Source organism: Cavia porcellus, unplaced genomic scaffold, assembly GCF_034190915.1.
Source record: "Cavia porcellus strain 051 isolate PalLab524CR breed Dunkin Hartley unplaced genomic scaffold, mCavPor4.1 scaffold_9, whole genome shotgun sequence".
Lineage (NCBI taxonomy): Eukaryota > Metazoa > Chordata > Mammalia > Rodentia > Caviidae > Cavia > Cavia porcellus.
In genome coordinates, this window is record NW_026947492.1 from 498,015 (window position 1) to 628,832 (window position 130,818).

General features: G+C 40.2%; 1 protein-coding gene and 1 non-coding gene across 2 annotated transcripts; both read right to left on the minus strand.

The window, feature by feature from the left end:
- Nucleotides 1-20,785: 20,785 nt before the first annotated feature.
- Nucleotides 20,786-110,511, minus strand: Slc35f2 (solute carrier family 35 member F2). The gene is made up of 11 exons (XM_063256829.1): nucleotides 110,373-110,511; nucleotides 74,193-74,229; nucleotides 71,716-72,335; nucleotides 71,253-71,664; nucleotides 37,846-38,021; nucleotides 35,908-36,035; nucleotides 31,489-31,648; nucleotides 30,284-30,440; nucleotides 29,688-29,740; nucleotides 27,748-27,902; nucleotides 20,786-23,199 (listed from the first exon to the last, which is right to left on the minus strand). The coding sequence occupies exons 1-11, from the start codon at nucleotides 110,509-110,511 to the stop codon at nucleotides 23,008-23,010; spliced, it is 2,229 nt and encodes a 742-aa protein (XP_063112899.1). The 3' UTR covers nucleotides 20,786-23,007.
- On the minus strand, nucleotides 54,250-54,388 carry LOC111754473 (small nucleolar RNA SNORA2/SNORA34 family). Its single transcript, XR_002789150.1, has one exon. It is a non-coding gene; the product is annotated as a small nucleolar RNA SNORA2/SNORA34 family (small nucleolar RNA).
- Nucleotides 110,512-130,818: the final 20,307 nt, after the last annotated feature.

Below are 130,818 nucleotides of genomic sequence, written 5' to 3' on the forward strand. Positions count from 1 at the left end.
AGTCAGGGAAAATAATGCTGCCAAACTAATACAATCATAATCACATAAATGTTCTTTCACCAGTTATTAATTCTCAGGATGTCAATAAAAGGGTTCAGCCAACCAAAGTCCCAGAGGCCTCTTGTTCATGTGCTAGTGCAAGCACTCATTTTACAAAATTTTTACTTCAATACTGCCATCTAGTGCTTGACTCTAATTTACCAAACCTCTGAATAATTTGGAGAATGTTACTCCTATGAATATTCTCCACCTTGAAAAGCTGTCTATGACACATTGTTGAATGCAAGTTACAAGAATGCAACAAGAAAAGCAAGTTACAAACTGGTGCGTATGACGTGCATCTGTACGTGTATTTGTATAAACTTTTTTATATGTGCATGTGGCCAAAGGTCTAGAAACACTCCAGAGGTTATCAATGATTATTTCTGGTTGGTGGGAGTTGGGGAACGTTTTGTTACTTCCTCTTCTTAACCTTGTCTTTCTTCATTTTTCATAGCAGAGCATAATCAATCATTGTGCAAATAAGAAGAAAACATAATTTAAAAAACTATTTGGGCCCAAAGGTGAAAAATCACCCCCTAACAACGATTTTCAAAATGTAATTATATTTGGCAAGTATTTATTATCTGCTTTTTGAAATATATTCTTCTGATTTTCAAATGCACCAACAAATTCAGTTATCTACTTTTGCTGTAATATTAGCTACCATTTAATGAATGCTTGCTATGTGTTAGGCACTGTACTAATCCTCTCATTCTAAATTTTAAAACAACTCACAGGTGAAATTATTAAGGTAAGCACATGGTAACTCAGAAAGGTTAAGTTACTCAAAGTCACATAGATTGTGTGAAATTCAAATCCAGATCTTTCTCCACACCCTGAACACTGAACCACTAAACAATTCTCTTTGTTCCTTAGAAATTCCCCCACATTTTCCACAAGTATGACGGAAACCAGGGTAATCTTTTGAACGCTTACTGAGCTTTAGTAATTATTTTATAAGTATAATAATTTACTATACTAATAATTTTAGTAATTATTGTATAGTAACTACTATATCTTCAGTTATAGTAATTGATGATTTAGATATATCTTACAATAGAGCCACATGCCAAAGTGAAGTTCTTTGTTACATGATCATTTGTCCTAAAGTTTCAGAGATAATCAGCAAAATAACTGAGTGTGTCAAACATTGTTACATTTCAGGTCCTACTATAAGAACTTCACATGTATTGCCCACCAATTCCATAAGTTGTAGCGCAGTTATTTTGCAGATAAAAAAAGGCTCAAAAAAGGTAAATTATTTTAAACAAAAGTTAAGCCAATAAGTGAAAGAGCTGGAATTTGAACACAGGGTTGATTGACTAACTCCAAACCCACTCTTCTCTCTATCTCTCGCTGCCCTGGGCACAAGGCAGTGCTCAATAAATATTTCAGAAGAATAAATGGAAGGTGAGCTGTTGTTATCTTCATTTTGTAGAAGAAAGTCCTGGGCACAGAGACCTGAACATAGTTAACTCTCCACAATTATGAAGCCACAATCTGTGAGACTAGAATCCAGGGTGCCTACTGGGGTTCTCGTACCACCCGCTCCTTGCCCTGGATTCTCTTACATGCAGAAATGCACTCACTTTGCAGTGGAACAGACTACCATGAACTTGGTAGTTTAAAACAACACAAATTTACTACCTTACAGTTCTGGTGATCAGAAATATGAAATAGTTCTTGCTATGCCAAAATCGGTGGGCAGGACTGTGTCTCAGGGAAGAATCCATTCTCCGGCTTTTTCCAGTTTCTAGAGGCAGCCCAGCTTCCTTGGTCTGTGACCCACTGCACTCCCTGTGGATTGCTTCGCTGACCTTGGCCAGCCTCCCTCACATCTCTCTGAGCTTTTCCTCCTCTCTCTCTAATCTCAGGTTCCTAGGATTACACTGCGCTCACTTGCTCATCCAGTGTCTGAATCTAAGATCCTTAACTTGACTGCGCCTGCAAAATTCCTTTTACTACATGAAGTAACGTGTTCAGAGGCTCCGAGGATTAGGTCATGGACATCTTTGTTGTTCTCCCTAACAATAAACCATGCTGATTGTTTGTTTGCTTGCTTTGTGGGAGGTATGTAGGCTTGGCTTGGGCTTTGGTTTTTAAAATTTCACTGCTGATTTTCAAATATTAAACCTTTTTATTTTTAGGTACTCACATGTTTACAGTACATAATGTTTACATAATTCCTTGTGGGGAGTTGGTACATACAGAGTACCATTTTAATTCCTTTCTTCATTCCTTTCTCTTTCCCTTCCTGTCCCCCCCTCCCCATCTTATGGATTTTAGTCTTGGGGGGTGTTGTTGGTTTTGTTTTGTTTATTTGTTTGTGGTTTGTTTTGCTTTGGTACCTGAGACCCAATTCATGCCCTTGCACTTGCCAGGCAAGTGCTTGTGCCACTGAGCCAAACCCCAGGCTTGTTTTTATTTTTTGAGACAGGTCTTGCTATGTAGCTGGCTGGCCTTGAACTCTCACTGACACTCCTGGTTTAGCCTCCTTAGTGCTGGGATTACAGGTTTGTGCCACCATGCTGGGCTGGTCTTGGTTTTTTTGGTTGTATTGGGCTGAAATTCAGAGGCACTCTACTATTGGGTTACCTGTCCCAGGCCACTATTTCAATTTACTTATTTTATTTTACACAGGGTCTTACTAAATTGTCCAGTCTGGCCTCAAACTTGCCATCCTCTTACCTTAGCTTCCCGAGTAGCTGGGATTATATATGTGGGCCACTGAGCCCAGGTTGCCTGTTCTTAAACTTCATACACATGGAAAGAAACAAAAGGTACTGTTTTGTTTGTTCACTTCTTTCACTCAGTGTGGTGTTTCTGAGACACGTTGACATACACATATCTACACATAGGTATATATCAGTAGTGCATTCCTTTTTATTGCTGAGTCATATTACATTTGTGAATTTTCTTGGTGAACATTTGACTTGTCTCCAACTGGGGCCATTACAATTAAAGCGACAATAAGCATTCTTGTCAATAGGAGGCCACTGTGCTGATGATCTCCATGACCTGCAAGCCCCACAAGCTTGGCTCTCACCTTCATTCAGCACAGCAGGGCAGCAGGGACAGAAATGGAGGTGATACGTGTGCTGCTTGGAAAGTTGTACCTGAAATCTGATGCTCTGCAAGCAACTCTTTTTTTTTTTTTTTTCAGTATTACAGTTAAACGTAGTGCCTTCACACTGAGATACATACCAAGCCCCTTTTTGTTATCTAATTGTTTAATTTTGAGACTGTCTTGCTAAATACCAAAGCTGTGCTCAAACTCAGGATCCCAGAGTGCTGGATTATAGGCAAACTCTGACCTCCAGCTTGGGGAGAAGTTACAAATACAGCAGGACATTCTTGTGCAGGAATGTAGTTCTTTGTTATGCACTCAGAAAGCTGTGGTGCCATAGGTGGTTGGTTATCTCACTGGTAGGAGGCCTTTTTCTTACTGGTAGGAGGTAATACAGGAATCCTTCCTGCACCTGGTGACCTCTTAACAACTGTTATCAGCCAGGAGGTTCCGGAATATGGACTTTGGACTCCAAAACCAAAACCAAACTGGGTCAATTTCAGAAATTACAAGATTTGGGAGTTCCTGGAATTGAAAATTATCAAGGATAAACAATTTTTAAAAACAAAAAAGGAAGGTGTTGAAGTATATAAAATGCTACAAAGATTGTACAATCAGAAAATTTAGAGTAGAAATGCAAACAAGGAGTATTTGGTGTAACATATGATAGCCCTAGGGCGGTCCACAGAAGTCTCCTGAGGGCTGTAACTGGTATTCTGCCCATGATCTGATAACCAACCTGGAGCAAAACAGACTTCTGAAGGAAGACACTGCCACAATGAACTTCACAATCCCCACTTTCTCTTACTGAGAAAGCTGGTATCAGAGCTGTCGGGACGGGAGAGTGGAGAGTGAACCACCAGAAAAGCTGATAAAGCCAAAGAACTTCAGGACATAGTTTCTTTCATAGGGAAACTTCCACTACAACACTGCTCATACCTTATCCAGAATCAGATATCCCTCTGGCTGAACAGAGGGTAACCCAGAAACTACACGGGGGATTCTTCAGCACACATTTTCTAGGTTAGAGAAAGTAAAGTGTTAAACAGGTGGTTGAAAACGGCCTGGATTTGGCAAGTAGGAATGTCAGGCAGGGTCAACTCTACGACTCATTTTGCGAGATAACAGAAGGTGCCATATCATACCTTTGGTCTAGAGTTAGGGTGTGCAAGGCAGGATGTGGGTACAGGAAAATAAAGCGTTTAGGTGAGAGCACAAGTACGAGCAATCAGCCAAACACTCCAGGAAGTGGAGAGATGTGTTGAAGAAGAGGAAACATTAAGGCGATGAGAGAAAAGTTACGGAGAGCTAAAGAAAAAAAGGGTATTTGGTAAATTTTATACAAAATAGAGAATATAGAAGTTTAAGGCACAAAGGTAGAACCTGTCTAAGGAACAACAAAATTTAGATGCAATGTAGAGATACTACTGGAAAGAAATTAAGGTAACAGTCTTTAGCATTAAAAAGATAGAGAAGTTGTAAACCTCAACAGTCACAGATCCTCCAAGTGTTGGGAGAAGTTGGATGAGAAACCTATAAGCCAAGTTTCAAAGTCTTTGTTGAAGGTTGGAGAGTGACTAACTAAGAGACAGCTGACCACACCAAGAGACAGCAAGTACAAAACTAAATACCAAATAGGAAGGTAAGAAAACAAAATGTACGGTTGTACTATTGAACTTTTTTTTCCTATGAGAAAAACCACTCAGTAATTTTTCCACTGGACCAAAATTGAAATAACACTGTTGGCATCAAACATTATTGCTATGGCAAGAAAGCACAAATAGCTATTAATCTCCGTTAATCTCAGAAAAAAAAAAGAGTCCTGATAAGTGTTATACTTTTAAAGCAAAATAGATTTTTCAAACTAGGTCATTTATTCCTAAGTATAAATCACCCTAAAAATGCACTGAAATGACTTTCTAGTAACAAATTTGTAGGGTTTTCTTTTTTCTCTTTTTCAGCAACCAAGTGATAGAACTGTGGAGGGGGAAGAGGAGGAGGAGGACCGGCGGCTGAAAAGATAAGAAGTATAAAATATAAGTAACCTTTATTTTGGGAATGTGGGGAGAGACACCCCCGACCCCCTGGGGCATGGCATCTCCACCCCGGGGCCAGTGATCTCTCCATGGAACACATGGAGTGAGGCACATAAGTAGCCTCGGCCTGGGGTGGAACCCAAGGGGGCATTAGGGATGCACAGGTAGCCCATTGGTCTTAGTTTGGCGCCAGAGGTAATTCCTAAGGGTTACCGGCAACAGTATCCGGCCTGGGCCAGCAACCCTTTCATATCCCGTCTTATGATTATTATGAAAAGGGGCGAAGATTTGTCTCTTTAACTACTTCCTGCTGGCTGAGGGCGCTGTACTGGGGTCTAGGGGAGTCGACGGGATGACGGTTGATGTCTAAGTAGAAGCTGGTGCCAGGAGTGTTAGCCAGGACAACTTCACTGGTGAATGCATGTATGTTAGGCTGAAAAAACAAAGAGACAAGATGTTATGAGGAGACATGGCACTGTCATATTTAAGGACCCAAGTGAGGTAGAGGGAAAGGTGCCTTTGATTTAGACATGCCATTCTATCAGGATGACATTGAGGTAGGAACATTTTTATGGCAAGGCAGAATTCTGAAAAATTAAATGTGGGATTAGAAGGAGTGAAGTTATGAGAGGTGCTTATTCCCCCATCTGAAAGCATAAAAGTTAAAAGGTAGGTAGGTAAGACTTGTCTCTGGTATATATGACATTGGAGTCTGTAGGCAATCTTGTTAAAGAGTCCTGCTGTAAAAATGATCATTAATAGAATGTAAGAAATTAAGAACCAAAGTGGATAACAAAACATGAAAACCTGTGAGTCGTGAGGCAGAGATGAGTACCAAGAGGATGATTAGATCTAGGGCCTGAGTGATGTGAAACCAGGATGGCAGTCTAGCAACTTTGATTACTGTTGAGGTTATCAAGAATATCAGGTATGGGTCGCTGTGACCTGGTTGTAGTCCTCGGAATGGTTTTGTTGTAACAGAACTTTAGCAAGTATATCAGCAGTTTCCCTGGTTGTGAAAAAGGCTTTTATGTATCCTGAAAAAGTATAAACAAAGTGAGAACACAAAATGTATCTGTCAGCCTGTATAAAAGGGAATAAAAGCATTTTAAGGTTTAGGACTGGGACCTGTATAAAATAGGCCCTGTTTGTAACTAGCATAGGTTGACCTTTAATACTCCATGAGACATTGAGGATTTATTAGCCTAAAAACTCAGTAAGAACTCTGTATATGTGGCCTCTTATGTCCATGAATATAGAGAACGTCTTACCTTGAGAGTTTGGACGTTGAGACAGACACCCACAAAGGCGGTTGGCCCCTGTCAATCTCAGGCAGCAATTTTTGTCAGTGACGAATCTGGCAGTGACCTGTGAGGGCTAGAAGTTAGGATGGCCCAGCCACTCTCTGGTGGCCAGGATAGCCCAACAGCCCTGGAGTAAGGTCTCAAAGAATGCCAGGATGGGGCGTTTTGTCTGACGTCTTCTGCTGCATTTGGGCGTGGCCCACAGCAGGGGGGCAGGTAGCTTTACCTTGTGTAGATTTGTCTGTCTCAGAACTGCAAGTGTTATTTAAAATATGAAAAACCATATCAAGGTCTCTGTGGAGCTTGAAGGTCGAGTTTTGCCTTGTTATTTGAGATCTGGACTATAGTAAAAGCTATCTGTAGAATTAAATAAGTATGTAGGAGCTTAATATTGGCATTTAAGATTATAAGGCAGGCTTTATCTGGATGTTATATCGCTTTTTATAGGGTGTCACATGGAATTAACAAAAAAGGCTTTAATGGAAACATTTTGCAGTAAAGGTTTATCAATCTTATGAATAAATTTATATAATCCAGGTGTTAAACAGGAGATTGGCGACAACACAGTACAGTAGGAGCAATGAATTTAACAGATAACATTACTGTTCTCTGGTGGACAATGTGGTGGACAACATTAGAATTTTTTAACAAAACTTTGTCCTGGAACAGAGCTAGTGGTTTCCAGCAAAAAGGAACTGATAAATATCTCTTAATTATAGTGGTCAAAACAGGATTAGTGTAGACTTTTATTAATAAGCAAGGCTGGTAAAATTATCACCAAGTATCAGACAATACTTGGGTTTCAGTCTTGGGGGATGTTGTTGGTTTTGTTTTGTTTATTTGTTTGTGGTTTGTTTTGCTTTGGTACCGGAGATCCAACTCATACCTGAGAGCATTTACCCTTTGGAAAGAAATGAGATACACATAGTCATTGCCCCAGAATTTGTATGGACACATTTGAGCCCCTTGGTGGCATTTCTCCTAAAACTATGGATTATCTTCACAGTACTCAAGTGCAAAGGATTGCATCCCTGAGGAGGATGAGTGGTCTAGGTGTGGGGAGAATGGGGAATGTTCTAAGAACTGTACATTTTTAAATTGCTTAGCTGTTAAAGATGTGGCCAGGCAGGAAAAGAAAGCAATAGTTCTGGGCAGTAGATATTTAAAGTAGCCTTTTTTAAAAAATCTTTTATCTTTTTATCGGTACCAGGGATCGAACTCATGACCGCCTGCTTGCAAAGCAGGTGCTTATGCTGCTAAGCTAAATCCCCAGCCCCTAAAGTAGCCTTTTTTAAAGTGCCTGAGCCTTGGTGACACTTTGAGAAATAATTTGTATAAATCAGAAAACCGTGTCAGGGACTGAATCATGCCTGAACAAAAACTTCAGCAGGCTTGACTTGTTCATTCTCCATCAAGAACCACATCAAATCTGTGCAGATCAGAATAAGCACAAGGCTCATCCTGAAAGGAAGGGCTCCTGTGTCAGGGTCTGGAAGACCTGTGTTGAACTTTGGAGAACCTCCTTTTCTAAGGGGTGCCCTGTGTTGAGGAGATGAAATGAAGGAGTCTGCCTGTCTCGCTGGAAACGAACCATCCTGATTTGCTAAAACCCTCTTGGGCTTTCAGATGATTCAGGAGAAGGGGTGAACCTCTAAAAGAGAACTCTCTTCTGACAAGAACTATGAGTCCCAGGTGAATTCACTGGAAAATAAGTGTGATGTATAACGGTGGCCCTGTTTTATGGAGCAGTTTGTACGTATGGCATAATGAGTCACTTTTGCCTCCTTATATATTTTCTCCTTTATGTCAATGCAGAACAACTAGTATCTCAAGATAATCAGGAAGCTGACAAGCAGCCACAGTGTATGAAGAGAATGTGGTATAAAATTAGAAGGCAGTGCCTGCACCCTCAGAGGACAGCGACCCCAGCAGGGGTGCCAGAGGAACAAGCCTTGGAGCCCTGGGAACTTCGCTTAGCCTCCCTTGCCCAGACAAGGAACTGACAAGTGCAAAGGAAGTCCCCTACTCAAGGCTCACCCTGCAGAGGTGGACCAGGGTAGGACCCCCTGCTCACAATCACAGTGCAGCCAGATTTTTTTTCTTTTTTTTGAAGCTTTAGAAGAAGTCTGTTTCTCACAGGGTTTAATATTAGCACATTACTTATTCTGGCTGGCATTTCAAATAACTCCCTGGGTAGTAGGCCTGTGCCCGATAAACAGCCAAAATCTGAAACTGAGAGTTTATTTTCAGATCCCCTGGTACTGAGAACATACTCTGGCAGGTTTTGGTATTACCAAACCAAGTACTGTCAAATGGCTTCACTGAGTACTACCACACCAGCTAAAATATGGTGAGATGTTAATGCTTACAGCTCACGATTCCCTATAGTCCAATAAGAACTTTATGTATCTAAATGACAGTGATATTTAGTTTTTTTAAAAAAATATCTTTCAATTTGGTCATCTTTTAAATTTTTGGCCCATGTTATGGATTTTATTCTGTCAATAATGATAGCGAATACAAGCATTATTTTTATACCCTAGCAATATATTATAGTGGCTAAAAATGCAGACCCTGCCTCAAACAGAGTCACATGTAAATCTGACAAGGTTGTTTAACTTTTTGTCATTTTTTTCTGCTGCTGAAAATCAAACTAACACCCTTACCCGAGCTAGACAGGCATGCTAACTCACAGCAGCATCTACAGATCATGTTTAATTTTTACAAGTCTTTTGATGGTCTTAAGGACACCCATAAGTACCCAGGTTTCTCCCTGTCCAAACTTACAGTAGAACTGGTTTTTGTACCTCTCTGGCTTTGGAAGTCACCTGATTTTCTTTGACCAAGGAAATGTAAGAGAAAGTGACACACATCTCTAGTATTTAAGAGCTGCAGTTTCCATGGCCCCCTCTATTCCTGTGCCTTGGTGCTCTATTAGCGTGGTCTCAGAGAAGCAGTAACTTGAGACAGACCCACAATGAAAGTAGTGTGGTCAAAAGTTAATTTGTTTTAAGTTAATAAGATTCCTGGTGTCATTTGTTGTAACAGCACAATCTAGTCCATCCTAGCTAATACACATTTCAGTCTCCTCATTCATTATGTGGAATATAAATATAATTTCCTTGCCAGGCACTTATTATTTATAGATCGGTAACAGCTGTGAGAAAGGGAAGGGATAAAGAATCGCCTCAAATCATTCAGCTTTTTAATGACTGAACACATTTCCTCACTGCCAGACAGTCACCTAGAGTCTGTAAAAATGTTGGTGCCAGGAGGATCACAAGTTTAAGTCCAGCCTTGAGCAACTTAACAACTTAGTGAGACTCTGACTCAAAATTATAAGAAAGTAAAAAGGGCTGAAGACGTAGCTCAGTGTGAAAGAATGGGGTTCAGACCCCAGTACTGCACAAAAAAAATTGACCATCTGCCTAGAGACACACTTTCTGGCTTCCAAATAAGGTCACTTTCAGCAACATGCACTCTAATGCTGTGGTGATTATAATTTTCTCTAATATCCATTTGTTTACTTGTTCATTTTTTGTTTGTTTGTGACAGTGTCTCACTGTGTAGTCTGGGATGGCCTTGAACTCTCTCTGAAGCCAGATACTCACTTCCTTATACTCACTTCCATCCTTCTGCCCTGGCGTCCAGAGCACTGGTATCACAGGTGTGCACCACCACGCTTGGCTTTCCTTTCTATTTAATTTGCTTGTCATTTCTCAGTAATACACGTTCTAATCATAAATAGACTGACTTTTTTTTTCTTTTGCAGTAGTGGGGGATTAAACTCAGGGCTCTTGAGCTGAGCTACATCCTCAGTTCTTTTTTGCTTATTTTGAGGCACAGTTTCACTAATGTAAATTGCCCAGGATAGACACTGAGTGGTACATGCCTACAATCCCAGCACTTGGGAGGCTGAGGCAGGAGGACTGCGTAGAGTTCAAGGCCAGCCTGGGTTACAAAGTGAGTTCAAGGCCAGCCTTAACTACATAGTGAGAACTTGTCTTAAAACAAAATAGATAAATAAATAAATAAAAGTAAATTACCCAAGTTGGAATTGAACTTGCAGTATTCCTACCTTGGCCTCCCAGAGTTCAGGGATTACAGGCTGTGGTCTCATACCCAGCTCTGAGGTTTTCCTTTTTCCTTTCTCCTGCTTGAGTAGCATTTCTCTATTAAGAATCTTCTAAAATTCTTTGTGCTATCGCATTTACAGTTAATGGGTATCACATCAATCACAGCAGGCAATGTCCTGAATAATAAATCATCTTTTAGCTTCTTTTTCTTTTAATCTTTTAGCTTCTTACATAATAGAATTATTACTACTTATCCAAACCAAAAACAATATTTCAGAAGTTTAGAATTTGATAAAACAGCAAAAACATAATCAACACGTATGAATGCATAATTACTGAGTCTCTGCTATTTTTATAAGGCTTTGGGCTTGGAGCTATGTTGAATATTTAAGAGTTTGCTTCCAAGATTTTTCATAGTTTTAAGGTTTTGGTGCCCCATAAAGTAGTAAAGAATCATGTCTTAATCCATTCAGGTTTTTATAACAAAATATCAAGGGCTGACTGAGTAACTTATAAACATCAGAAACATTTTTTACAGTCTGGAGGCTGAGCACCCACAGATTGGGCATGTGATAAGGGCTGCTTCCTGGTTCACAGATGCTATCTTTCACTGTGTCCTCACATGACAGAAGGGAAAAAGGAACTCTGAGTCCTCTTTTATAAGGGCACTAAATCCATTAATGAGGACTCTGCCCTCATTTCTAATCACTATCCAAGGGCCCTACCTCCAAATACCATGACATCAGCAATAGGTTTCAAGGTAAGAATTTTGCAGGGATACAACTATTTGTTCTATAGCAAGGCACAATCTCTGTCTGCAGAATCTTATTTCATGGAGAAGATAATATATTCTTATGAATTGCTAATCAGGAAAATTTGCAATGCAAGGCAGAAAGTAGGCCTCAAATTCAGTATTTTCAGAGAATTCCCTTTTTCTCTACCACATACACATGCCCAGCCAACTCTGGAGTGTCTATGGGCCTAAGCCTAAAAGAGTGCCCTGCTAAGTTGCTCAGTAAGTATATTTTGTAATGAACTGATGAATAATGCAGTTGTCAGCTAACAAATTAATTGCTGCATTATCTCCACTGAGTAACTGGCTTTTAAGTAAATCGTGATTTTTTTTCACTTTGCCCATCTTATTTGATAATAAGGGGTGGGAATGAGGTCCCAGTGATTAGTGTAATTTGTACATGTAACACAATAAAACAGAAATGGGAACTATTTTCCAAAAGTAGAAATAATAAAGGTAGTGGATTTAGCTTCAGATTTATCAATCAGGATCACTGAACTAATAAGCAATGAGGGGGAAATTAATAACAAATTAATCTAAAACGCTTCCAATAGTCTAAAAATGTATCACTAAACTATGTATCTAGAATAGGAGTCATAGTTTGACCGGAGCTGCGGAAGACAGGAGACCAAACTCGAGCAGGATCAGCTCTCAAACTTTATTACGTACAGCGAACCGGACCTGACAAGGTCCGCCACCCTCAGTTGGTTCCTCTTCCGCCGTTGGGGGCAGGAACAACCTCTTATAAGGGGAAGCAGTATCCAATCACAGAGAAGCGCGCCTAACAAGCTGATAGGCTAGCGTCACGGGTAACTGGGCAGATATGACAATTTGGCGGGCTTGTTCAGGCCGGGAAGAACCCGGAAGCAGGAAATGGGCGCCATCATAGGCGGCTTCCCACAATAGTTGAATAGTCTGAATTTCTTAGCTGTCTTGGAATAAATCTCTCTCTCTGTCTCTCTCTCTCTGTCTCTCTCTCTCTCTCTCTCTCTCTCTCTCTCTCTCTCTCTCTCTCTCTGGGTTACTTGAATAAGTAATGTTTTGACTTACTTTTATACATGTTTTACAGAATACAGTGTGGTCCTGACGATTAATATGTGTCAAAGGAGTGCAGCAAGACAGTAAGCATAGTAGGCCCCTACGAGGGAGACAAGCTCAGGAGGAGGAGGTGGACTTGGCCTGAAGCTTGGAGAGGAAGGCACAGAGCCAATACACAAGGATCAGTGGATAGGTGGCACTGTGCCTGGGCAGCACTGCCTGTAGACTATGTGAAGGCAGAGGGTGGAAAGCGTGCGAGGACAGCCCAGGAAGGAGGCTTGCAGATTGCATTACCATGAAAAAGCAAAATAACAGAAGGGAAGAACAGAATCAGGCTGGTTTGGACTTTATTCTAGCATAATTAGGAGCTGTATAGAAGGCTTCTGGGTCAATTAAGGATATTTTAGGATTCGGCTGTCAGGATGCTGTAGGGCTGAAGAATTACAGGAATATGTAGAGAAAAGAGACTTAAGATGGTTACATGTCATGGTTAATTTTATGTGTCACTTTGACGGGGCTAAGGGATGCCGACACAGTTTGTAAAACATGGTCTCTGGGTGTGTCTATGAAACTGTTAGGGAGAGAGAGAGCATTTGACTCGGTAGACTGAGTAAAGCAGATTGTCCTTGACAGTGCGGTGGGCACGATGCAGATCCTCGAAGCACAGAACAGGACAAAGGCAGAGGAGGTTTTTTTCTCGAGCTGGGTGATCTACCTTCTCCTGGACATCAGATCCCTACTCTCACATCTTCAAACTTGCTCTGCAGTCTGCACCACTGACTTCCCCAGTTATCACTAACGGGACATAGGTTAAAACCACACCACTGACTTTCGTGGGCCCCCAGTTTGAAGATGACATATTGTGAACTTCTTGGCCTACACCAATGTCTGAGACAACCCTTCATCATAAAATTTTTTCTGTATCTAGCTGTGTCCAATTGGTTCTATTTTCTGGAGAGCTTGACCAATACAGAGGGAAATAAATCTCAAGCAAATAAAAGTAATGAGGGTTTGAGCTAATGTAAGAATAAAAAAATTTGAAGAGATGTAAAAGAGAGTTACCATCAAAGAATCATGAGCAGACATTGGTGCCCTATTGGTTATAAATGATGGGAATAAATGTAACATCATTGAGAAGTTTAAGTCTGAGTAACACTAGAATGGTGCCGCTGAGAAATGAGAGAAATGTAAAATTCAGAAGTGGAAACCCTGCAGGGCATGGTGGTACACACCTGTAATCCCAACACTTGGGAGGCTGAGGCAGGGAGATTGCCAAGAGTTCAAGGCCAGCCTGGGCTACATAGTGAGTTCAGGACCAGCCTAAACTACATGGTGAGACCCTGTCTCAAAAAACAAACAAAAAGAAATGGAGACTCCAAGGTGACACCAAGTGATGGAGGAAGTGAAGGGGACAGAAATTGTGATACACTTCAGTTTGAACGCCGAGTTCAGGCTTGAAGGTTAAAGAATGTTCTAAGGGCACAAGCCTGGTATGGAGTTCACTGAATTCAGCTCTTCAGCTGAAGAGTCTTCAGCTCTTTCTTGAATTTATCTTTGCTATGGTTTAGATCTGGAGCCCTCTCCCTCATCCCTGTGTGTTCAGAGGTGGGGATTTTAGAAGGTGATAGGAAACCAGCCAGCACTGTGCCCATTACTAGGTTGATCCACCCAGGAATTCGTGGCTGAATGCGCTGTTAGGAAGTGGGTCTGGTGGGAAGAGATGAGTCACTGGGCCATGATCTGGAAGGGAGCCTCTCCCTCCCCTGATCCTCTGCTTCTTGTCCACCATGAAGTGAGCAGCTTTCCTCCACTAGACTCTTCTGCTCTGCCCTTCCTGTGCTGGAGATAGCTGAATTGTCTTCTAAAAATCATGAGCCAAGTGAACACCTCCTCCAATGGTGGGTGTCTGGAATTATGTCCCATTGATGAGGGATGAGTAAGACTAGTTCATCCCAAGGCCCAGGACTCTCGCTTTCCTCAGCTTCTTCTCCCTATGCCATGCATCCCATCTTGAAAACCTGCTTAAGCGCACTCCCATGTCCTAGTACCCTTCTTCCTAAGAGTGGCATCTGGTCACTCTCTTCCTGACAGTTAGAATGCTCTACTGCCTATACATAGGCTCTCCAAAAGTGTTTCCCGGCTTGGCCTAGAGTACCCTGCTCAGCCACACATGCACAGTGACATGTGGGCTTCATTCCCATTCCTACATCATAGCTGAAGAGTACTCAGGATAGTATACCGTGCTCTCCTGCCAAACTTCGCTCTCAGCTGAGCCAGATCCAGCTGCCCTGGCATCCCTCACACTCCAGGTACCAGATATGGGCACAAGCCTTGTCCCTTCCCCTGCCTGCCTAATCCTCCAGATGCACAGCAGAGAAGAAATAAGAGCCGTACAGCAATTGTGCCCAAATAGAGACATCACGCCGGTAACGGTGAACCTTTTAGAGATAAGTGCCCAAACTGCAACCCAAAACCCATTTACTTAATGCACAGTACCAACACTGCAATTAAACCTGAGCACTGAGGTTTTAGTCTGGAAAGAACTACTACCCAATGCTGGGCTGCTCGGGCAACTTGGTCAAATGCTAACAGAGGGTTCTGTGTGACCACTGCAGCACACATGCTGTAGGTTTGCAGCACTTCCAAACACACTCAATCCAATGAACTGGAGAAATAAAGCTTAACAGGAGCCCTTTAGATGTATGCCAGAGCTGGGACACTTTCCTGCAACTGCTGCATTGTCTTATTGAGGACAGAGACTCCTCAACAAAGGAGACTTCAGTGGGGTTTGTTTTGGTGATGGCATATGGATGGGTCTCTTCCATCTACAAGGGTAGCAGGCTTTCCATGAGACCAAGGAGCATAAGGTCCCATCCACATGGGACTTATGCTTATGTCATGGCAGTGTGGCTAGAGCAGCTGAACACAACCTACTGATTTAGGAGACATTAATCACAGATGCTCAACAGCGGCACCAAAGCATGACAAGCCAAGCCCTGCACATGGTACCAATCTTCTGAGAATGAGCCGAACGTGGCACTTGATATCAATTGTCTAGCATGAGACCACATGGGACCATCTGAATCAACTACCAAAGAAGACACGAAAGGACCACAGCAGTCGACTTTGTGTGGCCACTGCCCTCTTATTCTTGCAGTGGGCAGTTCTGCGTGCAGGATGTATCTTCTCTGTTCTTCAAACTCCCTTTCTCCCTGAGCACTTCCTTTGTACTTCTTCTCCCTGTTCTTTTCTTTTCCTTATTTCTGCCCTGAAATAAGTGACAATTTTTCACACCCACTAATTGTCCTGCTCAACTCACTGACTGAGACAAATAAGGACCTGGAAAACTGTTGGTCCCTGCCCTACCCGATAACAGGATCACAAAGCCAAAGTCGGATTATCAATCTGAAAATGTGTGACACTCAGATAAAATGAAAAAGCACAAGCATCAGGAAGGCAAAAAAGGACCTCCAAGGTCAGAAAAGTACAAAACAGGGAAGGTCTAGCTAACGGCCCTGACGGGACTCTGAGCTGTACATTGTGTGCAGACTCTGGCCGCTGCATGGAACCAGCAGTGAGTAGAGACTGATGATTGAGTAATGAATACATAGATCCATCTCAATGCTTATTTATGGTCAGGTGGAGCCAAGAATTGCTCAAATAGCTTATTTTTTATTGATATCAAGTCGGTCCCCTTTTCAGCCTAAATTTCTTGAAACGTGTCTGCATTTTAAATTAAGGTTGTTAGGAGGCATTATTTTAAACCAAAGAATAAAGAGCATGGTAAACATTTGAGCACCTGGAAAATAAACCTTGGGATACTAAACCTTACAGGTTTATACACAGAATGGCAGGTAACTGTTTGCTGTTTTGTGCTGCTGATCTATATCCTTGGCCCTGTTTGCTGATTTAAAGAGGCTTCATTCTGCTGATATGCCATTTATATATTGTCAGACTTCTCAAAACATCCTTTATATGACTACTGGAAACTGCATTTCAGCATTACCTAATTTGCTCATAAATCTCTTGCCTTTTAATCAGCTAAGTGGCTATCTGCTGAATTTCCCTGATTTACTGATATCTTTTGAGGGTTGAGGATATGACCAGATACTAAATGATCCAGTGTGGATGAAATGGCACATCACCATAATTATGATAGGGAAGAGAATTGTGACCAGGCATACAGAATGCTTCATGGAGACAAATGTAGACAGCTTCTTTAAAGGGCAGCTTCCAGAGCTGCAGAGAAAATTAGCTGCATTAGCAAGCTAGTTTTTGCACAAAAATCTTCCCAGAAGCTCTCATGAGAGAACTGGATTAGCTGGCTCAGCAGTTCCTCAGAACTATGACCTTTGCTGAATTCACAGAGCTGGGACTGCATCCTGGCTAAACTAACAGGTGAAACCTTGAATGCTATTGTCACCTTAGCTATCATCGGTGCTGCAGTTGAAAAAGACTCACATCAATTGTTAATCCAGACCAATCCCTGATGAAGATATTCTTTAATTACAGTCTTTGTAATACACTGCTTAAAAATAAAGCATGCTAGCAGGACAGTGTGGAAGGGTTATAAAATGAGATTGTCACTTGGATTTTTACAATCATTAAAGCGCCACCTGCTGGCCACTGAAATACAGTACTGATTAATTTGATGAGCAGCTAGCTGGTATTAGAAAGATGAACATTAACAGAGCCAAGGGCAAAAATCAGATGACCATCTCAATAGATGGAGAGAACTCTTTTGAGAAAGCCCAGCACCCATTCATGATAAAAACCCTAAAATAGTTGGAATAGATGGTCTTTATCTCAATCTGATAAAAGCTATCTATGACAAACCAACAGCTAACATAATATTAAGTGGACAAAAACTGAAAGTTTTCATGCAAAAATCAGGAACATGACAAGAAAGGATGTCCACTGTCTCTACTTCTATTCAACATAGCCCTGAAAACTTTAACCGCAGCAATTAGACAAGAGAAAGAAATAAAAGGATTAAGGATAGGAAAGGAAGTTAAACTATCATTATATGCAGATGACATGATACTCTACTTAGAAGACCCCAAAAACTACACCAAAAAACTTCTAGATTTAATAGGCAAATTCAGAATGTATCTGGTTGCAAAGTAAACACTCAAAAATCAATAGCCTTCCTGTACATGAATAACAAACTTACTGAGAGAGAAATCAGGAGAACAATGCATTTTACAATAGCATCCAAAAAAATGAAATACCTAGGAATCAATCTAACAAAGGATGTAGAAGACCCCTACACTGAAAACTACAGCACTCTGAAAAGGAGAATTGAGAGATGTCCCATGCTCTTGGTAGGAAGAACCTATAGAGGGGAAATGGGCATACTTCCAAAACTGTTACACAGATTCAGTTCAATCCCAAGCAAAATTCCAATAGCCTATCATACGGAATTAGAGAAAACAATCCAAAAATTCATCTGGAAACAGAAGAGACCTAAACTAGAAAAGGAAATGCTGGGCAACAAAGGCCATACTACAAAGGCAAGACATCACAATCCCTGACTTGAAATTATACTATAAAGCCATCGTGGTAAAACAGTGTGGTACTGGCCAAAAAAAAAAAAAAAAAAGACCCAAAAATCAGTGGAACAGATTAGAAGGTACAGAAACAAGCCACCTTATCTTTGACAAAAATGTCAAACACATTCACAGGAAGAAAAGTAGCCTCTTTAATAAATGGTACTGGAAAAACTTCCTCTACACATGCTGAAGATTAAGACTGGACCCATATCTTTCATCTTGTATTAAGCTAAAATCAGAATGGATCAAAGATCTCAATATTAAAACAGAAACATTAAATCTTTTGGAAGATAGAGTAGGTAAAACTCTTAAAGATTCTAGTGTAGGCAAAGACTTTACGGGAAAAAAGAACTCAATTGCACAGGAACTATCAGAAAGAATCAACAACTGGCATCTCATTCTACTGAAAAGCTTTTACACAGCAAGAGAAAGCACCAGCAGAATGAAGAGACAACCCACGATGTGGGAGAAAATATGTTCCAGCTGTTTCTCAGACAAAGCGTTACTATCACGAGCATATAAAGAACTCAAATCAGTCCTCCCAGATTTAAAGACTCAATCCAAAAATGGGCATCTGAGATGAATACACACTTCTCAGATGAAGAAATACAAACCGAAAATAAATATGTGGAAAAATTTTCAACATCTCTGATCATTTGAGATATGTAAATTAACACAGAGATTCTACCTCACCCCAGAAAGAATGGCTACTATCAAGAAGTCAACCAGTAACAAATGCTAGAGGGGTTGTGAGGAACAAGGAGCCTTCTTCACTGTTGTGAATGCAGACAGGTGCACCCACTGCTGAAATCATTGTGGAGATTTCTCAGAAACCTAAGATTGGAGGTCCTATTCAACCCAGCTATTTCCCTTCTGGATATCTTTCCAAAAGAATAAAAAACATGCGCCGGGGGCTGGGGATTTAGCTCAGTGGCATAAGCATCTGTCTGGCAAGTGTAAGGTCATGAGTTTGATCCCTGGTACCAAAAAAAAAAAAAAAAAAAAATCATACCACAGTAATATATGCGCACCCATGTTTATAGCAACACAATTTGTAATAGACAGACCTTGGAAACAACCTAAATGCTCACTGACCATGGAATGGATTTTTTATCACATCTTTTTTAGATGTGATATTTTTATGCAATGGTGTACTACTCAGCCATAAAGAAGGATAAATTGGAGACTTTTATAGGTAAAATGGATGCAACTTGAGAATACACTAATTAGTGAAATAAGTGAGACACACGTGTAAACACTGTATTGCTTCATTAGTGTGAGAAGTTGAAACAATATGTATATGTGTATGTATATGTATATAAAAGATATAGTTGAGTTAATAATTGTACTGCTGATTTCTCTTGCGTTCACTAAAGACAAAGATTTGTACTGATACTGTTTGGACCATTGAATGCAGGTGTTTTGGGCTCTGGGTGAATGATTTGGGGATGACAATGTACAATGTATGTATCATTGTTGCCCCCCCAAAATGAGATGCTTTGAAATTTTGTTTTTATTCTTTTTCTTTTTTTTTTTTAATTTTTAGCCTTGAAATAAAATGAATTTGGAAAAAAAAGATGAGAAATGTTAACCACCTATCTGTGAAAGGGAACTTAATTTCAAAATGAAAATGTTAAGAATGGCCATGGCATTCTTAGCCCCGTCCTCTCATGGTGCTTCTGCAGTCCAGTTGTACAATCTATCACATTTACACAGCACCAGGGAACAATTTAGCAACTAAAATTAGGGCTTTAATGGCATAAGTATGTACAAAAAATGTTGAAAAATCAGTATTAAGAATTTGTTGTGCTTTAAAAGCTTGTGTGTGTTCTTGGTTTTAGCCTCAGGATTAGCATGTATTTAAACAGATGATTTCCTACCTTAATACATTTTATAACGAAATATTGAGAGATTATTTTAAAAAGCAGTGGATTATCATCAAATATATTTGTGCTTTAAAATGTCATAGTAACTTAAACACACTTTGCTCTGCGTAATAAGGCAATTTATATTTTATCAACAGTCCCCCAGAGAGTATAATTTGAAGAAGTTGAACCTGCATTGTCCCACACAGCAGTCACCAGCTACCTGTGACTGCCAGGTACGTGAAATGTGGCTAGTGGCACGCACAGAAAGGATGGTATTTTGAGTATCTTGAATTACTTAAACCTTAGGTATAAGTCAACAGTTTGAAAACGTAATTTTTTCAAAGCAGTGTACACAGGATGGTTAAACCCAGCCCTCACACCCTCAGTTAAATCAGGATGCACAGCCTTGCCGTACTATTATTTAGCAGTTGACTGTCTTCATAGCATTGGTTCTCTGGGACACTGACTCCCGAGTTCCGCTGAGGGTATCCAGGCGGAACGCTTTCCCATCTGAGGATGAGGGGCAGGTGGGGAAGACAAGGTTTAAAAGAACCAAGCAGGGTAACATAACTTTCTATCTACATGTATCCACATGGAAGGTCTTACTTTAGTTCAATCTCACCTTCGACGCTCTCAACTGGAGAGAAAGGCAGTGACAGGACTCAAAGGCTAAAAAGATGAAACAAGGACACTGCTGACCGACAGGAGCCCAGCAGTGCTGAGATGGGCTGGCAAACCATGAGCATTCAGCGAGGCGCTGCCAGGAAGCTGTAAGCAGGGCCACGAAGGCCGGTAGGACTGCGCACCCCAGCTGGGACAGGAAGGCTGCCCGCAAGGGAGCACATTTGAACCTGAGCTTCTCTGCATCCCCCAGTTTCCATGCCGACACAAGGCATCTTAAGAAATAAGCAGTGTTCTAGCAAACTGAGTCTTCTCCAAAAAGCCAAATGTTTTGATAGAACCATTTGTACTCTGACACTGTTAGGGGTAGAGAGCGAAAACACACATCAATAGTAAAACCACTTTTAATAGGTTGCAGGGAATGAAAAGTTATTGCACTGAAAAAAGTAATTTAAAAAATCCATTGTGGTCACTGAGAGTTAGAAAATATTCATTGCTACAAATGATCTTTAAGCTCTGAATTTCATTAATCTTGGCGTACTCGCAATTTTGTCTACCTCATCTCATGGGAAACATGATTTGAAAGTTGGTTATGAAGAAATCTTGAAGACGAAGTGTGATTTAAAAATTTTGGCAAATGTTTCTGGGTGTGACAACACATACCTGTAAGCTTAGCACTCAAGAAGCTGAGGCAGGAGAATCACTGGGAATTTGAGGCAGCCCCGGGCTACATACTGAACTCAAGGCTAGCCTGAAGTACATCACAAAACCCTGTCTCCAAAAAAAAGTGAATGTTTAAATTTTTAAGATTTATTAAAAAAGACACATTGCTATTAGTACCCCCCACACTCCGCCTTACTTCAAATACGATTCTCTTAGTGTTCTTGCCACTTTCTGAAACAGCGTCTTCTCTGCTGAGTGTCTTCAGCTGAGCTGTCATGGCCGCCTTGATGTCCTGAATCAACTCAAAGCATTTACCTTTAATGATCATTTTGACTTTCGGGAAGAGCCAGAGCTTGCATGGTGGCAGACTTGGTAAATAAGGTGAAGGAGGACGTATCATTATGATGGAGTTTTTGCAGGGGGGAAGGGGTTTACTGGGGATCAAACTCACGTCCTTGCACTTGCTGTGCAGGTGCCTGGACTGCTGAACTAAATCTCTGGCCCTTCTACAAGTCCATACATTTTCACGGGATGGCACTTGGCAGCACCAGTGACTGCTGTTTTTAATCACACCCCACAAAGACATTCACAAAACCTGACTTCCAGAACTGCTTCAGAAAGTGGCCAGAACAGTAAGTGTGCTTGAAAAAGAGGGAGTATTTTGGGGAGATTAATAATGGCAATGTGTCTCTTACTATAAATTTAACTGAAACCATATATTTTGATCATCCCTTGCACCTCAAGTCATTTTTTTTTTCAAGACATTTAATATCCACAGGAACTGGTTGATGTAAAACACACAGTGACTGCATTTCCATGAATGCAAAGTCCTTTGATCACATGATCACAAACAATTTATCATATTTTTACAAAAATTTGCATACAAAGTTGAGCTTTCCGAAATGGCATACTGGTGGTTAATACTATTCTGATGCTACACATTAACACTGTGTTGGGGAAATACCGTGGCATTACACACATCAGACACGAAGCAGCGTCATGTCCTCTTTTGAACAGCTGGGGACTTGTGCTGTGGGGCAACTCTTCTCTGAGAAATTGTTAATTTGGGGTTTTGGTTTCTTTTTACCAGTTCTAGCAGAAAAGCTTTCTTCGTGATGTGATGATCTGTAGTAAGACTTAATTTTCTGAGCTGAAAATTAATAAAGCTGGGAGTCATGAGAACTTTGTAAAGAGGACGGCGTCCACACGGGTGCCCAGGTCTGCGGGAATCTTGGGGGAGTGGGTGCGGGACTGAAAACGTGGAGGAGTCAGAGCTGAGGGCAGAGTGTACTCTGTACTTGGAACGTAGACTGAATGTGGCTGGTGGGGAGCAGACAGTGATGGAGGAAAACTAGCTTTAAAAAGAGAAGAGCAAAGAGGAAGAGAAGAGGTGAGACAAGGAAAAGAAGAGAAAAGGATTGGGAGAGGGTTCCTAGGCGACATCGCTCCCGTTCAGCATTCCCACAGGAGCCATTCTTCCATCCCAAGACTTCTCAAGGCCTGCTCCCATCCTCCCTGCCGTATGCCGTGACCAGGCCTCACCATTACTGAAGGCCACAAGGCCTGTGGACAATGACTGCGTTGGCTGGGACAAAAACTCAAAGCTCACAACAGTGGAAATGTTCTCCAGCACCGCACCGGTCTGTCCCCACTCCTGAGCACCTGGCACACCCTGGACAGCCAGCTCTCAGGCCTGCCTCCTGGGGAGCTCCCCACCCTGCTTTCTCCTGCGTGCCTCTGCAGGAGCCCCCAGCATGGAGCCTCTGCAGCATACAGAAACGCGATCCTTGCCTCAGGTCCTGCTTTATTTTGGTATTTCTACTTCGGGTACATTGTTCGATGTTCCTTTTGGATGCGTACGCTGCTGCAGTGTCTGCTCCAACTCCACGCTTCGGCCTTGGCAGCTGCCCTTCCCCGGAGGTACCGCGGCATGTGCCAGCTCCCCAGCTACAGGGCGGCAGACTGGGCCTCCGGGAAGCCGCTCTCCTCAAGCTTCAGTCCCAGGTTGTCGATGCCAATGGTGGTCACCGGGGGCACGCTGCTGCTTTCTCCTGGCTCTGCTGTGCGTGTCGGGGTGGAGCAGTACAAGACAAACCCCATCATGATGATGGTGAAGGACAGGATGTAGAGTACTGAAAACTGGAAGGAGAGAGAAACAGGTAATGCAATGAAAGCCCTCATGTACACACCTGTGTTGCTGCCATTTGCCAAGTGTGCTCAGAGAACGACCTTATAATCTATCCTCTGAAAGTTGGCTAAGAAGAATCCAATGCTCTAAACTCTTCTGTGCTACACTAGCAGATGTTACACTAGTGAACACATGGGCTCTCACAATAGCCCTGCTGCATCAGCTTGCAGGGTCCTTGGATCTTTAGGAGAACTGCAACCTTTGCAGGTCTGTGATAATAAGCAACTGCACCCCATCCCACGAGCCATCCCACCAGGTGAGGAAAATAAAAAGTCAGCGTGCAATTCCATGAGACAACCTATTTAGGGACCTAGACACAGCTTATAGTATTTTCATAAAACAGAGGAATACAAGGCCAAGATCAAATGTGGATGTATAGATGTGAGATCTGCTAAATAACCTCTCAATAAACATACTTGGATTAAGTTTCATATTATGACCAACAAAAAGTTTCATAACAGAATTACAGAGTAAAACAATAACAGAATGAGGTGGTGATGGGAAAGAGAAAGATTAAAAAGAAAAAAAAGGGGGGGCTGGGGATTTAGCTCAGTGGCATAAGCGCCTGCCTTGCAAGCAGGCAGTCGTGAGTTCGATCGCCGGTACCGATAAAAAGGAAAAAGACAAAAAAAAAAAAAAAAAAAATGAAGTAAGATACTGTTTGAAAGGTAGAAAAACTGTGGTCTGTGAAATGAATATTTAAATTTCTGGTAATATTCATCCATGAACCAGAGTCTGTGGAATACCATCGGGTGTGATGTTAATTACTACTGGCTTTGATGCTTGTACTTTGTACTTAGCATGATACTTAGCTATGAACCAGACAGCTGATATATAATAAATGTTTATAGGCAAAAATAAGACTCAACAAGTAATAGGGGAAGAATAAAGCTATTTAAGGTACCAAACATTTCTTTTTCAACTGGGATTTCACTATATTGTCCAAGCTGATCCTAAACTCTTAGACTCAAGAGATCCTCCTGTGTCAGCCTCCTGAGGAGCTGAAACTATAAATGTGCTCCACTGCATCCAGCTTACTAAATTTTAAAGTCACTATCACAAAAGTATGATGATCTTTTATGAGATATCTAGATACCTGCAGGAATCCTATAACTTCTTTGAAACGTGCCCTGTTTGTTTTGGTAATCTATAGCTGTTCAGAAGAAACAGTGTTGTGTCACTCTAACAGTGCCAACAATGGAACGGTGCCCTTTAGTAGAACAGAGATTCTGAGGAGCGAGATCATTCTGAGGAACGAGAGATTCTAAATGCCTTTTTCTTTTTAAAATTCTATCCTTGGTTTTTGGATCTATACAGGAAGTTTCTAGTGGCCACTTTATTCAGAAAGTATTTTCTTAACATCAATGCCTAGGAGTAAAAGTGCTCAAGGTCTGAAACAGAGAAAAACATTAAAAAACTGGAGACTTGCTTCCAACTGTTTACTCCAAAAACATCACAGCCAAAGTTATTTTTGTCACTACAATGTATTACATTGGTAGTATCTTTGAAAACAACATCTAAAATCTTAACTGTCAGCCAGGTGTGGTGGCACATGCCTGTAAGCCCAGCACTCAGGAGGCTGAGGCAGGAAGATGGCTGTGAGTTCAAGGCCAGCCTGAACTGAACTGCATCGTGAGACCCTGTCTCAAAAGACAAAAATAAATAAATAAATAAATAAACAAACAAACAAACATGTTTTCATTATGTCCTGAATTTTGTCTACCTCTGTACCTTATTCTTAGGATCACAGTACAGCTGATCTTTGTCCTACAAGTTTTGAAACAGCCTCTTACAAAAAAAAAAAACAAGACCCAACTTAAGAGGACACTGCTAAACATGCAGGGACTAAGGACTGTAAAACAAATACACCGGAAAGGAATTTACAGATTACATGCTCCTGTTAAGTCATGTGCCCCCAAATGATATTCATACTAAGGTTAAGAGCAGCTGAAGATCAAACATTTAAGATGTTAATCTAACAGCTACTAGTCTCCTAGAATCACAGGGTAGAAACACCAGCACCACTAGGTGGTCCCGTGAAATGCAGCCACACCACCGTGAAGCAACTCACTTCCCTTAGACTGATGGAGCCCCGGTCCACTCAGATGGGGGAAGGTGGGGTCAAGGGCACTTCTCAGACTCACTTGACATTTCTTACTTTTTGTGATACAACCAATAAAGACTTATTCAGTCTTAGTTCAGGAATATCTTAACTACCAACTCTGCAAAGATAACAGCTAGTTCCTGTTCTGTGTAAGCTTACAAGGCAAAGATTTATGCTCCACAAGCAGCAATTTCTGAGAAGCCAGGGAGATTTATGTATCAATAATTCAGATAAGCACTGTGACTTCATGGCTGGTTCCTAGGAAGAGTATAAATCAGCACCAAGGACTCCTGTTTGGATACAAAACTTCACAAGGACAAAGAAACGTAGTTGCTAGTCCCTGCTGAAACTAAAATTATCAAATAATAACACTGTAATTGTTTGCTCAAAAGGTAATGGAGAAAGATAGCAAACAGGTCAACAGGTCTCTCCTGCAGGTACTAAGAAAGATGAACTTTTTGGGTTGCTTTATTTTGTTTGAGTAGGGATCTGGCCACATAGTGCCGGTTGGTCTTGAACTTGGTTCAGTACTATCCTCCTGTCTCGCGGAGTACAGTATTACAGGCATGCATCACCATGCCCAGCAAACACACACTTCTGGGGCAGTGATTCTGAGTGGTCCAAAGACCCATAGGGAGACCCGGGACCACTGAGGGGAATCTCTAAGGTTAAAACCATGTTTATAGTAAATATTGAGGTGCTATTAGCCTTTTTATTTTCATTGTCTTACAGAAGCACAGTGGAATGTTCCAGGGGGCTACATTATTACAGGCAGGCTCAAGAATCAGATGTGAGATTTCAGCTATTTTCCATTAAACCACACTAAATGTAAAAATCGCTTTCACTCTTTGGATAATATCCTTTCCTTATAATAACATTTGTTAACATGAGTCTATTATTTTCTTAATAAGTTAATAAATGAGTATTTTTAAATTTCTGTTTTAATTTCTAATATGATACTTAGGTATAAGTAAATGTGCCCTCAATTTTTAAACATTTCAAAAGGCCCCAAGATTGAAAAGTATGGGAACCTCTACCTTAGAAGCTCTTAAACTGGCTATGATGGTTAATACTCTGAAACCTGGATGTGGAGCCACAGACCTGAAATCCCAACATTCAGAAGGCTGAGGCAGGAAGATCTCAAATTGAAGATCACCTGTGCTATACATAAAGTTCAAGACTACTCTTGAGCTATACAGTGAGATCCTGTCTCAAAAATCAAACAACCAATCTGTTTATTTGGTTCTCTCTGATCAATGAGACAACACGCTGAACCAATGAGTTCAACATTCTCATTTTAATAATGAAAATGGAGTGAGGGGCTGTGCAGGGGCAAGAGGGTGGACTCGACAGAAGATGGAAATAGTAAGTGACATCTGATCTTGACTTCACCACTCACAAGCTGCTGACTAAGGGCAAATCAAATAACCTCTCTGGGCCTTCATTTCTTTATCCCTGAGACGGCTCAGTCAGCAACTCTCAGGGGAAGGCAGTTGGTTTAGGGATGCGCTTTCCACACTCCACATCCATCCTCTGCTTCTGCTCAAGGCGCTGGTCTGTCCCTGCCCCGTCCCGTGATGAGAATTAGTACATGAAACAGATCTGTTACTGTGGGGATGCATCATGCTTGTGAGTGTTGTGAGAGGAGAAGACGAAAAAGTCTGAAAATGCCCTGAGCTGAAGAACCTTTAAAGTCTAGATGAAAATCCAATCATGCATGCATATTATACCTATCTCTCCTGCTTTCCATTAGGGCCTCCGGACTTAAGGTCTGGAGATGTGCAGAGAGTGAATAAGCCGCTCAGAAGGCCCTGCCTAAGACTGCTCTGAAGGTCAGCAGCAGCCTGGGATTGTCACCTGGCAACAAGAAGTGTTTCTGAAAACCAGTCCCTGGCTAGGTCAGCAAAGATGAAATCCACTGTATTTCACCCTTTAGAAAAACTCTAAGTGGGCAATTTTTATTTGGACCAATTTTCTAACTTTGAAGCAATAAAAAAGAAGTGAATCCTGTCCAATGAAATTCTTGCTAAGAGGATGAGTAGGTTTTACTTTTGGATCTAGTCTTAAGAATCCTATTTGGGCATGGAGATGCACACCTATATTCTTAGCATCTGGAAGGCTGATGCAGGAGGATCCACTAAGAGTTTAAGGACAGCTTGAGAGAAATCCTGTGTCAAGAAAGAGAGAAGGCCAGGCATTTAGTTCAGTAGCATAAGCGTCTGCCTGGCAAGCACTAGGCCATGAGTTCGATCCTCAGTACCAAAAAAGTAAAAAAAGAGAGAAAATGCAAGGGAGAGACAAGGGAAGAGGGTGAACAAAAGGAAGGTAAGCTGCTCAAAGAAACTTCTTTTAGTCCAGGCAAGCATTCTCTCTTGGACATGAGCTATTTTCTTACCTTATAGCCAAACAGAAAGAGTCCAAAGAAAAGGCTGTAGAGGTCAGCGGTCAGGATGCCCAGGTTGACAGAAGTCGCACTGGTGACCTTAATCACCAGTGGCATGAAGCTGTACAGGCAAAACATACAGAGGGCAAAGGCCAACAACAGCAGGGCTGCAGGGAAGAAATCAGAAGACAAGAAAGAGTCAGTTTAAAGAGATGGCTTAACCAACTACCTATAAAACATCTCCTTAACAGTCAGCATTGCAAATGAACCTGTGAGACTACAAAGAGGCACTGCAAGACAGTCATACAGCAAGCTGTGATACAGTCGAAGGCTCTCTAAGATTCAATAGGGTAAATAATGATGTGAAATCTTTTGGGGGGGGTTGCAAAATGAGGGATTGAACCAGGGCCTGAACTGAGCTACATCCTCAATGCGTTTTATTTTTTTATTTTCAAGCAGGATTTTGCCTAATCACTAAATTGTCCATTCAGGTTGAGCTCAAACTTGGAGTCTCCAGTCTCTATCTGCTAGAGTGCTGGGATTATAAGAATGTGCCCCGTGAGTTTGATCCCTGGTACTGATAAAAAGGAAAAAGACAAAAAAAAAAAAAAAAAGAATGTGCCCCACACCCAGCAAAGGCCATCAAACTGTACCCTTAGTGTGAGTAAGTCAAGAGCTTTCATCCCCTGTGCTATCTGTGATATTTTATCATGAAATATCACATGAAAGCACACTCACTATCACGAATATCATGAATAAGAAAAACCACTCGTGACCTTTTGTTTGCTTTTCTTTGGTCTGGTTAGATACAGTTTGTATAATTAGATTCAGAATGGAGTATTTTTAGGACATCAAAAGGACATATTAGATCCACCTATATTTTGTTCATTGCATTACATTAAATGCTCCAAGACAGCACAGTGTAACTCTCCTCTTTTGGGAAGTGCTGGTTATGGATGCTGGTGACAAAGGAATGTGTCTATTCTGAAACTGCTTTTAATTTCATTCCAGACTCAATCTAAATTATTTAACTGAATTAACTTAGCCAAGCATGCATGATATATAATCTTCGATGGCATTTATGTTCTGTTTAACCTCTTTCTGCCCCTGATTAAACAAGGCTCAAATCTGTGCTAGCTGACCTCGTACTCACTTTCTCCTGCTTTCTTTCTGTAGATGACTATGAACATCAAATGAAAGAGCAACGAGAGGTGGTCGGTGACTTCAGAACCATCAGGTGCTTCGGTTAATGTTTCACAAATTTCTTCACAAATTTGAGGACCTGAGATCCAGATCTAATTGACAGCTGGTCAGTCTTCAGAATTCCTCGTAAAGAAAAACTGCCAGGCGTGGTGACAGTGACACAAGCCTATAACCTCAACTCTTTGGGAGACTGTGGCAAGAAGAGCAAAAGTTCAAGGTCGGCCTGAGAAACTTGAGACCTTGCCTCAAAATAAAGTGAAAAGGGTCTGAGGATGTAGCTCAGTGCTTGAGTATTTTCCTAGCATATGTGAGGCCTTCTGTTCAATCCCCAGCAAAGAAAAAGAAAAGGATAATCCTGTAAGTAAAGATTGAGAATTAATTTTAATGGAAGTTCACCTACCAACTCTCAGAGAAAACTCTATATAAACCATTACTGGTGTGACTTTACCTCGACACATCAGTATTATCAAAAGAAAGCATTTGTTTCTTTATGTGCATTTCCGTTACTTAGAATCCTGCTGGGCATGCTCGGGCAGGCCTGTAATCCCAGCACTAGAGAGGCTGAGGCAGAAGTACAGTGGCAAATCTAAGGCCAACTTGGGCTACGTAGTGAGTTCAAGGCCAGCCTGAATGACATAGGGAGGAGAACCTGTCCCCTCAAATCCCCCCTAAAAAGACAAAATTCAAAAATAAGCAAGCAAACAAAAAAAGACACAATACTTAAAAATACAGATCATTTATTTACATACCAATTTTCCAGTTCCAATGAATGCTGGCCACATCCTTATGTTCCACAATCAATCTAAGATTAAAATAAGAAGTCACACTTCTTAAAGATCCACTTAGGAAGTTTTATTACTTTATTAATAGTTTAGTTGCAATATTTTAGCTAAGATAAAGAATTATTATGACTTCTGAGTTTTTCTTAGACTACAAAAATAATTATGTTTTTAAAAAGTTAAAGAAAAAAACGAAGGAGTCAATAAAGATGCATCTCACTGTAATTGGTTCATAGGTGTTCCTCTATAGTAGGAAAACACGACATAATGATTTCCCTTGAATAAGTTGAGGAAGTTAATGTGTTAATATTTTCTGGAAATAATTTAAAAATAAAAGCCCTTACCAATAGTGATACCTACCACACTACAGTCAGAAATTCTAAACATGACACATGTATAAGAAAATAAGGCATAATTTTTGATGTTTTAACAATCCTCTTAGCAGATTATTAACAAGTTACTGCCCTCAAATATGAATCTGGACTAAACAAAGACTATTAATAGTTAGAAACTAATCATTTATGACGATTTGCTTATTTTATTTAAAAAAAAATTTTAAATCTTACAGCTGTATGCCACTGATAATTGTTCCAAATAAACCCAGCATTCCTAAAAATTCCAGTCTGCTCAGGTTCTTCACAATGTATTCTTCAGATACGTTGGAAACAGAATAGAGGGATGCCCCAAGCAGGACCAAGATATCACCAATCAGCACATCACTCCCTACAGGCAGACAGAGCACACAATGGGATACACAGTCAGTAAGTAAACCAGGAGTTTATGTGACTCCTCTTCACTTAGGTAAGATTTTCTTAAAAAAAAAAAAAAGATTCTCTTTAATACTGATTTCTATGCGTTCAAATTCTCTTATTCTTTTTACTGTCTGACACAATTTTCACCACAGAGCAAATTTTTCACATTTCAGTGCCTCAGGAGACTCATGAAATAGAGGATGGTACAACATAACGATGACATAAGGCCTCAAAAAATAATTCTTTGGTTGGCAAATTCATGAGATTTGCTGAAAACTAAAGGAAAGGAAGCTTGTAAGTCAGGTAATTTACTGTCACAGTCCAAGGAGATACTAGCATCTCTTATAGATTGGATGAATTCAAACCTTTACCTAGATTTACAAAGTGATCACCAGTGAACATCAAATCTCCTTTTTTGATACCCCCCCATCTAGTTTTCCAGTAACTAATCCAAAATGTTTGAACTAAAAGATTATTTCAGACACACAATTATTCCAGAAATGTCTCAGCTGGGTGCTGTGGTACACACCAGCACTTTGGAAGGCTGAGGTGTTAGGACTGCAAACTCGAGACCTGCCTGGACAACTCAGTGAGATCGTGTCTCAAAGTCAAAAATATGGAGGTCTGGGGACAAGGTTCAGTGCGAAGGTTCTGAGTTCAGTCTTCTGAATTGACATAAAACTTGTGATTGAACTCCGTGATTTCAATCAGGAAGTGGGGGGGGCACACACGGGCAGACAGGACACAGGCTCCTCTGTCGTGAGACAAATGGAACGATTTAGTGTAACCAAAAAGCAGTAAAGTACGGTTCGTGGGCCAGTAGGAACATAAAAATGATAGTATTTGGAAACTGTTAAAAAACACTAGAAAGAAGTCTGATTGAAAAACAAAATCATTGAAAATGTAGTTATCCAGACTGTATTTTCTGCATTTTACTGTGTCTTTGGAAAACTAAAAGTGAAAAGTTGAGCAAAACTTTTCTGTGACCAGATCACCAACAAGGCACACAGACATCTCACCTGAACCGTCCTTCCTCCCTGCTAGTATGTCTGCACCAACCATGGTTCCTACGCCCAACAGACACACAAACACGGCCACGAAGTGGATCACCCTGTATCTTGCGTGAAGAATAAACCATGAGAGAGCCATCAACACGGGAATCCCAAAGCAATCCAAAAGCTGCAAACGAAAAACAACTTTATATGTCTCTCATTAGCCAAAACATGAGTAATTAAATACTAATAGGAAGTAGTACGATGGTTTATTATGCCAGCCCTGTACTAAGAGGTTTTTTTAAGAGTTTTACTTAGATTAATTCACTTAAACGTCACAGTAACTCTTTGGGGCTGGAATTACAATCCCACTTTATACTGAGAAAATAAAGGTACAGAGAGGCAAAGTAAGTCATCCAAAATCACATCAGCTGCTTTGAAATTCACCACATTGGGCCCGTGGATGCATTTTGACAGGAAGAATTATAGCACTCGACGTTTGGTTCTCAGCGCACAAGACAGAACGTGGCAGTGCAGACAGCCTGGTGTGCCACTGCTCTCCAGCCAAAACTACTTGTATGGCAGGTGTCTTCTTCGGTACACGGCATGCCTCTCAGAACCAACTGAGGGCAAGTCCAGAGGTAAAGAGCATTCCTGAACCTCAGAATCCTATTGCAGGGCCTGCGCTGCTTTCCCTATGCTCCCACTCACGTTATCCTTAAACGTAGGTGGCAAGCCTTCCTCCCTGCATGCATTCTTTTATTCAGTCAACAGATACTTATTAAGCACCTCACATGTGCAAGAGAAGCCAGGGACACAGACGAAGAAGACAGCTACAAGCTCTGTCTTCAGGCTCACATACAAGGCTAGATGGGCGCGGAATAAATAATCGGAAAGAGAGATGTTTAACTGTATTTAAGCTAAGTGCCATAAAGAAGTACAGGTTACCATGGGAGAGCAAAACATCCCTGACGGAGTGTAAAATCCCCGGGAGATGGAAGTATGCCCATGGATGCGCTCCTGCTCATCTGCATCCCCTGCCCCTGCTGCACCCACTGATCCTGGGTCCAGAAAACCACACTCCTGACATTGCCCATCTGCAAGCGTGCGGGATTAATGGGGCCAAAACCACTTGCAAGATAAAGGAAAACAGATTTCACTTGCTCAATTCTTAATGTCACAAATTTTATGTGACTTCAAGGATGATTCTTGATGCATCTAAGTATATTCAAGAATAAAGCCAGGCACCGTGGCACACACCTATCATCCCAGAACACATGGGGCTGAGGCTGAGGGACTGTGAGTTCAAGTCTACCCAGGGCTACAGAGTAAGTCCCTATCTAAAACTCAATAAATAAAAATAAAATATGTGCATGATGCTAAGATTTCTGAAACTCACTTTATTGCTCACCTTGGTTTTTATTTGTTTGCTAAGCCTTAGCCTAGATTTTTTCTGTACCTGTTTAGCCACAAACAAGGCAGACCCCAGCCTATCTGATCCTATCTGTAGTTGTTTACTGATTGCTTTTCACTGAAGTATCATCTCTTGGAGTCCAACCCACCACGCATGGGAATGCCTTGTTATTTACTCCAGCTGCAGAACTCTTATCTCCTAAGTGCTTTCTCAAGTCTGCCTAAAGGACAAACCATTCAGTGATGTAAATGGTAACAGCTTGTGCCAGAAGACTGCAGCAGAATTTAGCCACAATGATTTAACAAGGTCTAAACTACACTTCTTAAATAAATAAACCAAAACACAAACAGAAAAAGTCTACTCTAAAAACTATCAAGGAAGATTCTCTACTCCTGTTTTTTGTTTGTTTGTTTGTTTGTTTGTGTTGTTGTTTTGTGAGACAGGGTCTCACCGTATAGCCCAGATTGGCCATGAACTCACGGGAATCCTCCTGCTTCAGCCTCCTAAGTGCTGGGATGGATTATAGGAATGCACCTCTGTGCCCAGATTTCCCTAACCCCAAACTGCCTTAGAATCAAACTTAAACAATTTTGCCAGCCATGAATGACCCTGTAAGGGGTCACTGAACAAGCCCTTCTGTGACCTCTCTGACTGAAGGGGGCCAAATTATCTTAGCTCTTCAATACTCTAAACTTCTACAACATCTTATCTGATACTTGTCACCTTCAGTCAGAACATACTCTTGATGCGATGTCTTCTTTGATGCATCCAGTTCCCAGAGCCTCACTTAATTTATTTAAAAATTTACGAGCCAGGCATGGTATAATCCCAATCTATAATCCCAGCATTTAAGAGGCTGAGGCAGGAGGGATCTCTGTGAGTTCAAGGCTAGCCTGAGCTACCAGATAAGATCCTGTCTCAAAAAAAATCAAGGCCATGCATGGTGGGTGCAAGCCTGTAATCCCCGCACTCTACACAATGACATGAAATCTGCATCAAAGCAGATTCTCTTAGCATGGAAGAAGTAAATGGAAGGAAAGGGATAAATGGTGTACAATCAAAAAAAAATTTTTTAAATGCTCTCTGGGGAGAATTTGAAGGCACCTAAAAAGAGAAAAAATGTGTTAAACAAATTGAGACAGGAGGATTGCTGTGAGTTTAAGATCAGTCTGGTTTATATATTAAGTTCAGGACCAGCCTGAACTACACAGCAAGAATATGTCTAAAAATAAAACAAAAAAGTCAAACAAAAATAAAATATTGTACGGTCACAATAAAGAGAGTGCAAAGTAAGACCCCGGGAAGAGAGTGGGGCAATGGGACTATAAAAGGGAGTTTTGCCACAGTAAGACATATTAGAAGTGTGAGGCTGAAGTAGGCCCTAGGGAAAGGGGGAAGGTCTTCCAAACAGGTCGCCTTCTAAGAAAAATTAGAGCAGCCTAAGAGAGGAGGGCCGAGCGTGGCGAGGGCGCATAGATGCAGCAGCAGAGGGGAAAGGGACTGGAGTGGACACCCAGCCACCGGTGCCAGGGTCCGCAGCATGGACTTTATACAACCCCTGCCTGCCTATCTGTGAGTACAGAGTCTCTGAAGGAACCTTAGGAAGGAGGCTCCGAGAGCACATTCGCTAATCCGCACTGCTACTTATCAGCACACAGGCCAAAGAATTACTCCGGTTGAGACTATGGCATTGGTAACTGTGGTAACAACAGTCGTTTCTGGCTAGAGGGAGCTTTATTTGTTAGTTGTTAGCTTTAGACCCTAATTATATGACTTTTGAAAAATGCTCGTGTTTCTCTACCAGGCAAGGATGAAAGAAATTGTTTTTGATACTATAAGGCATAAGCCTCAGCCACAAAAATTCAACTAGAAAAGTTTGGTTTAACTATGTTTAAATCTTTCACCAATTCAAAAATTTTTGTCATTATTAGTAGGATATCAATCTCTAAAATTATAATCAAGTAATTAAAATGAGAGTGACTTGGATAGAAGAGGCTAATTTTTCTACCTATTTCTACCCCCATGCATTGACAACAGCATTAATGGATATCCACACCGATGTGCTGGTGTGGACATACATACAAATACTGTTTTCATCACTGCCACCTTTTGCTGTGAAATAAATTCACTTGAGATTCTCCACAATTCTTAAAAGTTCAGATCTAAGACGAACATCTCTAGGATATGTGTGGTGAGAAACACAATTCATCAAAGCTATAAACTCACTATGATGCGAAGTCTAAGTCTGGTGTTGTCATCCACTCACTGTCACCAGTGTTTATACAACATTTTGCTGTTAGCAATGGTGAGTCCGTGGGATGAGACCCCCCATCACTCACTAACACTGGAAGAGCTGACATAGCACAATAACCCTAATAAACAAATAGAAATGGGGATGTTACCTCTGGCTTCCACATCTCCCCAGAGTGTTGAACAGGCTCCTTCCAGTGGATTTTGTTTTGTTTGCTTTTGAAAGTCTGGGGATTGAACCCAGAACTAAGTTACATCCCTCATCTTTTTTTATTTTATATTTTGAGGCAGCGTCTCACTAACTGGCTAAATTGCGCAGGCTGGGTTCCAATTTGCAGTCCTCCTGCCTCAGCCTCCCAGAGTGCTGGGATTACAGTGTGCATCACTCTAGTGGTTTCTAGTATCACGAGATTCGGCTTTGTGTATAAGCCTCCATCTTTTCTGAACCACAAACGTACATCCACTCCAATGTTTCAACAACACATAAAACAGAATGTCAACATCACAGCACCACCTGTCAACTAAACATTTATTCTTATTTTAGTAGGACTGTTCTAATCTGCTGTGGCACTAACAATTTAGGAAGTGATTAACTTGCATACATGTTTACTAATTCAGGAAACATTATGCAATAGGATGTATGCTCTATCAGCAAACAGACATCTCCACCTGTGTTCAGGTTTTCTTCAAGTGAACAGGTTTTCAATAAAACTAGGCTGACATATATGGGTACAGATTCCTTTCTCAGGCTGTAAAGCCCAGGTGTTGGAGAGCACCCTTACCTGGACACTGGTTAGAGTGGTGTACTGGTACGCTTTGACAATCAGGTAATTAGCTTCCACATCGGCTAGTCCCAGCAGGATGTACTTCCACCACTTTCTTCTCAAGATGCCTAACAGGTTATCACTGCCTGGCTGAAACAAAGCTGGGTTAGTGCACGTGACTGGACGATGACGTCTGAAACAACAGAAGTAATTCAACCTCCCCAAATCATGAAGAAGGGAGAGACGATAGACAGATGGATGGATGGATAGATAGATAGAGGTACAGAGTTAGACACATATAGATATACGTGGCAGGAGGATTCCAAGTTTGAATGCAGCCTGAATTTAGCCACTTAGTGAGATCCTGTCTCAAAATGCAAAATAAAAAGGTCTGGAGACGGAGCTCCGTTTGAAGGCTCTGGGCTCAATACTCAGCACTGCAAAAACAGATAAATATATCATATATGTGATGTATTACATGATGTATTATATAAATAAATTTAGATTTTATATAAATATTTATATATAACTATATATGTGAATGAATACATGAATGAATGTATTCTACAAAATGAAATGTATTCCTATAAATTAACTGGGTTTTGGGGCTGGGGATTCAGCTCAGCGGCATAAGCGCCTGCCTTGCAAGCAGGCAGTCGTGAGTTCGATCCCCAGTACCAATAAAAAGGAAAAAGACCGAAAAAAAAAATTAACTGGGTTTTTTAACCTCCAGTTACGGGTTTCTTTTGTTTTGTTTGCTTTTGTGGTGCTGGGATTAAACCCAGGCCTTCAAACTGAGCTATATTCCTTACCCGTTTAGTCTGTATTTTGAGGCAGGGTCTCACTCAGTGGCTAAGTTGGAAGACATGTGCTTGAAAAGTGATAATTAAGCTAGTGATAAACTCAGGAAAGAGCTTAGGCACTATGACAGAAACATCTCTTATTCCTCCAAATTCAGGCTGTTCAAATTACCTATGATTCACTAGCACCACAGATTCAATAGCACACTTATTTTAAGATATGCACATATATAGCATGTATGTGAGATTTTATGATAACATAAAACGAAAGAACAGTACTAAAAATCAGAACCACATAACTATTGTTAAAATCCAATTAGCAGGAACATTCTGAAAACACCAAGTAAGTCTTTCTCAAATAGGATGGTGTGGAGGGGAGGGGAGGAGAGAGAGAGGAGAGGAAAAGGGGAGGGGAGAGAGGAGAGGGGAGGGGAGGGGAGAGGAGGGGAGGGGAGGGGAGGAGGGGAGGGAAGGGGAGGGGAGGGGAGGAAAAAAGAAAGAAACAACAGCTGGCACAAAAATGTTAGACTGTACTTTTCCCATAGCTAACTAGAAGCATATAATACTCTGATTATAACAAGTTGGCTAAACAGCTTGGGTAGCCAGTGATAAAGATGTTAATTCAGTTCTTTGCCCTCCTTGCTCTCATAACCTACACTCTGGGGTGAGGGCCGTAGCTCAGTGGTACAGCACTTGCCTCACATGTACAAAACCCTGGGTTCAATCTCCAGCACTGTTAAAAACAAACAAACAAATCTAGATTTGATCTACACGTACCCATATTCCACTCAGCATTCTCCAAGTAGCTGAAAATACTATTTTGGAGTATGACCTTCTCATCCTTTCAAGAATTTTTTATATTGTCTCTTAATTTTATCAACCAGAAGGAAGAAAAAAATAACATTTACACCTTTTTTGCCATCACTCTGTTATGAACAGTTCATGGCACTTACTTTATTTTAATCAACACTTCAGAGAGCTTTGCATAAACCTCTACTCACAACGTTCACAGAATTTAGAGGTATCATACTTTTCTAAATAACTTACGTAAATATAGCTGGTCTTAGTTTTGCCTTGTATTTTATTTTTAAACATCTAAATATCAAGCATTTTGGCAGATAACTTCATTGAAAGGTAATGTGCACATGCGACATACCTGACCGAAAAGCCAGCATCGTTGTATAAATGAGGAACAACATGCAATAGTTGAGAAAGCTCTGAAACATGGGACAGTTCACTCTGTACTTTTCTGCCAAATATTGGCTGGTGATGGCCGTTCCACAAATACACAAGGACAGCATCTGTCCCAGAACAACTGTTTTCAAGATATACCTAGAAAATAAAGAAACGGGAATAACTTGCAAGCAAATTACACCTGTAACACACACACACGCACACACACACAGAAATGCTCATTATACCAAATGGTTATTTATTTCATTTTACTGCTTACTCCATTGTGCACATATTAAATTATTTAGAGACTATATTTGTATTGTCTTTTACATATGCAACCTCTATTTTCAGTAAACATTTAACGTTTTCTTCTCTCATTGTCCCAATAATTTGTTCCACTGCCTTTCTAGAAGAGTGATTTTCAAGGCTGTCCGTATATCACAATCATGGAGCTCAGAAACAGACTGTGGTCTGGACTCTTCAGATGAGACTCCAGCCTTGGCCAACACCATGGCTTGGCCTTGTGAGAAGCCCTCAAGCAGGGAGTAAGCCACGACATGCTAGGATAAAAACCGTACAACAGTAAGCGCATCTGTTGTTTTTGACCACTAAGTTTGTGCTGATTTGTTACACACGAATAGATAACTGGCACTTTATAGTCACTCAGTAAACATGTGTCGAGTTAATGAAAATAAAGAAATCACTGTATATTCTCAAATATGTGATAAATCGCCACTTTTCCAGTCAGGTAGAATAGTCAGAAAAAAATAAACTCAGAATTCCATGACACAGAAGCTAAAACTACAAACCACTTTAACAAGAAAAAGTTTGTTGTTACTGAAGGATCACAAACTCCTAGATCACAAGCAGCAAGAAATGACATCATGGTGGGAGAAGCAGTGTGAGTGGCCAGCTGGAAGTCAGTGACCTCTGGAGGAAGGTTCTCGCCAGCAGGAGTGCACCAAGCTGGATTCCCTCGGGCTGAGTGAGCAGAGGAGCCGGAATACAGCACACGACTCTTGTTTTGAAAATGATGAGAGCGAGAAGGGGGTCAGGAGAGAGTCTGAAGAGCAAGGAGCAGCTTGGAGCACAAGGTTTTTGTTTTGTTAAAGGATTAAGGGACCACACATGCTTGGAAGATAAGTGTAAGTCGGCAGGAGTAAAAGCCTGAAGATTTTTAAGGAAGGTTCTTTCTAATTATGCAAGGAAAAGGAAGAACTTTTAGGGACGATGAGGGCAGTTCTTAGAAGAACCTGGAATCACAACTGAGAATGCTAAAATATGTTCATGAAGGTTCGCTCTACGAATATTTCCTTGAGAGCCGGGCGCAGCGATACCTGCCTGCAACACCAGCGCTTGGAACTGAGGCGCAAGGACTGCTTGGAGGCCAGCCGGGACACACACAAAGTCCAAGGCCAGCCTGTGCTACGACAGGAGGCCCTGTCTCAAAATAAATACATTATTCTGTCTCAAAACCAAAACAGAAAAATTAAAAAAATTTATAAAAGGAGTAAAGATTGGAAATATAGGTCAATACAAAGATCCTGGGTTTAACGTTCAATTAAATATTTTTAAATGTGAATTTATTATTGGATGAATCCCAGAGTTCATCTAATTTGCTGGTTCTCCACCCCTGTTGCCCACTAGAACATGAGAACTGTTTTACAAATACTGATCGCTGTGGGCATGGCCTGGTGACATGAGTACCTGCCCAGCGTTCAGTCCCCAGCAGCAGCAGCCAAAGTACCTGCCTGGCAAGTGCAAGGGTGTGAGTTCAACTCCAGGTACAAAGTAAATAAATAAATAAAAGCCAGTCAATACCCAACAGCAAAAACCAAACAATTTTTTTTACAAAAAACCAGAATGATATAAAATAAAATAATGTAAATCTTAAAAGTATAAAATACTGATTCCCAAGGCCCAGATCAGACCAATCAATCTAGGCTGGGATCTGGAAATTGGTATGCTTGCGGATGGGGACAGAGGGTCCTTGACAGGGCCCTTGTCCAGCATATGTAAGCCCTGGGTTTGGTCTCATACCACAAAGCGGGAGGGGCAGACATTGGGATGCTTTTAGCTTCCCTGGCAATTGTCCCCAGGCAGCCAGGCTGAAACCACTGACACAACTCAAGATTTTCATGTGATAGAATCCAAAGGGACATTCAGACACAAGACAAGGTGCCTAAAGTGATCCAGCTTGATTTCCAAACTTCTTCTAAATTACGGTGTGTAAGTATTTTCTCTTAGGTGTTTCCTAGTATTTCATTTCAAAATTTTATAGTCACATTTTCTCATTTTTTAAAATTATTAATTCATTAAACATGGATTTTGGTTTAGTTTGATTCAGTGCTTTGTTTTTTTTTTTTTTGTTTTTTTTTTTTAATTTTTTTTTTTAATTTTATTTAAGGAGAAAAGAAAAAAAAAACAGGGAAAGGGTACAAGTTATACAGATTTACAGAAAAAAAAATGAACAGTAGGAAATTACTAGTTAATGGATTACATATTGTCATCTTAGAAATAATTGTTCAAGTCACAAAATTAAAGCTTGTAAAGTGGACATTCCATCAATGATACTGCAAACAGTTCTGTTCATTGATCCAATAAAACTCTGTGATATCATTTTCTATCTTATACACTTAAATATACATGCAGTTATATAGTTTGGAGCACTTTCTTTTCCTCTCTTTTGTACCATGACTATTACACATTTTGGGTTTCATTGCTCCCACGGTTCTTATTACTTTTTTGGAAGAGAGTAAAACCAAATGTGACATAACAGAACAGAATCGGTCAAGTCAAAAGGGTGGACATAATAGATAATGTAAAAACATAATACAAGGTGATCAACAATGGTTACCATAATGCCTCCCGCTATCTCTAATAGAATTGCCTATATCATTAGTTATAATACAATTGAACAAAACAGTAAAGAATAAAACCGACAAAACCAAAACATTGGAGACATTGTAGGTCTTCAAAAGTAGATAAAAGTCAACAAGAATGGGCGTCATAATGAATCTCATTATCTTCACAGCTGATGCCTAAACTTTCGAACCTGATACTATCCAGCAAAACAGAATAGGGGAACATCAGTTAAAAACCAGATGGTGAGAGTAATACAGGGCTTTAAATCAAGGTAATGAAAAGTCAAAGTGGGTTACTATAATATATCCTGCTATTTTTTTTCCTTTAATTAAAAGGATAAAGATAAAAAAGTAAATAATGGAGTGGAGATTGAGATAAAAGAGGGCATAACAACGAAACAGCGTAGATCAAAACATAACCATTTAAGCAGAATAGTGTTTCACCACCAGATAATCCTAACCTAAAAGTAGTTACCATATTGTTTCTTTCTTTGAAATCCTTGAGTACAACTTCGTATACTGTAGCATTAAGTATATCAAAACAATGTAAAACCATTCAAGAGAATGACAGCATTACAGAGTATTTAAAATCGACTAACAAAATGAACAATGGTTTCTGTATAATCTCCTTGTCTTTAAAAGGTTTTTGCTTATACTATCGTACATAATAAAATCCAATAAGATACAGCCTGTTTAGACCATTGGAGACAGAAGGACAAAAGCTAGATGAGACTCCAAAACAAGATGATACTAAATCTGTATTACCTATTAAGATGTCATTTTCTCCAAAATAGCTGTTCCTATCATCCAATCTTCTCTGCCTCATTTCTGTTAAGCTCTTTTTCTGTCCGTAGCTGTCAGTTTGTCTTCTTCATTTTGTTCTCTGCTCCATTCGTTGTGGCCTCTCTGCTATTATTTCTGGATTCTTTGTATTTTTCTTTTTTTAGAATATCCTGCAATACTCTCTGTAGAGTTGAATTGGTGGTTGCAAATTCCCCCAGTTCCTCTTTATCCTGGAAGCACCTTGTTTTTCCATCAATTTCCAGGGACAGTTGTGCAGGATATCTCAATCTTGGCTGGAGATTATTATCTTTCAATGCTTGAATTATTTCCCCCCACGCTCTTCGTGATTTGATGGTTTGTGCAGAGAAATCTGCTGTAATTCTGATGGGTGTTCCCTTGTAAGTGGTCTGTTTCTTGTCTCTTACAGCTTTTAATATTCTGTTCTTGTATTGAATTTCTGGAATTTTTATTATTATATGCCTGGGTGTTGCTCTGTTTGGGTTGTAGGTAGCTGGGGTCCTGTATACCTCATACATCTGAGTATCTTTACCTTTTGCTAAATTAGGAAAATTCTCCTGGATTATTTCTGTGAGTAGCTTTTGTAGTTCACTTGTTTGTGTCCCTACTTCTTCTTCTATGTTCTTAATCCTTAAGTTATGGATCCTCTTATCATCTTCTTGTCTTTGTATTATTGCTGTTTGTTTCTTTGTTATTTTTAAGAAGTTTTTCATTTCATTCTCCCATATTACAAGTCTGCCCTCCAGTTCAGATAGTCTGTCCTTAGTTTCTTTCAAGCTGTTATGCCAGTCTTCTATAGACTTCTTAGTATCTTGGTAGTCCCTTTGAACCTGCTTCACGTATTCTATGCTTTCTCTGTTTTCTCCATCAAACAATTCTCCCCTTTTTTTCTGTTCTTCCATTCCACCACCTGTTTTTTCTTGGGTGGTACTTAGCATTTCTCTAACTATTCTGCATACTTCTAGCTTCAGGTCATTGATAACTTCATTCCTGAATTGGTCTATGAGGCTCTCTATATGGTGCCTTATGTGTATTGGTGTGGTGTCTGCTATTGCCTGTTTCTCAGAATTGGGGGCTGAGGAGCCTTTCTTGTTGCTGCCTCTTCCCATGCTGCCTCTTCTTCTCTGTTCCTTATATGTGCAAGCTTATATAAGAGGCCCAGCTTCTCTCCCAGTCAGCCACAGCCTGATCGAATTGCGCCAGTTAGGTGTTCCCGCTCACCGCTGCACACCAGGGAGTTACGGACCAGGCAGCCTATGCGTCTCCCCTCCCGACCACCGTCAGGCTCTGGGATCTGGGTTGGGACAGTCTACCAGGTCCGCCGGCAGCGTCACGCAGGCCAGGCACTTTTCACCAATCCCGCCCGAGAGGGGGATGTGTGACTGGAGTCACCACCCTGCCCTGCTCCCGCAGGACTGCTCGGGCCCAGAAAGTCCTCTGCTGGAGTCAAACTGTGGTAGAGTGTCAGTTTCTCTCACTCACCTTACCACAAGTCAGTGCACACCTCCCTACCGTTCGCAGATTGCTGTTCTCAGAGCTTCTGCACGTCTCTCCCCTTGCCGAGCCGCTGTAGAGGCAGCCAGCCGCCGCGCGGCGGGAAACCCAAATCGCGGCTTACAATGGCGCGGTTCCAGCCTCCACACCGAGTCTTTTCTGTTCCTGTTTTAGCACCAGGACTGCATTCCAAGTTGGCTTCTCTCAGCCCAGTTCATTCCTGAGTCAGCAGAGCATATCTCCACCGACTTATGTCTCCTTAGTCCGCACCATTCCTGGCTTCTGAGCCGAGTCTTTCAGAGAGCCTCCGGTAGTTGCTGTTATCTGTCCGGCATGTTCTCCCGGAAGTCTCAGTGCTTTGTTTTTGATATAACGTCTTACTATATAGTTCAGGATGTCCTTGACCTCCTGCTTCAGCCTCGCAAGTGCTAGGATCACAAGTTTGCAGCTGCTCAACATGTATGTGATTTGTATCCTGAGTTGCCAAGAAAACTACCAAAACAGCAGATTGTACTCATAACTGATCTAAGAGTTCAATGCATACAATGCATTCTAAGAATATAATGTTCTAAGAATACAATGCATTCTTCCCTCTGAAATATCCTGTTTCAGGAAATTTGCTACTAACTTCAAATAAACTTAACACAAGGGAAAAAAAGAGGGTTGTGTAAGGAAACCCTAAATACATTTGTAGAACACTTGCCCTGTGCTAAGGCTACAAAGATACAAAAATGAATAAGCGCCCTGTGCCCTGAGATGCTCAGAGTTTACTGGGCCAAAGCAGGCATGAAACTAGGCACTGGAGTACAGGAAGACAAGGGTTTGCTGGGCTAATTTCTAAAACATCATGACGATAACAGACAGGCATGGTAAGAAAAGGCATTTCCTGAGAAGTAAATCAGTCCTGAAACAATAAGGAACACCCAGGAATTTCCAGGAGGCTGATGACGTTGCAGGACCACGTGCAAGACAGCAGAGGCAGCAGATGAGGATGAAAACCGGGTCCACCCACGCTGTGCGGCGAGGTGGCTGGGTTGCTGCCTTGCTGGAGGCAGAAGGATCAACACCTTCTAAACAGGAAGCAGTGAAGTGACTAGCAAGATAGGTTCCAAACACCCCTGGGTCTCTATGTATGCCAGAGCACCTCACACAAAAGCCTCGTCCTTATTCCTACCCAGAAACCAATTAAAAGGAACGTCGACAGAGGAGTGCAGAAAAATACCAAGATTTCTATATGAAACAACTAGAAAAAGAGTCTGTGATTAGTGAAGATCCCAAGGGGAAGAGAAAACGACAGGTTTAGGAAGGATAATGGACATGTGGGATTTTGTTTAACTATCAGACAAGTAGAAATGTCCAATATGCAGTTCGGAGACAGGAGAAAGGAATAAGCTGAAGAAATAAATATGGGAATCATGAGCAAAAGGAGACAGTCGAACTCGGGAACATAAATGAGACCACTAAGGCATGTAAGTAAAAGTTAAGAAAAATAAAGGGTATAAAACAAACACTGTAACATCTAATGAACTGGAAGAGGAAACAGATGCAGAGACTGCCTACGACTTATCAAATTTTTTCATTTTAAAATTTCTTATCAGATAGTTAAAATGTAACAAAAATATTCATGAGGCATTCATTCTAGGACCTACTGCAGATATCAAAATACAAAGATGTTCAAATTCTTTATAGTATTTACATGTAATCTATGCCCATCTTCCACTGCATATTTTAAATCGCCTTTGGAATATTTATAATACCTAATACAGCGATGTAAATATTATGCAAATAATGTATTGTTTAAGGAATAATGACAAGAAATCTGTACATTTTAGCACAGATGCAAACATTTACCTGAATGTTTCACAGTGCAGTTAGCTGAATCCGTGAACATGGGGCCAGCACACATGGAGGGCTGTGTACCTGTGTGATGCATAATCAGTGTGCATGCAGTACCAGCATTAGAGAGACTTATTCCGGCTCATGGTGCCAGTGATCTCAGCCCATGGTCACCTTGCTCCATGGCAGAAACAAGCTGGAGGAAGGGCACGCTGGTGAACATATCATTGTCAGGAAGGAGATGGGGGTGGGGGTGGGGGGGGAGAGACAGACAGAGACAGAGACCCTCCCAAGGCACACCCCATGGACCCCCTCCTCCCATGCTCTTCCTCCTGGCAGTATATTCAGCTGAATAGTATAATGCCCTATAATCCAGCCACCTTCCAAGCCCACCTCTGAACATGAGAGTTTTGGGAACATTTTAGATCAAATCACAACAATTAAGCAGTTTAAAAAGTAAAATATCAGCAATATTCACATACCCATTTTGTATTGTCCCCAAGAGGCAACTATTTCCAGAACTTACTAATTACTCTTATATTTTAGTTTAATGTTTCTGTAGGCATCCCCTAAGCAATTATCTCCATTACTTTGTTTCTCCGTAAATTCTATATAAATGGCATCACATTATATATGCATACTTCTGCAAATTGCTATTTTGATCACTGTGGTTTGAGAGACTCACCTATATTGATCCATTTGTTCTAGTTCTTTCCTTTTTGTGACCATATAGTATTCCACCACAAGAATACCTCCTACCTTACCCATTCTACTGTGGGTGAATATTTAAGCTGCGTTACAATTTGTGATTATTATTATAAACAATGCCTTTACAAACCCTGTATATTTCCCTTTTGTTTTTTTAGATAAAATATAATCTCCTAGCATTTAAGATTACCTGCTGGGAGCCAGGTGGGGTGGTGCACACCTGTAATCCCAGTACTCAGCGGGGTGAGGCAAAAGGAATGCCATGGGCCCTCGGCCAGCTTGGACTATAGAGTGAGTTCAAGGCCAGCCTAAACTACATAGTGAGATTCTGTGTCAGAAAACTTAAAAAAATTTTTTTTAATTTTAAAACGACTACCTAATACAGGCTACTCAAAGCATTCAAAGATATTGCTTTTATTGCTGAGTATCGCAAACTCAGAATACCATGCCAATTTAATGGCTATTTGTGTCAGAACTTAAGGCAATCACCGGCTCTGCAGACAAAGGTGACAGTGAAACTGCTGGGTGTCAGCACAAAAGCATCTGCACTTGACGAGTTTTGCTAGATTGCTCTTCAAAGAGCCACACTGCTTCCTGTAGTTACTGTGTCCGTCCCAAAAGGAAGGAACTGAAGGAAGCCCCACCCTTCTCAGAGGAAGGAAAGACGCCAGAACCTGCCAGGCCCTCCTACCAAACAGGGTCGGGCAGAGCTGAGGCCTCCCCTCCCCGGGGTACCTTCCCGTCTTCTCTGTCTTCTCTTTCTCCGTCCTCACATTTTTCTCTCCACCCTCTCTCGCCACTGTGATGATTCTGTAACCCAGCTTGTATCAGAAAAGCATCCTGACAGCTCAGTTGCTGTCAGGAAAGGCGCCCAGCCCGTTCGCTCTTCTCCCAGCAGGAACACTGCCTCCCTGTACAGCATGGGGAGTCGGATGTCCCGAGTACAAGGTACAGAAAATCTAATCAAGTCACAACCCAGTCAAAGTCAGAACATTTTTCTCAGCCCACCATGGACTTGAAAGCAACTATAAACTTGAAATAAGTGAGAAGTGTGGGAACACTAAACCTTGTTTCTAAATAGACAAAATTCCTCCTGAAAACGCATACTTGCATTCTAAAACAGCACAGTTAAGCAGGCTGTCCTCCAAACTATAAAGTACAGCCATCGTTTTGTTAAAGGGAGTCACAAATTGAGGATGGAGATTTAAAGTTACCAGAATACATTTCTCTTGGCTCCAAATCATAGTGACCTCATCTATAATGGAAGAGAGAGAGACAGAGAGACACATAGAGACAGACAGAGAGAGAGAGATGAGGAAAACAAAACTCACACTTGGAAGAAAGACATCAAATGGCCTGAAAACAGTCTTTGTTCTGTATACCTTCACGTTCATCTCTGCATTCAGCACAGGTCCTCGTTTGCGAATATTTGAAACTAAAACTCTTTCTAAGGGCAGCTGCCTGAAGCAGCGGGCATCTGAGCAGGGCACACACCCTGTCAGTCACTCAGAGCCTCCACTGAGGTCCACTTCAAAGGCAGGATACGGGCTAACTGCAAAATACAAATCCCAGGGGCTCCGCCTGCAGCAGCTAGGCCCCTGGCAGCACAGCACTCAGGCGCTCCGAGCTGGCACAGAGGTGAGCCGACAGGTGGCAAGCGGCCCAGGAGGCTCTTCTAACCACAGTGCTGTCGGACGTGCTCCATAAAATGAAGAATTGCAGAAACATGAAACAATGTTAAGGCACATTTTAAATTCTCCCCTTCTTTTTTCCAGAAAACCTAAAGTACACATCCCATTAGCCCCTGTCCAAAACACACTCAAGCATGTGCTTGCCAGTGAAACTGAAATATACTCCTATATATTCACTACTCAGTCAGTAAAACTGTGTATGTAAGTAAGCTGTGTATGGCGTTAACGGCAATACACGCCAAATGCAAGAAATTTAGAATTTCAATTCTCAGTCCAGAACCTCTGCCTTCTCCCCAGACCTGGTCAGATTAGGGCCTGCATGCTGAGCCCCCTGAAAGAACTCTACGCTCCCCTGACACACCCGTCACTCCCCTAACACACCCGTTGCTCCCCTAACACATCGTCGCAGTGTTCGTGACTCTCCTCCATCAACACTCTGCACTCCAAGAGGACAGGGACATTACACTTCCATGACAAACAGTGTCTGGTGCATGGGTCACTGGTTTTTGTTTCATTTCACTTTGTTTCATTTTGAGACAAGCTTTCCCCGCATAACTCAGCATGGCCTTGAACGTGCGGCGTCTCCCCTGACTCAGCTTCCTGAGTGCTGGTGTTGTGTTATAGATATGCCAGCTATCTGCCATGATTGAATGTCTCAAGGAATTTCTGTCTAGAGGAGTCCGACCTGACAATACCAAATGGCACTTAGACAGAAGGGGAAAGTTAAACACATTTTAGGCTTGCAGCTATAAGGAAAGAAGTGTCTGGAGAAGGGTGACAGAGGATGAGACACTTGGTCGTAGACTAGGAAGAAAGATTCAGCAATGGTTTTTGCCTAATTCAAACAGCAATTTTGTAAAATACGTACATCATACTTAATGATAGGACCCATTCATTTCTTTAGCACTTCTTCATTTGGAGACAAAGTCCTCTACTTAGATGTACATTTATAAATCATTAGGAGCTTTAAAAATAAAAAATAAAAACACCATTGACACCAAGACTCCAGCGAAGCTTCTCAGGAGGCAGAGCCCAGTATCAACCTATTGGAAGAGTTTCCTAAAGGAATCTCACGTGCTATCAACATGGCAAACCATTAAATTACTCTTTCCTTTTAATTTGACTAAAAAAATCTCAGTATAATGCATTGTTTAAATGCAGATCACACATTTGCTACTCTATATGTCTCAATAAATCTGTGCCACTAGGTTACACATTGTCAGCTAAAAGCAGGATTTAGGATTAAAGTTAAAAGACAGCTACTATGGAGAAATTTTAGAGTCTATCATATCTGCCACTGGCAAACCTCCAGCAGTTTATACTTCCAGCCATCTATAAAAATCCTATTATGAATATGAAAAGTAATGCATTTATACCAAGTCCCCCCTGCACAAAAGTTATCTAGTTCTATTTCTAGAACATTTTAAATTATACTGGAAACAAGCTCAAAATTAATTACGAGTGCTTTTCTTTATACAGCTTAGATAACCTGTTTTATTTCCATCTCTACATTCCTGATTCAAATATTTCCAGGAATCCAGATACTGGATATTTATCTAAAAGAAAATAAATCACTGTATTCTGTGCTTCTCTGTTTACTGCAGCGTTACTCATAATAATCAAGAAATAATCAACACATGGACACAGAAAATGTTGTATGAACTGCGTGGTGGTAGAGCACATCTATAATCTCGGCTGTTTGGGAGGCTGAGACAGGATGCTCAAAAAGTTCAAGGCCAAAAAGTTCAAGGCCAAGAACACCCAGCAAGACTCTCTCAATATAAAACATAAAAAGATTTTGGTTGTTTTTCAAAAAGAGGACTGAACAGGGATGCTGGAGATTTAGCTCAGCAGCACAAGCGCCTGCCTGACAAGCGTGAGGTCATGAGTTCAAGCTGTGGTACCAAAAAAAAGAAAAGAGGACTGGGGACTCTGCCTCTCCCTACATCCAATGTTTAGTACCATAAAAAAAAAAAAATGGAAATAAACTACCTTTTCTGGGTTCAAGCGTTATTTGCCATGACCTATGTAAAAGCTGCTAGCACACCCACCAGTATTAGGGACTCAGTGACTCTTATTTTCTTCCTTCTTCTGGTTTGCCCAGCCTTGGATAACCTCTTGAACAGAGCTGTCCAAGGGAACTTTCTTTGATAATGAAAACACTATGTATGCAGCGGTATGGTTTGTGTCTGTTTTAAGTGTAGTTCCCAAGTTTCATGCTCTGGAAGCCTGGATCCCACAGTGGTGATATCGAGAGGCAGTGCGACTTTTAACAGGCGGGCCCAGTGAGAGAGGCTTGATTGTTAGGAGGAATCAATGCAGTTCTGAGGGAGCACCTTCTCCAGAGACAGGCGGTTGTTACAACGACTGGAAACTCCTCACTTTCACTTTTCCTATTTCACCACGTGCTATTTTTTTTTTTTTCTTTGCACACTCCTGGTTCCCTTCCTACTTCTGCACATGTCATGATGCAGCCAGGAAGTCCTCACCAAGATGATGGTTACCAAGCTATTTGGACCTTCCAACCACCAAAACAGCCAGCCAAATAAATCTCTTTTCTTTATAGCCCCGACTATTTTATTACAGCCACACAAAATGGAATAATAAATGAACCACCAAATACAATACACTCTAGACATATAGCCATCAATCTCTTGAAATCGTGGTAGTTACTGTTAATTATGGGTTGTCTTCTGATGAAATACTGTGTTGCTTACATTGTTCTGTTCTGATTTGCTGTTATGTCCTGTTTTGTCTCAATCTCTTTAAAATAAAAAAAAGAAATATGTTCATTATGATAAGAAATTGAATTTTTAATCTATCTAATTACAAGATGGATTTAAAATAGCCATCTGCGGCAGTAATACCAACTTAAACAGTTGAGCCATGGCTCAGCGCCGTGCAGCAGGAGTTACTGCAATGGTGGGAACATTTGAGAAGCAGGAGTTATAAGGCCAGAGTGAATGCAGACTAATATTTTACTTTCATTCATTTTTATTTAAAGAATCATAGGTGGATGAAGCTGTAGTTTTTGAGAACACAGCTCTAATTTTCAATGTGGTAAGAGTCACCTAAGATTTTTTTCAAATTGCAACTTCTGACTCAAAACTATTGCTGCCATGACAAGAAGATATGCTGAATCAGGCATGGTACTACAGGCTTGCAGTCCCAGCACTTGGGGAGGCTGAGAGAGGAGGATGGCAACTCCAGCCCAGCCTGGGCAACTTGATGAGTTAGTAAGACCCTATCTCAAAAAAAAAAAAAAAAAAAAAAAAAATGAAAACCAAAAAAGGCTGGGACTATAGCTCAGCGAAAAAGCACTGTATTCAGTCTCCCATACCAGGAAAGAAAGAAAAGCTGCCACGGTGGCTCACGTCTGTAATCCCAGCACTCAGGAGGCTGAGGCAAGAGGATCACTGCCAATTCGAGACCAGCCTGGGCTACAAAGTGAGCTCAAGGCCAGCCTGAACTGCACAGAGGACCCTGTCTCAAAAAGACAAAAAAGGAAAGAAAGAAATTCTCAATAGGATAATAATAACTACTATGGACTGGACAGATACATCTTGAATATGTTTATTCCATGAATTAATAGCAATATTAGGTTTTTTAAAACTCAATGATAGGAACTGGGAATGGTGGAGCACACTTGTAATCCCAGCACTTGGAGGCTGAGACAAACCGGGGATTTAGGGCAGCAGCATAAGCACCTGTCTTGCAAGCGCAAGGTCGTGAGTTCAATCCCCAGTACCGAGAAAAGGAGAGGAAAAAAAAGGAAGGCTGAGGCAGGAGGATCACCAAGAAATCAGAGCCAGCAGTGAGCTACACAGGAGACCACAGGAGGCCTTATCTCAAAAAGAAGAACAAAAAAGTCTTTCCCTTTTGAACACTTACTATTCAGCCACAGCAGCTATCTGCTACTTCTCTCTTCCCCCTTGTCTCCACCTTCAAATAAACTGTCTTCTTTTACTTAAAAAATAAACCAATTTTTAAATCTCACTGATCTTTGGAGAATACTAGGGAAACAACTCATTATTTTAAGAACTAGTAAATAAAGGAAAAGCAGAAATATTTATCTTGCCTTTTCTATACAAACTGTACCTTGAGGTAATCAAAGAGTCAGTGAAAGGAAGTCTGTCTTTGTAAAAATATCCCAGATAATAAATAAAGATAGAAGGATAGAAATATATCAACTTACTAGCCCTAATAAAATAGTGGATCTGCACAGTAAATATCAATCACTGCCAATGTAACAAAGAGACCAGTACATACTGCATGCCTCTCAGTGGCTACACAAAATATCTGTGAAATACTCTAACCCAAAAAATACAACCATAAGGGTTATTAACCTGCAGTACAAATGGGAGGGAAATGCCTACATCCTGATTTTCAGTAACATTTAACTGAAATTAACAATCCCTTCAATTTGATCTGTAGGCAACAAAATATAGTAACAATATCTATTGACCTCACTTCTAAAAGAATTCAGTATTTTCAACACCCGACATTCATCAGAACTCCCAAAATCATGATTAGGACCCACTATGAAATTGTATTATTTAACATGTTTTTAAAGAAAAAAAGTGTTATGTATTAACTTATGCCACATTTTAATAATTTGATAAATATAACAGTTCACATTATAATCCTATGTGTTTAACTGTGTGTGCTTGTGTATACGTATACATGTGGGTAACTGGGGATTAAGCACTGAGCCACATTCACACTCTTTTTAAGTTTTACTTTGGAGCAGGCTCACAAATAAATTGCCTGGGCTGGCCTTGAACCTTCATCCTCCTGCATAGCCTGAATTATAAACATGTGCCACCACACGCGGCTTTTTTTAAATGATGAAAACGGTACGTTTAGAATTAGCCAGCTGGAGTAAGTTTAGATGATCCCAACATCCAAAGCATCACAATCAAGAGCCAGGCAAGCACATGCCTTCTCTCCATCCGGCCTATCAGGGTGATGATGGGCCACAACAGTGCCAGAGAGTAGCTTCACAGTTGCATGGTCTGGTGCTTACTGGCCTTGACATACACAATGAACACAAGCCTTTCATTGCCTTCTGTCTTCTTCAAGGCAGACCCCAGGATGAGGGGCCTCCTGTGACAGCGCAGTGATCAAGCTTGTTTTCATTGGGCGCGCTCTTCCAAAGATATCTGAGCTGCTGCATGGTCACGCTGTCTTGGGAACGTGTGATTTGTGCACGTGTGGACCGCTTCTATCAGTTACTGGCCTTCATTCAGAGCATTTGCTTTGGTTTCAGCTTTGGAAAGGGGAGGGGTTTCCTTACTCACTTTCAATGCTATGTTGCTGAAAAGAATCCTAATTGTCATACTTTTAAAATCATTATCCTAAAAAAGATAAATTAAATAAATAAAATCGTTATCCTAAGAAGGAATTACTGTAAACCTAGCAAAATGACACAGTGAACAAAAATTAGAATGTGGGAAAACCCTATGTGACAAATGAACTATTTCTTCAGAAATAAACCGCAAGTACTGGCCAACTTAGGAAGCATCTGTTTCATAAGGTTGAGTTCAATTCTCGGTACAAAAAAAATAGAATGTTTCAAAATAAAAAGTATCAAGGGTATAGCTCAATGGTAGAGTGCTGGCGTGCATGTGGAAGGCCCTGCATTCAATCCGCAGTCCAATAAATAAATTAATTAACTAACTAAACTGCAAGCAAAAAGATGAGACAGGGCCGAGCACGATGGCACACACCTATAATACCAGCTACTCAGGAGGCTGAGGCAGGAGGACCCCAAGATCAACCCTAGCCTCAGTAATTTAGCAAGATGCAGTCTCAAAATAAATAAATACAAAGGGCTGGAAATGTAGCTCAGTGTGAAGGCTGGGGGTTCAATCCTCAGTACCACCAAAAACAAAAAGCTAGTAGAGGGAAGGCCACAGAAAGAGAGTGACATAGATATAACTCATTAAGATGTGTAGGCATTACTTGCATCTTAATTTAACAAATTATCTAAAAAGTTATGAAATGATTGCAGAAATTTGAATACAAACTGATTATTGGATATTTTCAAATTATGGTTAATTTTTAGATGAGATGATGTGACTTTTTCAAAGTCATTATGTTTTAGAGAGGACTCGTGAAAAATCTATGCATAAAATTATATAATGCCTGATATTCACTTTAAGATTACCCAAGAAGACAGAAATAGGTATAAATGAAATGAGTTAATGATGTTTGTTGAAACCACAATAAGGAACAGTTTCTGCTCTTATTTACATGTTCCCCACAATAAAAAGGTTTTTTTTCTTTTAAAGAAAATTAAAAAATAAAATGAAATAAAACAATGGGAAGAATATTAGGTTTCAAAAGCAAGACAGCAGGAAATCAGTCATAGTTACTGTAATGCACATTATTATCCTCTCAATAGATACTCAGACCACCAGACACAGGCACGCAAAGTCCATCAACAGCACAAGCACTAAGTTGTTTCTTTGCTTCCGCTGCCGTCATTTGAGAGAGATTTCAGGTGTGTAGCTTCTAATTTCCTCTATATCTGTGACTCCTGGATGTGTTCTGGGTGAGATACAGACATGAAAAATTAACTAAGTAATATAAGCACTAAATTGTCTCTTTGCTTCAGTCACTATCATTTCAGAAATTTCCAGTGCATGGCTTCTAATTTCTTTCTTTCTTTCTTTCTTTTTTTTTATTTAAAGCCAGTCAAATTTAGCAGTGGGGGGGGGTGGTATCTAATTTCTTTTGTATCTACGTCTTCTGGACTTGTTCTGGTGGGCTGTAGGCCTGAGATTGCACCCCGCTCCTTTGTCTCGACATTTTCCTGTGCTCCTTGGAATCAGTGAGCTGCCGAGTCCTGCGTGTTTCCTGCACTAGCTGCCCATCCTACCGCGCAGGAGATGGGGCGAGGCGCCTGCCCATTAAGGTTTCCGGGGTGGCAGAGAGGTGTGGGGCGCATTCATGGTTCCCCAATGCAGCAGAACCCCAGAGGCGTGGCTTCCTCTCTTCCTAAGGAATTGACCTTATGCTTCTAGAAGTTCTGAAATGGCCATCAGACCACAGAAAGATACCACTTAGGCACCTGCTCCTGAAACCCAACATCTTCCCAAAGCTACCAGCCTTGATTCAGGGCAACAACAGTTTTTTTTAAAAGCTTAATAAAACTTCGCCCATGATACAGTTTTTCAGACATATCAAAACAACATTTGCTTTCAGCTATAATTGTACCAGCAAAGTGTGGTGACGCTCATTTGCTTTAGCTAATCAGAAGTGCTAATATCTGACTAGTTAAGAGAGAGAAAAAATAAATTCACTATTGCTTAACAAATGCAATTGTGGGGGGAGGTGTTAAAATCTTTCAAAATATGGGATTACTGAGAAAAAATAATAAAAAGAGGAAAAACCTGAAGTCTGCTGATCTAATACAACATACCTCAAACAATTTTAGGTAGTTTGGCTTCCCAAAAAAAGTGGTAGACACCGGCAAGGCAGAAACGGTGGCGGGTTCTGAAACAAGTGGCTAAGGTTACACAGTGAGTTCAAGGCCGGCCTGAACTATGTATTAAGACCCTGTTAAATTTCCAAAAAATTTATAAATGTACAAGACCCTGTCCCCAAAAACCAAACCAAAACAAATAAGAAGCTTTTCCAAAAATCATCCTTAAATTATAATACCAGTTATATTTCCTTGTATTTATGATTATTATACCAAGTCACAGGACATTCTTGATATTGGCAAAATATATTTTTCTCTACAGATCTTCACAGCACTGTATGTCATATTACAATTCTTAGATAAGAGGAAGGGGAAAGTGAAACAACCCATCCAATTATGTCTTCAACCTCTGGTCATGCCCAGCCCTGTTAGCTTCTGAAACTGTTCTGTTCTAAATCTGTGACAACAGAAAACTCAGAGCCAAGCACACTTGTAGAAAGGGTAAAAAAACAATGATTTTATACATCGGATGCATTATTGAACCTTAAAAGAACCAGAGAATTTTAACATCTTTGTTCATCTTAGAAAAATGAGGAAAGCAAAGTGAACAGGTAAAAACAGTAATCATAACATTAGAAACCTTCTCTTTGAATCCTGTGCCACCAGGAGTCACAGCTCACCTTTTCTCTTTTATTTTTCATCCAACCTTCTCCTACCCTGTAATTCTCGGTTGACATTCAAGGTTTCCAGTGTGCTGAGCTGAAGCTCCCTGAATGTGTAGTGGGGCGCCTACTATTGGATATTATTTATATATTACATTCATGCTAATGGACCTCATCAGAACACTGTTTTTTATAGCACCTCATAGGTTACAAAAACTTTCCTACCCTTTTCCATGATTTCTGACCCTTTAACCAACACCGTGCTGTTACAAATGAAGAAACTGAGGCCAGGAGATGTAAAATGATCACCTTACTGATGTTCATAAGTGTCTGAATCACATACCAAATACAAACCAAGTGGACCTAATTAGGGTGCTTTTGTTAGCCAAGTTTTATCCTCCATGATACTGTCAAAATAACTTCAGAGGATCTATCTTTTTTCCTCCTCTTACCAAATAACTGATGACAAGAAAAGAAACTACAAAAAATACAGGCTAAATTATACTAATGCCATCTCGTTCAATAAATGCCTGACCTTTTATCTGATCACTGAATATTATTTCTGTACTTTCTCCATTCTATATAATATATTCCATAATAACTAAAGACTCAGTTATCACAGAGGTAGATTCATTTTTACATTTACTTGGAATTTTGCATGTAAATATATTCTAACATACTCCAATCAGTGTAGTAAATACTTTCCACGCCATGACATGCACCACCTTCTGCAATGCCTGGCAACTATAAATCATTACATCATCCCACTGCTAGTAAGACAGATGCTACCAGGGGCTGGGGATGTAGCTCAGCAGCAAAGCGCCTGCTTGGCAGAAGCAAGGACATGAGTTCGATCCTCAGTACAAAGGAAAAAAAAAAAAAAGAATAGACACTATCAATATCAAGCCCTCTACAAAAGCGGAGTTAAGCAAAAATAATCAAAACGATGATAGCTGAAGAGGCCAGTAGTTGATGTCTTAAAACGTGAACACATGCCTGCCTGGCAAGTGCAAGGTAGTGAGTTCCAGTCCCAGTCCCAAAAAAGAAAGACAGACAGACAGAAAGACCCTAAACACACACAGGTTACTGTGGAATAAGGGCAAAAAGCCACCTGAGGTATGTGGAGTAACTGCTCTGTGGATGTGTGGCTGGGACAGAACCCACCTGGTCATGTCTGGAGCTGGTCTCGCTCAGGAACACTCACATAAAAGTTTCTCTTCTATTTTTTTTCAGGACAGGGCTTTGTGGTAACATACTATTCCAAGCTTCCACTTTAAGGCCAGAACATGGGAAAAGTTTTCTTGCCTATTTAGTAGTAAGAATCTAACCTTGGAAAGCAACTTCAGCAGCCCAGAGTAACCTTTACTATCATCTCACTAATGATGCCCAATCCAACTCCACAGTATGGTTTTAGTACCTAGCACTGTGTCAGGCTCTGAGAATAGAGTAGAGCTGCTGACCTTAGGAGTTAATAATCCAGCAATGAAAAAGATAAACAAACAATGCTCAGTGTGATGGGAGATTTACAGGTAGGTTAGGACTGAACCTAACCTGGGATTTCATGAACAGGCTTCTGTGGAGGACCACCCTTGAATTAAGAGCAATTATCTCTATTTTGGCTAAACCTGGCCCTATTTCCATGTGCTGATATGTTACAGAGCTGGCTAGGCCACTTCACTTCTTTGTCCTTTCAATTGGCTCTAAGCAATGTAGATAGGGCTGGCCGAGGTGCTGATGTACAATCTTTGACGCTAGGTGACAGCTGCTGTTTCCCCGCACTGTGACTCCCAAACACAGATGAGCTGGGAAGGGATACAGAGACACTGCTCCACACTGTCAACTGGGATGGAACCTGGAGATAAAAATTTGCACATCAGAACTGAAGCACCTGGCCCCAAAACATCAGAGGCTGCCTCAACGTGTCACGCAGATTGCTCTCTCTGCAGAGGGCAGAGGTGATCTCAGGCCACCCGTCTAGCCCAGCTCACAGCACTCCCATTCTTCCTGCGTCTCACAGTCACTCATCCTTTACCACTCCCTTCTTCATGAATGAATAAAACTTGGGTTCAGGCCTGGGTGAGGCCTTTGTTCCCAATAAACCTTCATGCTGGCTGGACTTAAGACTCCTTGGTTCCCCATAACTATAAATATGTCTTAGTGTCTTTCTTTCTCACTATAGGTTGCACTGGAAGTGGTAGATTGGAATTAATTTATTGGGGTTCCATAAATATAAACTTTCTGATCAAGATAAGGACCGGGAAGGCTCTCTACAGTCCTCTACGTGGAGTGGTATTTCATCTGAGACTTGAAGAATGAAGAGAAAGTAAGTGTTCAGATCCAAGACATGGGATGGGAAATTCCTCCCAGCAGAAGACCAGCATCCTGCAGTTGACGATAGCCTGAAGAAACAGCTCACCCAAAGGGATCAAAAGGTGTCTAATGTCTTTCAAAACTGCGGTAAATCTGAACAGAGTCAGCACGGATTCTTGGCTGATTATTTCAAATACTGAGTGTGCACAAAAGGCTGTGAAATGGTTTCCTTGACATTTTATGAGTTATTGCTACATTTTTACCAACATCCAGGCAATCTCATTTCTCTGCACTCAAAGTTATTTTTTTTTCAATTGGAACAATTTTTAGATGGAAGGGAGAATAGGCCTTCCAAAGATATCCATGCCCTTCCACAAGCTTAAAAATAAGATACCAGACTAGGCAAAAGGGACTTTCCAAACATGATCAAGGTTAAGGAAGCTAGAGGTGGGGAGCTCATCACGGATTCTGAGGCGTGCCTAATCTATTCCATTAGTCCTCATCAGCAAGAAACTTCCCCAGCTTCCTGTTTGTTCCAGCTATTCCACTTCTAGGCATATTCCCAGAAGAACTGAAAACATCATACCACAGCGATATATGTGCACCCATGTTTATAGCAGCACACTTTGTAATAGTCAGATCTTGGAAACAACCTAAGTGTCCATCAACTGAGGAATGGATAAAAAAGTTGTAGTATTTTTATATAATGGGGTACTACTCAGCTATAAAGAATGATCACATTGAGATATTTATAAATAAATGGACACAGCTTGAGACATAAGCAAAATAAATCAAACGCACATGCATAAATACTGAATAGTTTCCCTAGTGTAAGAAATAGTAAGAATACATAAAAGTATGTGGTAATCATAATTCCCCATTATATTGCTTTAAGCCTTATAATGTTTTCATTCATTAATTGGAATGGTTTTATTCTGCATTGTTTGATTTTATTGTCTGTGATGGTATGGACAGCTATTTTGAAGAAAACAAGACATTATAATAACTAGTGATGATTTAGTATCATCTTGTTTTGAAGTCTCACCAAGGTTTTGTTCTTCTGTCTCCATCGGTTTTATCATGTTGTATTTTACTGGATTTTATTATATGTGATAATATAAACAAAATTTTTTATGGACAAGGAGATAATATAATAACCATTGTTCATTTTCTGTTAGTTTGGTTCTGAATATCCTGTAATACTTTCATTCTCTTGAATGGTTTTACACTATCTTGTTATGTTTGATACTATAGTATATGAAGGTATACTCAAAAATTTCAAGGAAAGAGACATTATGGTAGCTACTGTTATGTCGGGTTGTCTTGTAGTGAAACACTACGTTGCTTAAATTGTTCTGTTCTGACCTGTTTTGTTATGTCCTCTTTTATCTTAATCTTTTTTAAAAATAAAAATAAATGAATTTTTAAAAAAAGAAACTTCCCCAGCGGCAGTCAGAAGGAGACATGACTAACCGACTGTCGTAAGTTGCTGGCTTGGAAGTTTGAAAGAAGCTAAGAGGCAAGGAATACAGTTCTCAAAGCTGAAAAAGGCCACGAAATTGATTCCTTCAAAGCCTAAAAAAAAATGCAGCCTCAGGGTGGGGGATTTAGCTCAGTGGCATAACCGCCTGCCTGGCAAGCGCAGGGTTGCGAGTTCGATCCCCAGTACTACAAAAATAAAAAAATACAGCCTCACTCAACATTTGGATGCTGTGCCCTCTTTTTGACCTAAGAAGATAATAAATTTGTATTGTTTTAAGTCACTAAACTTATGGTACTTTATTATGAACAGCAATAGCAACCTAATACAGTAAGTCAATAGTGAGATACTTTAAAACAATACTTGAATTATAATGTACTATTTACATTCATCTCAATGAATTTCTTGATAACAAGATAATCACATCAAATAAAAGAATCTATTTTAAAAATGTGGGCAAAGCTTATCAGAGCCACCTTGAGTTAAAGCATGAGGCACTTTTATCATTTGCCAGGATAAAATAAAATCATGCCATCAAGGGTCAGGAATCTAGCTCAGTGGTGTAAGTGCCTGTCTGGCAAGCATTAGGTTGTGAACTCGACCCTGGCACCAAAATAAATTAATTAATTTAATTTAATTTTTAAAAATCATGCCATCAAGGCTGGCAATTTAGCTCAACAGCATAAGCGCCTGCCTTGCAAGTGTGCAGTCATGAGTTCGATCCCCGGTACCAATAAAAAAAAAATCATGGCATCAAGCCAGAAATTTTATGGAACTTCAATGCAAAGTCAGTGATTTCTTCTTATACATTATAGTCTGCAGGACCCTTAGGTGGTCAGGAAAATGAAAGCCGCATGTTGGTTCTCCTCACTGTGCAGTGACAAGGAAGCCAAGGAGGTGCCTGTCATTGTGGAGAGAGCCCTACACGTGTTAACTTACTGAATCTTCACTTTGGCAAGCAACTCCTGCTTTGCCAAAGTTTAAATCTCTTTTTTAATTTATTGTAAAGAGAATAAAACCCAACAAAGCAAAATAGGAAAAAACCAATCAAAACAAGGAAGTGAAAATAGTACAAAACTTCAAAATAGAACAGTAGGAAATCAACAATGCTATCATATCTTGCTATCTTCACAATAGTTGTCCATACCATCAGACATAGCAAAATCAAATGAAACCAAACAGAATAAAACCAATCAAAACACAACACTGAACCAAACAAAACAATAAATCAGAGCAAAACAAAATTGAGAACAATACTGCACCTTATCTTCAAGATAGTTGTTCAGGTTACCAGACACAGAGATAAAACAGTAAAATGGAACAAAACATCGAATTTCAAAAACAAGACAGGAGGAAATCCCCCACAGCTGACACTGTTATAACCTAAGCGCCCCTACCTATCGGGACGTGAGGTCTGTTCTGTATAAGGGCCGCCTGCTGTTTCCCCTCCCCTTCCCCCTTCACATCTAACTAGGTTAAGTTTTAACCTCCCGAAAGGCCTGAGGTAATAGCTCCTGACAACCCCCTTCCCTACTCGATGGCCCATCACAAATTGTGTTAATTGCATTAGATTGTATTAGATTGTACTATTCTTTACAAAAATTGCGTTGCTGTTCTTTAAAGATAAAGATTAACTTCAGGACATTACAGAGAGTTCTGTAAAGTCCAGCTTTCAGCTACAACCTAATTGTGTAATTGTGTCAATAGCCTTAACATTCCTGTGGTTTTTCGCTTTATAAGTCACTGCCTTTAGCTGTGAGGTGCGCAGTGGTGAGCAGTCTCCAAATTGGCTCCTGGAGACTGTGACGCCAGGCCTGGCCTAAAATAAAGCCTTTGCTCCCCAAATTTTAATTTCTTGCTTCCTTGGGTTTTATTCTGGGGTCCGAGCTATCACAGACACAATGCACGCTGCAGTCCTTCAGGTAGATCCCCTGAACCTCAGCCCCAGGCCTGCAGTCAGCCAATCATCAACACAAGCACTGAGCTGTTCCCTCCCCTCCAGTCCCCCCCCCATCTCACTCTGAGTCCAAATGGGGGGGCGGGGGACCTGCTCTTCTGGTTTTTCAGCCCATGCAGGGGCTGGCTCACTGGAAGGCATGGTTTCTCTTCTAGTTGACGGGCTTTCCAATCCATGGAGTCGGCTTCATGGGAAGGGTTGGTTTCTCTTCTGGTTGAGGCTCTTACCAATCAGCATAGCAGAGCCTGCTTCACAGGAAGGCCAGTTTGTCTTTTTTTTCCTCCCAAAGTTCCAGTCTCTTAACCAAGTTCATATGGTAAATAGCAGCACAAAATTAAAATCCAATTATGATTCTAAATCCTGTCTGTGTTCTTTCCATTCTGCCATGTTAGAAAAGGAAGTAACTGAAAACCAAGACAGTAAGGGCCCAGTACCTACAACAATAATCTCTAAATTCCTATGCTATTTTAGCTAAAACCCTCTCCCCACCTCCATCTCTCTCTCTTTTTTAAAAAAAATGGACTCACTATATAATTCCAGCTGGCAGGGAACTTACTATATAGCACAGACTGGCCTTGAAATCCTCCTGCCTCAGCCTCCCAAGGTGCTGGAATTACAGGTTCTATGCCCAATCTCTTTTCCCATTTTCTACATTCTACCCATACTGCTGTATGTGCTGCCTTTACTTTACCAGGTTATAAGTGCAGAAACTGTGTTATGAATATTTTGACCTCCTCCCTCTTATATACACATAGCCACTAAAAACACTTAGAAATAACAGCACTAGTAATAATAATAGCTATTACATCTCATATTTATTGCATGTATACTATACACCAAGCACTAAGTCATAATTTCACGTCCTAAGTCATTAAATCCAGCAATCCTATGAGGTATAATAATATGATGGTTGCTATTGACACATAATGAGAAACACAGAAATGTTAAGCAATTTATCCAAGGTCACACAGTTGGCAAATTACAGAACCTAGAAAATAACCCAAACACTGTAGCCCCAGAAGCATCACTCCTACCCCTGCTACACTGCCAGGATATTACTTACACCCATTAGGTGGGATTCCTTTGTATCCCAGCAAAAGCAGGTGGCTTAATAAAAATAAATTTGCATCGGTTATCACGTTAAGTGCTTACATATTTCACTTATACCTCGCAGGGATTATTTGTACAGTTACACTATTGAGAAGCTGAGTTTCAGCTGTTCAAAGAAGTAACTCATTCCAGGTCAGAGAATCAGTGAGTTTTTATTTTTCCTGGTCCACACCCTGTCTTCCTGGTAATATATAATATGAAGATTATAAGACGACACAGGGAGAGCAATTAATTGATTTACCTTGCATCTCTAACCATCAGCATTTAGTAGCACAACTCCTTTGATGCTATGTTCTACATTTTGTGTGTGTGCCTTTTGGTTTTGCTTTGTTTTAGTGTTACTGGGGATCAGACCCAGGACCTTCACGCTTATCTACATCCCTAACCCTTTTCTTCTTTTTTGAGTCAGGATCTCACTATTCTCCTTGACATCCGGGTGTGGTGACACACTCAGGGAAGTGCTGCGAGTTGGAGGCCAGCCGGGCTTCACAGAGCCCAAGGGCCAGCCTGAACTAGTGAGACACTGCTCAGAAGCAAAAACAAAACATTAAAATATGCATTTAAAAAATGTCCTTGAATGTACAGTCCTTTTGCCTCATCCCCGCAACTGCATCCTGTGCGTCCACACTGGCTTTAAGTTAAGGGGTATCCTGATGAAAATAGGGGAGAAGGCCTAGAATCTGATCTCTTTCTTTGTCCGCTTGTTTTGACTGGCTGCAATGAGAGCATGTAAAACACATTTCCAAACCACCCATACTCTTTCCATGTGTATTACATTAATTTGAACCACACAGTTTTGACTGAGAGAAGGGAAGATCAAACCTGAGAGGGTAGCCCTAAACTTTGGGCAGCATATGGAGGACGTGGCCTCTGCCTCTGGGGCTCTCCCAGGGGGTGAGAGCAGAAACCAGGAAGCTGAAGGGAGGATTGAGAAGCACAGGACTGGTATCAGGTAAATATGCTGCTGTTTCAAATCTGAATTACAAAACTCTGGTCCCTGAAGAGTGGCACGGCCCTCCCTCTACCCACCCCATCTGGGCACAAGAACTAAGGAAAAGGACTAAGCCTCCTCTCAGCAAGCAGCCAAGAAGCCGTGCTCTGTAAACTTTTTAAGTCTTAATACTGTCTGCCCGTAGAAGTGGAATAAAAGTTTCAAAGGATTGTTTTTTTAAAAAAACTGTTGTAACATATAAATTTACTTCCTTGTGGATTATCAAAATAAAAGTTTCCCAAAACCTGAGTTTACAATTTGATTGTTGTTTTGTGCGGCTTCAACTGCAAAGTGTATCCTCAGACAAAGACAATCACCTGCCCTGGTTTTGGAAAATGAAGACAGCCAGGCAAGGTTGCACAGAACTATGATTCCAGTTTACTCATGCTCGGCAGAAGGATCATGAGTTCAAACCCAGCCTCAGCAATTTAAGGAGACCGTCTTAAAATAAAACATGAAAAGGACTGGGGTACAGCTCAGGGGTATAGAGCCCTTGGATTCATGGCCAGTACTGAAGGAGGAAAAAAAAAAAAAAAGAACTCAGAGCCCAAATACAGACACAGATCCCAGGTGTGGTTTGGGCTCCTGGCCCCAGTGGCTTCCCTGATCTCTCTGTGGTTTGGCGGCTGTAGCTAGCCCTCAATTCTGTACAGTAATAAATCTTCATTTCTCCTATGCCAGTGGGGAGCTGGGTTTCTGCAAGAAACAACATAAAGCCCCTTTCAAAAACGAACAGGGAGCCTGAAGAAAACAGGAGTACAAGCCTGACCTACAAAGCTCTGGGGTGGTCCCACTGGTCCCTGGAGAGATTTCCTGTGAGTCACAGTATCCTGTTCAGCCTTTCATCATATATGCACCCATGACTCTCTCAATCAGCTTGACTCTTATTAATTTCATCCAGCCAACTCTCACTACTGTCAGACTTTACAAGTGAACTTCCACTGCCAGACAAGAAATAAACAAGCATTAATGAGAAACCTGAGACAAGTATATTGCTTCAAATCTCAGGTGGCACTTTTAAACTCACATAAAGGTAATGTGTACAGAGCATTCTGTTTAATATAAAAATGTGCCGAGTACATTTCTGAAAATATCAATACTTCACATAAGTGGAGATACGTGGAAGGCCATAAAAAAGATACACAGCTTCAGTCACCAGTTATAAGCAAATTGAAAGATACCCTAGTTGTAGGTCTGCTAGTGGGTTTATGGAAGCTAATTATAGTAAAAAAATTAATTCATCCATTCATGAACCAACATGAGTGTGTGTGTTGAACCAGAAATTGTGATTAATCCACTTCTGTGCAACTGAAGTTAAGTAAACTATGCTCCAGGAAGATGCATGTATCCTGATTCATAAACTTTCTGACATCCCAGGAGATATAAAATGCGTAGAGGAAGCCCAGAGGGAGGCTGCCCAAGGCCTGATTCTCTGTTTGCCTTCTACTGCACAAGAAGCAAGGTAGCAGCCTGGAATCAGACTACTTGGGAGGAAGCCTGCTTGCATCCTAATGCTGTGTGAATAATCCAGTCAGGGGAAATTAACTTTACTCTCCTTGATTCACATGCCACAAAGTTCCAAATGAAGCTAGCAATGATAGTATTACAATGCTTACTACAAAAAGTTACTTCATTCCTCCAGTCCTGCAACAATGTGATTGTTTGAGGCCAACAAAACAAGTCTTGCTCAACAAAGCTTGATTCTTAGTTTGTTTGTTTGTTTTTTTTTAACTTTTTATCAGTACCAGGGATCGAACTCATGACTGCCTGCTTGCAAGGCAGGTGCTTATGCCGCTGAGCTAAATCCCCAGCGGGCCCCCCCCCCCTTCTTAGTTTTGACTCTCACTTGATACTGTTGTGAAAAATCACAGGAAGTGCTCCTCTCCCCAAATACACACTGAGGTTTTGTGAAGCAGAAATCTCCCTATAAATCTCTGAAAAGATCTGCTGCATGCAACCAGCCTTCAATTCTCAAGAACTTGGACAGAAGAAACAGAATCAATTTGTTCCTAACACACTCTGGTTTCTAAGAAATGAGTAGGAAGAAGTTTGGATTGAGCCAGTTTTTCTCTATCTCTGCATCATTAACACAAGTAGCCAAATTTTTGTGGCAGATCACTTATCCCGTGACTTTAATTAATAGACTTCCATAACCATCCAAAGTAAATATGCCCAAATCTGCAGTTTAAGAGTTTCTATAATTTATCAAAATGAAAGTCAAGTTTTGTTTTGTTGGGTTTTATTCTCTAAAAATAAAAATAAACTGTAAAGAAATGAAAATCATTCAAGTCCTTTTCAAGGTATACTCATACTTGTGTTGCAAGCAGCTTGTAGGAACTGGGTTATCAGGTTCCTCCAGCGTTAGGAAGGTGGAAATCAAAGTCAAAAACATGTGCACAGGGTGGAGGGAAGCATAATATCAAAAGAACACAGGATTTCAGAGATAAGCGTAGTAACCCTCCACCCAAAAAAAACCACAGCAATTCCCTTCAGTGCCCTGGAACACATTATTGTTACTCAGCAGAATAGATTTCACAGTGATGATCCCCAGTCAAGTAGAAAAGGCGGTACCACGTTGAATACACTGTTCATGAAAAAAGGATGTTCTCATGTTTTAGGTAAGTCATGAAGAATTTTAGATAATGTCTTATTTTTTCTTGGCAAATCTCTAGGATTTGTTGCAAATGGACCCACTAAGTAATCAAATGGAAGTTGTTCGGTACAAACTAATTAAACATTGGAGAACTACTGCCAAAACATTATGAACAAATGAGTTAGCAAAAGTGAGAAACCATTACATAAATGGAGCCGTCCAACTGGATTTCAAAGTAAATTTTAATGCTTCAGAGAGTGAGCTTGAAGTTCTCTGGAAAATATAAAATGAGAAGTCCTGAGAGCGCTCTCTAAATAACAACATAAGGAAGCTTTTACCATTTTTTAGTAAACTCGGCAAAACTTACACACACAAGCACTTTCCTGGGGAAGCAGCATGCATCTTCCACATATGTGGCTGCTTTGGAACATCTCTAAATGCTCCTCTTCAGAAACAGCCACTTTTACCTCAACTTTAACTCATACATTGTATTTACCAAATGCGATTGCAAGTAAGTTTTTATGGTTCCTAGAACTCATTTCTATTTCCAAAATAGGAATAACTATCACCACTTCAGTTCTGTGCCAAGCCCAAAATACTACACAGACTTCTCCTCTGTACTACATCCTCTCCCTAAGGTCCCGTCCCAGGCCCAAGACATTAGATTTAATCTGACAATATGGGAAGTGCAGCGGTAAGTTAGAAACAGGTACCACAAGTCCTGTGTCTGAGGAAAGATCGAGAGAGTCAGCAAAGAAGATTTCCCAATTTCCAGCTTCCAGGCTGAGGTCAGATAGCAAAGCATCGCAGGTGGAAAAGGCGGGCACACGCACAGGCCTGATGTGCACAAGGGACGCGGCAGCACGTCACCATCACTGAAGCCAGTGATGGTGAGAAACGGACCTGCCAGGAGATGAGCTGGAAGAGGCAGAGTGCTGAGGACAGAGAGCCTTTCAATTCCTGCAAAATGACAACGTGTGAGTCCACGATACCCAGCAGCCAGCCAAGCCAGCATCACAGGGAATAATGGAGAAGGAGATGCTGCCTGGGGCTGACTGAGGGAGGAAAGGACACAGAGCTATAATGACAGGTACAAAGTTTCTGTTGAGACCTGAGCGGGATTTGTGCTTGAACAGTGGTGGTAACCGCACAACACTGTAAATATGCTTAATGCCCAAACTGTACACAATGGTTCAAATGATAACTTTTGTGTTGTATATAATTTACCACAATAAAAAAAACTAATGAAAAATAGTTCTTATGAACAGGCAAACAGAAAGAAAGTGGAGGGAGAGAAGGGGGACCAGCAGCAGCACCCTAACTAAGCTCACTAGTAGCTTTCGGAATTGTGTTCACTGCAGAGAGCTCTTCAGGCAACACAGCTACAGACGGAATGCTTGATCAACAGTCCAAATTCTTATGTTGAATCATAATCCCTAATGTAATGGTATTTGGGGTGAGGCTTTAGGAGGTGATTAGGTATCGACTGGAATTAGGCCTCATAACAGAGTTTCCAGACTGTTGTCTGGCCCCTTTTGCCACATGAGGACATGGGGAGAAGGTAGCCTTCACACACCAAATCTGCATGCAGTTTGATCTGGGACTTCTCAGCCTCCAGAACAATGGAGAAATAAACTTCTGCTGTCTATAACCACCCCCCCCCCAAGCCTTCAGCATTGTTACTGCAGCCCAGATGGACTAAGACTTCTTGCATAAATGCCCAAGTATAAAACATTCAGGCCACAGCAACGAATCTGGTGGGCATCAGCTTCTGGCCAAGCTTGCCAGCTCCAGCTCTATACTTACCTCCACCATGAACACTAAGGAACTTCCGGGGGACACCAGAGCTCCCCAGTTTGCGAACCACTAGTGCAGGTGATGAGAGGAATCCCAAAAACTTTCAGTCTGAAAATGATGTGGCAACGTTTCAGAAATAATAAAGCACGTGTGTTTTAGAATCAAACAAAAGTATTCCACTCTGCCTCTTGTAACTAGCCATATGTCCTCGAAAAGTCACCTACTCTGTCAAATGAGAAAAAGAAATTTCTAGAAATTTTATAGGTAGTGCCATTCCTAGACTACCTTTCCCCACCTAATCCAGCTGGAAAACTCGTACTTGCTCCAAGTTCCCCAACCCTGTTTCACCCTGTTGAGCTTGATCTTCGCCCTTCTGCGTGCCATCACTGAACTTTGTTCCTCCCCGCACAGCACCTCACATACTGCCATACTACAATTTGATTATGAGCTTGCTTGAGAGCCGGGACTAAATCCTACTCACCACCATAGACAGAAAAACCGGTACAGAGTCTACAACATTATTTTGTTTGGCAAGTGAATGAACCATGGCTAGTTCCGTACTTCAAAAAGAATCTGATAAAATCTATGCCTTCAAAAAGTTTACCATTTATGTGACAGGAAAAGGACAAACAAGTATTAAAAGATTTTGTTAGGCTGCATGTGGTAGCACATGCCTGTAATCCCAGCACTCAGGAGACTGAGGCAAGAGGCCTGTCGCAAGTTCAAGGCCAGGCTGGGCTCCAGGGTTCAAGGCCATTCTGCCCTCATCTCAGTAAACCAAAAGTAAGTATATAGGGGCTGGGGATGTAGCTCAGCGGCATAAGCACCTGCCTTACAAGCAGGTGGTCATGAGTTCGATCCCTGATACAAATAAAAAGATTAAAAAAAATAATAATAAGTATATGATAATTGTAATAAAACTTATTACATATGCATTTTAAGTATATTAATAAATTGGGGTTTATATGTTAGAATGTAAACTATCTAATGGTATAAAATAAACACTCTTACATATTTCTGAAAATCCATGGCCTTCTGTTGTAATATTTTTCATATGAGTTGATAAGAATAAGCAACAAAAATAAAAATTAAGAGCAACTGCAAGCATGGTGATGAATTCCCAGCAATTGGGAGGCTGGGGGAAGAGGGCCAGGAGTTTGAGCCTAGTCTGGACAGTTCAGTAACCTAGTGAGACACTGTCTCAAAGTCAAAAAAAAAAAAAAAAAAAAATTAAAGGGGACTCTGGGGACCTAGCTCAGTTCAATTCCCAGCATCACCATAAAAGGAACAGAGTGACAGAGAGACTGACAGACAGGAAGGCAGGAAACTGTAGGGAAGGTCAAGTTGGTCTACTTGGAAACCTGCAGGGCTCATTAGCATAAATGCCTAGCACACTGTAAGTGCTCAATAAATTTGAGGGAGTAATCTGATATATTAATCATAGAGAAAAGTTAAATCTACCCTGTAAGAGGCAAGTAGTTAGGGGTTGAGATCACAGAACATACGCTTCTTATCATGAAAACAGAACCAGATCTAGGCCCCAAACCTTCCCTTGTAGTTAGTACTCAGTTTGCAAGGGACCAGTCTAGTCTCTTATTTGTAAAAAGAAAAGAGCCATATGGTTTGCAAACTATCTCTCTACATCCTGTCCATGTGGCGATAATGCATCACGTTTATTCAGCAGCCTCTCTCCATCCCTCCATGATTCCTGGACCACAGACAGGGATTCACTAAGCTAAACCAAATGCGGAAGATGAGACTTAGTAAAATTGCTAAACACCCAGAGGAAGGGAATACTGGACATCTGATAAACTGCACTTTTTGATTGCTAGGTTGGATAAAGAGAAACTAAAATCCAGCTTAGATGTTTAAGTGGTTCCCAGGGGTAGGACTGAAAACCTGAACAAATAAGGACCCCAGACAACCAAGAAGGAAGCTCCAGCCCATAAGCCTCAGAATCAAGATCAATAAAAGAGTTTGGAAAACAAGCTCAGGAAGCTTTGTTACCTCCCTGCCGCTCACTCACTCATTGTTTCATTCATTTGTGTGCTACAGCTTATGAAAGATACAAAAAGGTAAGATTTCTGCTTCAAGATGGTGGCACACACCTGTAACCTCTGCACATGGAAGGCTGAGGCAGGAGGATTACTGGCAGTTGGAGGTCAGCCTGGAATACATAGCAAGATCTTGTCAAAAGAAAGAATGAAAGAACCTTCATACCCACAAGTAGCCAAAAGATGAAGAAAATTACAAGCCCTCAGGAAAGTACAAAAGAACGTACATTCAGAGGCTGAAGAAATCTCCTATTTAGAAAACCGGTTGTAACCACACAGCAACTCTGAAAACATTAGACCACACGTTCCCAGTACCCGGAAAAAGTGACAACGAACCCACTCGGGGCACTGCAATGAGTTAGCTCTGTACACAGGCCGCTATGCAGTCAATCAACTAATGCTCACCAACGCGCTGCAAAGCAAGCCTGTCCTTTGGACTGGGGATTTTTCTTCGGTTATTTGGTTGGTTAGTTGTCTGTTTTCCTTGCTTTTGTTTTGTTGTCTGGTGTTAGGGATTGAACCCAGGGCTTTACACTTATATGGTGCAAGTTAGACTTGCAACTAGCAACCCTCCTGGGTGCTCCGTGGCGCTGGGCAAACCGCCTCGCTTCTTTGTTTCTCCAGTGCCACCTCGCGAAGTGAGGAGGGAATGATCTTCACCATGCAAATTGCTAAGCACAGCGCCTGGCACAGAGACACTGCTCAGTAAACGGCCTTCGCTATGTCGGTCCGAGCTCATCTGTATTTCCAGAACCCACGTCCTCCAATACCCGCAGAAGCGCTCTCCACGAGTCGCTGCCGGCTCCGTAGGAACCTTTCCCCTTTCCCGCCAGCACTGTCTCCCCAGAACCCGGCTCCCCGACTGCGCCCCGCAGGTGGCCGCGTCACCGTGCCCGGCCCAGGAGCCCGCAGGCTCCGGAGTCCGCCTAGCGCAGCAGCGCAGAACTTAACCCGGATTTCTCGCTCGAGTGAACGCGAGTTAACGATCGCGGGGCCGGGTCTCACGGGGTCGGGGGGCTACGGACGCCGGCCAGAGGGTGGGACCGTCCACCTGCCGGGCCGAGGGCGGGCGCCCCCACCGCGCCCGGAACCAGGTCCCCAGGGCGGCCCGGCGCACCGACGGGGGCGCCCCGAACCCCGAGGACGACCCGGAGCACCGGGAGGGGCGCCCCGAACCCTCAGGACGACAGGAGTAACGGGAGGGGCGCCCCGAACCCTCAGGACGACCCGGAGCACAGGGAGGGGCGCCCCGAACCCCGCAGGACGACCCGGAGTACCGGGAGGGGCGCCCAGAACCCCGAGGACCACCAGGAGTAACGGGAGGGGCGCCCAGAACCCCAAGGACGAGCCGGAACACCGGGAGGGGCGCCCCGAACCCGCAGGACGACCCGGGGCACCGAGAGGGGCGCACGGACCCCGTAGAACGACCCGGAGCACCGGGAGGGGCGCCCTGAACCCCGAGGACGACCCCGAGCACCGGGAGGGGCGCCCCGAACCCCGAGGACGACCCGAGCACCGGGAGGGGCGCCCCGAACCCCGTAGCACGACCCCGAGCACCGGGAGGGGCGCCCCGAACCCCGAGCCCGCCCCGCCACGTGCGCGCCGCTCACCAGGTGCAGACTTTGCCGCCGACCGCGCGCGCCAGGCTGCCGAGCGCGCGGGGCTGCGGGCCGCGGGGGCCGGCGCGGCTCTCGGCCTCCATGCGCCCCCGCTCGCGGTCCGGCGCCGGCCTGGAAGGTGGAGGCGGCGCCTGGCGGCCGGGGGACCTGCCGCACCGCGCCCGGCTCCCGCGCTCCAGGCGGCCCGCCTCCTCGCGGCCAATCGTTAACCTGCGAGACGCGGGGACGCGGTGTCCCGCCCCCGGGAGGAGGGCGCTGAGCCCGGCGTGGCGGCCACGCCTGAAGTCGCAGCCCGCGGAGGGGAAGCCGGAGGCTGGGACCCGCTGTGGCGTGCCTAGGCCACAAAGTGAGCTCAAGGTCAGGCCGGACTCGATGTCCAGACAGAGCAAAACACACACGCAGACTCAGGCACCGCCGGGCCTTTGCTCGCGGGAGGGAGCGCTGACCTGCGCACCTCTGCAGGCTCCTCCGTGAGTTCGAACCGCAGCCCCGTCCGCTCCGCGCGAGGTCTCGCCTGCAGTGCAGCCTGGCCACGAGCTCAGCGTGCAGTCCAGGCTGGCCGCGAGCTCACGGCGACCCGAGCGCTGGCACTCAGACCGGCGCCACCGCGCTCGGGGACAGCCCGGTCTGACAGAACTGCAGGCACAGTCCGGTTCTGTTTCCCGGACTCGGGATCCCGGGACGAGTCCCGGCGGTTCCGGGCGATGCTTAGCCGGCTCGCGCCCAGGCCGCGCCTCCGAAAGCGTCGGGACCGAACCGGCCGAGAAGCAGGAACTGCAGGGCCCACTTCTGCCCCGCGCGACCGGAAGAGGTAGACGGCCTGAGAGCGCCCCGGTTTCCAGAACGGAGATCGGGAAGATGCATGGAAAGGTGTTGCGTACCAACAGCGCTCCCCACCGCTCCCGCGCCACCTCTTTGCTTTCCCGAGGAGGGGAACAAAAAGGTGTATTACGGACGACCTGTGCAGAGGAGTGGGCGGAGTTTTTTGCTTGGCTGGTTTTGGTTTTCTGAGCACTGACTCTGTCCTGGAACTCGCGACCCTTCTTCCACAGCCTCTCGGTGGAGTGGACGCTTCTGTAAGTAGCAATTAAGCGGGGGGAAAGTGAGTTTTTGAAAAATGAAGTGTGCCTTGAAGAATTCCAAATTTACCAACTACAAAAACTTCAAAGTTTAAATGAAATGATTCTTTCCAATAAGGTCTTTCCTTTAGTGTCAGCTTTTTATTTGAATACATTTGCATATATATGGTTACGCTAGAATGAAGAAGTGTGGGATGCATATCAACACAAGTAACTATAAGAAAGGGTTGAGGAAGTTGCTTAGTAGAAGAGTGTATACTTAGCATGTGTTTAGCATTCTGGATACTAAGATTTAATCTTAGTACCCAAAGATTTAATCACCACTCTAAGAGAAAAAATAGAGAATGATGGAAAGAAATAAAAAGATTTTATTACCAGGCATAGTGGCACTTGCCTGTAATTCCCGCATTTGAGAGGCTGAGATAGAAAGATCACAAATTCTATCTCAAACTGGGTAACTTAGTGACCTAGTGAGCGCTTGTCTGAACGTAAAAAATAAAAAAGGCAATGTGAAGCCCTGGGTTCAATCCCCAGAACTCAAAAAAAAAAAAAAAAAAAAAAAAAAGTCACAACAGTCGTACTTTCTAATATTGCCCAAAATGAGCTCATTTCCCAAGCTGTGGTGATTGATCTACATTATTTTGGTTGAAATCAGGATTAAAATATATTGAGTTGCTCCACAAACACCAATCCACATATTTTTGTCAAAGGAAATTGTTACAGATTAAAAACTGATGGTCAATTTAGCGCCAGCGAATTAAATCTCCATGGTACTGAGTGTAGATGTTCCACCTGACGAAAGTTGCCAGCATAAATAGAGATGTGGAGAAGGAGAAAGGAGGCGTTGAGGTGTTGAGGCATGGCGGGGGTTCTCCAACGTGTTGCTGTTTGAGCCGTTGGTTCTCCTGGAGAAGCTCTGGCTTTGTTGCTTCCTGGCTCTGGAGGGGAAAACGTGGGCTGCTTAATCTCCAGGATGAACTGCTTACACTGGCTTCCTGGCATGTACTCAACTGCTTATCATTGAAGGAACTCAAGGCCTCCATGTTGCTGAGGATGGCTGTGGTGCTTTTCAGGACAGCCCTGGTCTTTGTTTTAAGTGTGACTTCTCAGCTCCAGTGTAGAACACTCAACCTACCAGCACAGCTCCTTCACCCCACTGGCATTGACTTTCTAGCTTCCACCACTGACCTGTGGGCCTTCCCAACACGTATCCATAAAAAAAAAAAAAACTGGCTTGAGTCCTTGTGGGCCCTAGATCTCCAGCTGGACTTGTGGGAGGCATTGTCGTGAGCTCTGGGTCTTCATCTGGACTCATGTAGGACACTGCTGTGGGATTTAGGCCCTTGGCTGAATATTCTGTGTTTTGCTATTGTGGATTGATGTCTTGCACTTTGTGTTAACTGAGTGACCATTATAAAATAATATTATAAATTCCATGTCCTGATTTTAATTGTTCTCTGTATAACCCCTGACTACAACAGAAATTTACTGTAAAATGTACTAGATGTTGGAGATTCTGCATATAATAACCTTCTTTATTACAAGTACAAAAAACACACAACAAACATCTACCAAGCACCTTCCATAACCAAAAGCTTTACATTATCGATTGTATGCCTCAAATCACCCCAGATCTTTGTGGCTCCAAACAACCACTTAATTATGTTTTGTGGTTTCCGTGGACCAGTTTAGAGAGGTGTGAGCCAGTCAGATCTGGCTCTAGGTCTCTCGTGAAGTTAGTTCAAATACTGGTGAAGTTAGAAGCAGGCGGTGATGTGGGAGATTGGTGCCTCCATGTAGACCACAAGGTCTCCCCGCAGCCTAAAGGCTTCATAGTACTTGGTTTGCTTACTTGGCCACTGGTTTCCCCACTCCAGCTAGGCAGTACCCTAAAAGAGCCAAAGCACATTATCAATGACCAAACTTATGGTGGTTACTATTATGTTAGATTATCTGGGGGTGAAACACAATGATGCTTAAATTGTTCGGTTCTGACCTGTGTTGTTCTAATACAATGTCCTATTTTATCTCAATCTCCACCCTTTTTAAAATTAATCTACTTTTCTCTTACATTTTTTTTCAATTAAGGGAAAACTAAAAAAATAGTGGGATATATTATAGTAACTTTTTTGTTTTCCTATTAACTTGATATGAACCCCAGTATTGCTCTCCCCATCTTGTTCTGTCAGATTTTACTATATTCTATTTTGTTTGATAGTATCAAGTTTGAGGGTATAGGCAACCACTTTGAAAGCAGTAAGATTCACTATGATGCCCATTATGGCTTGACTATTATCTTCTTTTGAAATCCTGTAATGTCTCCAGTGTAGGTTTTATTGGTCTTGTTCTGTACTGTTTTGATCAATTCTACTATACTGATGATATAGGCAACTCTTTTTAAAAATAGCAAGAGGCACAATGGTACCCATTTTTGATCACCTGATATTCTATTTTTGCATCATGTACTGTGGGGGATGAGGTGTCACTTTGTAGGCCCAACCCCCTCTAACCTGCAATTTACAATAGCCCCCCTGGTATGCGAGACCGAGGTAGAATAGGAATGCCTGTTCTCAGTGAGATCCCTCACCCTCTGGAATCCATACTGTGAGCTGGCTTTGTTTTGCAGAAGTCTTGAGGAAGTGGCTGGCCACCCTTTGTGACACTAACAGCAGACAAATTAACAACATTCTTGAGCTAATGAATTTCTTCCTGGGCTAGAGATGTTATGAGAACTGGTTGTGGTTATTTACTTCACTTAGATAGTTTTAGAATAAACATTGTAGTCTGTCACGTTGTAGCTTGCCACAAAGAATGCCTTTTCACTACTTAATTATCTGGGCTCTGTGAACTGATCCGGTTTACTATATATGAATCTTAAAATAAAGATTGTGCGTGCAGTGCAGTGTAACGCGGTGCAGACAGCAAAGGTGCCGTGTCCTGTCTTCCTTTCCGAGCACTGTACCCCCCGTGTCCCGATAAGGCGTGTGTGCGTGTTTACCTTTCCCGGAGTTCAGAGTGCTCTAGACACTCACGACAATGTACTATGCCCATCCTTCTGTTCTAACCGACTCTGTTTTGTTTAGTCATGTTAGGTTTTATTCTTTTCAAAAAAAGTAATAAGAACTGTGGGAGTAAAAAAACCCAAAAAGTGTAATTGTTATTAAAAAGAGGAAAGGAAGGTGGTCTAAGGGATATAACCCCATGTATGTTTGAGTGTGTAGGATGGAAGTCCATATTGCTGAGCTTTTGTTGGATCATTGAACGGCATTGTCTGTAATCTCATTGTATGAATATCCACTTTATATGCTTTAATTTTATAATTTGGACAACTGTTTCTAAGATGAAACAACTGTTTCTAATATGTAACCTATTAACTAGTGATATCATACTGTATTTTTTTCTTGAAGTTCTGTATTATTTGTACCCTTTTACTGCTTTGTTTTTTTATTTTCTTTTTTCTCTTTAAATAAAAAAAAAAACAAAGACTGTCATAAAGTTTCTCCTTATTAAATGGGGGGCATCTTTGAGGAAACAAGTGGAAAAAGCTGCACTTAAAAAGTAAAAAGAACTCTAGCAAGTATGATACATTCCCTTTGTAAAATGTATGCTTTTGTGTAAATACAGAAAATTAAAAGATGGTTTTAAATGTCAATAATATTTGTAATTAAACAAGTTTGGTTTATTACACTTTATAGTAAAAGAATACATACCATGAAGGAAGAATGGACGTTTAAGAGAATCACCCCGTTCCAACCTTGACCCTCCTAGCTGAATTTCCACCCTTACAGGACCTGATTTCTGCCCTTTCCTAATCTTGTTTATCTTTGAGGACAGGATGGCTATAGGCCAAACTGGCTGTATCTTTGTTTCGATTGAATAGGCCAAAAATAGTGCAGGCTCTTGTGTTCTGGGAGAAAACAGTTGCAGAGTGTACACCTCATATTGTGTAGTGAGCAGCTACACAGGATTGTAGCAGCAGGAACGTGCAAAAGAGAAAAGGCGGAAAAATGGACGGTGACTCAGGCTTCTGGCATTTGGTGCAGACACCTCCGACACTAGGTGCTGCACGTTTCTGCAACAACCTCTTTTAGGCTGGTGGAAGCACAGATTAACCATGAGGGTGGTGTGTTCACAACTGAATGGCGGGAAAGGAGTGACCTGCTCAGCTCCACTGTGTCTAAACTGTGGCAGTCCAGTCAGCCATTCGTCCCTGTGGACTGTGCATTCTTTGAGTCAATGAACCAAAATCAAAAACAATTTTTACCTTTAGCACTGGAGATTGAACCTGGGCCTTCATACTGAGCTATATCCCTAGCTCACCTTTTCTTTCTTTCCTTCCGTCCGCCCTTCCTTCTTCCTTCTTTCCTTCTTTCCTTCTTTCCACAGTCTCACCAACTCAGTTAACTGCCTAGGTTGGGTTCTAACTTGGGATCCTTCTGTTTGCCCCCCCTGAATGCTGGAATCACAGGCATGCATCAACATGCCAGCTTCGAAAACAATTTTTTCAAAAAATTGCATCCATATTGAACAGAGTTTCTTCCTTATTCTTGTTCTTTAAACAATATTTTATAACAATTATTTACATACCATTTAGATTGCATCATATATTATAAGTAATGGAGAGATGATTTATAGTGGAGGCTATCTTTCCTCCAGGTTTTTGACCGAGTTGTCAAAGATCACATAGCCCGCTGTGCCTGGGGTTAACCACTTAACAGTTTACCCTTAACACCTAACTATTTGGATTCTTGTTTGCATATTTCTGCTTGTTTTATTTCAACTATGTTTATATACTTTTTTTCTTAAGATGCTGTATTTGCCTTTGATGGTTGTTTCTAGTGAAATCTAATAAGTTCTTATTATTTTCCTTTACTAATTTGTGTTTATTTGTGAAAAATAACCTATAATTGGGGCCAGGGGTTTAGCTTAGCAACATAAGTACCTGCTTGGCAAACATGAAGTTGTGAGTTCTGTTATAAGCTCAAAAACCCAAAATGTGCTGTCCTTATTATAACTTGTTCTCTTCCTGTAAAACTTGTATAATTGCCAGTTAAGTTGCAACCTTGTAACATACCCACCCTGCAACCCCTTCCCTGCCTCCCTGGTTCCTATAAGTGCTTGTTGGGCTACCCTGGTTCCTTATATGGGGACAAACTAACCCTAAGACCCTGACCCCTCCCCTTGCAGCTTGCTACTTTATAGCTCCCTGCAGCCCTTGGCTCCTGCAGGCTTCCCGGGCTGCTTTTCTGGGACAGTGCTGCTGCTGAGCTCAGCTAATAAGCACTTTTTAAAATTTTTTGGAGTCCATCATTTTTATACTTCTCCAGAACTCAGTGATATTCTTTTTTATTGGATTTTTGGGGTTTGTGTGTGTGTGTTATTATTTTTTGAAACAATGTCTCACTATATAGTCCAGCATTGGTTTTGTTTTGTTAGTTTCTTGGTACATTTTAGGTACACATAGTGATCACACTCATTAGAGGGAATTTTTACCTGTTATGTGATATATCTTGATTCCTCTTTTCTCTTTCCATTCCCATCCCCTCCCTCCAAACTTCTTCCCATTCACAAAGTTTTTATTTTCATGCTATTATTCTTTTCTTATATTTTCTTTCCCTTCCTTCATTTCTTCCTCCCTTCTCCCTAGTTCCCTTTTGCAGTAGAACAAGTTCTTCCTATTTTATGATATCTATTGTATATTTTGGTTCTTATTTACATTTTCAGTTTCTTACACCAGATAGATAATGTTATATTTACACATATATGTCCAGTTTATTTCACTTACAATTATGATCTCAAGGTCCACCCATTTAGCTGTAAATGTCTCAGTTTTATTCTTCTCTATGGCTGCATAATACTCCACTATATATTTTTTAAAACCCACATCTTTTTTATCCATTCATTAGTTGATGGGACATTTGGGTTATTTTCAATATTTAGCTATTATGAGCTGTCGTGCTGTTTTTATGGATGCACATATATCACTGTGGTATGATGCTGGGTGTGGAAAACAGGGAACAAAGGCAAATGGGACCGCTAATCCTAGTTTCTTGAGGACTCTCTACAGATTTTCACATTGGCTACACCAGTCCATATGCCTATCAATGATGAAGAAGGGTTCCGTTTTCCCCACAGCCACACCAGCATTTGTTATTAGTTGTTTTCTTGATAATAGCCATTCTTTTTGGAGTGAAAAGGAATGTCAGCATTGTTTTAATTTGTATTTCTCAGATGATTAGTGATGTTGAACATTTTTTCATGTATTTATTTGCTGTTTGTGTTTCTTCTTCTGAAAAGTGTTTATCATCCAGTTTTGGATTGGTTCTTTGAATTTAGAGGATATGATTATTTTTATTTTTTTACACGTTCTAGATGTTAGTCCATTGTTTGAAGAGCAGCTGGAAAAAATATTTTCCTGCACTGTGTGTTGTCTTTTCACTTTGCCAGTGATTTCTTTGCTATGCAAAAGCTTCTCAATAGGATGCGATCCCAGTTATTGATTCTTTATGAATCCTGTGCAATCAGGATTTTGTTCATAAAGTGTTTGTGTAGGCTTACATCTTCAAGATTTCTACCTATTTTTTTCTTCCAGTAAATTGAGTGTTGGTTTTAATATTTAGATATTTGATCCATTTTTATTTTAGTTTCATGCATGGTGATAGACATGGATCTATGTTTAGTCTTTGGTATGTGGAAAGCCAGTTTTTCCTGCACCATTTATTCAAGAGACTGTCTTTCCTCTAGTGAATGTGTTTGTGCCCTTTGCAAAGATCAGGTAGCTGAGTTGTTTGGAGTTTTTTTCTGCGTTTTGTAATCTGATTGATCCTCACTCTGGTGTTTTGTTTTGTTGTTGTTTGTTTTGGGGTTTGTTTGTTTGTTTGTTTTTTGCCTGTGCCGTACTCTTTTTATTATGGTAGCTCTGAACTTTGAGCCAGCGATTGTGATGCTCCCTGCCGTGCTTTTGTTGCCTAGAACAAGTCTCTTCGGATTCCAAATGAATTTTAGGAATGTTTTCTCTAGTCCTGTGAAGTATGCTACTGGTATTTTGATGAGGATTATATTAAATCTGTATAACAGTTTTGGGAATTTGGCCATTTTCACTGTTTTGATTCTTTCTACCCAAGAGCAGGGAATATCTTTCCATTTTTGGATTTCTTCTTTGATCCCCTTTTTCAGAGTACTGTAATTTTCAATGTAGAGATCTCTTACTGCTTTGGTTAAACTGATTCCTAGGGGTTGTTTTGTTTTGTTTGTTGTGATGCTGTTGTGAAGGGTGTTTTCCCTAGTTTCTCTCTCTCAGTCTGGTGGTGTACAGGAATCTAGTCTCCATCTTGGGACAGTCCTTTTGCCTTAAACTCTGGCATGCTGAGACTACAGTTGTGCACTACCATGTCCCACTCGGTGATATCCTAGTACAATACAGAACAAATATGTTTAGGACACTGAGACTGAGTAGGAAGGGCGTGCCAAAAGGCCCCCAAAAGAAAAAACAGAAAAAGGGAGAAATGTTAGCATATCAGAGAGGAAATGTCTGTGTTACGAAATGAGAAGACAAAAAATCTAATTATCAGCTATTCGTGATACAAAAATGAAAGAACTTGAAAGAATAAAGAAATTCCAATAGTGGTCAATGATTATAATAATTCTATGGATAGTATTAACTGAGTTGACCAACAACTAACAAGTTAACCTGTAATCAAAAAGCAAGGAAAAAAATATTATTATAAAATAAGTATTCACCTTCTAGACCAAATAATATGAAATTCATTTGTTATTTATGCAAAACAAGGAGGTTCAAAAAAAATCACAATTTAGGTTAGGCCTAATAGACCTAATAATTGAAAAATACAAGATAGTAAAACACCAATCAGAATGTCCATGATCAACATCTTCACCATTTCATTTTACTGGGTAGACATTTTATTGAAATTATATCACTCACAGAAGGAAGAAAGGCTGGTACAGCAGTATAAAGTGTGTTGTTCAATACAATAATGTACAAGCAATTCAGAAAGAGACTAGATACTGTTGTCCAGATTATAATATTGTGTTGTGTATTGAATGCTTTAAGGTGTACATACACAGAAAAAAGTATTAAATAAATTTGATAAAATTGTCACTTTTATATTTCTTGTTATATTACCTTATAAAAATTAATGAAAAATATGCAATTTTGGACATCCTGTATTTAAATAATTGGACTGGTCGGTGGTTAACAAACGGTGCTGGGGAAATGGGCTGTACACATACAGAAGACTGAATCTAGTCCTGTATCTTACCATTCACTAAAGTAAAAATCAAAGTGGATCAAAAATCTAAATATTAAAACAGAAACAATCTGCTGGAGGATAGCATAGCTGAAACTCTTAAAGATTTAGGCATAGGCAAGGATTTTCTGGGCAGAATCCCAATTATATAAGAAATAACATCAAAAATCAACAAATGCAATTATAGCAAATTAAAAGCTAAATGGCAAAGAAAACAGTTCACAAAGAGATACCACGCTGGGTGTGGTGGTGCTGTACCCCTAGCAGTTCTGAGGCAGAATGAGCATTATGAGTTGGAGACCAGCACGGGTTAGTTACAAAGTGAGCTCAAGGCCAGCCTGAACTGCACAGAGAGACTCTGTCTCAAAAAGACAAAAAAAAAAAAAAAAAAAAAAAAAGAAGGAGGAGGAGGAGGAAAAGAAAAGAAAGAGAGAAAACCTACACATTGGGAAAATTTTTTTGCCAGCTATTCCTGTGACAGAGGTCAACGAATGAGATTGGCTCGTGTACAAGTTCAAGACCAGCCTGGGGAACAAGATAAGTTATCACCTCAAAATAAGTAAATATAAATATTTAGAAAGATGTACATAAGATAGGTGCAAATATTATGCCATTGCATGTGAAGATCACTGGGTTTTGGTACTGTTTGTGAGGAGAAGTGAGGTATAACATTTGCTGCGTAGGGCAGGTAGCGCAAAGGGGTGGCTGAGTAAGTTCTCCGCCCATCATCATCTCCCGACAGGCAGGCTAAGTTGAACAGCTGTTATGCATCAGACTACCTTTTGAGGAAATCCGGTGAAAGACCCTCGTGCCTACTTTTAGTACAGGGAAACAAAAAGACACTGAAGAATGGGGAAGGAAAGGACTCTGAGGTGTGTTGATGCTCATGCCTGGATTCCTAGCACTTGGGAGGCTGAGGCAGCAAGGCTGCAAATTTGTGAGACCAGACTTGGGCTACATAGTGAGTTCAAGGGCAGCCTGGATTATAATGAGATCTTGTCTCAAAAAAAACAAAAACAAGTCCCCTGCGAGATACCTCCCCCAACTCCAAGCAGCACAGCAGGATGTATTTTCTGCTTGGGGAAGGAGGAGAGAGAATTAAATCCAGGTTTTAGTCTGGAGACCCGGTACACCAGGCTTGTCATGGTGAAACCCAGAGCCAGGTAAAGCCCAAAGACCTCTACTACCAGGCCAGTATGAATAAACAGAGCTACAGAAAAATGCCTTAGGCATGAAAACTAGCCTAAGGCTTTTTCTTGGAGCCCAGTGCCAGACCTGCCTGAGTGAGACCCTGAATCTAGGAGAGACTTAAGGCCCCGGACTCAGGCCAAAACTCACAGACTTCATCATTAGACTGAGATCTGTGCACTGGTGAGTGAGATGCACATTTAAATCACAGCATTTTCAGCCTTGCAGTGGAGCACGTCTCTCCTCATCTCAACATGTCATGCTTCTGCAGCTATAAGATTTAGATGTGATCCAGCTCAGCATCACCCGAGTCTCTTATCACCTGTCCCCCAATGTGAGCCAGCAGAGTTATTCCCACTCCAGTGCTCACAGATGCAGTTCTAGAACTTCCCAGGTAACGGGCAGAAATCGGTACCCCCCTTAAGACAGGCTCACGTTTAAGCCTGTATTACCACAAGCTGCGAGTATGGGCCTCAGCACCGTGAAGGTCCTTGCAACTGTGAGAATCAGGCCTGACCCAGGAGCATTTGCCTGGGGGGCGAAAACACTGACTTCATCAAAACTACCCAGACCATCAAGCAGCGTAGTATACAGTACAAGATCTCATTTTCAGGGGGCTGGGACAGGTTAGAAAGCACAAGACTGCCCTGGAAGCTAATGTTGAGCTGGCAAAACCCAACACGAGAGATCCTAAAGGTCCTGACCCCCTGTGCTGTGGCCAGAGCTTCAGGAACAGCTCCAGTGTCTGAGGAAATACATGGTCCCAGTCCAGCAGATTTCCATTCCAGCTATTATCACCTGTGGCTGGTTGTAGCAACTTGAAACACTAGTCCAGTTCAACAATAGGTAACCCAGAGTGGTGTAGGCCTTGGTCCTAACTCTCAATGTTGTACGGATCTTGGAATCTGTGGTTCAGTGTGACACGGTTAGCATTAGTGGCCACAAGCATTGCAGTAGTACCTCAGGTCACAAACTTAATTTGTTCCACAATTCTAGTTGCAAACCAAATCAAATTTCCCCATAAGGTTCAGTGTCACCTGCAGAGTTCATCAATGGAAACAAAATTTTGCTCAACACTTCTGTTCACAAACTGACTTGTTTACAGAAAGAAGTGTTTGTGAACTGAAGAATTACTATACATAGCAGCCCAAGGTTGGTCCATCAAAGGTGACTGTACCTAAAACTAGGCAGATGCCTACAGTGCCAGCTCACAGGATGGCAGCTATGCATGAAGCATCAGAACCTCCCCAAGCCCAGGGAAAGCTTAGAGAAATAGGCGGTTCCTTCTAGGTACATTCCTGGTTCTTTCTGAGCAACACAAGCACAGTGCATTTTGGTTTTTTTGTTTGTTTGTTGCACTGGGGACGGAACTCATGACCTCGTGCTTGCCAGGCAGGCACTTACGCCACTGAGCTAAATCCCAAGCTCCTAGCACAGTGCATTTTGAACAAACCTGACTTTGGATTGCCTTCTGATATTACAGACCACTGTGAAGTAGCTCTGGGCATGATTTAAAATTAATTAATTGGCTTTCTATGTTTATCTGTGAGTCTGTCCTAGGCTTAGACACTTTGCCTGTTGATGGAAGCTGATTCATAGTAAGTGAACCTCAGTGAATCACTGATCTTGGCTGAGGCCTGTAGTGTCCTGTGATATCAGAGACACCTCAAAAAGCAAGATGAGGGCACAGCTGAGGGCACCTGGCTCAGACACCAAACAAGCAAATAGAGACTGCAGCCGCAGGCATCTCACTCCTGCAGTCTCCATCCTACCATAAACATCATCATGGAGATAAGACAGTTCTCCTAAACTGGCATAATTTACTACTTGGAGAAGTCTTTGAAGTGACTCCCAAGATCCTGCTCATTTCCTGCACTTTCCTCAGTTTCCCTGCACTTTTTTGGACCTAATCAACATGGGCAGTGCAGAGAGGCTCTTTGTCTTAGCCCTCATCATAGCCACAGAGTCTCGAACTCTGCAAAGGGTTTTGATCCTCCTTGAGCCTAAAGTCACACCACTTGTCTCATTTAATTAAACCTTCGCCATACACTCATCTGGGAGATTGGAGATCTAGGTCAGACCCTGATATTTTGATACTGAAAAAAAATAACCCAGTAACAGACTGTTGAGAAACTGACCTGAGCATCAACTGCTGAAATAGTGGTATGACTACAGGACCAGAGGAACCAAACAGGCTGCTTACAATTTCAGGAAAGACCGGCAGATTAGGAAACCTAATCTTTCAATGGCCAAATGATGTCTCACCCCAAAGGAACCAGGAGCTTTCAGAAAACCATAATAGGAACCAGGAAATAGCCAGGTGTGTTGGCATATACTTGTAACAACAGCACTTGGGAGGCTGAGGCAGGAGTGTTTCCTCAAGTCTGAGGCCAGCCTGGACTACATAATGAGTTCAGGCCAGCCTAAACTACTTAACAAGCAAGACACTATCCCCCCCCCCAAAAAAAAAAGAAAGAAAGAAACAGAAATACCAGGCAGTAATCACTAAGGAAGAATGCTCAGATAGAGAATTGAAACAACTGTTTTAAGGAAGTTCTAAGGCCTTGAAAACACTTTAACAGGGAAACTTAACAGATAGAAGTGGCCATTCATGGGCTGTGGGGAGGAGAGCAAGAAGCCAGCCACTTCCTGTGAGTCAGAGCCACACATGGGGGCCGTAGAGAAGAGAAACAGATGTCAACCCTTTCCACTGCTCAGGCTGGGAGACAAGAAGAGCCAAGGTGCTCCACCCCCTCCCCCAAGCAACAGGCTGATCTGGAGAAACGCAGGCTGAGATGATAGCTGTTAAAGTTAAGCACAACTTACTGCTTGTAGTGTTTAGTGTGTCATTGGCTTTGCAGACCTGAAGCTGGTAGTTTAATGACCTATTTAGAGGATAACAATATGCAATATAACAACTATGGGTGATCTCCTTCTGAAAGTGGTAGCCATTGTTAATTCCCTATTATCTTGTTTTAAAGTCCTGTATCATTTTCATTGTTTTGATTGGTTTGGTTTTATTGTTTTGTCTTGTTTGATTTTATATCTGATGGCATGGCCAGCTATTTCAAAAACAACAAGACATATTATGGTAGCCATTTTGGATTTACTATTGTCTTGTTTTGAAGTCCTGTATTGCATTCATTGTTTTGTTTTTGTTACTTCTATTCTGTTCTGTTTTGTTTGCTTTTACTATGTCTGATGGTGTGGGCAGCTATTTTGAAGCCAATAAGAGGCATTATGGTAACCATTGTATATTTCCTATTGTCTTGTTTTGAAATACTGTATTGCACTGTTTTGATTTGATTGGCTTTATTCTGTTTTACTTTGCTTGGTTTATTCTCTTTAAAATTAAAAAAGAAGCAATTTTTAAAAAATCAAATTTTTATGCCAAAAATATACTCAGCAAAAGTAAAAACACAACAGAAAGTAGAATAGATCCCTTTTCAACATGGGAGCTGAGGCTCCGTGAAGTGACTTCCAGCTCACCAGCACGGGCTGGGGGAGAGTTCATACCCATACCCCCAGTGGTTAAGTGCCCTCCCAGCTTCCTGAAACACTGGACTAGGCTCAGCAGGTTTCAGAGGCCGAACTAGATCATACCCAGCGACCTTTGTGCAATCCAGGGAGCTGAGGGCACTCAAGGTGAGTTCCAGCGCATTGGCGCTAGCCCAAGGAGAGCTTTGGACCACCACCCACATTTGTGAGCACACTTCCCTTCCTGGAACAGCGGAGGTTGCATGGGAGGTCCTGCAGGCCTGACAGGTCCACACTCAGCAACCTTCATTCTGTCCCAGGAGCTGAGGGCACAGGAGATGATTTCCACCATGCCCAAGGGAAGCTTTGGAACATTGCTGGAAACACGGGAAAATAGAAAAATGACAAGACAAAAGACCAAAATGCAATCTCAAACTCCAGCCATTCCCAAGAAAGCCTAGGAGCCATGTACATAGAAGAAAATGTAAGCCATACACCAGAAATAATAGCAACTGAAATAAAGAAGCAACTCTGGGAATCTATAAAGCAATTCAAATTAGAAATAATCTCCAGGGTAAAAGAAGAAATGATAAGAGTAATGAAATAAATGCTGAACACATCTAAAGAAGACACAGTTAAAAAATTAGAAGAACTGGGCTGGGGATTTAGATCAGCGGCATAAGCACCTGCCTTGCATGCAGGAAGTCATGAGTTCAATCCCTGGTACCGATAAAAAGGAAAAAGACAAAAAAAAAATTAGAGGAACAATGCAAAAAGATAGAATCCCTGGATGAACAATATAAGAAACAAACAATACATGAAGCAGATGCAAATAAATACACAGAAAATCAAAAATTCCACTGAAAGTTATCAAAACTGCCTCAACAAAAGTGAAGATAGAATTTCAGACCTCAAAGACAAGATTGCAGGTAGTGAACAGGAAAGGAAAGATCTTTGAAACATAACAAGGAATCAGGAAATAACAATTCAACACCTGCAAGATGAGGCAAAGAAAAAAAATACGATTGATAGGGATAAATGAAAAAGAAGGGGACAACATAAAGGATGTCAAGAGGATATTTAGAGAAGTAATAGCTGAAAAATTCCCCAAACATGACAATGGAAACTGAAATATGGATTAGTGAAGCCTATAGAACTCAAAATATCCATAACCAAAATAAAACTACACCCAGACATATAATAATCACCATCCAAGAAATCCAACATAAGCACAGAATATTAAAAGCTGTTAGAAAAGACAGATCACCTATAAAGGATTCTGCTGTCAGAATCACAGCAGACTTCTCAACACAAACAATGAAGTCCAGAAGAGCATGGAGTAAAGTATTTCAGATCTTAAAGGAAGATGACTTCCAACCCAGACTAATGTACCCTGCAAAACTGTCCTTCAAAATGGATGGAGAAATAAGATATTACCATGACAAAGAACAGCTGAAGAACGTCATGATCACCAAACCAACCCTGCAAATACTGAAAGTCATTCTAGATACACATAGGAAAAAAAACCACTAAGCAAGGCAGACAATTAAACAGAATGGAAAGGTAAAAATACAACATGCAGCAGAAAGATAACATGTCAACAATAAACCAATTATAACAATTATAACCATTAATGTAAATGGTCTCAATGAACCAGTTAAGAGAAACAGACTGGCAAAATGGATCAAGAAACAACATCCAAACATATGCTGTCTACAAGAAACCCATCTAACCCAAAAAGAAACTCATAGACTGAAAGTCAAAGGATGGAAAACAATACTTCATGCAACAGGAACCCAAAAAATGCAGGGTTAGCTATTCTTTTTACAGACATGTGAACTTCAAACCAAGAATGATCCGAAGAGATAAAGAAGATCACAGCATACTAGTTAGGGGAAAACTTCAAGAGGAAGAGATAACAATCATAAATATATATGCACCAAATTCCAGAGCACCCATCTATAAAAAGCAAATATTAACAAATGAAAAATCAAATAAATAACAAAATTATAACAAGAGGTCTTAACACACTAATGACACAAAAGGACAGATCAACCAGACAGAAACTCAGCAAAGAAATAACAGAACTGAATCACACCTGTGCACAAATGGGCTTGATAGACATATACAGAGTGTTCCATCCAACAACATCAAAATATACATTCTTCGCAGAAGTACATGGGAAATTCTCTAAAATAGAACATATATTAGCCCAGAGAGCATATTTAAGTAAATGCAAAAGAATTGAAATGATCCCATGCATGTTATCAGATCATAATGCCCATGAAACTAGAAATTAATGATAAGATAAATTTCAGAAACCCCACAAACACATGGGAATTGAATAATACATTCTTGAGCAATCAGCAGGTCACAGAGGAAATTAAAGAAGAAATTTAAAAATACCAACAAGCAAACAAAAATACAAAAAAACAACTTCCTGGAATCTATGGGATGCAATGAAAGCGGTCCTCAGGAAAATTTATTGCACTGTGTTCCTACATCAGGAAACAGAACAAACATAAATAAACAAACTGATGCTACACCTCAAACATCTAGAAAAAGAAGAGCAAGTCAAGCCCAAAGCTAAAAGGTGGGAGGAAATCAGAGTAAAAATTAATGCAATACAGACTAAGAAAACAATCCGAAGAGTCAATGAATCAAAGAATTGGTACTTTGAAAGAATAAATAAAATTGATAAGCGCCTAACAACCTTATTAAAAAACGAAAAGAAAAAACTCAAAGTCATGCAATAAGGAATGAAAAAGGTGAAATCACTGCAGATTCTATGGAAATACAGAAGATCAGCAACACCTGTTTCAAAAACCTCTACTTTCATAGGTTCGATAACACAGAAGAAATGGACAGACTCCTAGAAACATATGTAGTACCAAAGCGGGGTCCAGGAGATGTAAAACTGCTGAATAACCCAATTTCTATTAATGAAATTGAAAATGTAAGTTGGTAAATGTAATTACCAACAAAGAAGATCCCAGGCCCAGACGGATTCACTACGGAATTCTACAAAAGATACAAAGAAGTCTGAATGCCAACAACTCCTCAACTCATCAATGAACTCAAAAGGGAAGCAATCCTTTCTAATTCATTCCTGGAAGCAAGTATCACGCTGGTACCAAAACCTGAGAAAGACCCAACCAAAAAAGAGAACTATAGGCCAATCTCCCTAATGAATATAGATGCAAAAATCCTCAATAAAATACTGGCAAATAGGATGCAGCAAATCATCAAGAAGATTATACACCATGACTAAGTGAGATTCATCTCAGGAATGCAGGGAAGGTTCAACATACGTAAATCAATAAATGTAATCCACCATATTAATAAAGCCAAAAGTAAGAATCACATGATCATTTCTATAGATGCAAAAAAAGCTTTTGATAAGGTCCAACACTCATTCATGATGAGCACCTTACAGAAAATTGGAATAGATAGTCTTTACCTCAAATGATAAAGGCCATCTAAGACAAACCAACAGCTAGCATATTAAAGGGCCAGAAACTGAAAGCCTTTACCTTAAAATTGGGCACAAAACAAGGATGTCCCTTATCACCGCTCCTTTTCAACATAGTAATGGAAATACTAGCCAGAGTAATTAGGCAAGAAAGAGAAATAAAAGGAATAAAAATAGGAAAAGAAGAAGTTAAATTATTATTTGCAGATGACATGATACTCTACATAGAAGACCCCCAAAACTCCATTGAAAGACTCCTAGATATAATAAATAAATTCAGCAATGTAGCTGGATACAAAATCAATACTCGAAAATCAATAGCATTCCTATATACTAACAACAAAATCACAGAAAGAGAAATACGAGAAGCTACACCCTTCACACTATTATCCAAAAAAATGAAATACTTCAGAATTAATCTCACAAAAGAAGTAAAAGATCTATACTGGAAAAATTATAATACCCTGAAAAAAGAAATTGAAGAAGATCTCAGAAAATGGAAAGACATAACTTGTTCATGGATAGGAAGAATAAATGTGAAAATCACCATTCTCCCAAAACTGTTAATAAAGATTCAATGCAATCCCAATGAACATACCATGAATACACTTCATAGATCTCGAGAAATTACTCCTAAAATTCATCTGGAACCAGAAGAGACCTAGAATAGCAAAAACAATTCTATGTAGCAACGGCAAGGCAGGAGGCATCACAATCCCTGACTTGAAATTATACTACAAAGCTACTATAATAAATTCAACATGGTACTGGAATAAAAACAGATTTGAAGGTCAATGGAATAGATCAGAAGATACAGCCATAACTACCAACAAACTCAACCACCTTACCTTTGATAGAAGGGCCAAACATGTTCACTGGAAGAATTAAGAATGACAGTCTTTTTAATAAATGGTGCTGGAAAAACTGGCTCTCCATATGCCAAAAACTAAAACTAGATCCATGCCTATCAACATGTACTAAACTAAAATATAAATGGATCAAAGATCTAAATATTAAAACAGAAACACTAAGTCTATTGGAAGACAAATTAGGTAAAAATCTTGAAGACAGAGGGATAGGTAGAGAATTCATGAACAGGAATCAAACCACGTGGGAAATACTTTCCAGAATTAATAACTGGGATCACGTCTTATAAAAGAGTTTCTGCATGTTGAAATAAATCTCCAGCATAGTAAAAAGAAAACATACATATCTGAAAAATAATCTTAGTGAACTGTCCTTCAGACAAAGGACTTCTGTCTAGAACATATAAAGAATTTAAAAAATCAGACCCCCAGAATTCAAAGATCTAATCCAAAAATGGGCATCTGAGATGAATACACAATTCTCAGATGAAGAAATACAAATGGCAAATAAATACATGAAAAAATGTTCATCATCATTACTCATTAGAGAAATGTAAATTAAAACCACACTGAGATACCATCTCACTCCTGAAAGAATGGCCAAGACCAAGAAACCCACCAACGACAAATGCTGGAGAGGCTGTGGGGAAAAAGGAACTCTTCTGCACTGTTGATGTGAGTATAGACTGTGGAGGTCAGTCTGGAGATTTCTCAGAAAGCTGGGATTGGAAGTCCCATTTGTTCCAGCTATGCCACTTCTAGGCCTATTCCCAGAAGAAATGAAAATGTCATACCACAGTGATATATGTGCACCCATGTTTATAGCAGCACAATTTGTAATAGCCAGATCTTGGAAACAACCTAAGTGTCCATCAACTGAGGAATGGATAAAAAAAAGTTGTGGTATTTTTATACACCGGAGTACTACTCAGCTATAAAGAATGGTCACATTGAGATATTTATAAATTAATGGATGAAACTTAAGACCCTACGCATAGGCAAAATAAATCAAACTCATGTGTATAAATACCATATGTACATACCTTGTGTAAGTAATGGTAAGAGTACCTGAGATTTTATGGTAATCATGATTCCCCAGTACATTGCTTTGAATCCTTATAATGTTTTCATTTATTAGTTGGAATGGTTTTATTCTGTTTTGTTCGACTTTATTATGTGTGATGGTATGAACAGCTATTTTGAAGAAAACAAGACATTATGTCATCCATTGCTGATTTAATATCATCTTGCTTTGAAGTCCTACCATGCTTTTGTTCTTTTGTTTCCATTGATTCTATCATGTTGTGTCTCATTGGATTTTAATATATGTGTTAGTATAATCAAATTTTTAATGGAAAATGAGATAATATAGTAGCCATTGTTCATTTCCTGTTATTTGGTGCTGAATGCCCTGTAATGCTTTTATTCTTTTGAATGGTTTTATACTATTTTGTTATGTTTGATACTATTGTATGTGAAGGTATGCTCAACTATTTCAAAGAAAGAGGCATTATGGTAGCTACTGCTAATATCTATTTGTCTTCTTGTGAAGTGCTGTGCTGCTTACATTGTTCTGTTCTGATCTGCTTTGTTATGTCCTGTTTTGTTTTAATCTCTTTAAAGTAAAATAAAACTTTAAAAAAAGAAAGTACAATAGATCAATCCAAAGAAAAAATTAGTGAGCTTGAAGTTCAGCTATTTTCAAATAAACAATTTGAGAGAAAAAGAATAAGCAAGAATAATGATAGCTTGGAACTTTGAGACAGTTTTAAAAGAGCAACTATTCAAGTTATTTTGATGCAAGGAGCACTTGAGAATGCCAAAGGGAAAGATAGCTTATTCAAAGAAGTAACATTTTGCAAACTTAGAGAATGACACAGATCCAAGTACAGGAAGATCAAATGTCACCAGTCAAATTTAACTCCGTCAAGTCTACCCCAAGACAAAAAGCTCACAATGTGAAAGATGAAGAGATTTCCAAGTCTTCAAGAGAAAAGAAACCACGCAGAAGGTGTCCCAACGCACCTGGCAGCAGGGTTCTCATTAGAACTCCTGCAGGCTAGCAAATGATGGCGTGAGATTTTCACAAAACTGAAGGAAAAATTGTCATCCAAGGGTACTGTATCCAGTAAAGCTACCTTTTAGAAATGACGTAGAGATGAACACATTCCATCACAAACAAAACTAATAGAATATATTCCCACCGGCATGTTCTATGAGAAATACTAAAGAAAGTTCTTAAAGCTGAGAATAAAAGAGGTGATGAGTAAGAATAAAACGTGGAAAGACAAATTCAGAATGTTACAATATTCTGATCATAGTGTAAAAATAATATCTTTAGTATAAAGGCTAAAACATAAAACAATTAAAAGTAACACTGACTGTGTTGAGCCAGCATGAAGCACACAGTGGTAGTGCCAGCTGTTCAAGGCGGGAGCAGGAGATCACTTGGGCCGAGGAGTCTGAAGTCAGTCAGAGCAACTAGGAAGACCTTATCTCAGAAAGGGGGAGAGGGACCTAGCTCAGTGGTGGGGTACCTGACGAGCTGTGAATGCCATGGGTTTGACACCCAGCACCATAAATAAACAAGTAAAGCAATAACACACTGATGTGTTAAGGGACAGACAATAGAGAAAGACATAAAGCGGAATACCCAAAATTCAAGATGCATAAAGGAATGGAATATAACTGGAGTGTTTTCTTACTATTATGTTTTTCCCTTGCTTCTGTTCTTTATGATCATATTAAGTTGCTATGATTTCAAAACAGCTTGTTATATCAAAAGATGATCATGTAAGTTTTTTGGCACAAGCACAAAGCAAAAACTTGTAATATATTTTGTTCTTCATCTTTCAGTTATTTGTGACAAAATACCTGGGAAAATCAGCCTAAAGAAGCAGTTTATTTTGACTCATGGTTTCAGGATTTCAGCCCACGTGTACTTGGCTCCACTGTTTTGGGCCTGTAGTAAGGCAGAACATAACAGCCGCAGAGCAAAGCTTCTCCACTCACGATGGTCGGGAAGCGCAGAGAGAGGAGGGCGCCAAAGACAAATGCATTGTTTAAGGATGTGTTCTCCATAACTTGATTCCCCCAACTAGCGCTAGCCCTAAACCTGCCACCACCTCCCTCTGGCTCAGTAAGTTATAAATAAATCAATATGTTGAGGTGCTGTATTAAGGGCCAAGCGTTCAACTCACAAATGCTTGGGGGACATTCAAGCTCTAAACCATAGCACAAACCAAAAATAATGAGCAAGGAATCAAAACATACTACTAGAGTGAATTATTTAACCACAAATAAAGACTATAGGATGGGGATGAAGAAATAAAAGAACAATAATCAAATTAAAAACCAATTACCTAATGACTATAGAAAGATTTTATCTATCAATAATTACTTTCAATATAAATGGATTAAGTTTTCCAGTTAAAAGGCATGGGGTGAGTGCCTCGATTTTTAAAAAGAAGATCCAACTATCTCTTGCTTACAAGAAACTCACTTCCAGTCATGTTAGCAGACACCTGTAATCACAGCACTTGGGAAGCAGAGGCAGGAGAATTGCTAAGAGTTTTTGAGGCCAGCATGAGCTACATAATGAGACTACATAGCAAGACCCTATTTCAAAAAAAGAAAACGGAAAAGAAAAATACACTTTTCCTCTAAGGACACATGTAGATAGAAAATAAAGAGATGAAATAAGAGTCTATGAAAATGGAATCCAAAACAGAGCAGGAAGAGACATTGTTATGATTAATTATTGTCATTACCATCATCATCAGGATCTCATTGTTTGTCCAGACTGGTCTCAAGCTCACTATTTGCCAAGGCTGGCCTTACACTTGTGAGCTTCTGACCTTAGATTCTCAAGTATTAGGATTTCAGATATCTGCCTCAAAGCCCAGAGGAACAGGGTGTTACATAATGAGGAAGGCTCATTTCATGAAAAAGAAAGAACAGTTTTAAATGTTTTTGAGACACCCTGTCTCAAAAAAAAAAAAAAAAAGAAAGAAAAGAAAATTGAAACTATATTGTCTTTCACAACTTTAATGCATTAAAACTAAATTTCAATTATAAGAAAAACTTTAGAAATTATAAAAACACATGGAAACTAAATATCTGATATCTGAGCAACCAACAGATAAAGTGAGAAATTAAGCTGGTCATGGTGGCGCACTCCTGTAATCCTAGCATTTGGAAGACTAAAGCAGGAGGATCATTGCAAGTTTGAGACCAGCCTGAGCTACAAAGTGAGCCCGAGGCCAGCTTGAGACCTTGTCTCAAAACAACAAACAGGGCTGAGGGTTTAGCTCAATGCCTGGCAAGCGTGAGACTGTCAGTTTGAACCCCAGTGACCAAAAATAAATAAATAAAAATAAAGGGAGAAATTAAGGAATTTTTTAAATTTCTTGAAACAAGCAAAAATGGAAGCACAATATACCAAAAACTATGGAATTCAAAAAACAATCCTAAGAGGGAATTTTATGGAATCAATGTCTACATTAAGAAAAGTAGAAACATGTATCTCTGCACACAATGTATCTCTGCATCTCAAGTAACTAGAAAAATAAGAACAAACTCTAAGTCGAAGAAAAAGACAAGAACAGAAATAAATGAAATATGAAAAAACCCACAAAAATAAATGAAACAGGGCCAAGTATTTAGCTCAGTGGTGTACGCGCCTGCCTGGCAAATAAAGGTTGTGAGCTCCATCCCCAGTACAAAACTAACTAAATAAATAAAAGAGACAGTTCGGTACCGGGCATCGAACTCACGACCGCACACTTGCAAGGCAGGCGCTTATGCCGCTGAGCTAAACCCCCAGCCCCGACAGTTCTTTAAAAATATAAACAAACAGACAATCCTTAACTAGACTAAGAAAAAGTAAAAAACACCCAAAAATAGACAAACAGAGATGAAAAGGAGACATTATAACACACTATAGAAACACGGAAGATCATTAGGGAGCATTATTACAACCAATTATTGCAACAAATTTGGTAATCTGGAAGAAGGGGCTAAATCTCTACACATAAATATCTTACCAAGGCTGAGTCATGAAGAAATACAAAATCTGAAAGATGAAAAACATGCAAAGAGACCAAATCAGTATTTTAAAACTTCCCATCAATGAAAAGCCAAGACCAGATGGCTTCATTGCTACATTCTAACAAACATTTAATAAAGAAGAGAATACCAGTTCTCCATAAGTTATTTCAAAAAAATAGAACAGGAAAGAATCTTTCTAAACACATTCTGTGAGGCTAGCATTACTCTCATACCTAAATCACATGAGGACACGGCAAAATGGAAAAATAAAACTGCAGCTCGAGGTCCTTGATGAGCACAGACGCAAAGCAGGTGCTCTCGGGCCTGTGTTCTTTACCCTGCTTAAGTAGTTTACCCGTGTACTGACTTGCATACACCACCTGCGCTGGTCATGGTGCGCATTTCAACGATGTAGAAAACGTATTTGACAAGGTTAAACCATGTTGTATGTTAAAAGGCTGAACAAATTCAGTATAGAAGGTGTATATACCTCAATAAAACAAAAGCCGTTTAAAGTAAGCTAGCAGCTAACATACTGAATGGGAAACGCTGAAATGTTTCTCTAAATTTTGGAACAAAACATCTTTTACTTCTTTACTCAACATACCTCTAGAAGCCCTAGCCTGAGCAACCGGGCAATGGAAAGCAACAAAGAGTGTCCGAATTAGAAGCTATCACATTATACCTGTTTGCACTGACACTAACTTATAATGTAAACCCCAAAAATTCCACCAGAAAACTACTAGAACTAATAAATGAATTTAACAAAGTGACAAGATATAAAGTCAACATACAAAAAGCAGAAGTGTTGCTATATCCCAAAAGCTAATTATCTGAAATTCAAATCAAGAAAGCAATCCTATTTACCGTACCCACAAAAATTATAGTAAAATAGCTACAAATAAGTTTAACCAAAAAGATAAAACATCTCTACAATGAAAATTACAAAACATTGATAAATTGAAAATATATTAAAGCGGAAAGATACCCCACATACATGGATAGGAAGAATCCGTATTCCTAAAATGTATGTACTACCCAAGGCAATTTACAGATTCAGTACAATTCCTATCAAAATACCAATCACATTATTCACAGGATTAGAAAAAATTCTAAGAATGACAACACATACACAAGCTAAATCACCAAAGCCTTTTTTTCCCTTCTTTTTGAGACAGAATTTAACTATGCAGTTCAGTCTGGACTTAAACTCACTTTGTCGACTGGCCTCAAATTCACAGCGATCCTCCTGCCTCAGCCTCCCACGTTCTGGGATCACAGGTATGCACCACCATGCCTGGAAAAAGCCTTATTTTAAAAGGTTTTATTTGTAGCATATATTAAATTTACTTACTGCCTCTACACTTGAAGTTCCAAAGACAAATATTTGTCTTATTTCAGCTACTCTTTCTTAGTTTCTCTAACATGTTCTAAGCATTCTGAGGAGTGCCAACCTGTCTTTGATTTGAGTGATCAGAAGTACACAAGGTACAAAACAAATGAAAATGTCATAATTATTTGTCCTTAAGCAGAATAAATCAGTAATATTGTGTGCTTAGATGGCAACTTCTAAGAATTCACATTGTTACCGTTATCTTATTATGGAACATATTGTAAAATCAATCAGCCAGATACTAGTTGGATGCAAATTATGTGTGTACACAGTTCTAGATGTAATCTGTAACATTTAAAATATGAAAGATATTTTATCCTTCCGTTCCTTCACAATGTATTTAAAACGTGTACCATGTTCGAGGTTCCATGCTACGAGGCATAAAGAGTATAAGAATAAATTACCTGTCTTTCTTGCTCTCAAATTAGTTTCACTTCAATAGGGTAAAAACTTTGTACACAATACACATGATCTTAACTAGTTAAGGAAAAAAAACTCTAAGAAAGGAGCATTTCCTACTGTTTCCGAAGCTCAGCCGGCTCCCGCTTGGCCCCCACTTTTTGTCCACAGATCTGAAAGACCTGTCTTTTCTTCTCTTCACCTTTTTTCCTAGATGTCATTGCTTGAGTTCCTTTTCCTGAAGCCAGCCACACTTTGAAATACATACTGAAGTCATAATTAAAAGGGTCATATAAAAAAGTAAACAAAATATACAGGGATAAAAATAGTATCCCAGCTGGGCATGATTATGCATGTGTGCAATCCCAGAACCCGGGAGGCTGAGGCCAGAGCATCTCCAGTGGGAGGCAGAGGTGGCTTGGAACAAGCTTGAGGCTGGCCTGGACTAAACAAATGAGGGTGACAGAAAAAGATTATCAAAGCTTTTTGTAATCATAGGTATCCCTAGCTAACCCAGTGCTCTCAAATACCACCAAAGACTGATGATTCCCAAAACTTTAATATGGGATTTCCCTGGGCTCCAGATTCATACATCTCACTGTTTTTGATATTTCCTCTAAAAAAGTCTCATTATGTAGCCCAGGCTGGTATCAAGCTCAAGATTTTCCTTTCTCAGCTTCTCAGGTGCCCGCCTCAAAGGTGGTCACCACCACACCCAGGCCTAGGAAATCTTAAAAGCATCTCAAACATGGGCAACAGTCTCTATTCACTCGTTTTTGGCTGAGTCCCACCCTAGTAGAGAGCACTTCTAATTTCTCCTAGTTTTTAAATATCTGTTTTTCTTTGTTTCTTTCTTTCTTTATAGTAGTGCTAGGGACCAAAGACATATCCCTTAATTTCCAAAAATACACTTTTTAAAAAGTTATTTTACTGTAACTTATTTACAATTTAATTACATACTAATGTAGTCTAACATGATATCAGTACTTTGAAATTTATTGAGACAAGTTTTAAGACCAGAAATATGTTCAACTTGAGTAACTATTTCGTGTGTATTTAAAAGAATGTGTATAAACTAATTTTTAGTTTTTGGTTGTTTAGGGAGGTGGTTGGTTGTTTGATGTTTTGGTACTAAGGATTGAACTCAAGGGCATGCTACTACTGAGCTGCAGCTCAAGTCTCTTTTATTTTATTCTGACATAGGATCTCAGTAATTGCCCAGGTTATTCTCAGTCTTGTAATCCTGTTTTGACCTTCAAGCAAATGGTACTGCAGCATGCACAACCACACATGACTCTCTTAACACTTTGAATATATTTTTTCTTTCTTCGTTATTGAAATCAAGAATTCAGCCTTTTTAGGGATTGGAAGTCCCATTTGATCTAGCTATTCTGCTTCTAGGCATATTCCCAGAAGAACTGAAAACATCATATCACAGTGATATATGTGCACCCATGTTTATAGCAGCACAATTTGTAATAGCCAGATCTTGGAAACAACCTTAGTGTCCATCAACTGAGGAATGGATAAAAATGATGTGGTATTTTTATACAATGGAGTACTACTCAGCTATAAAGAATGATCACATTGAGATATTTATAAATAAATGGATGCAGCTTGAGACCATACTCATAAGCTAAATAAATCAAACTCACATGTATAAATACCATATAGTTTCCCTAGTATAAGAAATGGTAAGAATACATAAAAGTGTGTGGTAATCATGATTCCCCATTATATTGCTTTGAAGCCTTATAATGTTTCCATTCATTAGTTGGAATGGTTTTATCCTGGGTTGTTTGATTTTATTATCTGTGATGGTATGAACAGCTATTTTAAGAAAACAAGACATTATAATAGGCAGTGCTGATTTAATATCATCTGATTTTGAAGTCCTACCATACTTTTGTTCTTCTGTTTCCACTGGTTCTATCATGTAGTGTCTTATTGGATTTTATCATGGTGGTAGCACAAACAAATTTTTTATGGACAATGGGATAATATAGTAACCATTGTTTGTTTTCTGTTATTTGGTTCTGAATGCCCTGTAATACTTTCATTCTCTTTAATGGTTTTATACTATTTTGTTATGTTTGATACCATTGTATATGAAAGTATGCTCAACTATTTCAAGGAAAGAGACATTATGGTAGCTACTGTTATACTGGGTTGTCTTGTGGTGAAATACTATGTTGCTTAAATTGTTCTGTTCTGATCTGCTTTGTTATGTCCTCTTTTATTTTAATCTCTTTAAAATAAAAAAAATTTTAAATGTAAAAAATATAAAATTAAAAAAAAGAATTCAGCCTTTTTTTTTCTTGGTGACTTTTTATTGTCCTATCCTATTTTTTGGGTTGTGCATTTCACTGTGTCTAAATGGGAAAGGAGATGCTTTGTTTTGTTTTTTGAGTTTGTTTTGATTTTGAAACAGGGTCTCATTGTGTAGTTCAAGCTGACCTCCAACTCCTGACAGTTCTCCTGTGTCAGCCTCTCAAGTGCTAGGATTAGAGGTATGTGCCACCATGCTTGGCAAATTATGTGGGCTTTATAAACTTGGGGTTTGTTTGATTTTGTTGGGCTTATGTTTCTCAGGAATTCCTTTTTGATGTACACAAGACTTCTTTACTCTCTCTCTCTCTGTCGCTCTGTTCTCTTTTTTCTCTCTCTCCTTTATTTTTAAAACAGGGTTTTGCCTATGCAGGTCAGGCGGGCCTTAAACTCACTTTGTAGCCCAGGCTGGCCTTGAACTCACAGCAATCCTCAGTTCTCAGCCTCCCAAGTATTGGGATTGCAGGTATGCACCACCACACTTGACCTATCCTCTATGTGTCTTAATTTCATGTTTGTATCATTGTCTATAATGATATTCAACTTCATCCTCAATAATGTTAATGCTGTCTTTAATTGTGTCTAATGGTAATTTGAATCATTTTTTAAATAGTCCTGGGCATTTAACCCAGGGGTACTGTACCACTGAGCTACATTCCCAGCCTTTTTATTTTTTATTTTAAGAAAAGATCTTACTAAGTTCCCAGGCTGGCCATGAACTTGTGAACAATTTTGAGCTATTTTATTTTAATTTTTTTCTACAGGTCATTTTGCAGTTTTTTCAAGCTTCACTCTTTGACTTGGTTACTGTTTTCTTGCTGAAACAAAATACTTGGAGCCCAAAATTGAGAAAAGAAAAGTTTATTTAGCTTATAGTTTGTGGATGTTTCAGACCATACTCGGTAGGCTCCAAGGCAGGGTGGCACATGGCAGAGGGGCAATAGTTCATGGTAGCAAAAGACAGCAAAAGCAACAAGATCAGGAAACGGAGAGACGAGATGCACTCACACCCTTAATTGGAGCATTGGACCATGAATCAGCTGCAAACTCTAGCAGGCTGCCCCCATGACCCCATGAGGCTTTGGGGGGCCATACAGACACAAACCATAACACTCTTTAAATGTTTAAAAAAATAATTTTATGTACAAAAGCTGAGATTTTCATGACCCTATTTCTGTTTATAAGTCAGATTTGTTTGTAATCTGACAAAGTGAGTTTGACACAAATATACAATGTAAAGTAATTTAGAAAGTCACATGTTCCATGATCTTGTCTTTGTTCTCTACAACTGTGCCAGCTGACTGATTTGTGATATAAGAATGAGTGACATCGGCTAGGAGAACTGTGGAATTCTAAGCAAGCAGGCAGGCGCCACAGGTTCCAGAGGCCCGGTGGCCTGGGGGAACTGGGTGCCAGAGTCCTACGAGCTGCGAGCATAGAAGTGGATTTCCAACAGACCCTGAGGAAGCTTTCAAATAACACTTGAAACACAGAAATATAGGAAAATAACAAAACAAAAGACCAAATTACAACCTCAAACCTCCAGCCCATCTCAAGAAACCCTAGGAGCAATGTATACAGAAGAAAATATATGCCATATACCTCAAATATTGGACATAATAGCAACTGAAATAAACAAGCAACTCCAGGAAGCTTTAAAGGAATTCAAACTAGAAATAATCTCCCAGGTAAAAAAAGAAATGATAAAAGAAATGAAAGAGATGCTGAACATATCTAAAGAAAACACAGTTAACTAAACAAAAAAAATAGAATCCCTAGGTGAGCAATATAAGAAACAAACAGAATATGTAAAGCAGATGCACAGAGATATACAGGAAATCAAAATATCCACTGAAAGCTGTAAAAACCACCTCAATGAAAGTGAAGATAGAATTTCAGACCTTGAAGACAAGATTGCAGCTAGTGAATAGGAAAGGAAAGTTCTTTCAAAAATAACAAAGAATCAGGAAACAACAATTCAACAACTGCAAGATGACACAAAGAAAAACAACATAAGATTGATAAACATAAACAACATAAAGGACGTCAGAGGATATTTAGAGAAGTAATAGCTGAAAATTTCCCAAGCATGAGATCAGAAACCGACATCAGGTTCAGTGAAGCATATAAAAATCCAAATAGTCATAACCAAAATAAAACTACACCCAGACATATCATAATCCCAGAAATCCAACACAAGAATAGATTATTAAAAGCTGTCAGAGAGAAAAGACAGATCACTTATAAAGGAAAACCTATCAGAATCACAGCAGACTTCTCAGCACAAACAATAAAGTCAAGAAGAGCATGGAGTGAAGTATTCCAGATCCTAAAGCAAAATGATTTCCAACCTAGACTGATATATCCTGCAAAACTATCATTCAAAATTGATGGTGAAATACGATACTTCCATGACAAAGAACAGCTGAAGAACTTCATGAACGCCAAACCAACCCTGCAAAAAATATTGAAAGACAGTTTAGATACATAAAGGAAAAAACCACTAAGCAAAGCAAATAATTAAACAGAACAGAAAGATAAAGATGCAACAGCAGAGAGATAACATTCCAACAATAAACCAGCATTTAACAGTAATAACCATTAATGTAAATGGTCTCAATGCACCAATCAAAAGAAACAGACTAGCAGAATGGATCAAGAAACAAAATCCAACCATATGCTGTTTACAGGAAACCCATCTAACCCAGAAGGATACTCACAGACTGAAAGTCAAAGGATGGAAAACAATACTTCATGCAGCAGGAATCCAAAAAAAGGCAGGAGTAGCCATTCTGTTTGCAGACAACGTGAACTTTAAACCAACAATGACCATAAAGGACAAAGAAGGTCACTACATATTCGGAAGGGGAAAACTTCAAGAGGAAGAGATAACTATCTTAAATATATACGCACCAAACTCCAGAACAACCAGTTATATAAACAACTATTAACAGAAATGAAAACTCAAATTATCAGTAACACAATTGTAACAGGAGACCTCAATACGCCATTGACACCAAGGGACAGATCAACCAGACAGAAAATGAGCAAAGAAATAACAGAACTGAATCACACCTGTGAACAAATGGGTTTGATAGACATATAAAGAATGTTCCACCCAACAACATCAGAATACACATTCTTCTCAGCAGTACATGGATCATTCTCTAAAATACACCATATATTAGGTCACAGAACATATTTAAACAAATGCAAAAGAGTTGAAATCATCCCTTGCATGTTATCGGATCATAGCACTCTGAAATTAGAAATTAATGATAAAAGATACTGCAAAAATCCCGCAAACACATGGAAACTGAATAACACACTCTTGAGTAATCAGTGCGTCACAGAAGAAATTAAAGAAGAAATTAAACAATACCTAAAAGAAAATGAAAATGCAGATACAACTTACCGGAATCTGTGGGATGCAATGAAAGCCATCCTGAGAGGAAAATTTATTGCACTGAGTTCCCACATCAGGAAATCAGAACGAATACAAATAAATAACTTGATGCTACACCTCAAACAGCTAGAAAAACAAGAGCAAGTCAAGCCCAAAGCCAAAAGAAGAGAGGAAATTATAAAAATCAGAGCAGAAATCAATGCAATAGAGACTAAGAAAACAATCCAAAGAATCAACGAATCAAAGCGTTGGTTCTTTGAAGGAATAAATAAAATCGATAAGCCCCTAGTCAACCTTATTTTAAAAACGGGAAGAAAAAGCTCAAATTCATGCAATAAGAAATGAAAAAGGTGAAATCACTACAAACCCAATAGAAATACAGAGGATCATCAACACCTATTTCAAAAACCTCTACTCTCAAAACTTTGATAACACAGAAGAAATAGACAGATTCTTAGAAACATATGAAGTACCAAAGCTAGATCAAGAGGATGTAAAACTGTTGAATAACCCAATCTCTGCTAATGAAATTGAAAATGTAATTAAGTCCTTACCCACCAAGAAGAGCCCAGGCCCAGATGGATTCACTGCGGAATTCTACAAGAAATACAAAGAAGACCTAATGCCAACACTCCTCAAACTATTCAATGAAATTGAAAGGGAAGCAATACTTCGTAAGTTATTCCTGGAAGCAAATATTACTCTAGCAAAACCTGAGAAAGACCCAACTGATAAAGAGAACAATAGACTGATCTCCCTAATGAACACAGATGCAAAAGTCCTCAATAAAATATTGGCAAATAGGATGCAGCAAATCATCAAGAAGATTATACACCATGACCAAGTGGGATTCATCCCAGGAATGCAAGGATGGTTCAACATACGCAAATCAATAAATGTAATCCACCATATCAATAAAGCCAAAAATAAGAATCACATGATCATTTCTATAGATGCAGAAAAAGCCTTTGATAAGGTCCAACATTTATTAATGATAAGAACTTTACAGAAAATTGGAATAGATGGTCTTTACCTCAATATAATAAAGGCCATTTATGATAAACCAACAGCCAGCATCATACTAAATGGCCAAAAATTGAAAGCCTTAACTTTAAAATCAGGCACAAGACAAGGATGTCCTTTATCACCACTCCTATTTAATATAGTACTGGAAGTACTAGCCAGAGCAATTAGGCAAGAAAGAGAAATAAAAGGGGTAAAGATAGGAAAAAAAGAAGTTAAGTTATCATTGTTTGCAGATGACATGATACTCTACATAGAAGACCCCCTAAACTCCATTGAAAGACTCTTAGATACAATAAATAAATTCAGTAATGTGGCTGGATACAAAATCAATACTCAGAAATCAATAGCATTCCTATACACAAACACATAATCACAGAGAGGGAAATAAGAGAAACTGCACTCTTCACATTAGCAAGCAAAAAAATGAAATATTTAGGAATTAATCTTACGAAAGAAGTGAAAGACTTATACAGTGAAAATTATAATACACTGAAAAAGGAAATTGAGGATGATCTCAGAAAATGGAAAGACATCCCTTGCTCATGGATAGGAAGAACAAACATTATGAAGATGGCCATTCTCCCAAAACTGTTATACAGATTCAATGCAATCCCAATAGAAATACCATCAACATACCTTATAGATCTAGAGAAATCACTCCTAAATTTCATCTGGAACCAGAAGAGACCTAGAATCGCAAAGGCAATTCTAAGCAGCAAAGACAAAGCAGGAGGCATCACAATACCTGACTTGAAGTTATACTACAAAGCAACAGTAGTAAAATCAACATGGTATTGGAATCAAAACAGAGCCAAAGATCAATGGAATAGATTAGAAGATACAACCATAACTACAAACACACTCAACCACCTTATCTTTGATAAAGGAGCCAAGCAGGTTCACTGGAAGAACGACAGTCTCTTTAATAAATGGTGCTGGAAAAACTGGCTCTCCATTTGCCGAAAACTAAAGCTAGACCCATGTCTATCACCATGTACTAAATTAAAATCTAAATGGGTCAAAGATCTGAATATTAAAACAGAAACACTAAATCTATTGGAAGACAAATTGGGTAGAAACCTTGAAGACACAGGAGTAGGTAGAGAATTCATGAACAGGACTCAAACCACACAGGAAATACTTCCCAGAATCAATAACTGGGACCACTTCTTATTAAAAAGTTTCTGCATGTCAAAAGAAATCTCCAGCATAGTGAAAAGAAAACCCACAAACTGGGAAAAGATTTTAGTGAACTCTCTCTCAGACAAGGGACTCTTGTCTAAAACATATAAAGAATTAAAAAAAAACTCAGACCCCCAAAATTCAAAGATCCAATCCAAAAATGGGCATCTGAGATGAATATGCACTTCTCAGATGAAAAAATGCAAATGGCAAATAAATACATGAAAAAATGTTCATCATCATTGGTCATTAGAGAAATGCAAATTAAAACCACACTGAGATACCATCTCACTCCTGAAAGAATGGGCAGGATCAAGAAAACCAACAACAACAAATGCTGGAGAGGCTGTGGGGAAAAAGGAACTCTCCTGCACTGTTGGTGGGAGTGTAGACTGGTACAGCCTTTGTGGAGGTCTGTCTGGAGATTTCTCAAAAAGTTGGGGTTGGAAATCCCATTTATTCCAGCTATTCCACTTCTAGGCATATTCCCAGAAGAACTGAAAGCATCATACCACAGGGATATATGTGCACCCATGTTTATAGCAGCACAATTTGTAATTGCCAGATCTTGGAAACAACCCAAGTGTCCATCAACTGAGGAATGGATAAAAAAGTTGTGGTATTTCTATACAATGGAGTATTATTCAGTTATAAAGAAGGATCACATTGAGATATTTATCAAGAAATGGGTGCAGCTTGAGACCATACTCATAAGTGAAATAAATCAATCTCGCATGTGTGAATACCGAATAGTTTCCCTAATGTAAGTCATGATTCAAATATATAAAAATATGTGGTAATCATGATTCCCCATTATGTGGCCTTGAAGCCTTATTAAGTTTTCACTTATTAATTGGAAAGGCTTTATTCTTGAAATGGAAGTATTTGAAGCTATAGTATATGAAGTTTTATTCAAATATTTCAAGGAAAAAGACAGACACTATGGTAACTACTATTAATTCGGGTTATTTGGTGGTGAAGCACTAGGTTGCTGAAACAGTCATGCTTTGACCTGTATTGTTATATTGTTATGTCCTCTTTTATCTCAATCTCTCCCTTATTCCTTAAAAAAATTATTTAGTTATTTCTTATGTTTGTTTTAATTAAGGGGAAAAATTTTAAAAATTAGCAGGATATATAATAGTAACTTTTTTTGATTTCCTATTAACTTGTTTTGAAGTCCTGTAATACTCCCACAATCTTGTTTTGACTGATTAGACTCTGTTCCACTCTGTATGATAGTATCAAGTTTGAGGGTATAGGCAACTACTTTGAAGGCAATAAGATTCACTAAGATGCCCATTCTGGTTTGACTATTGTCTCCTTTGGAAGTCCTGTAATGTTTACAATGGTTAAGTTTTATTGGTCTTGTTCTCTACTGTTTTGTTCAGCTTTATAATATCTAATGAGATAGACAATTCTTTTTAAGGAAACAAGAGACATCGTTGATAACCATTGTTGATAACCTTGTACTCTGTTTTACATCATGTGCTATGTCTATCCTTGGTTTTGACTGACACCTTTGTTTTACCATATTTGACTTTATTCTCTCCCCCGCAAAAAAGTAATAAGAACTAAGGAGTAATAAAACCCAAAATGTGTAAATTTTGTTGTAAAAAAGAGAGGGGAAAAAAAGAGCTCTAAAGGATACAACAGCAAGTGTGTTTAGGGGTGTGAAAAAGCTGACCATATTAATGTTTTTGGTTGGATCATTGAACACAACTGTTTGCAGTCTCACTGTTTGAATGTCCACTTTGTATTCTTTGATACTGTGATTTGAGCAACTATTTCTAAGATGATAATATGTAATCTATTAACTGGTGATTTCTTACTGTTTTTTTTTTTTTGTAGTTCTGTATTACGTGTACCCTTACACCGTTTTGTTTTGTTTTGTGTTTTTCTCTTTTTCCTTTTAAATAAAATTTTTAAAAAATAAATATTTCAAGGAAAAAGACACTATGGTAACTACTATAAAGTTGGGTTATTTGGTGGTGAAGCACTAGGTTGCTTAAATTGTCATGCTTTGACCTGTATTGTTATGTTGTTATGTCCTCTTTTATCTCAATCTCCCCCTTATTCATTAAAAAATTATTTTTTTATTATTTTTTAAGTAAGGGGAAAAATCAAAAAAATTAGCAGGATATATTATAGTAACTTTTTCAATTTCCTATTAACTTGATTTGAAACCCTGTATTACTCCCACTATCTTGTTTTGACTGATTAGACACTGTTCCGTTCTGTATGACAGTATCAAGTTTGAGGGTTTAGGCAACTACTTTGAAGGCAATAAGATTCACTATGATGCCCATTCTGGTTTGACTATTATCTTCTTTTGAAGTCCTGTAATGTTTCCAATGTTTAGGTTTTATTGGTCTTGTTCTGTACTGCTTTGTTCAACGTTATTATACCTAATGATATAGGCAATTCTTTTTAAGGAAGCAAGAGGCATTATGGTAACCATTGTTGATAACCTTGTACTCTGCTTTTACATCATGTGCTATGTCTATCCTTGGTTTTGACTGACAGCTTTGTTTTGTCATATTTGGTTTTATTCTCTTCCAAAAAAAAGTAATAAGAACTGTGGGAGTAATAAAACCCAAAATGTGTAAATTTTGTTGTAAAAAAGAGAGGAAAAAAAGTGCTCTAAAGGGTACAACTGCAAGTGTGGTTAGGTGTGTTATGATAGATGACCATATTACTGAGTTTTTGTCGGATCATTGAACACAACTGTTTGCAGTCTCACTGTTTGAATGTCCACTTTGTATGCTTTAATCCTGTAACTGAACAACTATTTCTAAGATGACAATATGTAATTATTAACTAGTGATTTCTTTCCATTTTTTTTTGTAATTCTGTATTACTTGTACCCTTACACTGTTTGTTTTGTTTTGTTTTTTCCCTTTTAAATAAACCAAAGCATGAGTGACATCTACCGTCTTTTTACCTCAGTTCATCTCGGTTGTCTCACTTTTGTTTCCACAGTTACTGCCTTTTCTCCCTAGCAGTCCCTCTACTTCACCACTCCTTTTCCTCCTGCTTCCAGTTATTGTGGGCTCTGATTGAGGCCTGACCTACTGCACACTATTGCACTGTACAGCAGCACAACTGTGCAATGTCTGGCAGTCACAGGAGCTTCTCCGTGGCTCTAAGATTGTTCCAGATGTGAGCTCTGTTCATATCTGTGAAAGTTTTCAACTTGAATGTTCATAAGTCAGGAACTTACTGTTTTTCTACTCATGTGGCTAAAAAAAATCATAAGTGGTCCATCCAGACATGATGTTGGATTTCTGCAGTCTCAGTACGTAGGGTGAGGCAGGTAGGGTTATACAGGATCATACAACAGGCAGCCTCTGATATATAGTGAGTTCAAGGCTGACCTATACTAGTTAGCAAAATCCTGTCCTAAACAAAACAAAACAAAACTTTAAAGTGGTTGTCAGCCCATTTGAGAGACCCAACAGAGATTTGTGCAGGTGAAGTGCTAACATTACAGAACACATGTGTGCATGACATCAACAATAGCAGGCAGCATGGAGCAGAGCAGAGCACCAGGGCACAAAAAGCAAGAGTGAGATCCTTGTATCTTTATTTATAATTCTCATTTAGGTTGTCAACTCATGTTTACATACTTGTATAGTGCCATAAGCAGCACATGCATGTTTACCTGTGCTGTCAGGATTGTATAACTGTATCCACTGTATGCCTCAGCTAGACAAGTGAGGTCACATCCTCAGATGTCCTTAGATGCTGCTGAGCTTTGAAGCAGCCTGAGTGGTTCCCTACATCCCACCCCACCCCGCAATGATCAGGGTTATGTAAGTGTAACATTCTGTATGTAACAGGGCACAGGTACCAGAAATTAACAAATCAAGAACCGTGTAGTTGTGCAAGCCACTTTTTCATGTGAACAATTCATCCATTAGCAACATCAAAGCCTGACACATAACATTCAAGGCCTGGACCATATGTTGAGAAAGGGCTTTAACTTGGAGGGCTAAGTTTATGGTCCTTGCCCCTGGTTAGACAATATTCCTAGTAGCATCTCATACCTAGCACTCAATAGTTTTGGTCAGATGTTATTCCTAGTGGTGAACTATTGCAATGCCTGGTCAAAGTGTCTGTTCAGTCATTCCTGGTGAGAAGAGGGGCTTATGTCCTGAACCATGATAACTTACATGGTCAGCTTTTTGGTCACAGTCTCATCATTAGCACCCCACAAAGGATGATGCCCCATCTGTCACTCTGCCCAATCTGGCATCCTGAGCATCAGCGCCCTAAAGATGGCCCAACTGTCACATGTAGGGTGTCTCCTTCATGCATTACAAGCAATCACACTGTCTGCAACTCTTCCCAGACTTGATCTGCCTGTTCTGATTTCAAAACAGAGTGGGCTGGACAGCAGATGCTCTCCATTGCAGGGCTGTGCCATGACAAAACCCATCAGAATATCCAACGTAAGCCGGAGATCCCTCCTTCCCTTTGTAAAGGGACTAGCAGTCATGCCCTGTAGTATATCCTCCCAGATGGGTTTCTGGGCCATGTACATTACAGGTCCCAAAACTGTTGCCAGTTCTGCTGCCAACAGGCTTGCCAAGAAAAAGGCCTGCTGTTGGAGATACATCCCCCAGTGCATGACGTTGGCGCCTGTGCCACTCCACTCTTGGGATGCGCTGTTCACGTGCGTACCCACCACTCTTCTGTCCTGTGATTCCTCCCAGGCATGTGAGCAGTGCTGCTGTTTCTCAACATGGGACCAGCTCCTGACTCCCTTCTTCAACTGTAAGCAAGGCCCATCAGTGCACCTCTGCTCACCTTGTTTTTGCCATAGGCCCCAGCCAAATCCATCATCATCCACGCTGGTGGCAAGTTAGGATCAGTGACTCTCAGGGCTTGCACCTATACATCAGCCCTCTTTGGGTCCTGAAGAGCAGCTTCTGCTGCATCTGTTCAGACCCATGTCGTGCCTGTTTTGATCATCTGGTATAACGGGCACAACAGAGAAGTTAGGTGCAATTTGCCAAAAACCTCGCAAGCCCACATATGCCTATAAATTGGCATAGGTCTGGTCTTATCTGACCATATAACACCTAAAAAGTTGACAGACAAGCCAGTTCCCTGGACCTTGTGTTTGTCTGTGGCCCACCCCTATGCCAGCAGTGAGGCAGCTTCCAAATCTAGGGCAATCAGAAGTTAACATGATATCATCAGTGAAACAGTGGCAGAGTGTGGCTTGGCCCAGGTGGTCAGATCCTGGCCATGACACAAAGTTGGGCTATGCACATAGCCTTGTGGCAACATGTGGAAGGTCTGTTGCCTACCCTCTTAGGCGAAGGCAAATTGGTCTGACTGCCATTGTCAGGGTGAGACTAAACAGTTATTCAACACAACCCTTCTGGCTTCTGCACAAGCCATACTGAAGGGCTCTGTGCAAGGCATATCACCCCAGGTTTTTCCAGTTTTGAGATGGTCCCATCTCTCCTCATGGCCTCTAGGGAGCCAATACTGCTTCCCGCACACAATCTCTGTAGCCCATGGAAGAGTCAATGGTACATGGTATGGATGGCCTTGGACTATGGTTTTTACCACATGAATCTGAAACCAGAATTTTCCCTGCATAGTATCTAGTCAAGCACAGTCAGTATATCACCCTCCATATGTATTGTACAACTGGGGCAACATAAACATCATATGGGTATGAAGACAGGCACCTAATACCCAAAGTCACCTGGGCCTTGCAGAGCACGTAGTGACCTCCATGCCCTTCTGTGCATGTGTGTTCTGTAAAATGGTCTGGTTTGCTGTATGTTAGCACTGACTCAGCTATGGTATTCACCAATGCTAGTACATGCTGTACATTTGGGGGGGGACAGAAAATAGTTAATTCCATATTGGTCTCATGGGACCCCCCAAGACCCAGGTACCCCAGCCTGCCTCATAATCAGGATAAAAGGAGGCTGGTGTCACTTCTTGCAGCCTTACTGGGCAGCCTGGCCTTCTGGCCCTGGTCCATTGGCCGGTATTTCTGCTCAGGGCATAACTGCCTCCACAGAGTCAGCAACACATCCAAAGGCTGCCCTTCTAACTTATCTGCAGCTAGGCTGCCAGCCAGCAGATCCATCTAGATCTGGCTCTGACTGACCTTCAGTGGCCCCACAGTCTATCCTTGGGGAATAGCCCTGTCCACCCAGGATCCCCCTTCTTTTTCGCCTTTGCTGGTGTAGTTTTTATGGATCTCACGTTATCTTGGTGCTTCACTTCCACATCTCCCAGCCTGGCCAAGACAGGCACAGCATCATGGATTGGGTGACCTGTAAAGGGGGCAAGAAGGGCTGCCACTGACCCGAACATGCCAGCTGGCCTGCTCTCTAGGACCACGTCCTGCATGCATGCCATCCTCAGCTCCTCATCTGGGCTACCACACTGCAGTGTGAACATCATTTGCCATGTGTGCATTTCACATAGCTCAGTTGTCAAATCTGGATAGTGACTTGCTCTGGCAGGTCACCTACATCCCCCCAAACCAGATAAGCCACTGCCATTAACCATTTTATCACAGTCCCATGACCTGCTTCTGGGGCTGTCCCCTGCAAATCCTACAGAACCCATCTCACAGAGCGGGTGCTGGTTATGCTGGCTATGTGGCATATCCTGTGGGCTTAACTGCATGTTATCAGCCCCACTATCCCACAGCCACAGCAGTGACCTGGGCACTGTTCCACTCCTGCTTTAATTGTTTTGCCAGCTCCCACAGCTCCATGGCTGTAGACAGCATATGTTGTGTGCTGGGTAGAGGCAGGCAGCCCTCCAGTCTTCTTCCCTAGGCCAGGACTGTTTGACAAATAGCCAGTCTAACATGCATAACCAGGGGACTCCCCAGGGGTTTCCTCAGACACAGTGATTTATGCTTCTGGAGATATTTCTGGAGGAGGTCATGCTTCCCACACCTCACAACATGAGCTCTGTAGCAGCCAGCCATTGCTCAAGGTCTTCCTCTTCCTGCTGCAACTGCTTTACCTACCAGAAAGGCCATCTGCCTCTCTTCTGCAGCAGAAGAAAGTGCATTTCATGTTAAGGAGGAGAACTTGTCTGTCTATCACTTTCAATACTCCAAATGGACTATTTCTCAGTCCTCCCAGGCCTTCCAAGCTGCCAAGGAGGTGACTACAGGTGTCCATGGAAAGGCCAGGGACACTCACGCAGCCATTTCCCAGGGCTCTCCCTCACCGCTTAGTGCTGTTTCCACAACCACCACAGGGTCACTCACTTCAGTGTCCTACCAACTACACCAGGTGTTGGCCTGCTCAGAGTGTCCAAGGGAGATTTTCACAGGTAAAATGCCAAGGTTAAAGTATGCATATGTGCAAGACATCGGCAACAACAGCAGGCAATGTGGAGCAGAACAGGGCACAAGAGCTACCCTGCATTAACTGAACAATTCTTATACAAGTTGTTACCTCATATTTATATTCTTACATAGTGTCTTAACCAGCACGTGCATGTTTACCTGTGCTAAGTCACGGTTATGCAACTGTATCCCACTGTGCGTCTGTGCTGGATGAGTGAGGTCACATTCTCAGGGATTCTTAGGCACCCCTGAGCTGTGAAGCAGTCTGAGTGATTCACCACAGAGATCCTACATTGCTGGTCCCCTAAGCAGAAATAATTTACCTTTGGGGAAACTTGGCTCACATCCAGATATTGAAATGCTGCTTTATAATTTTTTCTGTTAATCCTTCCTATATATGGGAATTTTCAGCCCTCATATTTCAGGTATAGATTTCTGGACCTCCAGCTTTCTTCAGAAGGCATTTTACTCCTCACCATAAGTATCCCCTAGACCTTAGCTGTATGAAGAAGCTCCAAAAGGACTTAAGCAAAGATTCACAATAAGATTTAGTGGAAACCTTCAGTCCAAATACTGGCTTTAGCATATTCTTAACTTTTAGAGTCTCTGAGTTCACTTTGTTTGGAGGCTTCTGCAGAATTATTACTTTTCTGCCAGCTTAGTGATGCATTTTATCTATTTATTTATTTATTTATTTATTTTTTAGTGATGCATTTTAAATTATCTTACATGCCTTACTGTGTTTAGCTGGGAGGGTTATTTAGGACATCTAATTGACAATACTTTCTAAATGAAATTCTGCATTTGCTTAACCTATAATATAAAGATGTTGACACATTAATAAAAAGAATCCAGGAACAACGTGGAAAAAAATATTTGCAATACATGTGAGCATATTACCTAAGGACTCATATCCACAATACAGATCTACAGATCAATGGGAAAAAAACAACCAAAATAAAAGTGGATAAAATGTTTTTTAAAGATCCTTCACATAGTAATTTATCTGTGATATTGTGAAATAATAAAAGATACATGTTTGTCTTCATCCTAGTTCTTGATACAGAGCCACTAAAATCCTTGAAATTTCTAAGTGAAATGGTTTTTTGTTATTTGTAATAAATTTCTTTCAGCTAAAATAATGCTAATGAAGTCATTCTTGGTGTCATTGGTAGCTTCAGGATGGAGACTGGTCCCTAGCAGAACCAACCATGTGATTAGAAGGTTGGAACTTCCAGCCCTCTCCCACCTCTGGAAAATGGGTGGGCGTACAGATTGAGTTGGTTCACCTGTGGTCAATGATATAATCAGTCATGCCTAGTCATGGAATTTATACTAAACCCCTAAACAATATATTTGGACAGGTTCTGAGTTGATAAAAACATTGCAGTGCTGAGAGGGTGGCAGGCCCAGAGAGCATGTGGGAGTGAGGTGTACACAGCTTGTCTTACGCATTTCTTCTAGTTGTTCATGAGTTGTGTTCTGTATAATAATCTGGTAAATATAAATAAACAATTTTTCTGAGTTCTGTGATCTGTTCTAGCAACTTGTAGAACCTAAGGAGGGAGTCATAGGAACCTCTAACTTACAGTCTGTCACTCAGAAAAGTACAGGAAGCCTGGGACTTATGATTGGCATCTGAAGTGCAGACATTCATATGAGATGAAGCCTCCAGTTTGTGGGATTTGATACTATCTCCAGGTGGACAATGTCATAATGGAATTGCAGGAAATCTAGGTATTTCCTGGAAAATTGGAAAATTAGTTGGTGTGAGGGAAAACCCACATACTTCTGGTATATGAAATATTCTTTGAGTAGAAACTGATACAGTAGTTGGTGTCATAAGTCTTATGAGGAAAACGTTTTCCAGAATTAACAATATTGGGCTGGGGGTATAGCTCAGTGGAGCAAGCACCTACCTGGCAACTCAAGGTCCTGAGTTCTATGCCTGGTGTCAAAAAAAAAAAATCAGTAATATCTAAATGGCCAATAAACTATCTTTATTAGTCATGAATTCCACTACATGCCAAACAGAACTGACAACTTTTTAAATGACAGTACCGAAACTAATGAGAATGTAGAACTATTGAAATTCACATACACTCCCGATGGGAATATATATAAGCCACTTTAGAAAACCATGTGGGGCCATATAACTGCTAATAGCAAACAAATATCTATGACCCTACAATCCCACTCCTACATGTAAGTAACCCTACAAGGAAATGAAGATATTTTTATCACTATTACAAGAGTATTCACAGCATTGTTATTAATAATGTAGCCTGAAACTGAAAAACATGTAAGTACCCATCCACAGTAGAATAAATTGTATATCCTACAATAGAATGTCACAGTGCATGAAAAGAAGAAAATATTGCTGTGTGAAAAAACATGTCATGACTGTCAGAGATAAAATATTGCCTGAAAAAAGCTACAACATACTATATACTTCCTTTGTGCATTTTCAGATCTGGAAAGTATAAACCAGCTGGCTGGCGGGTATTGCACCTGTATTCCCAGCCACTCAGGAAGTGAGGAATGGAGGATCACTTGAGCCCAGGAGTGCTAGGCCAGTCAGAGCATTATAACAAGTTTCCATCTTGAGAAATGAATAGTAAGTAAACTTTTTTAAAGCAAGTTAAAAACTATCACTGTTAGAATCAAATAGTTGTTACTCTTGATGATGTGGGTTAAATTATGTCTGCCAAAAAGATATATTTGAAGCCCTAACCCTAGTACCTATGAATGTGGTCTTATTTGGAAAGAGGGTCTTTGTAGAGATCAACAAAGATAAGGTCATACTGAATTAGTGTAGACCGTAATCCAATGACAGATGTCCTTATATAAGAAGGCAGAAATTAGACTAGTTGTGGTACCACACACCTGTAGTCAAGCACTCTGGAGGCTGAGGCAAGAGGATCACTGCAAATTAGAGGCCAGCCTGGGCTATGTAATGAGTTCAAGGCTAGCCTGAACTACATAGTGAAACCTCTTCTTAAAAAAAAAAAAAAAAAAAGGAAGAGATTAGAGCACAGGAACATGCAGATGAGGTGGTGGCAATTGGAGGCATAGACTGGGGTGACTCAGCTTCACGCTAAGGAACTCCAAGGCTCCCTGGTAACCACCAGAAGCTGGGAGAGAGGCGTTGCAGAGATTCTTCTGCAGAACATCCAGAAGGAACCAATCCCACCAACTCCCTGATTTTAGACTTCTAAACATCTGATCTGTGAAAGAATGGACTTCTGTTTTAAGTCACCCAATTCATGATAAACCGATATGGCAGCCCTAACTGGGAGAGAGCATGAAGAAACTTATGGGGTGCTAACAATGATTTTTATCTTGAATATTTTTATATGCATTGGATGTTGTCCCCAGTTTTTAAAAAATAAATAAGGAAAACAAATCGTAGTATATAAAATAAAATTTAGGTCTGGGTGAACATAAAAGATAATCATTTTAGTACATGATTTCTTGTTTATTTTAGAGCTTTTACTATGGGGTTTATTATACTATTCTTTCTGCTTTCATACTATTCATTTAAAAATGTTCATGCTAAAAAGTTTTTCTAAAAGCATATAGCCACAAATGAATATAAGAAATGAGGCTGAGAAGTTACTTCAGCCTTTCATTCTTTGCAAATGAGGAGGGCACACTAGAAGGAGGTCGGGTGGAAGTCAAATTAGTGAGACATAAAAGAGGTGATGTATAAACGAGAGAGCCCTGTCCCTCAGCAGCATCACCTGGCTACCTGAGGTAGCTAGAGCTGCGACATGCAGTGTTCCTCCCCTTGGATAGTGCTGAAGGTTATGATATTCTGGGTTACTTCACCAGCCTTGGAGTCGCGTCTCACTGTTTATTAGCAGTATGTGTTAGAGTACTCTTGCTGGAGTAACCACTGCAAGCGTTAATTAATGAGTTAGTTCTCTTCAGTTTTTCTCTCAAAGCCAACAAAGTCTGGGAATGACTTAGTGTAGCCTTCTTTACCAGTCTCCATCTCATTGAGGAATAGCTACATAGTCTACAAAAATGTCAAGGGGAAAATGCAGCCTAGGAATCTAATCTCATTACCTAGAGTTACTGCATGTGAAATTTACATTCAAAATTATCGCACACATTCAAAATCCTAAAGTGCTCTTGAAACTTTTCCAAGCAGAAGTAAAAAGAAATGAGTTTTGGACATTCGACCAGATGTAACGGAACGTCATGTAAAAGTGCTGCTGCTATAAAGTAAGCAGGTAAGCATTTGAGAAATCTGGGCATATAGTACTGAGTGCACATAAAGATGATATTTTAAGCTCAAGAATGAACCAAATGCCTTATTGAACTGCTGACAGTTTGAAAAAATATTGAAAAACAATAGTGTCACAAAGAATTGAAAAGCCAAATATGGTGCCATCCCGAATCAATTGCATAAGCACTGTCCCTTAATGTGTCTTATGATTATCCTCATGAGCTCAGCCCACCTGTCAGCAAAAATTAAATGGCAGAGTTATAGAGATACTATCACTGAGATGCTACCCACTTTTACTAAACAGTCTTCAAAACATTTTACTAATGCACTACATGGTAGTCATAAATAATTAAAATCAAATAAATTCAAAATAGCTAAATAATTTAAACACTTGTCAAAATAAATCAACTAAGAATATTCTGAGGCTTAATGTTTCATAGATTTGCTTGTTTTATCATTAAATCATATAAAATGATAAAACACTTAAACTTTCAAGTCATGTGTGCCAAATGACATCACCTTTTCTGCCAAAAAAAAAAAAAAGAAAAAACATGAACTAGAAACCAAATTTAAATACATCAATGTTGGAGAGCATTGAAGCTGAATACACGTGCAGGGCTGTGGCGCGGCCAGAGCATAGTTAAACTGAGAACAAGGGGGCAAGATAGGTCACTGCTGAGGCCGCCTGGGGACCTTCTGGGTAGTTTCCCTTAATTAGCATCGTCTGTTGCTCTGAGGGTCCTTGAGCCCCTCCCAAGATCCTGCTCAGGTTTCCTCCATTGCTGACTCAACTCCTTGCTTGTTCTGATTAAATACGGGCTAGTGTCAGTCAGCCGGCCAGCTAGCAGAGTTACGAGCTCTGCCGAGGATTTTAGTTCTCCTGTAGCCTTAAAGACCACACTGTTTGTCTTATTCCTTTAGGCCTTCCCCATGCACCCTTTTGGGGGACTGGGAATCTAGGCACAGACCCCAACACATCAACAAAAAGATTTAAAAACTGGGCATGAAATTTGGGTGAGTTTTCTACAAGTCTCAAGTTCCCCAAGTCAAATGGTAGTTCCTATGTCTTCCCCAACACACACACATTTTTGCAGAATATGTGTCTGAATTTTTCTTTAACATGCATAGTTCTTAGGCTCTAGAGATTATTATATATATATATATATATATATATATATATATAATTTTACTTTTTATTGTTTTTCATTGGTTTAATGAATGCTAGGGATTCAACCTAGGGCCTTGTATAGGCTAAGCATGAGCTCTACCACTGAGCTATGCCTACAGCTACTGTATACATTCATAGACACGTGTATATGTGTTTTTGACAATAAAAAATTAGCAATTTACTAGAGAAATGAGATGTATGCATTATAAGTTAACTGGCAAAGTGAGCCACTAAATATCAAGGGCTGTAAATTATACAGAGATACAGAATGAGATAGCCCTAGCCCTGGCTGGATTCAATCAGAGAAAACTTGCTGGAAAAAAAATTGCTTCTTTCCCTGAGCTTAAATTATGATTAGTACCTCGACAGATAATAAATAACAGAATTTAGAAGCCAGGTAATATGTAGAATATCTTGTATAGTAAACATAGAAGAACATGACCTAGTTGAAGCAGAGGATTTCAATCAGAGCAAGCAGGGATAGACAAAGAAAGAATGGTAGACTGGCTAGAGAAAAAAGATTTAGTGCAAGATATACACTAAGAATTTAGAAGATTGACTTATAAAAAAGAAAAAAGAAGGATCGCCATCAGATTGTCAAGGGTCTTAAATTATAAGTCAAGAAATTGTTTCATTTTAGCAACAGTAGTCAGTCATTACATGGCTTTTTGAGCAGTACAGGAGTGGAAAGGTTGTCCATGTATAATAAATTAGAAGGCAGGGATTTTGTACATAGGGAGAGTTATTGGAAGGTAGTTTTACCATACCACAAGCAGCGTCTCTGGGTTATGGTGGTATCGGTCAAAATGAAGAAATATCTATAGAATCTATATGACTAGGTAATTATTTGGCATGGAAAAGGAGCAGAAGAAAGGTAATCTGAAGATTTTGCTTGTTTTGTTTATTAGGGCAAGAGCACTTAATATAAAATCTACCCTGGCTTAATTTTAAATGTAAACTGCTGTGATGTCACTATTGATAGTGTTAAGCAACGCATGTCTAGAGTTTATTAATCTTGCTTATCTGAAATTTTATACTTACTTTTTAGTATCTTCCACTTCTCTCCCCTCTTACCTCCTAAAAACATCTTTCTACTCTTTGACTCCATGAACTGGAATGGATTGTTTTGTTTTGCTTTGTTTGTGGTATTTGGGTTGAATCATGCTAGACAAGCCCTCTACCATCCACAGCCCCAGGACTGTTTTAAATGCTTCATATAATTGAATTGTGCAGCGTTTGCCTATGACTGGCTTACACTTAGTCTAATGACCTCAAGATCTATCCATATTGTCACTTTTTGTAGAATTTTCTTATTTTTCATCTGTGCTAAGGATTTGAAGAACTATTTCTACAAAGAAGAACTACAAATGACCAGCATATGAAAAAAAAAAAAAAACCCAAAAGTCACTACAGTAACTCCCTTACAATTTGCAAGTTTTCACAGCTATGAATAGACTTTGTATTACAAACATTCACAGCTGTGAACAAATCATGGCAGTAGCTGCTGGAGGTGGCCGCAGCTGTGCTGCTGTGTGCTTACTGTAAGTGCCACAGTGTTCAGAATTACAGAGCTCAATCAGGGCACAGAAGTGAAAGGAGAAGCAACGGGGATGTAGTGGCTTTGCTTTTTATGCATTTCATTGTATATTTCTGTCAAAAGTGTGTAAGATTCACTTTGTCATCCTCATGAAAGAATCCAATCTATAAACATTTTTTCGGAAGAGGATGTGTTGGTAAATCAGGAACTCACCGAGTCAGGAAAGAAATGCAAACTGATGGATTCCACCTGTGTGAAGTGCTGCCAGGCTCAGCGTGTCACCTGCCCCACACGGCTAGACAGCGCCTCCCTTCAACACTGACTTCGGCCTTCTTCCAAACCCAAAAATTGAACTCGCGGCTTTTTGTGCCAGCATTCCCTCAATCAGCTGTAAACACCTCAGTCTCCCTCCGCCTTCAGACTCCACCCCGTGAAGATGAATAAAGCTCACAGGCCTCTGTCTGCCCTGAGGGGGATCCTGCACTCTCCTGCACCCTCCTATACCCACAATAAAGGCCTTTCTCTTTGTGCCCTCCTTTGCCCTTGCTTTTCTGCCATGCTGAGGAAAAGCCTGTCGTTTTTGGTGCCGTGACTCGGAAAGACAGCGTGCGTGGCCCCTGGCTGAGCTCCCCGTCAATGAGCTGCTGCTTTGCTCTTTCTAGCCCCAGTTTTCCTCCTCCTCTTGTCTCTGCTGCTGCTGTCACTAGCCAGCGTCCAACACTGACCTTGAATTCTTGCTTCGGTTGCGGTCTTGTGAAGCATGGCTCCATCAGGATTTCCCCCACACCCTTTGGGACCTCATCATTTTGGACCCCCCCCCCCTTTCCTCAGTGACAGCTGGCAGGTGCAGGTGCTGGGAACCTACAGAGTATTTCTCTCCCGCACAATCCTGAAAGGGGCGACCACTCCCCAAGGGGTTGTAGGTTGGCTTTTGTAGCCTCCAGCTCACCTTTAATTGGCCACAGTGGGAAATACCTCTTCCCACACCCAAAAAGACACATTTACTGCCAGACAGTCCGGTCACAAGCTCACTAATGACTGCCACTGGCCAGAGGGCGGTACCTTTGTTTATGCCACCCTCAGTCATGTGACTTCCGCTACCAGAAGGGCAACATTATGCAGAGGTGTTGTATGCTCTCGGGGCATAGCCCTTCCTCCTTCCGGCCTGTGGGGTGGCCCTGGCTCTATGTCACCAATCCCCTGTATCCTGAGGGACTTTCTGCTCTTCTCCATGGCTCCTTCTCCTCTTCTCCTCGTCAACCCTTCCCCCTCCTCCACCTCTCTGTGCCATTTTCCCACTTGCCCATCACTCCCAATCTTGCTCTCCCAGCCTCCACCATCCTGTGCTCCCCCTGCCTGCTGCCACCACCCCCACCCCAGCTTCTTTCAAAGTGTCACTCACCCCAGGGTGACAGGCACTGAAGACTTGGTCTCTGTTAAAGTCCTTTCTCCCCTCTCTGGCCTTTCCCGTATCTCACGGCACTCAGAGCCTGTCACTGCTGACCCGTGTGATTATGTCAAAAGCCCCAGTTTGTGATTAATTCCTATGACTTCCTAATAGCTGTCTTTGCCTTAATAATTGTCTTGGCTTTCACAGGTATAAAAGGTTTTATCCTATTTGATTCCTTTTTTTTTTTTTTTGTCTTTTTTGAGACGGGGTCTCACTATGCAGTTCAGGCTGGCCTTGAGCTCACTTTGTAGCCCAGGCTGGTCTCGAACTTGCAACGATCCTCCCACCTCAGCCTCCCGAGTGCTGGGATTACAGGCATGAGCCACCATGCCCAGCTTTCTGCGGTACCTGGGATTGAACTCACAACCTCACACTTGCCAGGCAGGCACTTAGGCTGCCGAACTAAATCCCTGGCCCTCCTATTTGATTATTTCAAGAGATCTCTGTTAACTGACCTACAAAAAGCTTCTCGCTAGTCTATTTATACTTACAAATGTAAAATCTGTAAGACAGTTATTATAATTCACATTGGCCAAATGTATGAGTGCACTCTGTTGGTCTGCTCAGCTGTTTGTCTGTATGTTTCCATGTCCAGTCTGTGCAGATGGACTGTATGTGTTTGTCACTTCCATGAACAGCCATTGTTTGAGTTCAACAATTTTTTCCATTCCCATTTTTGGACCATTGGTTCAAGATTTAATATCAATTATATATCTTTAAAAAGTATGCTTTCACCTGAGTTTCCGGCTGGTCAAAATGATGCTATAATTGGTTGTGTAAATATAATATATACTGTCATTTATGTCTCATGACTTGAGAGTCTCTGATTGTTCAAAAATAATATGTTTAATGTTATTTGGTTTTTCTTGTCATTAAAAAATTAAAATTAAATAATAATTAAACAAAATCCCTTGGGTTGAGAAGAGATTATTAGATAAGACTTTGACTGATGAATGAAAAAGCAGCTCCCTAGTAACATTTAACCAGTTCTTGTTCATTGATTACAGGCCCCAATGATCTCCATAGCCTTAAGGGAGACACTTCAACTTAAGTTATAAAAATACATTATTGTAATATGCTCATATTGGTCATCATCAAAAAATACAAAATGTTTTGATTTAAAGATGCTCTGATACAAAGGTTTCATGTGGCTATGACACATTGTTGTTAACCTCATGGTGTATTAATGCATTCATGCTTCCACATGTACAAGTCTTCCAAAAGTGTAAAACAGAGGTTGACAAAAATTTTGTTTCATGTTGCCTGTAACAAAAACTTATGAGATGTATATCCCAAATAAAAGTAAACAAATTAGGTAAAATCTTCTTATGTATTAGATAGGTATGAGTGACTGAAAGGGGTATTTTAGTTTAAAATGCAAATTCAAATTGTTACAAAATATCATAATTGTCATGCTTCAATATTATGTATGGTTTTTATTTCTAATTTTCTGTGAAAAATATCTAACTATTAACATTCTACAGGGATTTAAGTACTAGGATATCCATGACTGATAGAAATATTGGTTGCTATTTTATGTTCTAAGGTGCTTGATATTCAGATAATGTAGTAATGTTAAGCTTACTGCCTTATTACACTGTAATGTTATCAATCTTTTCTTCTGAATGTTCAACAACCGAGATTTGGAGACCAAAAACTAAAAAGATAAATGGGCTAGGAGGACAAGCAGTACTTTGGCTCCAGCCCTCTGAGGTCACTGAAGACCTGGGATATAGGAGAACCTCTGCAGTGACAGCCCATAACTCTGTGAGTTCCTGGTCTGCCGATCCAGAAGATTTGAGACCACAAAAAAGTGCAATACAATATATAGTGTGCATAAGGAGAGTCACCAGGAGAAAAATCTTCCACACTTTCACAGAAAGCAACTTGGTCAGGCAATGGCAGTGACTCATCCTGTCATGAACTGAGAGGCTTTCTACATGTTTCCAAGACAAATCCTGAGATGACTGAACTGACCTTGATAGATAGCAAGAAGTTACTTTTAATTAATACAGGTCTCAATTTAAGTTGGTCTTAAACATCCAGTAAAAAATGTAATTAAAAGATATATTTTTTAAAAGTATCATAAGTTACATATAAAAGGGGGCTTAAAACTTTAATGTCTTCTGGCTTCCAACTATCCCAGTAATTAACAACTGTTATGGGCAATTAAAAATAAATTACAATAATATCTTAAAAATCCCAACCACTGCTATTACAAAAACCAAAAGGGGACACTTGCCTCCTGTCTTCTTCCCCGAAGGGAACCCTCATACTACTTGTTTTTTTGCTTGTAGCTCCTTGTTTATTTAAACTTTTCTCAAGATTTCTTCAATCATGTTGTGGACCATCACTACCAGAGAACTCCTTGTCCTGGGTGAGACCCCTGGCACCAGCTTCTACATGGGTCCAACCCAACATCCCAACGATGACCTCTGTCCCCATCATGACACCCCCCATGTAGCAAGAAGCAATTTAAGAGAGTCATTGTCTCTAACAACCAAAAGATGGAGATGAGGGGTTCCCCTGTGTGAAGTGCTGCCAGGCTCAGCGTGTCAGCTGCCCAACAGGGCACTGGACAGCACCTGCCTTCAACAATGACTTCCACATTCTTCTTCCAAACCCAAAAATTGAACTCACTGCTTTTTCCAAGTGTCAACATTCCCTCACTCAGCTGCCAAAACATCACTCTCCACACCCCTTCAAACTCCACCCCTGTGAAGCTGAATAAAAGCTCACAGCCTCTCTGTCTGCCCTAAGGGGGATCTTGCCCTCTACTGCAGCCCCCCACACACACACACCTGCAATAATGCCAAGGAAAAAAATCTACCACAAATTAGCCACAATGAAGCATGGCTTCACACCTAACTGGAAGGCCAAGATCAAAAACATTTAGCAAGTAGCCAGATGTAGTGACACACACCTGTAGTCTCAGCAGGCCAGGGGCTGAGACAAAAGCATCACCACTAGCTTTAGGCCTGCCTAAGCTGCATAGTGTATTCAAGCCAAATTTGAACTACATAGTAAGACCCTGTCTCAAAAAGCCAAAATCAATAAATAGATAGATAGCAAGTGTTGGCAAGAACATAGAGAAGGTAAAATTCTTGTATATTGTTAAAGGAATTGCAAAATGGTACAACCATTCTAGAAAAGAGGATGAAGCTAGATGTGGTCGCATATCACTGTAATTCAAGCACTAGGAGACTGAGGCAGCAGGATCACAGCCAGTTCAAAAAAGCCTGGGTTATATAGTGAGTTCAAGGCCAGCCCAAACTACATAGCAAGACCCTATCTCAAAAAAACAAATAAAAAACTATGAAGTTTCCTCAAAAAAATTAAAATATGATCCAACAATCCCCCCTATTACATTGCTCTAATCTTTTTTTTTTTTTTTTTTTTTTTTTCAGAAAAGTATCACTATGTAGTTTAGGCTGGCCTTGAACTCACTATGTAGCCCAGGATCGCCTCAAACCCATGGGGATTCTCCTATCTCAGCCTCCTGTGTGGTGGGATTGCAGGCATGCACTGCTATCCCTGGCAAATCCTCACCCCAATCCTGTACCTTCTATGTGACCTAGCCTAACATCCCTGAAGAAGAGACTGCACATACAGAAAAACAGAACTAAACACAGAAAATGCAGGATGGGAGGAGAAAGAAAGGCCACTGTAAACATCCGTTAATGGATGTCAGTATAGGATCTGGAAATCTGTAACACAAATGATGATGGTTATTATTCTACAAATTTTATCATAATATCATTCAAAAAAATATAAGATATTGAAATTTTATTAAAGAATACTGAAAAGGCAAGAATGATACCAAAACTCTTAAGAATTCTACCAACAGAATTCTGGAGACTGGGCAGCCTGGAGTGAGTATCCCCTCACCATCCCCCGAGCTCTAGGAGTTTAAGATTCTTGCTCCCGCCATCCAGTCAGGGAACTTCATAGCTTCCTGCTTCCAGCTGCACTGGTCCAGCTCAGCAAGTCTTCAGCCTGCCTGCACCAACTCCCCAGCTTCCTACAGTGCTCAGCCAACTCTAGGGATTCGGGCCTGCCTGTGCCCTCAATTGTGGAGACTGGGCAGCTGGAGGTGAGTGTCCCTGCACCATCCCAAGCCCTGGAGTTTGGGATCATTGTTCCCACCAGCCAAGGAACTTCACAGCTTCCTGCCACACTCAAAGAGGATTTTCAGCAGGCCTTGGAGAAGCCTTGAATAACACTTGAAACACAGAAATATAGGAAAATGACAAAATGAAAGACCAAAATGCAATCTCAAACCTCCAGCCCATCCCAAGAAACCTTAGGAGCTATGTACATAGAAGAAAATATATGCCATACATTTGAAATATCTGAAATAATAGCAACTGAAATAAAGAAGCAACTCCAGGAAGCTTTAAAGAATTTCAAACTAGAAATAATCTCTCAGGTAAAAGAATAAATGATAAAAGTAATGAAAGAGATGCTGAACATATCTAAGACATAGTTAAAAAATTGGAGGAAATAAAAAGGTAGAATACCTGGATGAACAATATAAGAAACAAACAGAATACATAAAGCAGATGCAAAGAGATATATAGGGAATCAAAAATTCCATTGAAGGTATAAAAACCACCTCAATGAAAGTGAAGATAGAATTTCAGACCTTGAAGACAGGATTGCAGCTAGTGAACAGGAAAGGAAAGACCTTTTAAAAATAACAAGGAATCAGAAATAACAATTCGACAGCTGCAAGATGATGCAAAGAAAAACACATATGAGTGATAGGGAGAAATGAAAAACAAGGGGACAACATAAAGGATGTCAAGAGGATATTTAGAGAAGTAATAGCCGAAAATTTCCCAAACATGAGATTGGAAACCGACATTAGGATCAGTGAAGCATACAGAGCTTCAAATAGTCATAACCAAAATAAAACTATACCAAGACATATAATAATCACCATCCCAGAAATCCAACATAAGAATAGAATATTAAAAACTGTCAGAAAGAAAAGACAATTCACCGATAAATGAAAACCTATCAGAATCACAGCAGCCTTCTCAGCACAAACAATAAAATCAAGAAGAGCATGGAGTGAAGTATTTCAGATCCTAAAGGAAAATGATTTCCAACCTAGACCGATATACCCTGCAAAACTGTCCTTCAAAATCAATGGAGAAATAAGATACTTCCATGACAAAGAACAGCTGAAGAACTTCATGATCACCAAATCAACCCTGCAAAGAATACTAAAAGACAGTTTAGATACACTTAGGAAAAAAAACACTAAGCAAAACAGACAAACAGAATGAAAAAAGATGCAATAGTAGAAAGATAACATGTCAACAATAAACCAATATATAACAGTTATAACCATTAATGTAAATGGTCTCAATGCACCAATTAAAAGAAACAGCCTCACAAAATGGATCAAGAAACAAAATCCAACCATATGCTGTGTACAAGAAACCCATCTAATCCAAAAGGATACTCACAGACTGAAAGTCAAAGGATGGAAAACAATACTTCATGCAACAGGAACCCCAAAAAAGTGGGGGTAGCTATTCTGTTTGCAGACATGTAAACTTCAAATGAAGAATGATCAGAAGACATAAAAAAGGTCATTACATACTGGTTAGGGGAAAACTTCAAGAGTAAGAGATAACAATCTTGAATATATATGCACCAAATTCCAGAGTGCCCAGTTATATAAAACAAGTATTAACAGAAGTAAAAAACCAAATTAGTAGTAACACAATTATAACAGGATACCTTAACACACCATTGACACCAAGGGACATATCAACCAGACAGAAAATGAGCAAAGAAATAACAGAACTAAATCACACCTGTGAACAAATGGAATTAATAGCAATATACTGAGTATTCCATCCAACAACATCAGAATACACATTCTTCTCAGCAGTACATGAGACATTCTCAAAAATAGACCATATACTAGCCCACAGAACATATTTAAATAAATGCAAGAGTTGAAATTATCCCATGCATATTATCAGATCATAGCACCATGAAATTAGAAATTAATGATTATGGATACTACAAAAATCCCACAAACACATGGAAACTGAATAACACACTCTTGAGTAATCAGTGGGTCACAGGGGAAATTAAAGAAGAAATTGCACAATACCTAAAAACAAACAAAAATACAAATACAACTTACCAGAATCTGTAGGATGCAATGTAAGCAGTTCTCAGAGGAAACTTTATTGCATTGAGTTCCCACATCAGGAAAACAGAACAAATACAAATAAATAACCTGATGCTACACCTCAAGCATCTAGAAAAAAAAGAGCAAGTCAAGCTCAAAGCCAAAACAAGGGAGGAAATTATAAAAATCAGAGCAGAAATGAATGCAATAGAGACTAAGAAAACAATCCAGAGAGTCAATGAATCAAAGAGTTGATTCTTTGAAAGAATAAATAAAATCGATAAGCCCCTAGCCAACATTATACAAAAAAGAGAAGAAAAAGCTCAAATTCATGCAATATGGAGTGAAAAGGGCAAAATCACTACAGACTCTGTAGAAATACAGGAGATCATCAACACCTATTTCAAAAACCTCTACTTTCATAGGTTTCATAAAACAGAAGAAATAGACAGATTCTCGGAAACATATGAAGTACCAAAGCTAAATCAAGAGGATGTCAAACTGCTGAATAACCCAATTTCTGTTAGTGAAATTGAAAATGTAATTAAGCCCTTACCAACAAAGAAGAGCCCAGGTCCAGATGGATTCACTGCGGAATTCTACAAGAACTACAAAGAAGACTTAATGCCGACACTCCTCAAACTCTTCAATGAATTCGAAAGGGAAGCAATCCTTCCTATGTCATTCCTGGAAGCAAATATTACTCTAGTACCAAAACCTGAGAAAGACCCAACTAAAAAAGAGAACTACAGGCCAGTCTCTTTAATGAACACAGATACAAAAATCCTTAATGAAATATTGGCAAATAGGATGCAGCAAATCATCAAGGAGATTATACACCACGACCAAGTGGGAGTAATCCCAGGCATGCAAGGATGGTTCAACATAAGTAAATCAATAAATGTAATCCACCATATCAATAAAGCCAAAAGTAAGAGTCACATGATCATTTCTATAGATGCAGAAAAAGCTTTTGATAAGGTCCAACATTCATTCATGATAGAAACCTTACAGAAAATTGGAATAGATAGTCTTTACCTCAATATAATAAAGGTCATCTATGACAAACCAAGAGCCAGTATCATACTAAATGACCAAAAACTGAAGGCCTTTACTTTAAAATCAGGCATAAGACAAGGCTATCCCTTATTATCATTCCTATTTAATATAATGCTGGAAATACTAGCCAGAGCAATTAGACAACAGAGAGAAATAAATGTGGTAAAGATAGGAAAAGAAGTTAAATTATCATTATTTGAGGATGACATGATACTCTACATAGAAAACCCCCAAAACTCCATTGAAAGACTCCTAGATATAATAAATTCAGCAATGTAGCTGGATACAAAATCAATACTCAAAAATCAATAGCATTCCTATACACTAACAACAAAATCACAGAGAGAGAAATATGAGAAGCCACACCTGTCACACTAGCAACCAAAAAAATGAAATATTTAGGAATTATCAGGGCTGGGGATTTAGCTCAGCGGCATATGCACCTGCCTTGCAAGCAGGCAGTCGTGAGTTTGATCCCCGGTACTGATTTAAAAAAAAGGGAATTATCCTCACGAAAGAAGTGAAAGATCTGCATAGGGAAAATTGTATACACTGAAAAATACATTGAAGAGGATCTCAGAAAATGAAAAGACATCCCTTGTTCATAAATAAATATTGTGAAAATCGCCATTCTCCCAAAATTGTTATACGGATTCAAGGCAATCACAATAAAAATACCAACAACCTCATAGATCTAGAGAAATCACTCCTAAAATTCATCTGGAACTAGAAGAGACCTAGAATAGCAAAAGACAGTTCTAAGCAGCAAAGGCAAAGCAGGAGGCCTCACAATCCCTGACTTGAAGTTATACTGCGAAGCAGCTGTAGTAAAATCAACATGGTACTGGAATCTAAACAGAGCCAAAAATCAATGGAATAGATTATAAGATACAAACACTTAACCACCTTATCTTTGCTAAAGGGGCCAAACGTTCACCGGAAGAACGACAGTCTCTTTAATAAATGGTATTGGAAAAACTTGCTCTCCATATGCTGAAAACTACTAGACCCAAGCCTATCACCCTGCAGTAAATTAAAATCTAAGTGGATAAAAGGTCTGAATATTAAAACAGAAACACTAAATCTATTGGAAGACAAATTGGATAAAAATCTTGAAGACGTAGGGGTAGGTAGAGAATTCATGAACAAGAATCAAGCTGCATGGGAAATACTCCCCAGAATCAATAACTGGGATCACGTCTTATTAAAAAGTTTCTGCATGTCAAAAGAAGTCTCCAGCATAGTGAAAATAAAACCCACAAACTGGGAAAAAATCTTAGTAAACTGTCCCTCAGACAAAGGACTTCTGTCTAAAACATATAAAGTATTAAAAAAATCAGATCCCCAAAATTCAAAGATCCAATCCAAAAATGGGCATCTGAGATGAATACACACTTCTCAGATGAAGAAATACAAATGGTAAATAAATACATGAAAAAATGTGCATCATCATTACTCATTAGAGAAATGCAAATTAAAACCACACTGAGATTCCATCTCACTCCAGAAAGAATGGCCAGGATAAAAAAAAAAACCAACAACAAATGCTGGAGAGGCTGTGGGGAAAAAGGAACTCCTGCACTGTTGGTGGGAGTGTAGACTGGTGCAACCATTGTGGAGGTCAGTCTGGAGATTTCTCAAAAAGCTGGGATTGGAAGCCCCATTTGTTCCAGCTATTCCACTTCTAGGCATATTCCCAGAAGAACTGAAAACATCACACCACAGTGATATATGTGCACCCTTGTTTATAGCAGCACAATTTGTAATAGCCACATCTTGGAAACAACCTAAGTGTGCATCAACTGAGGAATAGATTAAAAAGTCGTGGTACTTTTATACAATGGAGTACTACTCAGCTATAAAGAATGGTAACATTGACATATTTATAAATAAATGGATGCAGCTTGAGACCATACCCATAAGCTAAATAAATCAAACTCACATGTATAAATACTGCATAGTTTCCCTAGTGTAAGAAATGTAAGAATACATAAAATTGTGTGGTAATCATGATTCCCCATTATATTGCTTTGAAGCCTTATAATGTTTTCATTCATTAGTTGGAATGGTTTTATTCTGGGTTATTTGATTTTATTGTCTGTTATGGTATGAACAGCTATTTTGAAGAAAACAAGACATTATAATAGCTAGTGATGATTTAATATCATCTTGTTTTGAAGTCCTACCAAGCTTACGTTCTTCTGTCTCCATCGGTTTTATCATGTTGTATCTTATTGGATTTTATTATATGTGATAGTGTAAACAAAATTTTTTATAGACAAGGAGATAATACAGTAACCATTGTTTGTTTTCTGTTAGTTGGTTCTGAATGTCCTGTAATACTTTCATTCCCTTGAATGGTTTTACACTGTCTTGTTATGTTTGATACTATAGTATATCAAGGTATACTAAAATATTTCAAGGAAAGAGGCACTATGGTAACTACTGTTATGTCGAGTTGTCTTGTGTGTTGCTCAAATTGTTCCATTCTGACCTGTGTTGTTATGTCCTCTTTTATCTTAATCTTTTTTTAAAAATAGAAAATGAAAAAAAAAGGATTCTGCCAACAGAAAATACATCAAGAGACAGAAACAGATAAATACTGAAATTGTTTTTTGCTGGGGGTTCGAGTTGTTTTGTTGGTTGATTTGGTTTGTTATTGTTTTGTTGTTTGTTCTTTGGGAAATTGTTTGTTTTGTGGCACAATGGATTGAAGCCAAGGCCTCCCACTGAGCCACAGCCTCAGCTCTTTTTTTTTTTTTTTTTTTTTTTTTTGAGACAAGATCTCACTAAATTCCCCAGGCTAGACTTGAACTGGCAATCCTCCTGCCTCAGCCTCCCAAATCACCAGGATTACAGGTGTGCATCATTGTACCTTGCTTAGTGTTTTACTAATGTATGTTGCTCATTTAGGTGGCATGAAGATTTATAAAGTATATATATAAACATTTAATTAATAATGAATATAAAATTTGTAGAAAGAGTAAAATGAATTTACTTATAATAAATAACTCATCTGTACTAACTTCTTGAGTCAATTAAATAATTCAGCATTTTGACTTCAATTAATTAAATTAACATATTCGGAAATTTGGTTTTTCTATTCTGTTTTGGGTTGGGTTGGTTTTGTTTGTTTTGTTTATTTTACTTTTGTTTTTCCTATTTGAGTTTTGTTTTATTTTGGAAGCTTTTCTTATGGGGGTAGGGAGATTCTCTATAGCTCAGAATGGCCTGAACTCATGAAGGTGGCATTCACCTGTAATCCCAGCACCTAGAAAGCTGAAGCCAGGGAATTGTCATAAATTCGAGGCCTCCCTGGGCTACACAGTGAGCTCAAGGCCACCCTGAACTATATAATAATACGCTGTGTCAAAAAACAAAAAATTTAAGAGCTGGAATTTTAGGCATGTGCCACTACACTCTGACGAATTAACGTATTTGATTATTTTATAACCATGTGATCGTGTGGACAAAA

Coding starts and splice junctions, on each gene's coding strand:
- Slc35f2 (XM_063256829.1), bottom strand. CDS start 110,511: ATGGATCTGCTGGCTGGCAGCCTAGCTGCAGATAAGTTAGAAGGGCAG. Junction 31,649..35,907: donor CCACTCTAACCAGTGTCCAG/GTAAGGGTGCTC, acceptor TTTCGTTTGCAG/CTTTTGGATTGCTTTGGGAT. Junction 23,200..27,747: donor TCTTTCTGTTTGGCTATAAG/GTAAGAAAATAG, acceptor CTCTCCTTCCAG/TTTTCAGTACTCTACATCCT.